This window comes from Mangifera indica, chromosome 15 (genome assembly GCF_011075055.1).
Source record: "Mangifera indica cultivar Alphonso chromosome 15, CATAS_Mindica_2.1, whole genome shotgun sequence".
In the NCBI taxonomy this organism is placed as follows: domain Eukaryota; kingdom Viridiplantae; phylum Streptophyta; class Magnoliopsida; order Sapindales; family Anacardiaceae; genus Mangifera; species Mangifera indica.
The window spans coordinates 8,426,963-8,571,141 of record NC_058151.1 but is presented as its reverse complement, the minus strand read 5'-3'; the positions used below and the strand labels follow the sequence as shown (position 1 = coordinate 8,571,141).

Here is a 144,179-nt window from a genome sequence, read left to right as displayed (position 1 = left end):
TTGGATACTTATAAGATGCATCATGCATTCAATGTCAAGGTGCATAGTCATTTAGTTTAGTTCAACTCAGGTGTGCATGGTTAAAGATTGTGGCTTTCAAATATTTACTCACATGATTAACAGGATGCATCACATATGTACCTACGGTAGGGGTCATCCCATAGTGATATAGATAGTAGTTTCATGACTAGTATATGTGGTAAAGGAAAGATTACGACTAGATTTCTCTATGTGACTAAGGCATCCTAATTAGTTAACCCAATAGGTTATATGACATGTGCACAAGGTGTAGGGAATTTGTGGCCTTTGGGAAGTAGAATAGCATTTTGAATTTTAATTGATAAACAAATATATTGCAAAAACTCATTTTGGATTGACCTTATAGAATAATTAATTCACAAACATATAGGGTGTTTATAAAATATACCTATATAAAGACGGTTTCTTTAATTTTCATTAATTTAGACAAATTGTGAAGTTGCTCCCATAACCCAAAATACGCTTGAACCTTGGTATCTACACAAAGCACAAATCAAATTAGAGGCAAAAATCATACTCTAAGGCTGCTAGGGCTTGAACATGATTTGTTATTTTAGATGAAAGCCATAACAATGGCTTAAAAAAAAAATAGTTGTGTTTACGCATATGTTTATGCTAGCCTTTTTCCATCATTTTATATATGCAACTAAGGTTTTCCAAAGCACATAAAATATATGTGCCACGACTTCTGCTGTAAGAAAGAAAGAAAGAAACGCCACTTGTGCTATTTCATATGAGAATTGTGTGTACACACACTTGCATTAGCCTTATTATAGATTTTATATATATATATATATATATATATATATATATATATATATATAATTAATTCTTTGCATTATTTTATTTTTATTTAAATTGTCGGCCCTATGAAGTTATGTACCAAGTTTGGATTTATCTAATAAGATAAATCCAATCCAACCCTATAATTTCTCATATACAACCTGAACCACTTAGGATTATTTCTTTTTAGTCTCTTAGTATCATAAAATATACTTTTAGGTCTAAAAGCTATTCCAAGACTCAAAACCCTTAATCCAAAATTCATATTAGATCCAAATCAAATTTAACTCAAAAAATTCTACATCTTCAAAGTTCAATCAACTCTTTTTTATATGTGACTAAAAGGTTCTCCATTAAGTCAGTAATAATCAGATTCGTATCGAGCTCCCAACCTAGTGTTCATTCAAACACAAAGTAAAAGCGACCTCTAACAAGACATCATAGGCACCCAATTAGTGGAATATGAATATATGACTTCTTAACTTATCAGTGATATTGTTGTTTGCACAATTTAATCCTTTTGTCATACAATATCTTTTTAAGGTTGAAGTATGATGAAGTGTCTCCCTCAAAGATCTTTAAGTTATATATATCAACGACTTCTGTTAACGACTAGAGAAATATCTAATCAAGCATAAACTCATTCTTACAATGGTCATAGGTTTAATTGGTCGATGTTATCTGTCAGAGGACCCTAACTGAGGTATCAACTCTTTACATAGGAGTGATGAATCTTTTGTTAGTCCACCATAACCTTTGTACAGATATCGATATGGTTAATCATAACCTTTATAGTAATCCTCTAACCATACTACATTGGGTTAGTATCAAACCATACTGATCTTTGCATTAGACGATCTAGTGACTTTAATTCTAAGGATCACATAGACCTCCATTCACTAAGAGGATATATTCCATAAACACTAGAGGAACCATCCATATGAAATTCTTTTGATGGGTTAGTCTAGTGAATACATCTATAACATGCACCTATGTGTTGCACTAAATTGTCAACAAACAATTTTGACACATGAGAACTATCATCATCTTTCAATGAGATTGCTCAACATTATGATAACTCTATTGCTATATTAATATGCTTTATATAAAAAGAATGCCACAATATGTCACATATATGACCTTTATTAATGAACTTGTATCGTCATAAGAATTGATCCAAAGGCACCAACCTTAAAAATCTCTCACTTGCACTATAGCCAATTATCTATGCAAACAACATCAGATGACTATATATGCCCATCATTGTTTTTACTGCAATAGAATATTCATTGATAAAATTTGTTCATTTAGTTTTTGAAAGGTTGACTAAACTTTCTTCTTGTTAATCTAACAAGGTGAAATCACTTGAGTATGCAATTAGACTGTTTGGTGAGATCATGACTCTTTAAAGCATCTGTTTAGTACTAATAGTACCAAATCAACTATGCTAGAATTCAATTTTATGATCCAATATATCATTTTAAGACCTTGCATTTTGAATGTCTCATACTTAGTTTTCAACGTAGAATTAATTCAACATTTATATGACTTGTTCTTTTGAATTGATATTCATTATTTTCAACCTAATTTGTCCTATGTCATTGTGCCTCATTAGTGACTTCATCCTTCAAAATCTTTAAGAACTATTCATATTCTTTTTTAGGAAATCAATGATATTTCCTAGTGTGTCATTCAACAACGCTTATTTGGATGCAACTAATATTTCTAAAAGCTCAAGATATCAACTTTGAATGTATATCATGATATTCATGATTATTCTAATAGTTGTCACTAATATAAATCTAATCATCTTTGTCTCTCAATTTATGTGTTCAATGACATATAATCTAAGAGACGCATGTATCATCATAACGAAAGAGAATCCTTTTAGATTCTTATTTGTTGAATCTCTTTAGTCTTCGTTTGATATAAACACTCCAATTTAAATTTAGTAATCTATACGATCTATAACAATAAATCATTTAAGGATATAGACTACTTAGTTTAAGTTCTTTTATGAAAAATTACTTAGTTACCCAAGTTTTATTATGTCAGTTCCAAATTTCATATTTAATTCTGATATGTTTATCATCGTATAAATATACAATGTAAGAATTATTGTACTCCCACTCACTTTTGTATATAGATTTCATACATATTTATCTTAGTAAAACCAAAATATTTTATAGTTTTATTATATGAATATTTATAGATTCTGATGTTCACATGAATTCTTAAATAAAACTCATCAACTTGTATATCTAACTAGCTTTTTTTTTTTTTTTTAAGTTAACACCATTGGTTATGTTACAGTAATAACTATTCTAGGTTTTGTCTATTGGAGCTGCTCTTGACAATTAATTGCCAAACTTTGAAAGATATGCAACAATTTTGAGTGTATTTAGGTTTTAGTTTCACTTGTGGCTCTCAGATTTTGAGGTCATAAATGACCAGTGTGTTTATCAAGAATTTTAATTCTTATAAACTCACAACAAACCTCATTTTTCTGCATGTTTTTATATAATTAGGTTGATTACTCATTTCCTTCTAGGAATAAGTAATTTTTATTGTGATGTTCAACCATACATATTGGCACATCATTTACTTTATGTCTATTTTTCTTGTGAATTAGAACTTGATTGAGTTTTATTATCCACCCACTTGATCTTTTAGAGAATGATGTCTAAAAAAATCTTCCAAAATAGATTTTAAAATCTATTTGGTATTAAAAGAGCAATATTCTAAAGTTTCTTTTAGAATATCATACAAAATAATCTATTTAATACTTGGTTCAACTCACTCAAGTTAATTGCTTAACATTAATGTCACATATAAAATGTGTCATTGGACTTCAATCCAATACGTATAACACATGTAAAATGTGTTATGCTCATAGACATAAAAGTGAGTTACAATCGTTAAGGTATTACCTTAGAACATTTAGTTGGTATTAAAACTCCCACTACACCTCAAATATTAAATTTGACTATTTGTCTTATGCATTCACCTCATTGTTTTAACCCAAGTAATTGAATACACGCATTAACAAATTCTTTATTTCATTCTTGAATTCCTTAAATTTCTTCAAGTTATTCAGATTCATATTTCTAAAGATTTACAAATCATATTCATTAGAATGTCCAATGAATAAGATGAAATTCAAATTTTTTTTCGTTTGGCATAAACTGTCAATTCTCATTGTTTAGATGAAATTCAACAATCGAATAATATGTTTACTAAAAAGAATGAAAGATTGACATGATCATCTTTGTCTAAAAGACATAACTAGTATCCATTATTCAACAACAATCGAATGAATCAAAATTCTAATCATGACTTAGTCTTTCGTGCAAAAGTATTGGCCCAAATTAATTTTAACATTTGAGAATCCTTGAAATAATGATAGTAATCAATCCCTCAAAAGTTTTATTTATGAAAAATATTATAACTAGTTATTATTCCTTTTCATCTTGCCTGTAGGCTTGAATGAATATTTAAATCCTATAGCTAATGTGGCATACATGTACCACATTTCTAACTTGTAAGTCCACCTCTTCTTTTAGCTAGTATCCATTATGCCTCAGTTTCTTCACATCAAATAAATGTGAGAATTTAAATCTTGTGTTAAATAGTCTGAGATTTTGAGAAAATGTTTAATTCTCAATCTTACCTGAAGTTGAAAATTCAGTCTTCCTTCTTTTATTAGCTAGAAAGGTTTTGTAGTGTTTGCTTTAGTAGCTAGACTTACCACATTAAAAGCAAATTACCTTACTTTTTCTAACTTAGCCCTTATGAGAGTTTAATGTGTCCAATATATTGGCTAAGATTTAGAATTTAACTAGACATCAACCTTACTTTTTTCTTCTTCTCTTTTCAAATTGGCTTCGACTTGTTTAGCCATTCTTATATGTACGTTAGCATTCACAACTATCGTTATCAAACTTTCAATGGATTCTCCCTTATTATCCTTCAGAAAGTCCATAATGAACTTAGTGTAGGATTTAGGTAGAGTTGAGACAACAAGGTTAAAGGTCATGTTATTTGTCATACATAAGTCTAGAGTTTTGGCTTTTTCGATCAATTTAATTATATTAAACTCGTGAGTTCAATTCTCTGCTCTATCATTCATTTCCATATTTCTTGTAAAGATTAAATTCCCTCATTTAAGCACTATGTTTAGGCATAACTGGTAAATTTTGTGTGACAACATAAAAGATTCTCCTCTTTTCTAGTACAATCTGTAAACATTGATACCAATCCAAGTGTTTTGCATCCAACCCAAACTTATTTTCAAATATCATTTCAAACATTAGGTCAAGTGTTGAGGGTATTCTACAAAACTAAGAATAAAATCATATTTTAATTTCATATTTATTTAATGTGGTATTTCATTAAATAAATGTTCCACTATTTTATTCAAGTGAATAACTGTCTCAATTGGACTCGAGGAATCCTAGTGGACTTCCTAGCGGGCTGAGATCCCATTAAATTAATTGTCACCTTCATTTTGGTGAACAAGTTTCAATTAACCAATCAGGTAGGTCAATCAAACCAATTTCAAAAATCCACGATCTTTAATTCAACAGTTACATATGAATCAATCATGAGATATCAATTGTGATTCTCGGTTTCAGTAAGGTGGATACTACATATCATCTATGCAATAATAACTACAAGTCCCTAACTCTACTTCTAATACAGTTTCACCTTCATTTTGGCAAACAAGTTAGGTGTACTAGTTAAGTCAGATCAAATATGAAAAATCACTTGATCTTTCACTTGGTAGAAGTATACAATTCGCTTTGGCAAACAAAGTTCCAATGAATAAGGGCTTGCCTTGAGGCATCTTATTAGAAGGCATTTGGTTATTTTTGACATAATATAGACACTTAAGGGATTTACTATTGGCTTACCAATTTTAGTTATTTAGCATGCGAAGTGATTATTTGAAAAAATAAAATCTAACATGCATGCTATAACATAAATTAAACGTGTTGGTATACAACTTTAATTAATGTCAATCCTTTTGAACCATAAGGGGTTGATTGGTTAACCTAGGTCTTACTCTTGGGGTTTTCAATAATGTTTTCATCTTTAGTCTTCAATTGTACGTAACTTCATTGCCTAGTTACAATTTTTCTAATAATGAAAAATTAAATGTTATTCTAAATTTACATTCGTAAAATAGAAACCTAGAGTTACATTTGAGGAGAGTTAAGTGAAAAGAGAAGTACAACTAAAATTTAAAGAATGCAGGACACACATGTCCTCTTTTAATTTTTGCAAACCCAAAAATAAAAAATAAAATAGAAACCATTCACACAAGGTTCTTAAGTTGTATATCAAATGCCATGCATATACAAACATACATATATAATAATCAAAATTAAAATAAATTAATTTTAATTATTTTTAACCAAGTGTCAATTTACTTTTAGTCCCTCAAGTTTTGCATTATTATTGTCAACCTTAAAAGGTCAAGAAAATCTCCTTCAGCCCCAATTCAACGAAATAGGATCAAATTGATCTTTTCCATTTTATTGGGCGTGTTGGTAAAGTGCCCAACCATATGTATGAAATTCAACAAAATTCTAAAACTATGCACAACTGGAAACTGCGAGCATACCTAGGAATCATGCAAGGGCACAACTTGGAGATGGGATGTCCAACTGTGCTTAGCAACATAATTCCAAGGAAGTGCCAAGGAGGGACACGACTGGACTTGTTTAAAGGCATGACATAGACATGGAATGTCTAGTCGTGCTCGACAACACTATGTCAGTGTGGTGTCGAGGTAGGTGCCACCTAACCACCTCATGCACAACTTGGAGCTAGTCATGCATGGTGTTTTTCAAGCCCAAATTCTCTAGATTTTTCTTATGACGGAGAAACTTAGAAATTCCCCAATTTTCACTAAACCATCTCGTTAAGTGACGAATATATAACGTAAAGCATTCTCATACCGATAGCAACCTTTGAAACACGTAACAACACAATCAAAAAACAATTTTATGGAACAACGTGAAATCAATGACCAATCAACGAAATTTTAAATAACCTACATACTTCAACTATATCAAGCAAAAATTCAAGAAACTAAAACTCAATAAGTTTAACGCAAATTTACATTCTTTATATGACCTCAAACAAATTGCAACAATAAAATGTCAACTAATAATTTAAATTAAAAACTAAAGTAACCATCTATATGGAATTCTCTTAATGGGTTAGTTTGGTGAACAAATTTACAACATGCACCCATGTGTTGCATCAAGTTGTTAGCAGACAACTTTAACACGTGAGAACTATCATATCTTTCAATGAGGTTGTTCAATACCATGATAACTCTATCACTATTACCCATGCTCTTGATCCTAGTAATATCAGAGTTATAAACATTTTATGAATAGCTACCTAATGTGCACATAAGTCCACTTGTCATAGTTAAACTATTTTTAGGATATTTGTCTGAACATATATTGATATGTTTTATGGACAAATAATGCCACAGTAAGTCATAAATATAACTTTATTAATGAACTTGTATCGCCACATAAGACATGATAGATATTGACACGTAAAGAGTTTTACACTTTTACTAGGACATCAAATATATCGATTTTCACTTAAACCTTAATAAACTTTGTGGATGGCCTATGTTAGGGCACGAAGGTGTCCAATTGTGACCACATCTAGATTTACAAATAGAATGTTAGGTTTATTAGCCTGATGTATTATTCAGGGTGTCGAAAGGTCACCAATTAACTCAGTGTTTTCACTCACATGTTTTTTTTGTTGTTTTGTAGATAGAGGTGAGTAGCAGGGCATGCGAGGGACCTAACAATCCAGCCGAATAATTGCATGAGGCGAGGGGCAAAAGCATCATTTCCATATTTTTATATTGCTTTTGTATTTATGTTTGATTATGTACATTGTTAGTTTCTAAGTTATTTTCAAACACATCAATTGTAATAATATTATGATTTATTTTATAAATTCAAGGATTTATTCAGATTTCACCTTTTTGCACACTTAAGTATTTACTATCATACATTGAATTTCGTGTTTTTGAATTAAGTAGTCTAATTGTACAAATCTTTCTGGGTCATATCTATGTAAGAGTATGTATCTAGACAGAGTGTACCAAAGGTGCACCTTTTGTTCCTTTATTTAAAATGTGAAGTCCTTTTTTAGAAAGTCACATGCGGGTGTATGTCTTATATCACAAAGCCATGTGTGTCTTTCCTTACACAAACACGTGAAAAACAAAACTTTCCTATTTTACAAAAGGGATGCACAGACATATGGGTTACCTTACATGGTTGTGTATAATGTTTTGCACTTTTTCCCCTACAGGTTTGTACACATTTTGGCTAACCTTCGATAATCCATTCATATATAATAGATTTTAACATATCTCTAAACAATTATACATACTTCTTCTTAACCATAAACACATATACAACCACAACAAACTTGAATCATATTATCTTCATTATCAAAGATAAATTAATCTCAACTAACGCATCTACAAAATTTATAAAGTTAATATAGTCTAGCTTATACATCGATTCACACATATATGATCATCATAACCTTAATACAACATCGAGAAAGTCATCATTTGATCATCATAGTGCAAATATTTTTTGTACTGTAAACTAACTTACTTGTCCTCTATTGACTACTCTATTCTTCATGTGGCTATGATTTGCAAAAATCGACGACTTCCCTTAGTGACCAAAACCTTCTCTCTCTTTGCTTTCTCTTTTGGTGTGTGGTTGGATGTCAAAGAATGACGAAAATCAAGTTAACGCCTCTTTTTATTTTGTCTTCTAAATGTGACATATAGGCGTGTAAACACTATAGATGGGCATGTGTCATGTCGCCCAACTATAGCAATATAGGATTTTGTTGCGATCCTTATGTTATCTAAAATTCAAACTTTGTTGGCGATGCACAGTTGTGTATACTCACATACACGAGCATGCATCTTTTGGGAAAATCATCATAAATTCAATTAAAAGGTAAAGACTAAAATGCCATTAGACTTACCTTATGGTGTTTCACTCAAACTAAACAACCTTTCGAACCTGCTCCCTCAATAATGCTGATGCACACGCTTGAGGAAAAGCTCCTCAAAATTCAATGCCAAATCGAGGTCTTCAATGCTAAGCTTCATCTAATGCAAGTTGAAATGATCAAGATCAATAACATGTGTAAGACAATTCAATGGACATTCTTGGCTAAGAAGAAGGACGACGAAGATGACGATTTTTAGGTCTATGCAACAAGCTGGGATAAGTAAGACACAATAACCATAGGGTATATCTAGGGTTAGTATATATGTCCCTTATTTTGTTTGTTTGTTTTCTTTTTTAAGTCTCACTGTAGTTGTTTGTTTATTTCTATATACTTATTGTATCAAAATTTTTGTGTGCTTAATGGAGCATGAGTATTCAATTAGTCTATACTGTCTTGGATTTAATATTTTTCGATTACAAGATAGACAAATATGACTACAATACGAGCATAATATATATTTGCAAGCATATCAATCATAACCTTACAGAGAGTACACTATGCCTTTACTCTTCTTTGCATAAGTTCAATGAAGACATTGATTGAATTATTGGGGGGAAACTCAATATAAAATTTTTCCTTTGACTTGACCTTTAGATACCATCATAAGAAACATGTAGCTATGAAGACACATTATAGTCAATTTACATCAAAATTGCATAGAAGTTAGGAAATGTGTCTCCATGAGCTCGAGGCCAGGAAAATAATGTGACTAATAAAATTTTCAAAAAACTTTTATATTCTTACAATGACTCAGGCCTAAAAACATTATAAAATTGCAAGGAAGAAAGCAACATCAACGATTTTGATATCCGGAATAACCTTAACAACCAACTGACTAGAGACGTGAGGAGAGCTTATACATATGAAGTAACCTACCTAGAATCTCAATTTTCAAAACATGTTTAAGTGTTTAAGAAAAGGGAAATAAACACTAATAGCTTTATCCTAATTTAAGTGGGAAGACTGATAAAATCAAACAATTCTCTTAATGACTAGTTGTCAAATGAGTAGAAGACACTTTTTTTTTTTTTTTTCATAAAATCTATGGACACTATGATGAAACATTCTTTTGAAATTACCAATATCATATGGTTAACATAAATTCCCGAACATCATCAAAACATGTTTAAAAATCATTTTGAGTCTGATTCTTTAATGGCTTATAACAGAATAATGGAGTATCTACGCTTAGGGATAACAATTTGGGTCCGACTTTAGGGGCTCTGACCCTAACAGGGAGGGGATTCTCCGATAGAAATGGAAAAGGGGACGAGGATAAAAAAAATCCCCGCAATCGGGGACGGGCTGGGGATGGGGATGGGGATATATGTGTCCCCTCCTCACCCTGACCCCTCCCCTCCCCGCCCCTATCTCTATCCCTTTATATTAATATATTTATTTAAAATACTAATATATTTTTATAGTTTTAAATTATTTATGTTTTCAAATTTATTTAGGTTTTTGTTATACATATTAAGGGAGTTAATATATTATATTTATAATATTTGAAATACTACATTAATTTTAATTTTGCTAAATTTTGTTATTTAATATATTTATATTGTATTTACAAGGTAAAAAAATTATATTTTTTTTTACGAGTACGGGGAAGAGATTTTTTCCTGCGGGGACGGGGAGGGAATTTTTCTTTGTGGAGAGAGGACGGAAAATCATTTTCATCCCTATAGTGAGGACGGGGATTGATATCCCCTACGGGGACGGAGACGGAGATTAACATCCTCTCCCCGCCCCTCCCCATTGTCATCCCTATCTACACTACTCTGGTAGCCTATCTTGTAATCTAAACTACTTATATTAGTTAATCGACATAATCTCCTGAAATGGAATAATTATTTTACTATTAATAATGTGATACGGCTATTGTAAATATTAATGCCATTTTTTATAAATATTAGATAACGGTGGCTTTATTATTTACGTCCGAAAACAAAGAAATTGGCATGATGCAAAAAGGGAAGGAGCATCTCATATATAAACGCAAGCCTGGATTTGTCCGAAGCAAAAGCACAACAATCTCATCTCTCCGTCTCCGCGTATTTGTCATTTTTTTAAAAAACCAAAATCACTCTTTTCTAAGTTAATGGCGGATCAACTCACCGATGACCAGATCTCCGAGTTTAAAGAAGCCTTCAGCTTGTTCGACAAGGATGGCGACGGTACGTCTCTCTTCTAGATCTGCTATAACTTTTTTCAAATTCTCTAATTGTTTTCATTATTATTATCATTATATTTTGTTTTCGCTTTCTTGTTTTTGAATAACCTGTGGATCTTTAGATTTTTTTATCTGCGATGCTATTGATAATGATATGGTTTCTTTTTTTGAGATAATCGAATTCTGTTTATCGGATTTAGGCTTTTAGTCAGTGAATTGATAAAATAGTTGTGTTAATTTAGAATTATCTGTCGGTATTTCGGTTTTTTTTTTTTTAATGACGCAACCTTGGATATGCATTTTTATTTTTTGTTTTTATCTCCGTATCTTCGTCGACTTTTCCAGAATGTGTTTAAGTATAGTCTTTTGTCCCAATAAATTTTTAATTATTATGTTTTAATTTCATTTTTGCTCTTTTTTCTTGTGTTGCCTTAGATTTCTATCCAGGTTCATTTACTTGCTTGGTAATAGATTCTAATTATTATGTTCTAATTTCATTTTTTTTTTCTTTTAATTATCCATTTATTCGCTTAATAAACCCTTCTCCTTTATAAAAATAAAGGAAATGTACAATATGATATGTGACCATTACTTAAAGATTTTGGTTGGGAGTTATTGTCATATTTGAGATAACTTTCTTGTTCATAAGAAAATGTTGATTCTGCTAAATTATTTTCTATATCGGGTGCTACTTGTGGTCAGGCTTGTGGCAGTAGCCCGCCCTTCTAGTGACATGTTTAATGATCCATATAATTAGAGTGAGTTTAATTAGCTTCGAGCAACCACAGGAACTCAAAATGGCAAATCGACCACCAAAATGAACCAAATCGACCAACGTAAAACACAACTCAACTCAACAAAACAGCTGTCAAATACTTCCTCCATGGCAACAACAATCCAAATATAACGCAATAGAACAAGATAAATGAAGATAGTAGCCAAATATATCCAATGCTTAAAGGCTACGCCACCGCCAAGGAGTCTACCACCAAATTTTGACGAGGATTAAAATAAAGGATCAAAGATAAACTCTCTCTCTAGAGTTTTCAATTTCAATATTCAACAACCTATGACCACACATGTGAACATAAAGAATATATGATAATTCCATGACGAAATTTATCCTCTAAAACTTAAATCCCACAAATATTGTCATCCACCAAATTTTTCATGTTTAAAATAATCCAATGAAGGATTTTGAAAACATAACTGGCAAAATTTGTTGAAGAAATGCTGTTTCGAAGTTGAATGGCATGTAAAAAGAAAGCAGCTTGCAGCAAAGAGATGGATGTATTATAGGATTGGCGTACTTTGTAAATTTAGCATAAGGGATAGTCATTTGTTTCAATACAATTAGGCTGTACATTTCTAAAGAGAAATATATTCCGCTTGGAGGATCTGGGACAGTTGCATGCAAGTGTGCCAGTGATAGTTTCTAGCAGTCCTCTTTCTACATGTTATGGTTCCTGATGTTGTTTTTAGATTTGTGTATTTTTCATGGTATTGGGTCTGTCTATGTAGTTTTCAATATGAATACTAATTTAATAAATTCAATGTTGCAGGTTGCATCACCACCAAGGAACTTGGAACTGTGATGAGGTCATTGGGCCAGAATCCCACTGAAGCAGAGCTGCAGGACATGATTAATGAGGTGGATGCTGATGGTAATGGGACGATTGATTTCCCTGAGTTCCTGAACCTAATGGCCAGGAAGATGAAGGATACAGACTCTGAGGAGGAACTTAAGGAGGCCTTCCGGGTATTTGACAAGGATCAGAATGGCTTCATCTCAGCTGCAGAGCTGCGCCATGTGATGACAAACCTGGGGGAGAAGCTTACTGATGAAGAAGTTGATGAGATGATAAGGGAAGCTGATGTGGATGGCGATGGTCAAATAAATTATGAGGAGTTTGTCAAGGTTATGATGGCTAAGTAACAATCCCGCTGTCGCAAAACCCACACATGAGAAATCATTTTGAAAAGGATTTGGGGAAAACAGGTTGGCTAATATAATAGGATCCCTAATTATATATATTTTTTATTTTCTTTTTCAGTTTTAACATATTTTGCTTCATCTGTGAACCTAATCCAGCTTGCAGAATAATGTTTTCTGTTGCATGGATGACACTGTTAATTACTTAGCTATCTCTAACTTGCGTTTATGGCTTCTGTTCATGCCCAAATTTTTTTATTTTAATGACTTTATGAAGCTGGCCTGAGTTAATAGCATTAAAACATGTTTTGTGCATGTAGATTTTGGTTGTAGTTTCTTAATCCTGAGGACGATAAAACAATTACCGTTGCCTGTCGGATTGGCGTTTTGGTTCGTTTACTGTGTATTATACCAAGTTCAAGATTAAGTTGTTGAGTAGTAGCTCCTATCAAAATGGAACGTTGATTACGTAGACTTAGTTCTAAAAAAGTGTTAGCATTAGTCTAGGTGACTTGAAAAGACTAGAAAAGTTAATGGGAACGATCGTGATTGCCTTTCTGATTTGGCATGCGAAACGTCAATATTTTTTAAACTAGGTTTTGTGACTAAATTGGTTGTCAATAAACTATGTAAATACATTTTCTCACCCAAGGTTTAACCTTTAAACACTTTCCCACCACTTAAATACATAAATGTATTTAACGTCATCAACGAAAAATGATCTTGGCTTAAGTGCAGAAAATTGAATGAACATATTGCCTCTTATTATACTCTTTTCCTCTTCATTTGCCTTTGTCAGTTTCACAACAAGAGTATATCACTAGTCAAGGTTCTACGGAGGTATCCAAAGGAGACAAAAAAACTACCTAGGAGGTGGAGAAGGATATAAGGGTTTGCTACTTCACATTATTCAAATAAATTTCAAGGCCGAAATTTTTTGTAAGGGAGGATATATGGTACCTGCATAAACATATCAAGGTTATTTAAGTTATTTCTCAAGCATTATTCATTTGTATGTTAAAAGAATATGATATGAGTTTGTTATTCAAGTTTGGTTGAATAGTGATGACATGTATGTGTATGGGAAAATACATAAGATGAGAAAGTATTTCCCAAATAGAGTGGAATAATTGTTCCGTTTGTTGGAATGACTGTTCCATGTTTTGCTATGTAAAATAACCAAGGAAACAGTTGTCTCTAGTTTTAAAGAATGAAATACCCACTCCGAGAGGATGGAACACCCATTTTGATAGTTATTGTGTCAAAAATTTTATATAAGGACAACTTTACATTGAATTTTATTTATTCCTTATAATCATTTTTACGATCTAGAAACTTCATATCCCAAATTTAACCCCAAATCACTCAATATTAGAGGTCCAAAGGATTCTATTAGCAACAGTTCGATTCTTCTTCAAATTGAATGGAAGAACGAATCCCCTTATTGTTACGCCTCATTTGCAACTACACGAGTCGACAAGTAGTACAAAAGATATCAATTCCACAGAAGTTGGGAATAAATTACTAATTTGTTTCATGTTCTAGATTAGCTAGGGAATTTGATTTACATAAGGCTAAGGCTATATTAAACTAATATGACTAAAACTAATACTATTGCTATACTACCAACTAATGTGATTTTACTACTATTAACTAAACTCGTTTATCGACAATATTTAGGAAGTAAGATTTCACTAACAATCTTGTATAAACTTGTAGTTAACCAATGAAAGCTCTTTTAAGATTCACGATGTGTTGATGGTTAGATATTCTAAGTTATCCTAGCGTCCGTCTCGAGGTTCATTAAGCATTAAATAGACACTTACTCTTGTGGTACTTAGTTAATACGAATCCATTAAGTTCTATGACTCCAATGACTCCATAAAGGCTTGACCTTTCTCTAGCATCAAGACTCCAAGTTTAATGAATGCATGAACTAGTTCTACATCTGCCATTTGACAATCTACGTGAACCTACTAAAATGTGCAAATGCGAACCCTTGAGTCAACACAAGACATTATGCAATCATTTATTAAATCAAACATTAAAGAATTTTATTAAAATAGCGAGTAAGTGATAAAACACAGTAAGTAAAATACTCTACCATCAACTTATACATAATCCCCACAACACCCTTATTTCAACCCATGTTATCTCTATCATTCGAAGTGTTTCACTAAACACCCATTAAGATGATACTATGTATGTACCTTATGATTTTACTTATTTTGTTCTTTGGAACCTCTAGACTACATATTGTAAGTCTCAGATTGAACTATGACTTGCTTGATAACTAAGGAACCATTCCCCATATTCTTAACTAGTATGATCATATCACCTCTAGGGTTGATTATGTTCTATTCAATCACTAGGAACCATTCTTCAGATCCTTACTAGTGTGACCATAATATCTTTCGATGAAAGCATGATTATCTAGAAGCCATGTTTTATAGCTATATACTAGTCTGGTCAGACTAGATCAAATATAGGAATTTGACACCTTGGCCATATGAACACCTACTTTATAGTCTTCTCACCTATAACACTATTAGACTATCGAACATCATCATAATTACACTCTACTGCAAGCTAATACCTTACTGTGGGTACGATGTCTTACTACGGACATGCCTAATACGATTGATGTTGGGAGTTTGTACTCATGGTATCCCTTCATAACAACCCTAAGACATCAAACATGCATACATTTTAAGCCATAAATCATATTGGGCTCATCATAACTTTCACTCTAATCATATCTCGTGCCTCATGAAAATCTAATCTCTTGGGCACATTAGATACTATTACATATTTAGGATCTTTGTCTCTCGAGACGACCTATAAACCTCTAGTCTAGTTACCGTTTTCTTTCTTCACTCTACCTTTTATAACGTATTATCTGGGATGCATGGGCATGTAACTTTCTTGTGCATGAGACACAATAATCCCCTTAAGGGTGTATCTTTACCATACTAGACATACAGGTGTGTTGCTTCAGGATTATCGGTGTGTCAACTCTATAAATCATGCATGACCTTCATTCCTCATACAGGTGTGTTCCTTATGTAAATAAAATCAAATGTACATAGGGGTATATGTCTCCAGACACGAGCATGTGCCCTTTCATATACTTAGACTTATTTTTCAAATTTGACTTATTTTGGTTGTGTTTTACTCATTTCACCTCACACAAGGTCATGCATACAACATACATAAACAACCCTAGCCACCACTACTCTCTCTCTCCTTATATCCTAAAAAATAGTCTCTAATCCAAAAGCTCTAGCAGCCTTTTATTGGTTAGTCATCATCTTTATTCATGTTTTGTGTGGATACCAAGACATTGTCTGCCAAGTGTTGGATATCGTACTGTCTCCAAGCCATGTAAAGTTTAAAGTAGCTATCAAAACAGGTATAATTCTAAAACATTTTATGAGTGTTTTTGCATGTTCATGAAATCTATGTGTAAAACGGGTATCCCAATTAAGTTTTTTTAGGTTTGTTTGATATTGAAATTTTCTATTCCGTTGTGCTATTGGTTATTGATGCCCTAAAAACCCAACAATAGTATCAGAGCCGCCGTTTGACATATTTTTAATGAAAAATATACCTACAGTTTGTTTTGATTAATTGTATATGTTGGTGCATGTATTTGGGATTAATAAAAAATGATTTTAAATAGGTAATGATGATTTTCATTTATGTTGTTGTACAAATTGTTGAGTTTCATAAGCAATGTAAAAGTATGTTCAATTATTGAGTTTTGGTTTTTGAATTTTTGTTTGGTTTTGTCGATATTGCAAGTTCACATTGGTTGAATGTCATAAGTTTCCTATAGTTATACAAAATTACCTTTGAATCATGTTGTTGCATGATTCAAGGGTTACTACTAGTGTGAGTACGGTTTATATGTCATATTTCCTAACCTTGGCACTATGGATTATCAAAAACTGGGGAATTTTCTAGTAATATCCTTCATGAAAAGAATTGGAGAATATGTGTTTGGAAACACCACTTGTACAACCATCTCTAAGTTATGTGTGGTTGATATCCAATGTGGGTGTTGTTAGAACAGGCAACATCATCCTTAACATACTTGGAAATTGCATTGAAGAGCATGATTCGACATCCCAATGTCCAAGTTGTGCTCTATGTCCTTCCAACCATATGGGGGTAACTTCTAGTTGTGCATGCTTCAAAAGCACAACTGCCACCCTTCTTACACTCTTGGTAAGGTGTGAAAGTTTCAATTTAGTCTTATTTTGATGAATTGAGACTGAATTGAGATTTTCTTAACCTTTAGGGTTGAATTGTAATTGTGAAAAATTTTAAGGACCGAAAGAATTTGACTCTTGGTAAATAATAATTAAAAATTTTAATTTTTTAATTAGAATGTATATATATGGATGTATGCATGCATGGTGTTTAATAAACAACCAATGGATTTATGTTTGACGTTTTTATTTTTCGCTTTGTAATTCTTTAAATATGGTCTATGCACCCTGCTTTCTTTCTATTCTTCTTTTATATTAGGTCTAAATTTTGTTTTCATTGAAGTTTGTAACTAAAAAACAAAGTCATGTAATTATTAAAGACTACAGATGAAAGACATGCATAAATATTCAAAGATGAAGACTGACTTAGGTTGACTAGTTAAACCTTTCTTGGCTCGAAGAAGCTTAACATTAGTTATAGTTGTATACTGGCATATTTATTTTATGTTGTAGTGTGCATATGTTGAATCTTAATATTTTGATGATGATAAAAATTTAAGTTTAATTTACTAATATGTCTAGAGAATGTTGAAACGCATTACAAGATGGACAAAATGTGAAATTTGCAGATAAATCTAAATTAAGAAAATATTGGTGAAATTGGTTGTACCAACTCGTGACCAAACTGTAACCAAACCGCATCAACCGTTCAGTCTTTTGAAAATAAAATGATATAGTCCAACATGTTTTTAAATGTTAATTAGTTGACCCAAATCAAGTAATATTAATTATTTTTAACCTTAAGCACTAAATCTCCTAATTGGGACATTTGAAAATTGTCCCACTTATAACATCTCTCTTCACATATTGTTGCAAAGTATCACTTCTAACCAGTGTCTTGCAACCATGTGCCCAAGAAAGCTTCAAATTCATTGTTGATTGCCATGCGTCTAATTCCATAAAATGTCCTATCTAGGACATTTGAAAACATTCCCAACTGTGATATTTTTCATCTAAATTGCTGTCAAATGTTGTCTCGTCGTTGCCACGTGTCTAAATATTTATTGTCCTAATCGGTCTGTGCTAAAAATTATCCCAACATGACACAAAATCCAATATAAGTGTGACGTGTAAAGTTTGTCCCTTTCGTGTAGTTTTTCAAAATTTTCCAGCCATACCATTCTTAAAATCAAACCCATACTTTAACCAGTCGCAAGTCAGCATGTACCTGTTCAAGCTTCTAGATTGTTTTTTAAACACAGAAATAAAGCAAGCCCACACGATTTTGTCGCCCATGCTAAAAGTTATTCATTAAAGCATTTAAACCTATCCGTTGAACTCTGATCGAGATCTTTTTTCTTCATTGAATTTTTTCAAAAGACTGTCGATGAAAACTAAACGCAACGGGAATCAAATATCTCTATAAATTTGATTTCAAATTGAAGAGCAAAGGTGATGAAAAAAAGAAGAAAAATAAAAAGAAGCCAAAAAGAATAACTAAAAATATTATTACTTTGATTTTTCTGTAACTCTCTGTGAGCTTAAAACTTTTATTCTTTGAGCGTTCTGTTCACTTAAACTTGTTCATATCTTGTAATCAATTATTATGGGTGCAAGCCTGTGTCAACTAGTATAATAGACGAAATCTCATATATACTGCCTGCAGAAAATTCATCAAGATATAATGAAACTCCAAGATGGTTTGCTTGGAGAAGTGGACATAAAAGGCTTGCAAGAGAAAGCTCTGAACCATTCTAAATGAGCATCTCTATAACTCAAACTCTTTAAATATTATCTCTTATTACGGTTATTTATTGTTGCAATTGTCGTTATTAATATTGTTATTTATTTTTGTGCTTTGCTTGTTATTTATCTCAGTTGTTGTTATTTATTTGTGCTTTAAAGTCTATTACTGTTAAATTTATTATTGGTGTTTTAGTTGTGTGGTTTGTAAAATTAGCTTTAGAATTTGTTATAGTGTATCTTTTAATTTTTTTGTTAAGAACCTATTCACCCCCCTTTAGGTTCATATTAGCCATTACAAGAGTGTTTAGCAATTGGTATTAGAGCTTGGACTCTAGTTTTATTAAAATCTAACAATTTTTAAAGATACGATCTTATTTCTTAATGGCTAATAAACCTACTCCTATTTTTGCAGAAGAGCAATGCACCACTAGACCCTAAGACTAATGAACCTAAAAATGAAATGAATTTAATGATGAAAATGAAAAGATGATGAGCTTAAATGCTTTAGCCATTAACATCTTGTTTTGTGCTCTTAATGGTATAAAATTTAATAGGGTATCGATTTGTGAGTCTGCTAAAGAAATTTGGACCATACTCCAAACCATACATGAAGGAACAAACCAAGTTAAAGAGTCGAAGATCGAGTTTCTTTTCCAAGAATATGAGTTATTTGAAATGAAGTCTAGAGAAAATATAACCAACATGTACAAACAATTCTTTAAGTTAGTGAATGATCTCAAATGGCTTAGAAAGAGGTTTGAGATGATCGAATTGGTAAAGAAGATTTTGAGATCATTACTAGATTCATGGACCATGAAGGTAACGGTTATTGAGGAGTCCAAGGATCTTAGTAAGATGGGAATGGATGAACTCATAGGAAGTCTTCTTACTTATGAAATGAAGAGAAAACCACAAGAAGAAGAAGTTAAGACTAAAAGAGATATTGCATTGAAGGTTACAGATGAAAAGAAAGAGGAAGAAAATTCTTCTATGGATAAGAATGATGTGAGTCTCTTAGCTAGAAAGTTTAGCAAATTTATATCAAGATCAAAGAGGAACAAAGGAAAAGGGTTTGCTAGACAAAGAGGAACAAAGGAAGAGGGTGAAAAGAGCAATAATGAGATAATATGTTATGAATGTAAGAAACCAGCCATATTCACCAAGATTGTCCTCTGAGAAAGAATAAGAAGGATAAAAAGAAGAAAAGATTCAAGAAGAAAATGCTTACTACCACTTGGAGTAGAAGCGTGATGAAAGTGATGAAAGTGAGTCGAAGGAAGAAAAGCCCAACATATGTTTCATGGCCAAGAATGATTTAGAAGATGAGGTAAATGATTCAAACTCATACTCTTTGCATGAATTAGAAGATGCATTTGTAAACTTGATGAATGAGTATGAAAACATAGAAGCAAAGTATAAATCATTAAAGAAACAATTAATTTACATTAAAAAGGAACATGATATACTTCTACATGATCATGATAAGTTGATTAAGAAATATGATATTATTCGAACTGAAAAGGATTCATGCTAAAAAAAATTAACATGCATGAAAGAGAAACATGAAGAATTAAAGAAAAAGGTATCTAGTTTGAAAGAATTATTTGAAAATTTTAAAATAGGTACTAGGAGGTTGGATGAGATGCTTGTATCTCAAAGAAGTGGTTTTAATAATAAAAGATTAGGGTATAATGGAAGTGACTCTTTTTCAAACACATGTAGACTTTTAAAGAAACCTCATGCATTACATATGAAATGCAAATTTTGTTCATTCATTGGGCATACTATTAGAAATTATCCAATTAGGAATGGTAAACCTTTCAAAGTAAAGAAGTCTTGGGTTCCTAAAGGGATATTTAAAATTAACATTGTTGAACCCAAAACTATTTGGATACCAAAAAGTAAATAGATTGTAGGCTTGTTTATAATCTTCTTTAAGGTCTTCTAGCAAGTGGTATCTAGATAATGGATGCTTAAGACATATGATAGGAGATAGGAGTTTATTCTCTTCTTTGAAGGCTAAAGATGGAGGTAGTGTCAACTTTGGAGATAACTCCAAAGGAAAAGTTATTGGCATCGGCATCATAGGTAACTCTTATTTTTAAATGGGAAATTATAATAAAAGGCCAAAATTAAGGGGGTCTGAGAGAAATTACCCAAAACAATCAGGTTAAACAAAAATGCCTAACTTTTATGAAATCACTAAATTGCCCCTATATATAAACAACGCAAATTTTAATATTTTCCACGGTACACTATGCAAATCCAAAGAAAAATCGCACTCTCTCCACTGTCTCATGGTCAAGCAGATTTTCGGCGATTTTCTTACTTTTCGATGACGGAAAATGGTAAAGAAGGTTAGTATATCTTTCGTAATCTTATTTGAATCAAGTTATTGTTTATATTATTGAGATTTGAGTGAGATTTTGCAGTTTGAAACTTTAGGGGTTCGATTTTGAACAATGCTTAGATTTGATTTGTGTTGAAATTGGAGGCCGAAATGACGGATTTTTGGCCGAAAAATGCACCCAAAGCAATTGGCAGTCTGACTGTGGGAACAATGTATCCCACAGTCATGACAAATACTCCCACGGCCAAGAGACATTGACCATGGGTTAGGGGGTTAAGTAGTTTTTTTAAAACATTAGGGAGCTGGTTGTTATAGATTAGTCCACGTTGAGCGTTTCTGAAATTTTCCATGTGATAGTGGGCTGCTACCATGAATACTGTGGGTTGGGGGGAAAATTCACTTTTTTGAAACTGTAGGGGCGATAATAGATTCGAAAATTACTGAGAGGGCAAAGGTAAATATTGGACCTGTTTGCAATAGAAATTTTCTCATGGGGTAAATGATATTTTTCACATATAGGGTTTCTCAACATGTAGTTTTCGAATTTTATATCCGTTTTTTCTGTTTTAGGGTTTTTCAATATGTAATTTAAAATTTGAGATTCATTTTTTTGATTTTTGTGCCTTTTGGACACATTTTACAATATAATGACGTAATTTCACTCAATATTTTAGTTTTCTCGTTTATAGGATATATCGACTGGTATTTTTGAATTTTAGTTTCGTTTTTCCAAAATTCGCCATTTTATGGCATATCAACTCGTATTTTTTCAGATTTCCGAATAATTTTTTCGATTAGTGACATTCTTACATATTTCAACTAATAGAGTTTAAATTTCAATTTCGTTTTTTCGATTGTTCACATTCTATGGGATTTCAATGTATAGAATTCGAATTTCATTTTCGTTATTCAAATTTAGTCGTTTTATGATATATCGACGTGTATTTTCCAGATTTTCGAACGATTTTTTGATTATTGCTATTCTAGGGTATTTCAATATTTAGAATTCGAATTTCAGTTCCGTTTTTTCGAATTTCACTATTTTAGGATATATCGACTCGTATTTTGAAGATTTCCAAACGATTTTTTGATTATTGACATTTTAAGGCATTTCAAAGTGTAGAATTCAAATTTCAGTTCCGTTTTTTCGATTTTCATTATTTCAGGATATATCAATTCATATTTTAATATTTTCGACTGATTTTTCGATTGTTAACATTCTATGGTATTTCAATATGTAGAATTCAAATTTCATTTTCGTTTTTTTGAATTTCACCATTTTAGGATATATTGACTCGTACTTTTCAGATTTTCGAATGATTTTTTGATTGTTGACACTCTAGGGTATTTCAACGTTCAGAATTTAAATTTCAGTTTCGTTTTTTTGATATACACTCTTTCAGGATATATCAACTCGTATTTTTCAGATTTTTAAATATTTTTTTATTATTGACCTTTTAGAGTATTTCAACATTTAAAGTTTGAATTCAGTTCAGTTTTTTCAAAATTTACCGTTTTAGGATATATCGACTCATATTTTGAAGATTTTTGAATAATTTTTCGATTATTGACATTTTAAGGTATTTCAAAGTATAGAAATTAAATTTCAGTATAACATTTCATTTTTAAGATTTTCGACTGATTTTTTTATTGTTAACATTTTATGGTATATCAACGTATAGAATTCGAATTTCATTTTTATTTTTTCGAATTTCACCGTGTTAGGATATATCGACTCGTATTTTTCAGATTTTTGAATAATTTTCTGTTTGTTAACATTCTAGGGTATTTCAATGTTTAGAATTTGAATTTTAGTTTTGTTTTCCTGATTTACGCTCTTTTAGAATATATTGACTCTTAATTTTTAAGATTTCTGAATGATTTTTTTATTGTTGACATTCTAAGGTATTTCAACATATAGAATTTGAATTTTAGCTCTGTTTTTTTATTTTCGCCATTTTAAGATACTGAAATCATTTTTTTTTAATTTTGTCATTTCTGTTTTGATTGTTTTCTATTTTTCATCTTTATATGTTTTTTTCAACATATATTTGCTTTTTATGAATATCTTACGAATTTTTAAAATTTTTACAGGATATTTCTCACAAAAAAAAACGTGTTGAAGGCGAGCTGCGAATCCCTGATAAGTCCAGACACTTCCGAGTAGATGTGATATGTCATGCACAATGCACCGCATTATCTAGGATCACTTCTACACTAACCTTGGATCAGCTACGACTATTTGAGAGGACATGTTTCGGGTATCTTTTTTGTTTACCCGAAACCAAATTCTCTAGGATATTAGTTTATGCATTTTTACTACGACAGCTACATCGACCCTCTGCCAGAGACGAGTTTAAGGTTAGGGTTAGTAGGGTTGATATGAGATTTAGCCCGTTTGAGTTTACTTTGGTGACAAGCCTTTCGTTTAGTTGATGCATTGATATTTCTTCATATATTCCTCACTCCTCCGGATATAGGATCAGGGATATGTACTTTTAAGGTTGTTCGAAGGTGTAGTATCATGACCTAGAGCGTGTTTTCTTGTCGAGGCCATGGGGGGATGACGATATTGACGCCATCAAGATGACCTTGTTGTATGTTCTTCATATGGTTTTGTTAGGGAATGTTCGACAAAAGAAGGTGTCTGTAGAATATTTATAGTTGGTTGATCATCTGGACGAGTTTAATTCCTACCTCTAGGGCGTTACCGTGTGGCAGATGACGTACGAGTCTATGTCACAGGCAAATGACAGAGTGTGCTGTAGACAGATGCCTGAAATGCATAAATACGACCTCTACGGATTTCCTTTCACATTTCAGGTTAGTTTTAATTTATTGATTATATATATTAATTGGCAAAAATATAAATTGATTTATTTAAATCGTAAATGATTATATTGTAGTATTGGATGTTTAGGTGGCGTACGCAGGCCGTCCCTAGGAGGATGGCAAAAATATAAATTGATTCATCATTAGGAGGATGTCACATTTCCACTTTGTCCATCATTGATGGATGAGGGTTTACTATGGTATGTTGACATTCACGAGTACACAGGTTTACTAGATGCTGATTCCTCCTCATCATCTTTGATTCTGATTGCGATAGGAGACGAGGCTTCTCTAGCCTCAGGACATTCAAATATACCTTCGAGACTTCTGAGACACATGAGAAGCCTATTCAACCTCTTGTTACAGAGTAGCCTTTATGTCCCCCTGGAGTTTAAAGCCTACTGACCACAGACCATCCTGGAGTGGAGGCTCGTACTACCCATCATACCTCCGAAGAGTGTCCCCCATCCGTACCACCCAGTATTTCCACATTAGATGCTACATTGGTGCATTGGGGTGCTACGTTTTGCGTGAGATTTTGAGTTTTTGCAACAATATGTCTTCTCAAATGACTCGATTATGCGATGATATGGATTCACAGATGACTCAATTACACGACGATGTGGCTCGATTACAAGATCATATGACTCGTTTGAAGGACATCATCACGCGTACATGTCCAACCCTCATCGTTCAGGTTGTAAAACCACTTCTAATTTATTACTTATAAAAATTGTATTTCGCTATTATTTTGATAACTATAATTATATTCGTACAGGAGAGGGACGACGATATCGGGACGACCTCGCTTATTGATACCGTAATACCATCCTATCAGCCACATGAGGTCTGTATGTAATTTCAAAATTATATTTAATGTTAAATGTTGTTATTATATTATAATTTTGTTATATATGAAATGTCACTGGTTAAATTATTATTACTATTACCTTAGGGTAATTGCCAGGAGGGGGCACCGGTTGGCCTTTTTGTTGCATCACCTGTCCGAGCTAAAGTATGTCACTTATCGATGAAACTTTATTTTTATGACTGTTTTGTTATCGATAAATTCATTTTATATATTCGTATAGGGTCTTCCTCATAAAGACCTTTCTGTCGAATTTCTGGTTGTTTTAGATCCTCCACTTGAGGTATGAAAATTATTGTAGATATTATATTTTATATGAAATATCATTTACCATTTTGTCCTTTTCATGCATATAAGGAACCCACATTGAGATATTATTGATCGAGGGTTTTCCCCGAACACCTTCCCTAGAAGTTAAGGTTATGTTTTTTTAAGAAATGTCATTGATCGATTTGTCTTTCCAATTATAATGTTTATTTAATGATGTTTTGTCTCTTTTTCAAGACGAGCAACTATGGTTACTTGCTGATATCCCAAGCTCGAGCAAAAGGATAGTGGATATTAGTTCGTAAGAGGACGTTTCTGAGGCCATCCATATTGAGGTATCCAGTATTTATAATTAGTATATGAATATTCAGTTATATTGGTTACGAATGAACAAAATTACAATTGTGTAGTCCGTCGAGGGAGCACGCAGGTGGACTTGACCCTCATTCAGGATTTTCTAGCCAAATCCCCTCCCGCATACATGGAAAAGGTAACATTAATCTATTAATGCCTAATTGTTACATAGGAACTAATAATGAATTATTAGTTTTTGGAACTTGCAACTGATTCGTAAAACACGTGGTCGGATCGTCCAAAACTTATAGCTAGTTTGCACCCCACATTCAAATCCACTCAGAGGGAAGGTGAAATGACAACTCAGGACCATTCCATCCTCTGCCTCAAAGCGTGAGAAATCTTTCCTCATGTGGTACACCAAAGCTGTGGCTTCCAACACGTATGATGTTTACTTTATCGGGTCAAAGTTGAAGGACAGGTTTTGGCAGCTTATGGTAGATTTACGCCAGTGGCTGACTGATGATGTAAGTTGTCTATACTATAAAATTCGGTTAAAAATTTGATATATTTGCCAATAACTAACACATTTGAAATTGTTTATACCATTTTAGCATATGGATTCCTTTTTGGCTATATTACGTCGGCACTAGGATGATCATCGTGCGACTATTTCATAGTGTTGGATGGAAGCTATTTGAGATAGCCTAGAAGAGTTGGCAGACCACACTGTATGAGGAGTTCGAGTTTTTGACCCTTTTCACGAGGATGGTTAAGGTAGCGTATACCCTGGGGTTGTTTTATAAACCATGGGGGATGGTCGATAAGGTATAGTATATATGTATTTTCATTACATTTTACGTTGAATTAGTTTATAATCAATTATTTTGTCATTGTTTATAGGTTTACATCCCTATAAACTTCGATTGCGTACATTAGGTGGTCGGAGTTATAGATTTTCGTGAGTTGTCAATTATGGTGTACGATTTGAAAGAATCATATTCGGGGAATATGGGGTGTCTAGAGTAGTGGATGCGACCATACATGGCATTCATACCCACATTATTAGAGGCAACGAGCTTCTCGGCAGACTCCACGACGTGATCCCCTCGTGTTATATCGAGTGACAGATGTCCTTCATTAGGGGGAGGGCTCTAGTGACTATGGCTTGTTTATGTTATGTTTTTTTAAGTGTTTGGCATTGTCACGGAGTATCGATTTTTCTCGAGAGTCGTCTACTACCATGTGTCGATGTTTAGTGTCACAGGTGTATTTTCACTGTATCCAGTAGCTCCGGGTGTATATTTAGTTAGCTCATTTTGTATTTATCATTCTTCATATGTTCTTATGTATATATTTATTGTATGTGCGTATATGTATGATGTACTTTATCTGTCATTATGTATAGATATGTATTTGATTTCATCTTTTAAATAACTTGTCACGAAAATATTTATATGTGATTTGAGTGATTTTACTATCAAACGTTAGATGAAATAAAGAAATACTCAAACAGCTCATTCTAACAAATATAAAATGAAGAAATTATTTGCATTAAAGTTATTACATCACATATCAATACAATAACACATTTGAAACAATAAAAAAAAAATACATCAGTTACATATAACTGAAGTACAATAATGATGAATCATATAACTAACATAACTGATTATAAACATATCAAGATCTTGTCTCTTTGCCTTTTTTAGTTGAATGCTGCGGGGCAAAGCTCAAGACGGGTGATGGGCTTTTACATTGGGTTCATTCGTGTCCTGGTTCATGGCAACAACTACAAATCCTCAGTGTAACATTTTCTCCTTACGAAGGACGTCGATTTCTATTGAAGGGGCGACCCAGACGATGACTATCGAGGACGGGGGGTAGAATAACTATTTCCTCTGGTGCGTGTAACCAATCAGATTGGTTTTCAAGAGGATTGACAGGTTCCTGATATATTACATGGTAGATATCGGTGCGGAAGAATGGATGAACCCATGCATTGACATTTTTGAGCCTCATATGTCGTGCAAAAACAATGACATGCTTGCATGGAATACATGAAAGCTAAAACTTTCTACATGTGCAAGACATTTCACCAAAGTCCACAATACCTATGAATCCACTAAAACCGATAACCTGATACCGAGTAGGTGTAATCGATCGAACTTTCAGGCATGTAGACTTTGACAAATGACTACTGATCTTCTCCTCTGCCCAAAGGGTCACAAAGTTAGGACATTCATCTGTAATTTGAAAAAATATTAACAACACATTTGGTAATAACCAAAACTAAAGGGAAAAAGTACATGAGAAAATTTTTTTAATTATTAACGATTTGATACTTACTTGCATGGTTTCTCCTTTCGTAAAACCATTGTTGCATGGTACCACGAATGAACTCGATGAGCATTATGATATGTAAGCCCCGTGCATGTCTGACAAGGGCATTAAATGACTCAGCAATGTTAATGGTCATGATGTTGTATCGATGTCCCGAAAAGTATACTCTACTCTAACGCTCAAATCTGACATCACGTAGATAAGCTCTAGCTTGAGGGTTCATCGAGTCAAGAGATTACATCATCGCCCCAAATTCTGATTCTATGTATGATTTTACGGCTTTCCAATATGCACCCGTAACTTGTAAGGTGGTAAAAAATATGAGAACTGATTATAATCAAAATGTATGAAAAAGAAAAATTGTTACAAATTTAATTACTTGTTTAAACATTATACCTTTGAGTCTCGTTTATAGTTTGCCCACATGTTACATAGTAGATGATGATAACAACATCCAGGTAGACATCTGGAAAGATTTCAGCCATGGCCAAGTATATAGCATGATGTCAATCTGAGATTATTGCTAGCTCAGAAAGGTCATGGATGCATTCTTTAATCCTCTTAAGAAACCAACACCACGTTCGTGATCTTCTTTTTTGTCGACATCAAAACCAATGGGATATATCTGGTTATTACCATCAAGAGCCATCACAATGAATAAATGCCCTAGATATGAACCTTTAAGGAAAACAACGTCAATATAAATAACAGGGCGAAGATATTCTCTAAATGCAAGAAACGTAACATCCCAATGCCATGAAGAAATTCTTAAATCGATGGTCATCATCTGTTTTAATAACAGTAACGGTGCCCGGATTAGTACGTTGTAGATTGTAACAATAATCCGGTAAAAGTATAAATGATTCCTCCGGTGAGCCCCTCAATGAATTTATAGCCCAGTTTCTTGCCCGCCTTGCCTTTGAATATGAAATATCAATTTTATATCAGTCGACGATGTCCACAATTATTTCCTTAGGCCGATAAATTCGATCAATTATCACAAACTTTGACCTCATTAATTGACCTAAAGCTTAGGCCCCAGCTTATCTGTGATGTGGCATGATTTGATCAATTGAACATGTATGGGTAGGATTCATAAAGTTGATTTGAAACACTTCACCGACTTTGGACTTGGTTGCATGTATATACCACTCACAATTTTCAGCCTTGCACTTAATTTCCCATCGTTTCTTATCAGACTTTTTTACCATGAATTGAAATCCTTTAAGTAAGGCGAATTGTGTCATAGTGTTTTCAATTGAATTTTATTATGGAAAATATCACCAAACTTTACACCATTCTCCTCTCGGATCGATCTAGAGCCACCTGATGATGTTGGTGGCTATGAAAGAAAATTAGGAAGCCACCTAAACGGATCAGTGGGGACATTGTCAAAAAATGGCCCAAAATAATTTTCACCACCTGAAATAGGATCTTCAAACTACAAACTATCCATACCCTCGGTAACTGATGCCATATACTCAGGCTCTACATCTTCAGAAGGAACATCAGGCATATCATTTTCATCAAAGTTAACCCAGTTGGGAGCATATCTTTTTCTCCATGAGCCCATAAGTTTGTAATGTACAACGGGTCATTATTGAAATCAATCAAGTTTTCCAAATCGTATTCTTTTTTGACCCTACTAATTTTTTTTTCATCTTCATCTTCATTTTCTTCCTCATGCCTTTTAATTGGGGTACATGTAGTAAAAACAGGAATACATTCTTGTAAGTATTGAGACATATCAATAAGACTCTGGACATCTTCATCATTTTGGATCTGTACGGGGCAGTCAAGCTCAATTTTTCTTGGCTTCATTGATAATTGAAGGTGGTTTTTCATTGGATCAATACCGCAAGACTCTTTCAAAAGCTTAATAAATCCCTTGAATGTTGTTCTATAAGGAATTTTAATCAATTATTTGGATCCTCCAACATATTTCAATGTGTTGTTGCCACCTTGAATCCATTCTCCTTGGTAACGAACTGATGCATAACCATCCATTTTAATTATCAATCCTGCAATGACAAGTTTTTGAAAATAATTATTTATTTATAACAAAAAAATCTATAATAATTATGTAAAACAATCTTATAATTATTAATATCAAAAAACCCCTCATATTTTTTTAATATTTTTTAACCCCCAATAATTATTTAACAATTTATATAACACTCTCGTATGTTATCTTGCATCAAAATGCATCTATTTGTTCTTAACGTTCTATTTAAAACGTTTTTATAATGTTTAATATCAAATACCCCTTATATTTTTTAAAATTTTATTTAACCCCTTATAATTATCTAATATTTTATTAAACATCTTTGTATAATATCTTGTATCAAAACGTATCTATCTATTTTTAATATTTTATTAAAAACGTTCTTATAATATGTAATATCAAAAAACCCCCTATATTTTTCTAATATTTCATTTAACCCTTATATTTATCTAACAATTTATTTAACAACCTTTTATGTAACCTTGTATCAAAACGTATCTATCTATTTTTAATATTTTATTAAAAACGTTCTTATAATATGTAATATCAAAAAACCCCCTATATTTTTCTAATATTTCATTTAACCCTTATATTTATCTAACAATTTTTTAACAACCTTTTATGTAACCTTGTATCAAAATGTATCTATCTATTTTTAAGATTTCATTTAAAGCGTTCTTACAATGTTTAATATCAAAATACCCTCTATATTTTTTAATATTTTTTTAGCTCCCCATACTTATCTAATATTTCATTTAATACCCTCGTATGTTTCTTATTATCAAAATACATCTATTCATTCTTAACATGTTTTTAAATCCTTCATGATATTATGAAATATCAAAATACCTCTATGTTTTTCTTAACATTTCATATAACCCCATATAATTATCTAAACTTTCATTCAACACAATTTTATGTTCTCTTGTATCAAAAAATATCTATCCACTCTTAACCTATTATTTATTTGCTTCATGTATTATGTAATTTCAAAATACCCATATATTTTTTAAATATTTTTTTACCCCCTACAATTACCTAACATTGAATTTACCACCCTTTTATGTTGTCTCATATCAAAATATATCTATCTATTCCTAAAATTTCATTTATAATGCTCTTACAATGTTTAATATCAAAATGCCCCCCTATTTTAATAACATTTCATTTGACCCCTCATAATTATCTCTTCATTTTTTAACACCCTTGTATGTTGTCTTGTATCAAAGTATACCTATCTATTCTTAATATGTTATTTAAATCCTTTATATACTGTATAATATCAAAATACCCTCCATATTTATCTAACATTGCATTTAACCCCTATATTATGACATATAAACTAGATTTAATAAATAAAATTAAGTTTTTAGGTTAAGATTGGTATAAATATCTTTTTTTTATGAATAGTCTTTTTTCAAGTCGAATTCAGAAATACGAACTTCTTTCGTCTGAACAAACCCCTACTAATTGATCTTGAATAAAAATGAGAGTAAGAGTGAGTATTTGAGTGATATAAGAAGTGTGTGTAATAAGAGTGAGGAAGGTTTATATAGATGTGGGGAAGGGTAATTTTGGCATTTTAGAAAACATTTTGGGCATTTTTGCTTAGGAATAGGGAATTTGGGTATTTTTGCTTAAAAATAGTGAATTTGGGCATTTTTGCTTAATCTTAATGGAAGGGTATTTTTGCCATTTTTTATAATTTCCCTATTTAAATCCTTTATATATTTATAATATCAAAATACCCCCCATATTTATCTAACATTGTATTTAACCCCTATATTATGACATATAAACTAGATTTAACAAATAAAATTAAGTTTTTAGGCTAAGATTGGTATAAATACCTTTTTTCTATGAATAGTCTTTTTTCGAGTTGAATTCAAAAATATGAACTTCTTTCGTTCGAACGAACCCCTACTAATTGATCTTGAATAAAAATGACAGTGAGAGTGAGTGTTTGAGTGATATAAAAAATGTGTGTAATAAGAGTGAGTGAAGAGGTTTATATAGATGTGGGGAAGGGTAATTTTGGTATTTTAGAAACAGTTTTGGGCATTTTTGTTTAGGAATAGGGAATTTGGGCATTTTTGCTTAATGGAGGGGTATTTTGGCTATTTTTTATAATTTCCCTTTTTCAATAAATGATATATTACTTGTTGAAGGTCTTAGATATAATTTACTTAGTATAAGTCAACTATGTGACAAGGGCTTTAAGATTAGTTTTTACTCATTATGTTGTGAAATTGTTTATGCTAGCACAAATGCAATTGCATTCATTAGGCATTGGTATTCAAATGTGTATATTATAGACTTACATGATATTGCATCTAGAGACCTATGTCTCATGTCAACCAAGGAGGAGAATATGTGGCTATGGCATAGAAGGTTAGAACATGCAAGCATTGACGTTCTTCAAAAGCTTTAAAAAAAAAATAGTAAAAGGTTTGCCAAAATTAATTTTAAAAAAGGACCATGCGTGTGATGCTTACATGAAAGGCAAACAAACAAGAATTTGTTTTAAGTCTAAAGATTGTGTTTCAACTTCAAGACCTCTTCAACTTTTACATATGGATTTGTATGGACCATCTAGAGCTACAAGCCTAGGTGGAAAGCATTATTATTTTGTAATTGTTGATGATTTTTCAAGATTTACTTAGGTCTTGCTTCTTTCAAATAAAAGTGATGTATTCCATGCATTTGTACCATTTATTACGAAATTGCAAAATCAAGTAGGTTATGCAATTATATGCATTAGAGGTGATCATGGAAAAGAGTTTGAGAATTCGAATTTTGAAATATTTTGTAATGAACTTGGCATTGAACACAACTGTTCGACACCTAAGACCCTTTAACAAAATAGAGTTGTTGAAAGAAGAAATGGGACACTTGTAGAAATAACTACGACCATGCTATGTGAAAATGATTTGCCTAAGTATTTTTGGGGTGAAGCCATTAATACTTCATATTACATTATAAATAAGGCCATAATTAGGCTAATTCTCAAGAAAACTCCTTATGAGTTATTCAAAGGAAGAAAGCCTAATATTGCATATTTTCATCCCTTTGGGTGTAAATGTTTTGTGTTAAATAATGTAAGGATAACTTAGGAAAATTTGATGCCAAGTTGAATGAAGTAATTTTCTTAAGTTACTCTTCCTCATCCAAAGCATATAAATTCTTCAACAAGAAAACTCTCTTAGTTGAAGAATCTATGCATGTAGTATTTGATGAATCTCTTAAATTTATAGATAATAGAGATGAAGATGAAGTCATTAAAATCATAGAAGATTTAAAAAGCAAAGACTTATCTCAACCAAAAGAAAGGAAAAAAGATCATTAAGTTGAGGTTGAAGACCAAAAGGATGAACTTATGCAACCTTAAGAACCACAAAGAGAAATCTCATATCCAAGTGAAAGAAGAAAGAATTATTGGAGACCCTACCCAAGGAATAAAAACTAGAGCTTCATTAAGAAATGCATGCTAATTTGTGACATTCTTGTCACAAATAAAGCCCAAGAAGGTAAATGAAGCTCTTAAAAATGAAAGTTGGGTGCTTGCAATGTAAGAAGAGTTTGACCAATTTGAGGGAAACAATGTTTAGGAACTAGTTCCAAGGCCAATAAATCATCCCATCATCTACACAAAATGGGTATCCTGAACAAGGTAGTTGAGTCCGACATTGTTATTCGAAACAAGGCAAAACTAGTCACTCAAGGGTACTCTCAAGAGGAAGGTATTGACTTTGATGAAACTTATGCACCCGTAGAAAGACTAACAACAGGATGTTGCTTGCATATGCATGTCATTTTGATTTCAAATTATTTCAAATGGATGTTAAAAGTGTTTTTTTAAATGGTTTAATTCAAGAAGAGGTTTATGTTGAACAACCTCCTAGTTTCAAAAATCATGAATTTCCAAATCATGTGTTTTGATTAAAAAAGGCTTTATATGGTTTAAAACAAGCTCCAAGAGCTTGGCCTGAAAGATTAAGCCTTTTTTAAAATGAAAATGGTTTTTCAAAAGGAAAAATGGATACCACTTTATTTACAAAAAGGCATATGCAGGATATTTTGATTTTTCAAATTTATGTTGACGACATCATCTTCGGTACTACTAATGAGTCTCTTTGTAGAGAATTTTCTAAGATGATGCAGGGTGAGTTTGAAATGAGCATGATAGGATAGCTTAATTACTTTTTAGGACTTCAAATCAAACAAACAAAGGAAGAGATTTTGCTTAACCAAGCCAAATATATCAAAGACCTTCTTAAAAGGTTTAACATGTAAGATGCCAAAGAGCAATCCACTCCCATGAGCACTTCTCTAAAATTAAATATGGATGAAGGAGGTAAAAGTGTTGAAATCAAAGCATATAGAAGCATGATAGGTGTATTGTTATAATTAACCGCATCTAGACCTCATATCATGTTTAGTGTATGCATGTGTGCACATTTTCAAGCAAATTTTAAGGAATCACTTCTAAATGTCATGAAACGAATCATGAGATACCGTAAGGGAACTTAAAACGTTGGCTTATGGTCCTCTAAGGGATCCTCATTCAAATTACAAGCATTTTCAAATGTCGATTTCGGAGAATGTCAAATAGATAGGAAAAGCACAAGTGGCACTTGTCATTTTTTAGGTAATATGTTTGTCTCTTGGTTTTCAAATAACAAAATTTAGTGGCAACATCTATTATAGAAGTCAAATACGTTTCCGCAGTAAGTTGTTGTGCACAACTCTTATGGATGAAATAACAACTTATGGATTTTGGTTTTGAAATGAAAAACATCCAATATTTTGTGACAGTACAAGTGCTATTCAACTTTCCAAAAATCCTATCTTGCATTCTAGGACAAAACACATAAATGTTAGACATCATTTTTTGTGTGATCATATTAATAAAGGTGATATTCAAATTGAATTTATTAATACTAACAATCAACTTGCTGATATTTTTACTAAGCCTTTTGATGAGGATCCTTTTTGCTTTATTCGAAGAGAGCTTATGATTAATGCAAATCAAGTAAGTATTTAATACTCTCATTCATATAAATTTTTAACTCTATTATGATATCTTGTTTTGTTATGATATTAATTATGTGGTGATGAATGTGGATGATTTACGATTATTTGAAAATGTATTTCCATTCACATAGCATAAACACATAATATGAATTCAAATCGAATCAATTTAAACTTGTGTTCAAAATTGATCGAATCTCAAATTATATCAAATGTCCTTAATTTGATCAAAATATTCAAATTTTATATATTTTACAATATTTTGATAAATATTTTTTCTGCTAAAAATAATCTATATTTTATTGAATACAATATATATATATTATTGTTTCTATTGTGATTGTCTGAAAATCTTAATCTGGAAAGGTTTCAATTTTTTTATTGACAAAAATCACTCTTGCTCATTTCTGAAAAAAAAATGCATAAGTTAAAAGGATTTTTTTTGGCACAACAAGTTAAATCTAATCTGGACACTCACAATATTACACATATTCGTATTTACATATTTTTATTTTGTTCGGATCATATGTGTCACAGTAAACATGGAAATCATGTCACCGTTAACAATATATTCATATAATTTTAAAAAATTAATATTATATATATATATATATTTGTCTTTTTGTGTCACATGCTTTATTACTTTTACCTAATTCTTTTATTATTAATTTGCCTTGCCATAACATCTTTATTACTTTCACCTAATTCTTTTTCATTTGCGTTGCCGACAAACACTTTCTTCCTTGTTTTTTTTCTTTGCTGCATTTTGCTCCAGTATGCTTCATTTTGCTCTAGTTTGCACCATTTTGCTTCATCTTTTTTCGAAACTTCTCACAAAGACAACATTCATAGCATAGTCATATCATATTGTATTCCTTCACAAAAGATTTTTATCGATAAGTTCTCACAGTTTACTCTCGGATTCATCTTGATTCTAACAAATTTGTGTCTACGAAAATATTTCAAGTCCTTATAGCTCCAAGAACTATAGGTAATCCTCGATCATATTACAATATTCTTTCTGGAAGTGATGAACAAAGGGCTTGCTTGACTGAAATTAAAAATAGAAAAGTTTTTGTGGAAAGGTATATGTTCTTGCCCATTTTAGAGGAAATTGATATTACTGATCAGTTTATAGAGATTGTAAATCAGATGAAATGGAGAAATATATTTTTTATGAGACTTGATATATATAAAAATCTGGTTTATGAGTTTTACAATTATCTGAAAGTAGAAATGGATGTTGAACATCACGTTGTAGACTTCACTATGAAATTTAGATTGCATGGACATGATTTTACTGTTACTCCAAAAATTCTTACTGAATGGTTGGAATGTGATTGTAATGGAATAATAGCTACTTCAGAAAACTTTAATCATTCTGTAGCTTGAATTAGTTAGAAGGTCGAGAAGTTTATGAATCCTATCTGCCTAAGTCTAAAAAGTTGGACAATTTAGTATATAAGGTATTTCATAGGATAATTACCTATACTCTAAATGCCCAAATAGAATCGAATGGATATGTCTCAATTCATGACTTACAATTGATATTTGTTACTCAACATGGAATTCAGGTTGATACTGTTCGTTGGCTTATCTATTGATTGTACCTTATTAAACATGATAATCATGCAATTCAGTTGACATGACTGTGTCCTTTATTGTAAGAAAATTTGGATTAAACCTAGCAGACGAAGATCCAAATTATCTTTTACAATTCAAAGATTCAGACTTTTTTTCAGCTCAGTCCTTGATTAAAATGGAATTGATCAAATGAATTGATCAAGGACGCTACCGATTTAAAGCTTACCGTCCAAGGCATCAAAGAATTATTGACGGTGAAAAAGAACAAATTCCTCCTAAGTATCTAGTTCCTCCACTACCTTATAATCTTCCAAGATCGAGTTCTCCATTTAAAAGATGACCTAGAATAAGAGTTGAAGAAATGATAAACTCATTCCAAACTCAATATACTAATTTGATGAACTCCATGAGGGAAGGATTTTAGGCTTTCCATCTTCGTCTATATGGCATTCATGAAAGGGAAGATCACATTATGCTCGAACAACAGCGCTTAAGAAAGGAACATGAGAATTTTCAACAAAAAGTTCGTGATTGGATGCATTGTCATCCATGATCATGCATTTCATATTTTTGCATTTTATAATCTTAGTTTCTTATTTTACTTTATTTTTGCTATGTTTTGATGTTGACACTCATTTCTTATATATTGATATTGATTTGCTATTGCATGTTGTTGTTTAAGCTTTTTTGATCTGATTCCTCGTAATGATATTATGGCTAGCATGGATTAGCTTTATTATTAATGCTGATATTGTGCATTCGATTGATTGATGTCAATTAATATTGGAAGTGTGTTTCTTTTATTAGTCATTTCGAGATATTTGAAAAATCGAGGAAATTCTGCCAAGTTTTTTTTTTTTTTAATTTATAACAAAAAAAATGAGAGATTAAGTTAATAACTTATTAAATTTGCAAGCAATTTATAAGTTTGGTATTGCTTGCTAATACTTCTACTTGATTATTATATGAGTTTGTTGTTTGCTACTGAATTTGATGTCCATTTTTTTTTATTGCTAACAAAAAGGGAGAGAAATTAGTAGGGAAAATAATTTTTGTGGCTAAAAGTGAAGGGGAGTAACTGTGATTTATATTTAAATTTTTTACTGTGAATTATATTTTTCTTTTAAACTAGATTTTTGTCATCAATCAAAAAGTGGGAGATTTTTGAATTTTAATGTTTTGATGATGATAAAAATCTAAGTTTAATTTACTAATATGTCCAAAGAATGTTGAAATGTATTACAAGATGCACAAAATGTGAAATTTGCAGATAAATCTGGATCAAGAAAATATTGGTGAAAATTGGTCATACCTACCTTTGACCAAACCACACATCAACTGTTCAGCCTTCTGGAAATAAAATGGTATGGTCTAGCCATGAACCAAATTAATTATTAATGTTTTTAAATGTTAATTAGCTGACCCAAATCAACTAATATTAATTATTTTTAACCTTAAGCATTAAATGTCCTAGTTGGGATATTTGAAAATTGTCCCACCCATGGCATCTCTCCTCACATATTGTTGCCCAGTGTAACTTCTAACGAATGTCTTGCTACCATGTGTCCAAGAAAGCTTCAAATTCACTGTTGATTGCCATGTGTCTAATTCCATTAAATGTCTTACCTGGGACATTTGAAAACCTTCCCAACCGTGACATTTTTCATCTGAATTGTTGTCAGATGTCATCTCCCAATTGTGTAATGCGTCACTGTCATGTGTCCAAATATTCATTATCCCAGTCGGTCCATGCTAAAAATAATCCCAATCTGTGTGACACAAAATCCAATATAAGTGTAACACGTGTAAAGTTTGTACCTCCTGTGCAGTTTTTCAAAACTTTCTAGTGAAGCTATTTTTAAAATCAAACCCATACTTCAACTACACATAAGCCGACATATAGTAGAACTTTAAGGCGCTTAGAAAAGTGGACATAAGAGGCTTGCAAGAGAAAGCTCTAGGCCACTCTAAATGAACATTTCTACAACTCAAACTCCTTAAATATTATCAGTTATTACTGTTATTTATTGTTGTAATTGTGGTTGTTAATATTGTTATTTATTGTTATGCTCTATTTGTTATTTATTTCAGCTATTGTTGATGTTTATTTATGTTTTAAAGTCTATTACTGTTGAATTTATTATTGGTGTTTCAGTTGTATGGTTTGTAAAGTTAGCTCTGGAATTTGTTTTAGTGTATATTTTATTTTTTTTGTTTAGAACCTATTCACCCCCTTCGAGGTTTATATTAGCCATTACGAGAGTGTTTAACAATATAGGTTTTATTTTTGCAAATATCATCTAACATGCAACTTAAAATTGATGAGATTATTTAATAAAACCCTTAATATCGAATATTAAGTCTAACATTTAATTAGTATCTTACAATATGACATCTAATTAAGCTACAATTCATTGGAACCTTGTTTACCAAAGGTACACTTCTACTAGGTGAAAAATTAGAAGTTAATCATATTGGGCTCAACTTAACTAGTGTACTTTGTTTGTTCACCAAAATGAAGGTTTAACATACTAGAGGTATGAGTAGGGAATACATATGACGACACAATGAGACATGTAGTATCCACCCTATTGATATCAAGAGTCATATTTGATGTCCCATGACTTGTTATGATAAATCTAGCTTAAGATTATAAGTTTTTGATGATTAATTTAAAATTTTCCTATTTGATTAATTCAAACTTATTTAGATCCATGATAAGTTTCATAAAACTACCCATGCCTTTTTGGGGTAATGCCCTAAAAACTGTTGCCTACAGATTGAACAGTGTCCCATCTAAATTTGTGGACAAAACTTAGTATGACTTGTAGACTAGGTGAAAACCCAATCTAGACTACTTAAAGATTTGGGGCTATGAAGCTTATATTTAGAAATTAAATTCAAACAAGTTGAGTGCTAAATCGAAAAAGTGTATCTTTGTGAAGTATCTTAAAAAAAAAAAAACAAGGGATACTGTTTCTACCACCTAGAAAAGCAAAAGATTTTTGTTGCTTGTATTACAGTGTTCCTTGAGAAGGAATTTATTTTCAAAAGGACCAATAAGAGGAGGGTGGAACTTGATAGGTTCCTATGCCACAAGATACCATAAATTCTAGCTAGGACAATATGTCATCGTGGATAGTTGATCATGATGACAGAGTTCCTCCACCTTAGGTAGAATAACCTCAAAGCACACAAGAGCTATGTCGGTCTTTATGAGTATGCCATGAGCTAGAGAGACTTGGTTTTCTCCTGACTCGATTGGTCATCCACAATGATGAATTGATGACCTACAATGACATTGTTTCAAGTCTAGATTCCTAAAAATGATTGGATGCCATAAAATTAAAAAAAAAAACTGTGTACCAAAACCAAGTATGGTATTTGGTGGATGCACTTGAAAAGGTAAACTCGTAAGGTGCAAATAGGTTTTAAAAAGGAAAATTAACATAAAAGGTAACATGCAAATTTATAAAGCACAATTGTTTGCCAAAGGTTTTACTCAAAAGAATGGTATTGACTATGATAAACCTTTTCACTGATTATTATGGTTAAGTCCGTTAGGATTACGTTTGCTATAGTTGCATACTATAATTATGAAATCTTTTAAATAGATGTCAAGATTGCATTCATGAATGGTAACCTTACAAAAGACGTTCATGTGGCACAATCCAATGGTTTCATTCTTGATGGATAGGCATGTAAGGAATGCAAGCTATACAAATCTATTTATAGATTTAAGCAAGCTTTAAAGAGCTGGAATATTTGTTTTGATGAAGTCGTTCATGAATTCGGATTCATAAAAAAAAAAGATAAACCATACGTGTATAAGAAGGTCAATGGGTGCATGATAACATTTATAATATTATATGTTGATAACATATTGACTATTGGAAATGACATAACAAACTTGCAATCAATAAAGGTTTGGTTATCTAAGTGTTTCTCCAAAACAGACTTAGGAGAAGCAATCAATATTCTTAGAATTAAAATCTACTAAGATAGAATTCGTAAGTTACTTGTTATAAGTCAAAACAGGTATATGGATAAGGTACTTGTTATGATAAATGTCTTAAAGCCAATTGAATTTGTTTTTTGATGTATTTTTAGTTTAATCATTAATAAAAAGATTTATTGTTATTTAATTCATATGTTGTTTATTTATATGATAGTATGAATAATATACCCTTAGAATGATGGAATTATCATGAGGTGATTAGATGACTAATTATGAGAATTTTATGTTCACATTAAGTGGCCATTCTAGAAAGGTCCGTAATCCTGACATTGTAATGAATAAGGACATGTGTAATGATGATGGGATTATCATAGTATTGAGTGATCCCATAAAAAGTAATGATAGTTCTCATATGTCGAAATTGTTATAGAAAATTTGATACAACACATAGGTGCAAATTGTAGATGTATTTATCAGACTGACTTGACTAGAGGATATTCATATAAATGGTTACTCTAGTGTCTATGAAACAAATCCTCTGAATACCATGGGTACATGTGATGTTTTGACTTGAGGTCCCTAAACCATCTCGTGTAAAGATCAGTATGGCTAACATTATCTAACATTTTGTCGTAATTGGGATAACTATAAAGATAATAATAAACTATAGCATAAGATACATGGAGGCTATGGTTGATTGATAAAGGATTCATCACTCTTTAACACAAAAAAAGATATCATACATGCAAATATTGAATGACCTCTATTACTACTTGAATCTATGGCTATAGTAGAATAAGGTTGTAACCTAATCCATGTTAGTAATTGATATGTATTAGTTCATACTGAGTAATCACTGAGATAGGCAAATTTTTATGGCTGAGCTTTAAGATATATTGGTTGACAAAATGATTGAACTGCATGTAACTATGATATTGTAAAAGCTTAAGAGATGTCCATTGACACTCTATCGTTTGGGTGGCCATGATGCTTTACTAGAGACCAATTTTCATTTGTGTTTGAATTTGTCTTAAATTCAAACACTACTAACTTGATAGAGAGCTTATAGGGTCACTTGCATAAAAGAGTTAAATTAAACTTAAAGGAATGGATAGGTTTTTGGCAATCCAAGTTATCAAGGCCAAGAGAGAGAAACAGTGCATGGACTGGGTTTTCCTAGTGGGTTAAGAGAACTTAGTTTGACTATATACTGACCAAGTGCCAGCTGTACACTTGGTGTGATGGTATCAACCATGCAAATGCATGATGTTGGTCACCACCATGTAACAAAACTTGTTGGCTAACACACAAGTGCTTGGGAATGCCAACTGTGCATTTTACATTCCAACTATGCATGTGTATTGAAGGTGACATGTGTGCATGGAATTCCAATTGTGCTTAAATACCTATGTATATATAGAAAGGCATTTTTTACGCTAATAATAAATACATAGACATATAAAACAAACAAAAAAGAAAAGACTTATCCGCTGGTTTTGCATTCTCTGTCCTTCTGTCATGAACAATAATTCTAGTCAAGAGCCTTGGCAGCCGCTTCACCTATATTTCCCTTATTTACATTTATACTCCATGTAGATACCAAGATGCCTCCTCGTGAGGGTTGGATAGTGTACTTTCTCTAGCCACGTGAAGGTTAAAAGAGTTATCATTGCAGTTATAATTCTAAAATACCCTATAAGTGTTTGGCATGTTTCATGATTATTAAGTTTTAAGTGGATATCCTAGTTAGGATTTTTCAGGTTTGTTTGATTTTTAAATTTTAAATTCTGCTACATTATCGGTTAGCAATACCCTATAAACCTTACAGTGGTATAAGAGCCACTATTTAGCATATTTTCATGAAAATTATACCTGCTATTAGTTTTGGTTAATTTTATATTTGATTACAAGTAATTGGATTAATCAAGTCTAGTTAAAATTGGTAAAGATGATTTACAATCGTGTTTTTTCACGATTTATTGAGTATCATGTATAATGTAAACTGTCTTAAATTATCGAGTTATGATTCCTGGATTTTTGTTGACATATGCAAGTTTAATTGTTGATTAAATGACATAAGTATCATGTTGTTGCATGAAATCACCTTCGAATCCTATTGATTGCATGATCCGACAGTTGCCACTGGAGTAAGTAGAGTTTATGCCAGCCACCTTGGTTCCATTCTAATCGTGCTCAAGTCATGATTCCAACTATATTATATTTTGAAATTTTGGTGAATTCCATATGCATGACTAGATATAATACCTGCATGCCTGAAAAAGTTGAAAATTTCAATTTCATCTTGTTTTATTGAATTTAGATTGAATTGAGATTTTCTTGACTTTCAGGTTGGATTGTAATTTTATAAAACTTCAAGGACCAAAAAAATTAGACACTTGGGACAATAATAATTAAAAATTTTATTTTTAATTGATATGTATATGCATGGATGTATGTATCATGGTGTTCAGTACATAGCCAAAAAACCTTTGTGAATATTTTATTTTATTTTTCATTTTTGGGTTGTAATTCTTAAATAAGGAGTGCGCACCTTGCCTTTACCCTTTTCTTCTTTAGATTAGATTGTTTTTATTTTCTTAGAAATTTGTAATTAAGAAACAATGTTATAGAATGATTGAAGATTAAAGATGCAAGGATAAACGTGAAGACTCGAAGATGAAAATTCACCTAGGTTGAGTAGTCAAATTCATTTTGGCTCAAGGGGCTTGACATTAGTTATGGTTGTATGCTGACATGTTTTTATTTTATTTTGTAGAATGTATGTATAGTTTTATTTTACAAATATCACCTAACATACACCTTAAATTATGATGAGACTAATTAATAAAACTCTTAATTTAAATATTAAGTCTAAGATTTAATTTGTGTCTTCTAATATGATGTCCTAATTAAGCCTCTGTTTACTGGAACCTTGTTTACCAAAGCAAAGCATACACTTATACTAAGTGGCAAATTAGGAGTTGTTTATATTGGGTCTGACTTAACTAATGTACTTTGCTTGTTCGTCAAAGCAAAGGTAAAGTATATTAGAGTCATAATTAAGAAATGCGTTTGTTGATGCAAGGAGATATATAGTATCTACCTTATTGATACCGAGAGTCACATTTGAGATCGCATGATTTGTTAGGGTAACACCAACCTTGAGATCATAGGCTTTTGATGATTAATTTGAAATTTACCTATTCGATTAATTCAAACTTGTTTGCCAAAGAATACTTTTAATAAATATTTGTAAGGTTTTCAAGGTGCTAATAATTGGCAACATAACGGAATTTAAAAATTAAAAAATCATCAAACTTGAAAACCCTAGCCAAGATACCCATTTTAAACATACATTCATGTAAATGCAAAAACACTCATAGGATGTTTTATGTTTATACTTGCATTGATGACTCATTCAACCTTTACATAGCAAAAGAAAGAACGTTACCCAACCTTCACGAGGTGATGCCTTGGTATCTACATGGAGCACGAATGTGATAGAGGAAATCTAGGTAAAGAGGCTGTTAGAGCTCTTGATTGGATTCATTGTTCAAGTAGAATGAGTGAGCGGTGGCTAGGGTTTCACTCTTTTTCTAGTCTCCCTTCATACACGAATAATTATGCCTTATATATATGTGTATGTGTCCAAGCTTTAATAGAATTTTAAACATGCAGGACATATTTCAACATATAAATACATGACTGCCATGTAAACATGCACAACTGACATGTTTCAAGCATTGCATGAGTGGACATTTTTTTGTCCAACCATGGATATCTTTATTTATTTATTTTCTTTCCATGGTGTCAATCATGCCATGCATTTGCACAGTCGACACCACAACAACTAAGTGCATGACTAGCATATTAAAGTGCATGGTCATGTACTTTCATCAAGGCATAGTCAAATTGACTCCTCTAAACTCGTTAGGCAAACCTAGTCCATTCACAGCCTTTCTCTCTTTTTTAAACACTAGGATTATTGACAAACAATCCATTCCTCTAAGTTTGATTCAACTTCTATATGCGTGTGACCCATAATCTAAATACAAACTAAGATTGGCCTCTAGTAAAGTATCTTGGCCACCTTGATGATAAAGTGTCAATAAACATCTCTTAAGCTTTACATGCAATTCAATCATTTTAACAACCAATATCTCTCGAGACTAAGACATAAAAATATGTTTATCTTAGTGATTTCTTGATATGAACTAATACACATAAATGACTAACACAAACTAAGCCACAACTTTATCCCATTATAGCAATAGATTCAAGTTGTCATAAATATCTTCCTTTGTGCTCAAGATTGACAAATCGTTTATTGATCAACCATAGCCTCATGTATATCATGATATGGTCGATTACTACCTTTATAGTTACCCTAATCTAGTGTAAGAATCAGTATGGTTTGGTGTTATTTAACGTGTGATCGTAATTAGGGTAACTATAAAGATAGTAACTGACTGTATCATAAGATACATGAAGGCTATGGTTTATTAATAAAATATTTTCACTCCGAGCACAAGAGAAGATATCTCACTTGAGAATACTGAAAGACATCTATGAGTGTTTAAATATGTGGCCACAGACAAATAAGGTCATAACCTAATTTGTGTTAGTCATTTCTATGTATCAGTTCATAACAAGGAATCATTAAGATAGACACTTTTTTATGTTTTAACCTCGTTAGATATTGGTTGACAAAAGGATTGAATTGCATGTAACTATGATGTTATAATAACTTAAGAGGTGTTCATTGACACTCTGGCATCTGGTTTGCTATGATACTTTGCTAAAGGTCAATCTTGGTCCATGTCCAAATTCACCCTAAATTTGAACACTAATAACTCGATAAAAAGCTTATTAGTTGCACATATATAGAGGTTGATTCAAATCTAGAGGTAAGGATTGTTTGGGGATAATTTTGGTGTTTTGGAAAGAAAGAAAGACTATGAATTGACTAGATTTGCCCGACAGGGTTGAGAGGACTCAGTTTGTTTATGCCTTGACAAAAGTGCATAACTATGCATCTCAATATGCCAATCATACACTCGGTGGTGATGGTACCAACCATGCAAATGCATAGTACTATGAAGAATAAAGGCATGAAACGGTTGGACAAAAAGATGTCCACCTATGCAAGCCTTGAAAGATATCGACTATGCATGTTTACATACCAGTCGTACATGTGTATGTTGAAGGAAGTTTTGCATGCTTAAAATTCTAATAAATCTTGGACATCTGCACATATATAAATAAGACATAATTATTTGCATATAATAAATAAACAAGAAAAGAGTGAGACCTTAGCCATCGATCACTCATTATTTCTCTCTTTTTAGTGAACACAAGATTGTCTAGCTAAAGAGCCTTAACTGCCTTTTCACTAGGATTACCTCTCTTGTGTTCGTGTTCTACATGGATACTAAGGTGTCGCCTCTTGAGGGTTGGATAACATTCAGTCTCAAGCCATTTAAAGATTCGGAGGAGACATCAATGCAAGTATAACTCTAAAACACCTTATATGTGTTTTATATGTTCATGAATATATGTTTAAAATTGATATATTGGTTAGGGTTTTTCAGCCTTGTTTGATATTTAAAATTTTAAATTCTATTGTACTACTGGTTATTAGCACCCTGAAAACCCTATAGTGATATCAGAGCCACTGTTTAGCATATTTTTATAAAATATAATACCTGTAGTTAGTTTTGGTTAATTTTATATGTTAACTATATGTAATCGCATTAATCAAGACAGTTAAAACTGGTAAAGATGATTTGCAATCACGTTGTTACACGATTTGTTGAGTATTATGTACATATAAATTGTGTTAAATTATTAGGTGAAGATTTTTAGATTTTGTTGATATAGGCAGGTTTAATTGTGGTTAAATGCTATAGGTTTCATATTGTAGTATGAAATCACCTTAGAATCCTGTTGATTACATGATTTGAGGGTTATTGCTAGTATAAGTATGGTTTACATGTTGTATTCGCTTGCCCCGATGATTAGCTTACCAAGAACTAGGAGTTTTATGGATTTTCCATTACGGGTCCATGTACTGTTTGGTTTCAACCGTGCATGAAGGTGTTAGGTGGACTTATCCATGCACCATGAGTGATGCATGGTTGGACCATTTTGGTCCAATAATGACTCTCTCTTGGTGTTTGGCACCACATGTGTATGGCTAAACCCTTTTTTTTGTCTAGTCGTGACCTTTTCATGGTGTTTGACACCATGTGTTTTGCACGGCTAGATTAATTTTTGTCGAGCAATGACCTTTGTTTAGTGCCAACCACCTTACTTGCATTTCAACAATGCCCATGCCATGACACCAACCATGTAATATTTTGAATTTTTTGTTGAATTTCATATACATGGCTGGACATCATACCTACACATCCAACAAAGGTGAAAATTTTGATTTAGTCCTATTTTGTTCAATTTAGACTAAATTAAGATTTTCTTGAGCTTTAGGGTTGAATTACACTTTTGTAAAACTTTAGGGACTAAAAAAATTTGACACTTGAGATAATAATAATTAAAATTTTGATGTATTTATGCATAATACCCGATACGCAGTCAAAGAACCTTTGAATGATTATTTATTTTATTATTTATTTTTTGGTTGTAATTCTTAAATAGGGTATGCGTGTTCTACCTTGACCCTCTTTCTTATTCAAATTAGGCTTTTTTTTTCATTTTTCTTAGAAGTCTTAACTATGAAATAAAATAATGTAATAATTAAAGACTGGAGACAAAAGGACAAACGTGAAGACTCGAAGATAAAGATTCAGTTAGGTTGACTGGGTAAACTCCTCTTAGCTCGAAGGCTTAATATTAGTTATAATTGTGTGTTGGCACGGTTTTTATTTTACATAGTCGAATGTAAAACTAACATGCGACTTAAAATCTGATGAGACTAATTAATAAAACTCTCAATTTAAAAATTAAGTCTAGGATTTAATTGATGTCTTCCAATAGAACGCCCTAAATAAGCCACTGTTTGTTGGAACCTTGTTCGCGAAAGTAATGGATATACTTCTGCCAAGTGGAAAATTAGTAGTAGTTTATATTGGTCTAACTTGTTCATTAAAATGAAAGTGAAGTATACTAGAGGCATGAGTAAGGAATGCATTTATCGATGTCAGGAGGTATGTAGGATCCCCCTTACTAATATGTAGGAGTCACATTTAAGATCGCATGATTTGTTAAGATAATTCCTAGCTTGACATCATGGGTTTTTGTGATTAATTTGAAATTTGCCTATTTGATTAATTTGAACTTGTTTACCAAATCAAATAGGAGAACTAATACGATAGGGTTTCGATCCACTAGAAAGTTCATCAAAACTTCTCGAGTTCAATAATGAGGGCTATCGACTTGAGGAAAATAGTGGGAGCATTTTAATTATAAATCTGTAATTAAAATGAATATTAATAATCAAATAAAATTACTAATTCTTTTATTTATAAATTGTAGATCACAAAATCACCATGTCAAACCCAACATATTAATCAATTCTTGAAAAGAAAATAAGCTTACTAGAAGAAAGTCCACTGATTGGTATAAAAATTTTCAGATTATTCTATGTCAAAGAAAGAGGTTGTTCATCCTTTATGGTTATTGCTCCTTGAGCCTAGTCTCAATGCCACCTAGGAGCAAAACAATATTTTTAATTAGTTCCTTGATGACTCCATGGAAGTTTAGTGTCTTATGTTGACTTCCATGTCACTTGAGCTTCGAAAACAACATAAGGAAATAGATGTGAAGTCCATACTTGCACACTTTGAGAGTTATGTGGTACTTATTGAAGGCTGAATGACATAAGGTGTCAAGTGCACTGTTTGATTACAAACTCTCTAAAGGAGGATAAGTTGGTCATTATGTGACCAAGATGATTGGCTACATTGAGCGATTGGCGAACTTGAGCTTTATCATGGACAATAAGCTTGTCATTAACCTAGTGTTGAAATCCCTCCCTAAATCATGAGCTAATTTTATTATGAATTTTAACCTAAATGACCCTTAAGGCAGACAGGTTAAATAACAAGTATGAAAGGTAGTTTCGACTAATCTACTTATGGTTGAAGCTTGAATATCAAAAGTCAAGGCTAAGGCTAAGCCCAAGCCCAAAGTGAAAAAGTAACCTGATACTGTTACTCAACGTATAGGTGGTGTGGGGAAAGTAAAGGTTGTCTATTTTTACTGTGGCAAGCCAAGTCACTAGAAGAGACATTGCACGACCTTTTTATAGAACAAGATGAAGAAGGCAACTGAAGCTTCTACTTTAAGTATGTTTGTCATCGAGATAAACTATTCTCTTTATTCATCCTAGGTTACAAACACAGGATATGGTTCTCATATTTGTTCTAATATACAAGGACTATGATATAGTAGATTCTTGGCCAAATGAGAGGTTGACCTACATGTTAGAAATGGAACATGTGTTGCTACATTAGTTGTAGGTGTTTATTATCTTAGCTTCCCACTAAGCTAGTTTTAGAATTAAAACAAGGTTATTATGTATCTTTTGTTTCCAGATACTTAGTTTCTGTATTTGTTTTAGACAAAGAGGAATATTCATTTTTTTATTGTTGATGATATTATAATCATCAAATTAAATAATATTAATTATGAAACAATTGAATTGCATGATGGTTTATATATTTTGAAACTGGATAATGAAATTCTCATTGTGCAAAATAATAAATGATTAAAATCGAATGATTTGATTACCACATATCTATGGCATCACAAGTTAGGCCATAAAGGATCAAAACGTATATTGAGACTTCTTGAACAAAGAATTTTGCGATCATTTAACTTCTAGTCATATGATGAATGCAAATCATGTCTATAAGGTAAGATAGCCAAAACACCCTTCATTGGACATAGTGAAATAACAACTAAACTATTAAAGATCATTCACAGTACTGTGTGTGGGCCTATGATAGTGCATAATAGAAATAGAGAAACCTATTTCGTAACATTAACTAATGATTTCAATTGATATAACTATGTGTTTTTAATGAAACACAAGTCTGAATGTTTTGATAAATTCAAAAAATTTAAGAACAAAGTAGAAAAACAACTTGGAAAACAAATTAAAATCCTCCAACGTAATCGAGAAGGTGAATACCTGAGTACTGAATTTAGACATTCCTTAAAGGAATATGAGATAGTATCTTAACTCACTCCGTCTAATACATCACAACATAATAATGTATATAAATAGATGAATAGGACCTTCATGGAAATGATCAAATCTATGATGAGTTTTACTGATTTACCTATATCTTTTTGGGGTCATGCCTTAGAAATTGTTGCCTATACACTGAACCATGTCCTATCTAAATTATAGATAAAACTCTATATCAGTTATAGAATAGACAAAAGCCCAATCTAGAGTACTTAAGGATTTGAAGCTCTAAAGCTTATGCCAAGAAATTGATTTTGATCAAGCCAAACTCTAAGTCCAAAAAATATGTCTTTGTAGGGAACCTGTGTAGAGATTTCATGGTATTGATAATTGGCAATGCAACGAAATTTAAAAATTTTTAAATCATACAAACCTGAAAAACCCTAACTAAGATACTGGTTTTAAAACATATATTCATGAATATGTAAAACACTTATAGGATGTTTTAGATTTATACCTACTTTGATGGCTCTTCCAAATTTTCACATGGCTTAAGATAGTATGTTATCCAACCCTGAAAAGATGGTGTCTTGGTACCTAAGCAAAACAAGAATACAAATAGAGGAAATCCAAGTGATAAAGATGCTAGGGCTCTTGACTAGACTCTCAATGTTCATAGGAAAAAAAGAAAATAGACAAACAATGGCTAAGTTTCACTTTATCTATATTGTATATGTTGCAAAAAAATTATGCCTTTTATTTTATATGTGTAGGTGTCTGAGTACGACTAGAATCCTAAGCACTCATGACACCCTCAACACACATGCACAACTGGTATGTAAAATACCTAGCTAACAGGTTTTACTTGCATAGTTGGCATACTTAAATGTGTTAACCAACAAGCTTAATTGCACAACTAACATACTTAACTGTGCTAGTCGACAAGCTTCAATACTTGTACAACTAAAACACTTAAGTGTGCCACTTGGTAAGCTTTATTTCATGGTACTTATTGGCATCATACATTTGCATGGCCAACACCATCATAGAAAGTGCACTGGTGGCACTTGGTCAAGGTATAATCAAACCTAAATCCTCTCAACCCATTGGGCAAATCCAATCCATTCGTGATCTCTCTCTCAACCCTGAATACTAAGATTGTCAACAAACAATCCACTTCTTTAAGTTCGATTCAACTCATTTATGTGTGTGACCTATAAGCTCTCCATCGAATAGATAATTTCTGAATTTAGGGTAAATCTAGACACAAACAAGATTAGCCTCTAACAAAGCACCATAGCTATCTGAATGATAGAGTGAGCAGATATTTTTTAAACTTTTACAACATTGCAGTTACATGCAATTTAACCCTTTCATAAACCAATATCTCTCGAAGCTGAGACATAGAAATGTGTTTAACTCAATAATTTCTGGGCATCAACTGACACACATCAAAGACTAATATGGATTATATTACAACCTTATTCTATGGTGGCCACATATTCAAGCAATCATAAATGTCTTTCAGTATTCTCATGTAAGATATCTTCTCATATGCTCAAGAGTAACAAATTCTTTATCGATCAACCATAGTCTCCGTGTTTCTTACGATATGGCTAATCACTATCTTTATAGTTACCCTAATAATAGTAGCATATTAGATAGTATCAAACTATACCGATCCTCACATAAGATGGTCTAACAACCTTAAGTTAAATAACCATATGCACATGTGATGTTAGACACTAGAGCAACCATCTATATGGATATTCTTTGGTCAGGTCAGTCTGATAAACATGTCTATGATGTGTACCTATGAGTTACACCAAGTTGTTTACAATAGCTTCGAATATGAGAATTGTCTCCACTTTTGACGAGGTCACTCAACACTATGATAATTCTATCATCATTATATGTGTCTCGTTAATTGTAATGTTGGGGTTATGAATATTTCTAAAATAACCACTTAATATGTATATAGGGTTTTTGTGCTCAATCATCTAATCCATTTGTCAGAGTTATACTATTCGACGACATGTTATTTGTACAATCATATAAATAGTCAACATATGAATTGAATATTAATCAATCATTTTGTTAATTATTGATATAAAATTATATCCACAAATGATAAATTCGATTGGTTTTAGTGTAGTTACCCTAACATCCTGAAGGTTACAAAGAGATATTGTTTTTACCACTTGGAGAAGCAAAAACTCTTTGTTGCTCGCACTAAAATGATCTTTAAGAAAGAATTAGTCACAAGAGAACCGGTGGGAGGAGGGTAGAGCTCGATGAAGTTCTTGTACTACATGATACCATAAATATTAGGTAAAACGATATGTCATCACAAATGGTCAATTATAATGAAGAAGTTCCTTCATTTCAAATGGGACAACCTCAACCACATAATAGTCATGTAGGTCTACTTGAGTATGTCACGAGCTAGAAAGATTTAGTTTTCTTTGACTTAATATGGTGATATATTAGTCATCAATGATGACAAACTTAAGATCTATAATGATGTTGTTTCAAGTCTAGATTCTAATAAATGGTTGGATACCATAAAATCTAAAATAGACTTTATATACTATAACCAAGTATGGACTCTACTAAATGCACCTAAAGGGGTAAAAGTCATATGATGCAAATTGGTTTTCAAAAGGAAAACTAACATAGAAGGTAATGTGCATACCTATAAAACACGAGTGGTTACCAAAGGTTTCACTCAAAAATATCTCATCGTTTATAATGAAACCTTTTTGCCAATTGTTGTGATTAAATCTATTAAGATTATGCTTCCTATAGTTGTATACTATAACTATGAAATCTTTTATATAGATGTCAAGACTACTTTCTTAAACGACAACCTTGTAGAGGACGTCTATATGGTGCAACCTAATGGTTTTGTTCTTGTTGGATAGACAAATAAAGTATGTAAGCTGATAAAGTCTGTTTATAGACTTTTATTTTAATGAAGTTGTATATGAGTTCAAATTCATCAAAAACAAAGATGAACCCGTGTATGTATAAGAAGGTCAGTAGGAGTGTGATTACATATATGGTATTGTATGTCAATGATATCTTGATTATTGAAAATGACATACCAAACTTACAATTGGTAAAGGTTTGGTTATCTAAGTTTTTCTCCATAAAAGACTTAAGAAAAGTAGCCTACATTCTTGGGATTAAAAGTTACAAAGATAGAAAGCGTAAACTGATAGGCCTAAGTCAAAAAACGTATATAGACAAGGTATTGACTAGATTCAATATGAAAAATCTAAGAGAAGATTTCTGCTCATGTCCTATAGTGTATAAGATAAGTCATGCACACCATGTTATGTATAAGGACTGATGTCTCATATTCCATGAGTGTTTATAGCAGATATCAATCAAATCCAAGTGAAAAACATTATATGGTTGTCAAGAGCATCTTAAAGTACCTTAAAAGGACTAAGGTTGCCTTCTCAGAAGTAGCAAAAGACACTGTATGGATCAAGATGTTTGTGACTAAACTTGAGGTGGTTTTGAGCATTATCGAGCTCATTGAGCTCTATTCCAACAATAGTAAAGTGATTGTTTAGGCAAAAAAGTCCTGATCTCATTAAAGGTCTAAGTAAATACTTAGACGATATCACTTAATCTGAGAGATTATACAATGAGGTGACAAACAAATAGCAAAAATTGATACAAACAACAATTTGGCTTACTTACTGATTAGGTCTGTGTCACAACAAAACCATGATAAGGATGTAGCCAAGCTCAACATTAGATACATAATTGATTGGCTGTAGTGTAAGTAGAAGGTTGTTAGGGTAGGTGCCCTAGAGCCAATTGAATTTGGCATTTGTGGATATAATTTTATATTAATCATTAATAAAAGGATTAGTTGTTATTCAATTTTTATGTTGACTATTTATATGATTGTATGAATAACATATCTTTAGAACGGTAGTACTGTGACATGGTGATTAGAAGACTTATTGTGAGAACCTTATGTACACATTAAGTGGTCATTCTAGAAACATTCAATATTACAATGAATAAGGGCATATACAATGATGATGGGATTATCATAATGTTAAGCAACCCTACAAAAAGTAGTGATAATTCTCACATGACGAAGTTATTGTAGATAACTAGATGTAACACATGGGTGCATCTTGCAGACGTGTTTATTAGTTGACTCAACCAAAGGATATTCATATAATGGCTACTTTAGTGACTATCAAATAAATCCTCTGAACACCGTAAGTGTATATGATCCTTTGACTTAAAGTTATTAGACCATCTCGTATGAGAATCAGTATGATTTGATGCTATCCAATATGTTAGGGTAACTGTAATGATAGTAATCCACCATATCATGAGATACATGGAGGCTATAATTGATCAATAAAAGATTTCTCACTCCTAAGCATATGAAAGATATCTCACATGAGAATATTAAAAGACATTTATGACTATTTGAATCTATCGCTACAATGGGATATGTTTGTAACCTAATCTGTGTTTGTCATGGATATGTATTAGTTTATAATAAGGAATCACTAAGATAGACATATTTCTATGTCTTAGCCTCAAGAGATATTGGTTGACGAAAGGATTGAATTGAACGTAACTGTGATGTTGTAAAAGTTTAAAAGATGTTCGTTAACACTATGTCTTCTAGGTGGCCTTGATCTTTGACAAAGGCCAATCTTGGTCTGTGTCTTAATTCACCTAGAATTCAAATATTATCGACTCAATAAAGAGCTTATGGGTCACACACATATAGAGGTTGATTCAAACATAGAGACAAGGATTATTTGCATATAATCTTGGTGTTTAGGAAAGAGAGAAAGATTGCGAATGGACTAGGTTTGCCTAATAGGTTGACAAAAGTGCACGACTATACACCTTAATGTGTTAGCCATGCCCTTGGTAGTGATGGTGCCAGCCATGCAAATGCGTGGCATGACTAGAACCATGAAAAATAAAGGCATGACATGGTTGGTCAAAAAATGTCCACTCGTGCAAGCCTTGAAACATTTCAATTGTGCTTGTTTACATATCAGTTGTGTATATATATGTTGAAAGAAGTTTTGCATACTTAAAATTCTAATAAAGCTTAGACATTTGCATATATAAATAAGGCATAATTATTCATGTATAATAATAGACAAGAAAACTAAGACTTCACTTCTCTAGGGTTGCATAGTATTCAATCCCAAACCACATGAAGATTTGCAAGAGCCATCAAGGTAGGTATAAATCTAAAACACCTTATATGTGTTTTGTATGTCCATGAATATATGTTTAAAATAGGTATCTTGGTTAGGTTTTTCAGGCTTGTTTGATATTTAAAATTTAAATTTTGTTACATTGTTAGTCATTAACGCCCTAAAACCCTTATATTATGTTCCTTTTGTTTCTAAAAACTCATTTTTTGTATCTATTTTAGACAAAGAGTTATATTTATTTCTTATTGTTGATGTTATCATAACAATTAACTTAAATAATATTCTCTATGAATCAACTGAATTGCATAATGTTTTATATATTCCAAAATTGGATAGTAAAATTCTCAATATGCAAAATAATAATCGATTACAATCAAATAATCTGAATACCATGTCTTTGTGGCATTATAGGCTTGACCACAAGGGACTGAAACGTATATAAAAACTTCTAGAACAAAGGGTCTTGCAATTATTTGACTTCTAATCATATGATGAATATGAATCATATCTATTGGGTAAGATAGCTAAATCACCATTTACTAGACTCAGTGAAAGGGTGATTGATATGTTAGAGATCATACATAGCAATGTGTGTAGGCCATGACGGTGTATAATAGATACGGGGAAGTCTACTTCATCATATTTACTAATGACTTCAATAAATATGATTTTGTGTTTTTGATGAAACATAAGTCTGAATACTTTGATAAATTCAAAGAATTTAAGAACAAAGTAGAAAAGCAACTTGGGAAATAGATTAAAGCCTCTGAAGTGATCAAGAACGTGAATACTTGAGTGTTAAATTGAAACAATACATGAAGGAATATGGGATAATATCTTAACTCACTTCTTATGGTTTTTCATAGCATAATAGTGTATTTGAACAGAGGAATAAGACCTTGATGGAAATAGTTAGCTCCATGATAAGTTTTACCGATCTACCTATGTCTTTCTAAGGTTATGCCCTAGAAACCACTACCTATACTCTGAACCATGTCTTATCTAAATCTGTGGATGAAACTCTATATGAGTTATGCATTGGACAAAAGTCTAACCTAGATTACTTGAGGATTAGGATTGTAAAGCTTATGTCAAGAATTGACTTTGAAAAAGCCAAGTGCTAAGTTTGAAAAGTGTATCTTTGTAGGGTACCCAAAAGTTACTAAAAGATACTACTTTTATCACTCAGAGGAGCAAAAAAGTCTTTGTTGGTCACACCAATATGTTGTTTAAGAAATAATTTATTTTTTTGGAAAACTAGTGGAAGGAGGGTGGAACTCGATGAAATTCCTAAACCACAAGATACCATAGATGTTAGACAAGATGATGTACCATCACAAATGGTTAATCATGATAAAAATGTTCCTCTACTTTAAGTGAAACAACCTCAACATACATAAGAGTTATGTAGGTCTTCACAAGTATGTCACGAGCTAGAGAAATTTAGTTTTCTCTTGACTTAACATAGTGACGTACTCATCATCAATGATGACGAGCTTAAGACCCAGATAAGGTTGTTTCAAGTCCAAATTTTGTTAAATGGTTAGATATTGTGAAATCCAAAATAAACTCCATGTACTAAAACCAAGTATGGGCTTTAACAAATGTACCTAAAGAGGTAAAACTCATAGGGCGCAAATAGGTTTTTAAAAAGAAAACTGACATGAAAGGTAACATGCATACCTATAAAGCATAACTAGTTGTCAAAGGGTTCACTCAAAAATATTGCATCGAACTATGATGAAACCTTTTCACTAGTTTCTATCTTTAAGTTTATTAGGATTATACTTGTTATAGTTGTGTACTATGATTATGAAATTTTTTAGATGATTATGAAATTTTTTAGATGAATGTGAAAATTGTCTTCCTAAATGAAAACCTTATAGAGGATGTCTATATAGCATAACCCGATGGTTTCATTCTTGTTGGATAGGTAGATAAGGTATTTAAGCTAGAAAAGTCTATTTATGGACTTAATCAAGCTTTGAGAAGCTGGATTTGATAAAGTTGTTTGTGAATTTGGATTCATAAAAAACGAAGATAAACCATGTGTGTATTGTATATCGATAACATCTTTATAATTGGAAATGATATACTAAACTTACAATCAATAAAGGCTTGGTTATCCAAGTGTTTCTCCATGAAAGAGTTTAGAGAGGTAGCCTATATTCTTGGGACTAAAATTTGCTGAGATAGAAAGTGCAGACTACTAGGCCTAAGTCAAAGCACGTACATAAAAAAAGTATTGACTAGATTATATATGGAAGAATCCAAGAAAGGATTTCTACCCATATCCTATGTTGTATATCTTTCAAAAGATATTTGTCCTAGTATACAGCCTAATAAAGATAAGATAAGTAGGATCTCACATGCCTTGGTTATAGGATCAATCATGTATGTCATGTTATGCATGAGGATTAATGTCTCATATATCTTAAGCATTTGTTGTAGATATCAATCTGATCCTGGTGAAAAACACTGCATGATTGTTAAGAACATCTTGAAGTACTTGAGAAGGACTAAGGATACATTCTTGTTTATGGAGGAGAATTTGAACTCATTTTAAGAGGTTACAATGACACAGTTTCCAAACTAATTGAGATGAATAAAAATCATAATCAAAGTTTGTGTTTATTTGAATAGTGGTGTAGTTAGTTATAAAAACTCTAAGCAAAGAACAGTGATTGATTCTACAATAGTGTCTAAGTATATTACCCTTTTAAAAACGACGAAAGAGGTTATGAGTCAAAAAGTTTGTAACTAAACTTGGATTGGTTCTAAGTATCATTGAGCTGATTGAGCTTCATTGTGAAAATAATAGAGTGATTGCTTAGGTAAAAGAGTCACGGTTTTATCACATGTCTAAGCACATACTCAGACGATATCACATAATCCAAGAGATTTTGCAATAAGGTGAGATACATATAGCAAGGATTAATACAGATGACAATTTGGTTGACTCACTAACAAAGCCTCTATCACAGCAAAAGCATGATAGGCATATAGTCAAGCTTGGCATTAGATATATAATCAATTGGCTATAGTGCAAGTGGAAGATTGTTAGGGTAAGTGTCTTAGAGCTAATTGAATTTGGCATTTATGAAGGTAATTTTATTTTAATAATTAATAAAAGGATTTATGGTTATTCAATTCATATATTGTTTATTTATATGCCCTTAGAATGGTGGAACTTAACAAAGGAAGTAGACGACTAATAGTGAGAACCGTATGTACACATTAAGTGTCCATTTTAGAAGTGTTCATAATCTTGACATTGTAATGAATAAGGGCATGTGCAATGATGATGGAATTATCATAGTGTTGAGAGATTTACCAAAAGTGGTGACAGTCCTCACATGTTAAAGTTATTATAGACAGCTTGGTACAACACATGGTTATATATTATAAATATGTTCATCAGATTGACCCGACCAGAAGATATCTATATAGATAGTTACTCTAGTGTCTATCAAATAAATCCTCTAAAGATCAATGGTGCATATGATCCGTTAACTTAAGGTCGTTAGACTATCTTATGTAAGTATTGGTATGGTTTGATATTATCTAATGTGTCATCTTAATTTGATAACTACAAAGATAATAATCAACTATATTGTGAGATACATTAAGGCTATGGTTGATTGATAAATGATTCGTCACTTTTGAACACATAAAAAAGATATCTCATAGGTGAATACTAAATGACATTTATGAATGCTTGAATCTGTGACGACTGTGGGATAAGGTTATAGCCTAATCCGTGTCAGTGATTGATGTGTATCAATTCATGCCACGAAATCACTAAAATAGACATATTTTAATGTCTCCGCCTTGAGAGACATTGGTTGATAAAAAGGTTAAATTACACGTAACTGTGATTTTATAAAAGCTTAAAAGATGTCCGCTGACACTCTATTATTCGAGTGGTCATAATGCTTTGGTAAAGGCTAATCTTAGTCTATGTTCAGATTTATCTTGAATCTAAATACTATTGACTCAATAGAAAGCTCATAGGTCATATGGATAAAAGACTTAAATCGAATTCAGAAGAGTGGATTGTTTGTTAACAATCCCAATAATCCAGGTTAAGAGAAAAAGATTGTAAATAGACCAGGTTTACCTAATAGGTTGAAAGGACTTAGTTTGACTATGCTCTGACCAAGTGCCAACTGTGCATTTAGTGTGATGGTGTCGACCATGCAAATGCATAATGTCAGCTGATACCATGTTATAAAACTTATCGGCTAACATATATATGTGTGTCAACTGTGCAAGCACTTGAACTTGCCAACTAGCACACACATATGTGCCAGCCGTGCAAAGGCTTAAACTTGCCTACTAGTACATATGTGTGCCAACAATACAAATGCTTGAGAATGTCGGCTCTACATTTTACATACCTGCTACGTATATGTGTTAAAGGTGAGATACATGCTTGGAATTCTAACCATACTTGAATACCTACACAAATATAAAAAAAACATGTTTTTCACTTGATAAACACATAGAAATATACAAGCAAATACGAAAAAAAAACCCTAACAGTTGGTTTTGCATTCTCTCTCTTTCTATCAAGAACAATAATTCTAGTTAAAAGACTTAGTAGCCTTTTCGTCTGAATTTCCTTTGTTTAGATTCATGTTCTATAGGGATACCAAATCATCACCTCATGAAGGTTGGATAACGTACTTTCATTAACCATGTGATGGTTGAAGAAGCTATCAATGTAGGTATAATTCTAAAACACTATTAATTATCGATACCCTAAAAACCCTACAACACTAGATAGATTCAATATGGAAGAATCCAAGAAAGGATTTCTACCAATGTCCTATGATATATGTCTTTCAAAAGATATGTGTCCTGTGTATAATCTGAGAGAGATAAGATGAGTAGAATCCCATATGCCTTGGTTATAGGATCGATCATGTATATCATGCTATGTACAAAGGTTGATGTCTCATACACCTTAAGTATTTGTAGTAAATATCAATCTAATCCAAGTGAAAAACACTAGACAACTATTAAGAATATCTTAAAGTACTTGAGAAAGACTAAGGATGCATTTTTGGTTTATGGAAGGAATCTTGCACTCATTATTAGAAGATACAATGATACAAGTTTCCAAACTGATCGAGATGATTTTTAATCCCAATTAAGATTTGTCTTTTGCTTGAATAGTAGTGTAGTAAGCTAGAAAAGTTCTAAGCAAAGTATATTGGTTGATTCTATAACAAAGTTTAAGTATATTGCCCTCTTGGAAGCAGTAAAAAAAAAAAACATTCATAATCTCAACATTATAATGAATAAGGCTACATGTAATGATGATGGAATTATCATAGTGTTAAGTGACCCTACTAAGCGATGGCAATAGTTATTACATGTTTAAGTTATTTATAGATAGTTTGGTGTAACACATGGGTAAACATTGTAAATGTATTCACCAGACTAATCTAACTATAGCATATACATATGGATGGTTACTCCAGTGTCTATAGAATAAATCCTTTGAACACCACGAGTACATGTAATCTTTTGACTAAAGATTGTCAGACCGTCTCATGAAAGGATCAGTATGGTTTAACATTATCTAATGCGTAATCATAACTAGGGTAATTATAAAGATAGTGATTTTTCATATCGTGAAATACATAAAGACTATAGTTAGCCAATAAAGAATTTGTTATTCTCAAGCATGGGAGAAGATTCTCACAAGAGAATACTGAATGACATTCACAGTCGTTTGAATTTATGGTTATAGTGGGATTAGATTATAACCTAATTTGTGTTAGTCAATGTTGTATATCAGTTCATATTGAGGAGCTACTGAGATAAACATACTTTTATGTCTCAGACTCAAAAGATATTGATTAACAAAAGGATTGAATTACAAGTAACTGTAATGTTGTAAAGGCTTAAAAGATGTTTACTGACACTCTGTTGTTCTAGTAGCCATGATGCCTTACTAGAGGTTAATCTTGGTCTGTGTCTAGATTTGATCTAAATCTAAACATTACGAACTCAATGGAGAGTTTATAGATTACACGCACAAAAAAGTTGATTTAAACTTTAAGGTGAGGATTATTTGTTGAAAATTTTGGTATTTAGAGACGAGGGAGAGACTATGAATGGACTAGGCTTATCCAATTGGATAAAAAGCCTGATTGATCTCTTATTGACCAAGTGCATGGCCATGCACATTATTGGTTAGTTGTGTACTAGGTTAATTGAGGTGTCGACCGTTCCACTTGCATGGAGTTGGTTGTGCACCTTGAAAACAAAGAGTCAACCATGCCAATTAAGTTGTGCTAGTCATGTTATGCATTTTAAAACTATATAAAGGCATGATGCATGGATATTTTAGACAGAGCTTTTTATATTCCTATAAACCCTAGTTGTTGTTACTCTCTCTCTCCTTTTCTCCCAAAACATAGTTTTCAATCCAAGAGCCTTAGCAGCCTCTAGATTAGATTAACCTCTTTCCTTGTTCATACTTTGCATGGATACCAAGATACCACCTCTTAAGGGTTGGATAGTGTACTGTCTCCAAATCACATAAAGTTCGAAAGAGTCATAAATGTAGGTATAATTCTAAAACACCCTATAAGTGTTTATGCATGTTCATAAAATCTATTTGCAAAACAGGCATCTTGTTTAAGATTTTTTGAGTTTGTTTAAGTTTTAAATTTTTAATTATATTGCATTTTCAGTTACCAATACCCTAAAAACCTAACAGATTTGCCACACTCTAAGAAAGAAAAAAAAGAAAAGTGACAAGAATCGATAAGAATTTGCCATTAAGCAAATTGATTACTTAGATAAGCATTGAAATAAAGACAAATAGCAGTTTATGGAATTATTCTTCAAATTCTAATGCTCAAGTTCGTTTTACACATCCCCTTATAAAAGGAACAATCCTGAAAATAAAATAATAGGATTCCCTTTACAATTAGGACAAATAATACTAAGACACTTAACTAACACTCTTGAAAGAAATAGAACTGTTAAACTATGAATTGTTGTAAAACAAGCATTGCATTCATTTCTAATCTTTCCAATTAGACTGATTCCTCCTTTAATATTATTTGATTAGAGCTCTTTAGCCTTTGAACGAGTTATTGGGCCAACTTTCTGGATTGCATGTTCTTGGACTTCTTTGTCTTTATTTTGGACCACATCAAGTTGCCACTACCAAAGATCTAGGCATAATAACCAATTATCTGTATGATATAAGATTATTGATGAAGTTTTCAATCAATTTTTTATTATTAGTGTAGTAAAAAAATTATTTTATATTTAATAGAAATGGGAAATTTTTTTATGGAATTTTTTAATCGTTTTAGGTAAAAAAGTGATGCCTTTATTGCCTAAGCAATAAGACCTCTCATTACCTTTTGGCTTTTTTTGCCTTTGACAACTATGTTTTTGGTGGCTCAATCTAATGGACATATCTACATAGGGTGCACTCATGTGTTACACCAAGCTAATTTTGAATAGTTTTGAAACATGAAATCTATTACCAGCTTTTTATGAGGTTGTTTAATATTATAATATTTTTTATCATATTATATGTGCCCATAGGCATTTGTTATGAGAGAGAGTCTATAAATTGGCATCCATAGAGAGATATCATAACAAGGTTATACATACAGTGAACTATGATAGCTTAAAAGATTAAGTCAAATGGTCAGAATCCTTATCTCAACCTAGTCTAATCGATACAGTGATAAGAAAAGAGAATAACTAATAATAATGTTATTTTTCTCACACACTTGGATAATGTTTCTTTTATTATGTTTTTGACACTTTGGATATTTCATTCCACACTTTTAATGCGGAGGGCATTGAAATAATTATGCATGATAATTAAATCTTATTGAGATTTTTGGACTAAGTAAGGACTACTTCCCTTCGGTAAGCAAGATTTGTAAAGGGGTGTTACATTTGTAAACTTTGAATGTAAAGAACGTAATTGGTTTGTATGTTACATGTCTTTGTTATAGAATTTTAAATGTATAACTATTGGAATGGGTGTTCATCTTAGTGAATGACTGTTCACCATAGTGAACGACTGTTCACCACTTAAACTTATATGATATGACATGTTATCTAATTCGCCCACTTGACACATTATAAATTGATGTTCATCTTTATGCACGTTTTTCAATAACTTAATCTTATGATTTCTTTAAATTAACTAAATTTTACAATGTCTCAATAACTCAAACATAATCAAATAACAAAATTAACCTTGTTATGCATATGTTGGTATTATAGTAATTGTCAAAAGGTTGTTTATTATTGTATTTTGTAAAGAAATATGGAAGTCTATGAGAAATTATATCAGGGGTTGTCAATTCTATCAAAAAAACAAGGTTGATCTACTATCTACCTCAATTGGAGTCTTTAGAGACATCACAATGGACTTTATAGAATGGCTACCAAAATCACATGAAAGATAACTTATTTCTATAGCAGTTGATTGGCTTTCCAAATATGCACACTTCATGGGATTGAGTCATTCTTAAAAGGTGTTAATAGTGGCCAATTGTTCCTAGACAATATCTATAAACTCCATGGACTTCCAAACAATATAATTATTGATAGGGGTATGGTGTTCAAAAAGAGATTGTGGCAAGAATTGTTTGAATTACAAGGGTTTAGATTGCAGTATTCCATTGCTTCCTACAAACTAATGGAAAATTAAGGTAGTGAGTAGATACTTTAAATAGGTAATTTAGATGTATGATAGGTGACAAACCACACTGTTGGTTTTATTCGTTGCCATTGCTTAAATTTTGGTGTAATACCAGTAATCATACTAGTATTGAGATGTCGTCCTTTGAAGTCTTATATGGCTATCCACCACCAATTCACATTTCTTATTTTCATAAGGATTCTAAGATTAAATTACTAGACAATGTGCTAACAATGAGGATAGAAACATTGTAAGCTTTCAAGCAACACTTGGAGAAGGCTTAACATCTAATGCAGATAATGACATATTGAAAAAAGGATTAATCAATCATTTTATATTGGTGACTGAGATTATGTTAAATTGCAATAGTAAAGATAAATAACCATGCATTAGAGAAGCTAGAAATTACAACCAAAATCTTTGGTCATTTTCAAGTTCAAGAGGTGATAAACAAGAAAGCTTATTAGCTTAAGCTACCATTAGAAGCACAAATTCATGATGTGTTCCATGTATCTCTTCTCAAGCCTGTCCATGCTCATGTGCAAGCTTCTCCCTTATTACCGTAACATATGTTGGTTGCTCCAATGAAGACCAAAGGCAATCCTCGACAAAAAGTTGGTTAAGAGAGCCAATGCTCCTGTTGTTAAGCTTCTAATTTAATAGCAAGAAAAACTTATTGAAACAACTAACTACAAAAGATATACAATGCAAATTTCTAGCATTCTTCCTTTGAGGACAAGAAGATTGAAAAGGGAATTTTGATGCGAACAAAAGAGTTAAGGTGACACTGAAGTGTTTGAATTTCATAGTAAAGGAAGAAGATGATAAACCAAGGAAAACGCACTATTTCATTGATGTCCATGTCTAGACAGGGTTGTTTTATTTAGTTTGTCTTATTCATTCTACGATGTCATTTTGTTGTTACAATTAAATGGTAAGTGAAAAAATATAAGCCGTATCGATTTGGAAAATCATTTTTTCTAATTAAGAATGTTATTCAAATGAAAAGACATTCATGCTTATTTTGCCAAAATATCAATACTCCTAACCTAAACCACACCAACATCTTTGCCATTTATTAATCCAAACTATAGTGGTCTCAATATAACTTTGTCCATAATTTGATTTGAATGGTTTTTTTATTTGTTATAATGTTACTGTTAAAGAATGTAATTCCTCGATGGGCTTATAAGGAGCGAGCTCAACCATGAGTTACTCACTGTAGTTTTTTATTTTTGTCAAATTTATTAGAAGGCGTATTATGGTGAGATATATATATATATATAATTAAAATAATATTGTAATTGATTTAAGCACTGACTAATGCAATGTGATTAAGATATTGAAAATTTGAAATTTTAATACTTACTTTTTGCTTTTCCAAAATCTTCACAAAATTCGAATAAGAAAACGTTCAGAGAAATTTTATTCAACTTCAAAGGATTGCTAATACAAAGAAAACACTTACCAAACGCACTTAGTTCTCTTCTAATAACATTCATACATATATACTACAAATTTTTGCATTATTTTGGAACATAAATATTACAATTCTTGAATCTTTTGCAACAATTATTGCACAAATTTGCAACCTTGCAAGAATTATTAAGCCATTTTGTTGAGTTTTATAGCTTTGCAAAAATAATTGAGCATCTATGCAAGCGAATTTGTTAGGAATCTTAAGTTTTTGCAAACTTTTCTTTTAAAAGTTTGTCATAAGTAGCAGTGCATTATTTGAGCAACTTTGTAGAAGCATTGATTTCATTAAATACCTTTGATGACTTTGGGAAACATGTTTTAATTAATTAATTCTCTTTTTTTTTTTCAACTTTCAACTTTGTTCAGGGAATCTTGTGCTTTTCCTTTATCTCTTTTACTTTTGCTTTTAGGAAAGCTAAATAGATATCACCTTCTTTGAGTAATTTTGAGCATGATTTTGACCTAACGGGTATCATTTGGATGAGTTCAAATGGCAAAGGATTTTTACAGAGATCTCCCAATGCCAAAAATTCATTAATTCTTTAGGAATCAATAATGGTTCCAAGCTTGATATCTTATATGAGCAATTTCTTGCCACAACATCTTGAGCCAACGGCTTTATGGGAAATTTGTCTTGATTGAATCTTCCTGAAAACATTAGAAAATTCCATAATAGTCATCCTCATTGTTTTGGGCATAATGGACTGATGAATTTGAACATCCTTTGTTTGAGTCTTTGTCATCATGTAATTAGGACAACAATTTTTTTAATTGGAATTGAGTTCTTCTTTTGATTAGGCTCCAACCAAGAAGATGAAGCCATTAATTTGCTTTGCAAGAATTTTACGATTTCTAGAGTGATTGCAATTGTCAGTTAGAAGGTGTTTGACAAATATGATTGAATTTTAACTTTGGTTACACGAGAATGATCACATTTTTTCCCCCATTTGATTTTAAATTTTCTTATTAATTGGGGAACTCGGCTGTTTGAACCAACAATTTTGTAATCCTATGAAAAAATCCATGAGAGATGGAACCTTGATGAAAAATAAAGCAGCAGTTGGGAAAGTGCTTCTTTTTGGGAACATTTAAAATTTGATATAAAGAAATTATAGGATTCTTGGACCAGTTATGGGAAGATATCCAGTATAAAACCAAACAATCTCTACCACTAAATAAACCAATATGGAAATTTGAAGATTGTGTATCATTAGAAATAGATCATCTATGAGTTTTTGAATTGATCATTTTGGCAGAGCAAGGCATGGAGCCATGCATTTTGGTAGTCTTAATATGTATACCCAAGAGGATCAAATATTTGGGAAAATTTCTTAGGTTTTGAAAGATCTTCGCCCTAATTAGAAAGATTAAGGACTTTTATGATATGTACACATGAATGAGTTATGAAATTTGGATCTTATTTGCTTTGATAATGTTTAACCTCACAAGAGTGAGAATCTACTAAAATGAATTCATAAAATTTTTTTTTTCTGAAATCACTTGGGATATAATGAAATCCTTTTTAAGAAACATTTTTAATCAAAGTTTTTGGATCTTCAATTTGAGAAATTGTTTTGAAATTTTTTCTTTTCTTCCTTCAGTGTTTTTCTCTTCAACAATGGCCAAAGCCATTTTTGGGGTTTGCCTTTTTGTTTTAGGTCTTTCTTTTATGTTTCATTTTGGGAAACAATTTCAAACCAAGTTTTAGTGTTTTAGAAAATTTGAACATAGGTGTTGTTGATTGTTTTTGGGTTGAGGAATTTTTAAGTGGCACGCTAACCTCCCTTGAAGGAATTCTCTGGTAAGAAAATCAGGTAAGGAATTAGCTCTCCTTTGACACATTTAATTTCAAAATAAAAAACACACAAAATTGCTTGCCATCATGTAAAAATATGTTTTGATGCAATATTTTGAACATGCTTTTATAAAACATTTTTTGCAACTTTACAATCAATATGCAAAATAAAATTTTTATTTATTAAATCATTTTGAAATTCATAAAACAATGGATAAAATCTCTTTTTCGATAATAAAGTAATTTTGTTAGGTTGGATTCCAAGCTTTTGATGTAAATTGAATTATTTGTTCTTTTTCATCTTTTAATTATTTTAAAATTCCTCCATAACCTATTTCTAAGGCATCAATTTCTACAATTTTAAATGTTTGTGGATCAACTATATGCAGCATGGCAATTGTATAGTTTGTTTCTTTATTTATCTGATTATATCAACATTAACAATTGTCCAAGGTTTCTAATTCTTTTATTTTTTAATCTATCATATAATGTGTTGGAAGCGTTTAATTTCATGCCAAATTGAATTCTGTAATTACTGTAAACATAAATTAACATACCCAACTTCAATTTCGTGACAAAAACCATTCAAATGCAACACAAGGTGTTGACATGAGTTATTTCTACGACCCCATTTGCCCAATACTATGTTATTTTTGGGAGACATGTTCTCTTTGTGTTTTAGGTTTTAAGAGTAGAAGAATTTTTCTTCTGTTATTAAAAATAGTGTCATCTCATTTGAAGAGGTAGTTCGGACATTTAAATAGATGTCCAACTACCAAAAACTCTCTTATACCAACTCACACATGATAGAAGAATCAAACCAAATACTTATCCACAAAAATCACATATGGCAGTACTTTTATACTTGCAAATGTGTTGTGCGACCTTGTGAGGAACCTACATTTGAGAGTTATCTGTTAGGAATAGCATAGCCACTTTAACCCAAATAAAAACAAAATAAAACATCAAGCTCGCAACACCCCAAACTTACTCAATAACACTAGCTCTTTTTAACCCTTCATTTATCATTGTATTATTTTTCAATGTATCCATTATCAAGTCCATTCTCTTATATGAGGGACATGATTGCCTGACCAACGAACACATGTAATATATAAGTTTTCTTCTTCTATTTGAAATTCTCAATTTAAACTTAGCTGTTTTTTTAGTCATATTTCGTAAACCGAATCATGTATAACCATAGGCATCAAGCTAAGATAACACCATTAAGAGTAAACATCAAACAACAACAAAGAGTCAAAGGGTACTAAGATCAAGTAATCTTTATAAAGTCTCACATAGTGAAAGAGTAAGGATTCATCCTCTCACTACTTCAACTAGTCGTCTTACTTATGTACACATGATATGAATCACGTGCTACAATGTGTATTTACTCAAATGTCATTCCTTATACTGTATAGAACTTAATTCAGTTGCTACACCCAACAGTTAACCTAAGTTTTTAACCATCTTTACACTTGCAAGTATTTATCTATATTAAAAACTCATATCTGGCACTCATAAGTTGTTTGGATGTAGGGAATCCAAATCAGTCATTTTTAAATATATTATCCATGACCTCATCTTGATTGATCATCAAAGCGATATTTTAACTTTGGTAAATCTTTTCTTGAGAAATTTATCTTACATTGGCACGTCTCTCAACACCACTTTTCTCAAGAATAATGTCTTATCTTTGTTCGTTTTCTCAACGTTAAAAGCGATTGCTCGTGTGAGTGAGTCAATCTCTAATTTATGTGACATAATCTTGTTGAGCTAAAAATGATATGTATGCAGTGAAAACCTAAGAATTTTGGGGCACAACTTCAAATAAAAAATAAACTTAAATTCATGGTTTTAGATATTATGTTACTAGTATAATATATAAGTCCAATAACTTATCAATCATAGTTTACTTAATCTAAGGCAATTCAAGAAATTCAACATATACAAGATATATTTTTCTTAAAACAATCTTGGTCAAAAGATTAGTGATCAGACTATGCATAAATTTATATTGTACGCTTATTCCTCTCTTGGAAATAAAGTCTCTTAGAACATTGTATCTAGTGTCATAATCTTGTTGAGCTAAAAATAATATGTATGCAGTGAAAACCTAAGAATTTTGGGGCACAACTTCAAATAAAAAATAAACTTAAATTCATGGTTTTAGATATTGTGTTACTAGTATAATATATAAGTCCAATAACTTATCAATCATAGTTTACTTAATCTAAGGCAATTCAAGAAATTCAACATATACAAGATATATTTTTCTTAAAACAATCTTGGTCAAAAGATTAGTGATCATACTATGCATAGATTTATATTGTACACTTATTCCCCTCTTGGAAATAAAGTCTCTTAGAACATTGTATCTAGTGTCGATATGTTTGGGTATCCTGTAATACTTGAAATTGATTATTTCAATAAACAACTATTACTCTAACAATATCGTCCTATTTATCCAAATTCACGAATAATTTTCTTAATCAAATAGTTTCTTGCACAATCATTGAATAGGCTATATACTCGACCTCCATTGTGGATAAAGATATGCATGTCTGTTTCTTATTGCTTCAAGATATGAGCTCTTTAAGAGTAAGAAAATATAGCCAAAAATTATTTGCGTTGGTCTAAATTACTTCTCTAATGGGTATCTAAATAGCTAAATCAAACGCAAATTCAATGTTTAATCACATAAACAAAAAATCCATATAGCCTTTTAAATATATTAATATTCTATAAACAACTTTTCAGTGCTCTTCATAATATTGACTTATATCGACTAACCAGCCCGATGACCAAAAACATATGTTTAGGCATGTACGTATCATAGCATACATAATACATCTGATGGCATTTGAATAAATAATCATTGACATTTCTCTGCTTCCATCTTAAGTTTTAGGATATATCTCTTGGCTTAATAATTCGTCATTTGACACAGGAGTATTAACGGGTTCACAGTTTACCATATTTGATTGTTCTAGAATCTTTTAAGCATTATACTCTTATGATAAAGTCAAAAATTTCTTTGAACAATCCCTCTAGATTTCAATTTCTAATATATAATTTGTTTTCCCACATCCTTTAGACAAAAGTATGGAAAACCATCCTTCGATAATCATCACATATTTCAAATCATTTTTAGCTATCTACACATCATCACACGCATTGATAGAATTACAAATTTGATATCAAACTTTGTCACATAGACATGGTGGTTTTGATTAATCATTTTAAAGTCATAAGAAATTACGTCTTATGAAATTTCAAGTACTAATGTCTAGATGATAGTTTTAGGTCATATAATGTTCTTAAAGGTTGCACACTCTACACTTCAGACTTATAATAATAAGATTTATACCTCATTTCATGTAACTTTCTTTACCAAGTTCTCCACTAAGAAAAGTTGTTTTGATATTCATCTGATGTAATTCTAAATTCAATTATGTTACTATAACTATAATCAACCATATTAAAGCAAAATTTATAAATGACAAAAACATCTTTCTTCACAATCTATACCTACTCATTAGGTATAGTTATTCGCTATAGGACAAAATTATATCTATTTATTAAGTTATTTGCCTTACGATTGATTCGAGGAACCCATTTGTCCTGATAGGTTTCCAACATAACTGTGAGTCAACCAAAACTTAGAATTGGTTTGTTTTTTATGTATTTCATCTCTTCTTCTAAAGCATCTTACCATTTTTCCTTATCAAGGAATGAGACAACTTCTTTTATGATTTTAGATTCTTCATCATCTTGGGGAGTGGATATGAAAACCTTGTTTTCAATTCAAAACGTCCATAAAGTATTTTTGGACATCCATTCCAAAATAGAATGAAGTTTAATCTTAATGTTTTTACTAAGTTGAGATGGACGAAGCAAGCAATTGAGGATCATCGTTCTCACTATCTAAAATAGTTTAGAGCTAAATTGCATTTGCTCCAACTGTCTGAAATAAGTATAGGTATTATCTCTTAAGACTCAACTAATGGTCATTAAGATGTACCTATCCTTATTCTTCTCTCATCTTATTCAAATAAAACCTTTTATCAATATCATCCTTATTAGGAAAAATATCCTCTATGAACGTAGTATCTCTCAATATAATTTCAATTAATCTTCTAGTAGAATCCTTGGTATGTTCAGCATATCTGATAAAAGTACATTCTTTTCTTTTTGGTGTTAGTTTTTCAAACTTATGGAGAAAAACTATGGATAAACATTACTAACCACTAAGATTGCAATCAAATCACTCAGGTTTACCATATAACCATAACTCATAAAGAGTGAAAGCAACTGATTTAGTAGGTATTCAGTTAGGTACATAAGAAGTAGTTAATGTCATATCATCAAAAAGTGATGTTGATGTTTTGCTTATGTCATCATTGACCTAACCATTTCCAATAGAGTTTAATTACTCTTCTTAATTACACTATTTTGTTGCGAAGTTCTTGGAATTATTATCATTATACTATTCCTTTTTTATTACTCAGTTCTTCGAACGTTTCAGATAAATGCTTAAGACTTCGGTCAGTTTTTAAAACTCTTATTCATTTTGTCTAATTGATTCTCAACCTCATTATATATATAGTGTCTAAAGCAATCTACTACTTTTCACTCATGGTAAATCAAGTAGACAAAATTGAATCGAGAATAGTCATCAACACAAATAATGAAATATGAGATACTTTCTCAAGCTTTACATTCATAGAAAACACATATACCTAAGCATATAAATTGCAAAGAAAGTCAATCTCTTACAACTTGGTTAAATGGTTTTTTTTTCTAGTAGCTTTTCCAGTTGGGCAATGCTCACACGTAAATAGTTCTATTTATGTGAAAGTTCCTTATAAACTTTCATGGGCTAATTTATTCAATCTATCTTGGCCAACGTGCCCTAATCAGGCATGTCTTATATTTGCATTCATATCTATACATATAAGAGAAATAAATAATGAAAACTAACACTATCCTAATGAAGGGTGACAAATACCATATAACCATTCAACCAACAAAACAAACCAAATCTATAAAAGTCAATTTTATTACATTTTGATAAAGCACCCAGAGAAATTTAAATTATATCCTATTTTAAGAAGAACAAGTACTTTGACTAAGATTCGTCAAATATTTGAAGTATATTAGATTTCATATAGGTAAAGGATTCGACCACCTTGTAAAACTCATTTGCCTGTATCAATTCCTCTTGCTACAACCCTTGTGTTGTTGCCTACATATATTCAATTCACCTTCTTTAGAATTTGACAAAAATCTATTTAAAGATTTTCTATCATGAGCTACTTAGTGGCTTCTAAGCCGATAATTTATGTAAGATAATACTCAATTAATATCACAATACTGGAAAATAAAGTTTTATCATTTTATGAAGAATGAGATAAGATCATTTTCATCTCTGTTCATTCACTGGCAAAATAACTCTCGTTGCTTCTATTGTAACTATTCATTTTGTTTCTATCTCTTCTGCCAATACATTTGTCATTCTCTCGTTTCAATTCCTTGTTCTTGTTCTTTGAGCATTATATAATCTTTTTCCCCTACTTGGACTTAGCCTACTTTTGAAACTTTTAGAACTCGACTCTATAACACATGTATGAGTATTAAGTCTAATTGCCTCATGGGTTCTTATCCTCTAGTTTTATGTGGTAAGAAATACTAACAAAAGTCTTTATATTCTTATTATGGATCATATGTACCATCATACGCTCTCACTTTTGAGAAGAGATCGATCTGTTATATGAACCTATTGTTCATTTGTTAGGTTACGCTCTCACTTTTGAGAAGAGATCGATCTGTTATATGAACCTATTGTTCATTTGTTAGGTTACACCTAGCTGACTTCAGTTCCATAATCATATATGAGATTCTATCAAATTTAATGATCAACTGTCTTCATTTAAGGGTTATAATTCCTCCGAACTTTTCTATCAAAACTATACTTATGACATATGCAGTTGAGTATTACTAATACTCGTACACCAAATCGTTATTCATGGAACAAGTCAAGATATCACGTGACGTAAGTCTTCTTTCTTACATGCATAACATACGTCCACATCACATTTGTGTAAGGCACCATTCAGTTCCTATCCCTTAGTCTAAAGCTTTTTGCTTATCTAGGATATTGTGCATTATTAAATGTTACATTGTAATTATCGCTATTTAGTATCATTCTCATTCAAATCGGTCTTCATGTCCTAGAATGTTAAGGTTAACTAGATCAAATAGATATATATTAGACACAACTCAATCAACACAACCAAATACAAATGAATTATCGTAATTACGTATTAAAATTGAAAATATCTCACATAAGACACAGAATTGAAAGTTCACTATATTCTCAATCATCTTCCATAACTCAAATGTTTGATATTTTAAAATTTAATCTAATTGTGCCAATATTGATTCTGGATGTGAATTTCACTAAATTTTACCAATCTCAGAATTCTTGCATTTAACATATATAAAGTATACGATACAACAAATATATTATCTATTATGACCAGGACCATTTCATCAATTTGTATCATTCTCATAGTCACTTTATCTAGAATAAAGCCTCTATGAAATTTGTAGTCGGTCAACTACCTTGCATTTCATTAATTTGGGAATAACGTCAAAATAGTGGATATTCTCTCGTACATTACTAAGCACCATAACTTGCTAAGAAAAATTGCTCACACATTATCACATGCGAAAATATGGTCCTACGTGCCTTCATACATCAAGTTAATGTTGCACACACTGAAGTAGTGCATGCATACACATTCACATGTCAGGAGTGAGTGACACATGTCATCAACTGTTAGGGAAGACTGTCACGCACTCACACACGTTGGTGATCACAAATTGACTGTTAACTGCCATTAACCGATCAACTAACCCAATTGGGCATTGACCAATTTGGCCTATTAACCAAAAGGTTTTATCAACCCGTTGATGAAACCTTAACTTTTTCATTGTCCAATTCACTATTCTCGACCAACCATCAATGACAAGACCATAGGGCTTTTGAAGCTCTCTGATTGATCGTTCTTTTCAAACCGATGATAGCCTCCAACATAGTCAGAATCTGACAAAATGATGGCTTGCACGATGCTACATGGGTCACAACTTTTAACTCTGAATCCATCTATTCAAGCTAAATTTGATGCGATTTTTCAATTCAAGACATGTATAATAAGTCCAGCAATCATTCTAGCATATTTCTAATCTCTAATTTCATGCAATTTTGGTCGAATTTAATTCATACCCAAAACAAATTTTACCAATAATTTTAATTACAAAATCAAAATTCAAATCATAGAATACATAATTTAATTCATAGAAAACATGACATATTCACAACCTATTTTCTGATACAATTGTTGGAAACATTTAATTTCATGCCAAATTGAATTTTCTAAATACTGTAAACATAAATTTGCATACCCAACTTCGATTTTGTGATGAAACTCATTCGAATAAGGCACGAGGTGTTGACATGAGTCATTTTCATGACCCTTTTGCCCACATACTATATTCTTTTTGGGAGGCATGATCTCTTTGTGTTTTAGGTTCCAAGAGAAGAAGAATTTTTCTTCTATTATTAAAAATATTGTCTTCTCATTTAGGGAGGCAATTTGAACATTTAAATGGATGTCCAACTGCCAATAACTCCCCTATACCAACTGCCCTTGACAGTTAAAATAAATTGGGTCAGGTCGACTTGTCATGGGTTGACCTAGACCTAATATAAAGGTTTACATGTTTGGCTTAATTTTAGATAAAAATCCATGACATAATTAAGACTTCCTAAAAATCTTTGTAATTGGTTATTGTCATTTATTTAATAAGGAAATTTATTTCCAAATTCTATTGATCTTTTGATATGTATTATTGTTTCGTTGTGTATATTGTGTCCTAAAAATGTTATGTTTGTTGAAAAAGACTTATTTTTGTTTTTGAAACTACTAATCCATTTTGTTTAATGGATAAATGTTCAAATATGTTTAAAATGTTGACTTATATCAAATAAATATATTATAACATCATCTATGTATACAATTAAAAACTTTGAATAGGGATTAATGATTTCAATTATTATTCTTTGAAATTCTAATGGAGCATTTTTTAGTCCAAATGGCATCGCATTCAATTCATATTGGCCAAATGATACCGTGAATGCAATTTTGTATCTACCCTTTTAATCAAACTGAATTTTCCAAAAAACCGATTTTATGTCAAATTTTGAGAATATTTTAGCATTACACAATTTTTGTAATAAATTTCTTTTATTTGGTATGGGGTCTTTTATCTATTTTAAGGTTTTGTTCAAATGTTTGTAATTTATTAGTAATATTGAGACTCCTTTTTTCTAATTTAGCATTTTTCTAGACTTAAAAAGCTAAACAACTCTATGGGGATTTGTTTGGTCTTATTAATTTCTTTTTTATAATGTTCTTCTAACTCAACATTCATTTCGATTGGTCATATTTTTGTGGGGATATATTTTTCATCGAAAAAATTTTTATAGGGTAATCATACAATATGCTTTTTGCTTTCCCAAAAAGCATTCGGGATATAAGAACTTATTTGATTTATCATTTTAGTTTTTAAGTTTAAAATTTTTTATTAAATTTCTTTTTGTTGGAGTTGGTTTTCAATTCTTTGTTGTTTAAATTCATCTTTGAAATATTGTATATATTTTTTTTATTTTAAATAGTATCATTTACCCTTTTTTTTGTAGTGGATATTTCTTGTAGTATGTTAAGGTTTCTTTATATTGGTTTGTGAATAAATTCAAAAATTATTGCTTCTTCTATTATATTGATTTTGATTCCGATTTCATCAACTATGAATAGTTATATCAATTCTATGACAGTTGTTCCTAAAATCATTGTTCTTGATAAATCTTTTACTAAAATTAAGGTTGTTTTATTACAATTTTTACTCTTATATACCATTTTTTGTATGAAATTAGTGTCAATATGTTTAGAAATTCTTCTTGATTTTCTTCTTCTTCTTATTCAAATTCAATATCTTCTTATTTCTCTTTTCCTTTTCTTAATGAATTAATTATTTATGAATTAATTCTTTATTGTTCTTTGAATTCTCTATTTCATATTTCATTAGTTGGATTTCTTTAGTCAAGTCTTCCATGATTGGTTTCTTTTTATCATGTTTTTCAAATTTGTCAAAAATATCTTTGAAACTATAAGCTTTGCAAATTTTTATTTTCTTTATATGTTTGTCAATTGTTGATTTTAACTTTTCTTAATTTTTTTTTAGAGATTAGGGTCTTCAATTTTGTTTACTACTTCTAATAAGAATTCTTTATCTTACTTACCCAAAAAAAAAAAAATTCTTGATCTTTTAGTAAAACATTTATTTTATTTTCACTTAAATCTTATATCTCATCTATTTGAATACTAGAATTTGACGTGTTTTTTTTTAGATAATTCATTGTTAGAAGATTCCACCATTAGCGTTTTTATCTTGGTTAAAACTTTTTCTTCTAATTCTAATTATTTAATCTTTTTGCTTGATTGACAATATTTAAAAGTATGACCTTATTTTCCACATCTCTAGCATGCATAATGTCTATATGGTTTTGTTACTGTTGTTTATTCCTTTTTGTTTTGTTTTTTAGGGGAATATTTTCTTCTTTTTTTTTGTGAATTTTCTTTCAAAATATGATTTTGTTTTGTAACATTGGCCATTACAATCTTTGTATTTTTTATTTTTTCTAGTGTTTTATAAGGTATGGGTTTTATGCTAAGAATCAAATTATTCACAAAATGTTCCTAATTCTTTGCCTAATTGATTTTTTTTCTTTTTGTCTTTGGTAGACTAATTTTTCATCTTTGTATATTTTTCATTCTAACCTTTTACACAAAACTATGTAATTGAACATAAAGTAAGTCATCATAAGAAATTACTCCATCATATTGTTTTCTAATTTCTTCTCTAACTTTTTCTTCTAAAATATTTGGTAATCTTGTTAAGAATTTGACTTTCTAATAAACTTTGTCACTATCTAACATTTGCATTACTCTTATGAAGAATATTTCTTTATATCACCTATAATAGTGGAGAGTTTTATATTTCAAGCTCATTAATGACGCTTGACTTTTATCTTTAATAATCACAAGATCTGTTACAAAATGATAAGTGATTGCAAAATATCAAAATATTTACGACATTTTGGATGGTTTTTCTTTCTTTATCTAAAATTGGTGTTCCATTGTCATCAACTTTTACGACATTCATTATTAAATTTTGTTGTTTTTCTTTGAGATAACTGTCCCACCAAGCTTTTAAGGAGCTGGTAAATCAACAATTAATAAATGGGCTATTTCATTTGAAAGTTGAGTTTTGCTTTTTAGGCATTGCTTACCATTTTCATTTGTTGTAATATTGTAATTATAATATAGTTAGACATTTCATCTATGTTCCATTCATAAATTGAATTAGCATTGTTTTTTTTTTTTTGGTTAAATTAATGGTGATTCTTCTAACACAAGATCAGATGTCAAAGTTCTAGGGTAATAAATTTTTTGAGGTTTTTCCAATTCATTTTATTTATTTGTAGTGAATTGTTTGTCAAGTCTACAAAAGAATTTGTTTATTTTATAAAACCAACCATTTTCTATGAGACAGATTGAAGAGTGTCCGGAATAATTAGATTTGACTTTGAGATTCCTAATCCTAATTGGTCAATTATTCTATATATTTCTTGTACAAATTTATCTTTATTTGAAAGATCTTTTATGAAATTTTTTGGAATTTCGTGAGGCGTCATGATTAAAAATTAAACAAACTTATAAACTACAAAGATTTTCATATTGCTTAATTCCAATATCTAACTCTATAAGAATAAATATTCAAGGAATAAATAATTCTTCAAATATTTCGAGATTGTGCTATTTAGTCCAAACACTTTCATAAGGAGATGATGAAGGGTTTCGCAAGAAATGTCTCCAACTCATTCTCAAATGACTAACTCTCTCAAAAATATACCAGAATTAAATATGATAAAAAAAAAATTGAAATATACAAAGAATTATTAAGAAAAGAATTTTATCTTAAAATAAATAAATATAAGAGAAAACAATTTTTTTAGATATACACCAAGAAGAAAGAGGTCAAATTCAATAAGACTATTACGATTATTTAAAAGAAAACTTTGTACTTATATCTATTTTCTAATGGTTCTATAATAAATAAATAATTAGTGTACATGACAAAAAAAAAACATGGGAAACTGTAAAAAGAAAAAAAATTTAAAAATTTGGAATCTCTACATCCCCGCTAAGATAAATTTTAATATCTTTTAAAGGAATAATTTTAGCCGCAAACTCATTCAAGGTAAAAGAAGACTTAGACAAAATCACTGGAAATGATATAAAAAATATTATATAACAAAATAATTATATAAACTAACATCTAGAAATGATACGACACCAATTAAACAAGATTGGAGATTGTTAATCAATTAATTACTAAGGATATACATATTGTTGTTGGACATTCGAGGACGAAATATGGGCTTCTTGAGAAGCATAAGAATTATGTTGTTCGTGCTAAAGCTAAGCTTATCACCAGAAAGAGGAGACTTCACGTATGCCATTCTGATCTTTTTATTTAATTTGGGCTTCTGTATTTTCCTTCTTCATATGTTAGTTTCATGACTATGTTTTCTTGCTAATGTGTTTGCATTACAAAGACTCAAACAGAAAGATGCTTTAGAAATCCTGATGAAATTTACTCTAGGGTGATCAAAAGAAAAACTGTAGCTGGATTTCATAGACCAGAGTAACGCAGATATTCTAATTTGACTGGTTAGTTTTTATTTTATTAGAATGAGGCAAACAAGTACACTCAAGAAGAATTATTGTTGATGAAGACCCGACATATTCTTCAACAGCCACAAAGTGAAAAAGTCTACATGAATTGTTTTTTTATTGCACTGTGTGGTGGTTATGAGTGTTGCTATTCTTTTCCTTAAATTGCTGTGCTAATTTAGTCAGAATATATCGTTTGGTGTAGACAACTGAAAAATTAAGAAACATTTTGCACTTTCTGGATAATAATCCGGCATTCAGACATGTTTATAGCTCACATGACATTTATTTTATCTAGTATAATTGCTTTTATTTGATAAGATAATTAATTTTAATAATGTTTTCAATATCAAAATTATATTAGTTAATGAGAAGATATAACTTTTTATGATGAAAGCATGACTATATACAATAAAAAAAATATGACTCATTGTAAAGATATAACTTTTAATAGAAAGTTAAAATTAACACTATAAATAGGACTTAGTTCTTTCTCTACCCCTTACAACAAAACAACAAAATTACTAAAAATACTTGAGTTTTTTTGCATCTTCAAGAAAAGGGTTAAATGAGAGAAATCAACATTCTCCAAATTTCTTCATAATTCTTTATATGTTTTGTACAATTCATAATACAATGGATCTAGATATGTTTTCTATCTTCAAATTATGTGAAAAACATAAAATTTAAGATTTATAGGCATGATAGTTTGATATTCAATTATTTCTTTATGAATGTAATTATGACTTAGATGTGGTATTAGAGCATGGGTTAGAAACCCATGTTTTTCTATCAAAGAGTGTTGATTTAACATATTGTTAAAATCTTAAATTTAGAAACTCATGGTTTATAATGTATCAAGGAATGATTTCAAATTATATATTATGATGATTTAAATGTTTATAATTTAAATTTTATATTATGTAATTAGTTAGTCATTAAAGTGATTAATCTTAATGTCAATAAGTTTTAAATTATAATTTATCGTTATTTTAATTTACCGACAAACTTTTATGTTTAATGAGGATATTAAGATTATGCAATGATATTTGTTCATAGGTAAATTGAAGTTTGCATTATGAGATGTTTCAGGATTAGTCCAAAGTTTAATTAATAGTTCTTATAATTGGCAAATATGATTGTGGTAATTAGTATGTTCTATTAGTTTTACTTTGCATATCCAAAGATAACAACATAGATCTAACTAGTGCATATGTAGTTACCAATTATTGTTTATAGTTGTATATTTTAGTAACTGTAATGTACTTCATGTTTTATTTTGAATTTGAATTTAATGAGATAACTTGTATAACTCAAAACATTAATGTATGAGAATTTTAATTTTATTTGTAGTATTTATACCCGTTTCACTTCGTTTGCATGCTTCTTTGATCTTTTATGTAATGGATTAAATTTCTCTTATTGGAGTGAAAAAGTCTAGTTTCATTTAGGTGTTCTGGATCCCGATTTGACACTCCAAATTGAGAAACCTATTGCTACTATTGATGAAAGTAGCGATGATGAAAAAACTTTATATAAAGCTTAGGAAACATTGAATAGATTAAGTTTAATGTTTATGCAAATGACAGTTGCAAACAATTTAAAGTCATCTCTTCCTAAAATTGATTTTGCTAAGGAATTTAAAAAATTTGTAAAAAAATATTCTCAAACTACTGATAAGTCACTTGTTGGTACATTAATGAGTACTTTGATCGCTATGAAATATGATTGTTCATGTATCATGCATGAGCATATCTTGAGATGAAAAATTTAGCAACAAAATTAAGGACGTTAGGAATAAACATGGATGAGTACTTCTTAGTACAATTCATACTTAATTTCTTGCCTCATGAACAATATGGGCTATTTCAAATGAATTACAACATTATAAAGGACAAGTGGAATGTTAATGAATTGACTAGTACACTTGTTCAAGAGGAGACAAGGTTAAAGAATCAAAAAGCTCATTCTGTTCATTTTCTAAGTCATCAAGAAGCTGAAAAGAATTCTAAAAGGAAAGGAGGAAATAACAAGAAGAAAGGTTTTCACAACCCAAAAAAATCTTTAAAGGTTACCCACAAGAAAGAACATAGGACTAGTAAGTGTCATTTTTGCAAGAAAGTTAGGCACTTAAAGAAAGATTGTCTAAAACGTAAAACTTGGTTTGAAAAGAAAGGTAAGCATTCAACTTTAGAATGTTTTGAGTCAAACTTTACTAAAATTCCTCATAATACTTGGTGGATTGATTCTAGTTCCATTACTCATATTTCAATTATGATGTAGGGATTCCTTACAATCCAAACCATCAGGCCAAATGAAAGTTTTGTGTTCATAGAAATAAAACCAAAGATTGCAGGCATTGGCACTTATCATTTAATTTTAGACATAAGACACTATTTAGATTTGTTTAATACTCTTTATGTACCTACACTTTCCTGTAACTTAGTTTCTTTAAAAAACTTGATGTAGCTGGATTTTCATTTAAGTTTGGTTTTGGATCTTTTAGTTTATTTAAGAATAATAGTATTATTGGTTCTGGAATATTATGTGATGGTCTCTACAAGTTTAAACTTGACAATAGTTTGTTTAGACTTTAATGATCTTGCATCATAATGTTGGCAGTAAACGTAGTTCAGTTGATAAGAATTATGCTTACTTTTAGCATAAACATTTGGGTCATGTTTCCAAAGAATGGTGCTAAAATTAGTAAAGAATGAAATCCTTCCAGAATTAGATTTTACTAATCTTGATGTGTGTATTTATTGTATTAAAGGAAAACAAACAAAACACACTAAAAAGGAGCCACAAGAAGCATACTAACTTATTGAGATTGTACACACTAATATTTGTGGACCTTTTGATACTCCATCTTTAGATGAAGAAAAATATTTTATCACTTTTATTAATGATTTTTCACATTATGGATATGTTTATCTATTACATGATAACTCTCAATCAATTAATGCATTTGAGGTATATATTATAGAGGTTGAAAGGCAATTAGATAAAATGGTGAAAATTGTAAGGTTCAACAGAGGTGGTGAATTTTATGGAAAGTTTGATGAATTAGGATAATGTCCAGGCCCATTTTCCAAATTCCTTGAAATACTTTCGTGTTCAATACACAATGCCAAGTACCATCACAACAAAATGGTGTTACAAAAAAGCATAATCGTACCTTAATGGAAATAGAACAGAGGTTGAAAGGTAATTAAATAAAAAAGTGAAAATTATAAGGTCCAATAAAGGTAGTGAATATTGTGGACATTTTAATGAATTAGGACGATGTCCAAGTCCATTTACCAAATTCCTTGAAATACATGGTATTGGTGTTCAATACACAATTCTAAGTATACCACAACAAAATGGTGTTGCAAAAAGTTCATGGTGTCAATGGGCCGGGTTGGGCTGGCTCTAGCTCGGCCTATCGAGCTAATGGGCTGGGCTAGGCTGGGCCCGAGGCCCAAACAGTAATAGGTCTTTGGGTCAGGTTGGCCTATTGATATATAAAGGCCCAAGGCCCGACCCATATAATAATCTTAATTGAGCCAAATCGGGCTTTAATCCGGGGGGGGGGGGGGCTGGGCTGGCCTATTTAATCAATTTTTTTTTTTTAATTTTAATTAAAATTTTTAAACACTTCATGATGAAATACCAACAATGAACTACCTATAGTTCAACCACAAGAAATACCATTAAGAATATCTCAAAGAGAAAGGAGATCTATTATTTCTGATAACTATGTGGTTTATTTTCAAGTGTTAGGAATTGACTTATGAATTGATAATGATCTAGTTTCATTTTTGCAAGCCATGAATTGTAATGATTCTACTAAATGGTTAAATGCCATGGAAGAAGAGTTAAAATCTATGGATCAAAATCAAGTTTGGGATCTTATTGAATTACCCAAAGGATGTAAAAAGATTAGATTTAGATGGGTCTTTAAGACCAAATGAGATTCAAAAGGTAATACTGAATGACATAAAACCAGACTTGTTACTAAGGGTTTTACTAAAAAAGAAAATATTGATTATAGAGAGACTTTTTCACTAGTCTCTAAGAAAGGTTCTCCTAGAATCATCATGGCTTTAATGGCTCATTACAATTTAGGATTACATCAAATGGATGTTAAAATTGTTTTTCTTAATGGAAATTTGGAGGAAACGGTTTATATGGATCAACTTGAGGGTTTTTCAATTAAAGGAAAGGAACACATGGTGTGTAAATTAAAGAAATCAATATACAAACTTAAATAAGCCTTACAACAAGGGTATTTTAAGTTTAATGATATAATCATTTCTTTTGGTTTTCAAGAAAACACTGTTGATCAGTGAATAAATAAGAAGGTTAGTGGGAATAAATTTATTTTTTTTCTTATTTTGTATGTAAATGATATATTTTTTACTAATAATGATTTTGATTTATTATATGGAACCAAGAAATATCTATATGAGAATTTCGAAAGGAAAGATATGGGAGAGGCAACCTATGTGATTTGAATAGAAATATTTCATAATAGATCACAATGATTGTTAGGATTCTCTTAAAAGGCTTATATCAATAAAATTCTAGAAAGATTTAAGATAGATAAATTTTTAACAAAAGTAGTTCCAATTAAGAAAGGGAATAAATTTAACCTCATGCAATGTCCAAAAAATGAACTAGAATGAGAGCAAATGAAAAATATGTGTTATGCATCAGTTGTGGGGAGTTTGATATATGTTCAAATTTGCACCAAACCAAACATTAGCTTTGTTGTTAGAATGCTCGACAGATTTCAAAGTAATCCAGGATTATATCACTAGAAAGCTACAAAGAAAGTTCTAAGATACTTGCAAAGAACTAAGAATCATATGCTCACTCATAGAAGGTTTCATTGTCTTGAGGTGATTATATTTAGATTCAAATTATGTTGGATGTATCTATATGAGAAAATCTACATTTGGTTATTTGTTCCTATTAGTTAGAGGAGCAATTTCATGGAAGAGTGCGAAATAGTTTGTCATTATTGCATCCACTATGGAAGCTAAGATCGTGGCATTTTTTAAGGCCATCATTCATGGGTTATGGTTATAGAACTTTATTTCAGAACTTGGGGTTGTCAATAGTATTGTTAGGCTATTGAAAATTTATTGTGATATCTGTATTGCAATTTTCTTTTCTAAAAACAAGAAGTATTCTAAAGGTTCTAAACATATAGAAATAAAATAGTTTGCCCCTAAAGAAAAAGTTTAGAAACAAAAAATGTTAATTGAATACATTAACACTAATCTTATGATTGTAAATCCTTTAACAAAAATACTACCTTCCAAAAAATTTAATGAACATGTTGAAAGGATGGGTATTATTATACGTCATTAATAATATTGTATAATATTTATATTAAGTTTATTTATATGACACTCTAAGCACATTTATGTATTTATGATATTTTCTGTTTTCTATTTGTATCCCTAATTGCTTAGATAATATTGACAGGAAAAATCTTATAACATTAAAGTTTGACTATTATGATTATTTTTATTAACGATCATATTAAATTGAAAGTCAATGTTATGGTACACGGAAGGGATTGTATCATGAAAATGACATACAACCCTAATGACTAGTATTAATATTTCAGTCTAATAATGATATAATATTATAACCAATATAAGAAAGATTTTGGTATAAGATTTTGTTATAAAATTTTGTGCACATTACCTCCTTATTAAAATTATGAAAGCAATATAATATGAGTCAAGTAGAAGAATGTAAAATTTATGGCTTACATGACATTTATTTTATCAAGTATAATTGCATTTATTTGATAAAATAATTAATTTTTAATAAGATTCTTAATACCAAAATCATATTGGTTGATAAGAAGATATAACTCCTTATAAAATTAAAAAAATGTCACTTTTTATAATTAAAAAAATAACTCTTTATAAAGAAAAGATATGACTTATTATAAGGATATAATTTTTGATAGAAAGTTACAATTAACATTATAAATAGAAGTTGACCTTTTCTCTACCCCTTACAACAAATCAACAAAATTACTACATACTTAAGTTTTTTCCCATCATCAAAAAAGGGGTTAAGTGAGAGAAATCAATATTCTCCAAATTTCTTCTACAATTCTCTTTATGTTTTGTATATTTTAGAATTTAATGGATTCATGTCTGTTTTCTATCTTCAAATTATATAAAAAATATGAAATTTAAGATTTATAGACATGATAATTTCAATTATTTCTTTATGAATGTAATTATGGCTTCCTCTGGGTGAGCTTACAAAACCCACTATGTCAAAAACTTTGGCCTTCTAAACCAATATTATAAGGGTTCATGACCACCAAGAGCATGGGCTTTCAGTGTCACGAAGCAGAAGTTTCAGATTCATCCATCTAGCGCAGACCAACGAAAAGCTCTCTGCTGCCTTTAAATTTTGGATGAAACTTTAACATAAACTAACATTTGTACCTGCAGTAAGGCACTTTTATGGGTTCATTCTGTGCTATAAATTATCTAGCATGATACTAGATTTTGATTATAGCTGTAGAACAAGAAAGAGTTTTCGGTGGCACGGTGCAGGAAGACTTCTTGTTACTGTTGAAGATATTTTCTTCATCTGTTGTCTATATTAATGTATTCATAATTTTATTATTCTTATTGCTGTGGATCATCTCAACAGTTTAGGCAATTAGCATCATTAGTTGTTTGCCCTCTTTGTATTTAATTTTCCTTTCAACAAGAATCTTCTAGTGTAGTTAGTAATTTATATATCCTACATACTGGATTAAAAAGGTCCTCTCTCTCTCTTTCTTGTTTTACTTCATGCAGGGAAGAGGCTAAACAAATAAAATCTCAATCCGAATGCTATCTTCCATCTTATATTATCCATTTACAGGAAATTGCTTCTTCCTACAGAGAAGTAGAAGGGAGAAGCCAAGTACATCTGAATTAGTAAACATCCCAAGTCTTCTCAATAAGTGTTTCGACTTGAGAATTGATCAAAATTATTATTCATGCAGGAAAAGATTAATCTTGAAGTGTAGACTGTCAACATCATCTCAAGAATCTGGCTGCTACGTATTCTGCAATTGCCATGCTTGATGTTAGACCTGGTGACTCAATTCCAAAAAGGTTTACAAGACCAGAAACTCCATGAGTCTCCTCACCCTACAAAATTCAGGTGCAAGAATGAAAGTAACGCTTGTCATGTCAATAATAGTTGAACTACGTTTGTCAATCCAACTCCCTATCATAAAGACAGACCAAGAAGATATCACATTACCAAATACATAATATCCAAAAGCAGTCCTTCCTATGCTACATTCAAACTTGCTTGTCAATTAACTAGAATTGGTTCTTTTGGTTCAGCTGTACCTTCACCAGCTGCACCTAACATTTTTTAATTTGCAAAATTTGAAGAAATGCTATTGAGATTTAACTAGGAAACCCATACTTTCTAACTCAAACCAGATTATAATACCATACCTCAATATAATGTAGGACTTCACCACAAAAGCAATGCGGTAAAATTACGTAACAAAAGCCAACATGTTACAGTCTCTTGTGGCCAGAACCCATTATGTCATTCCATCTAAGTTCATACTTTATGTATATAAACATTACTTGGATACATCCTCAAACATCTCATATTGATCTCAATTTTTAGGGCATAAAACCACAAGGATCGGATTTGAGACTAATGAATTCTAGGAAGACGCCTTTTGACAATGGATTTAGATACCTAGAACCATCAGTAATAAGATTTGAGGCCCAAGCATTGAAGTTCATGTTCCACAATTTCCAAGAAAATGAATAAAAATTTTGAAACAAGAACGAAAAATGATAAAGAAAAATATTGTAAAGAGAGAAAGTGAGAAAAAAAGATGTATTAGCCTTACTCTCCTCTCTACAATATATAGAGGAGGAGTACATGAGAAAGTACATAGATAAACAATGTGAGACAAAAGTTTAAAAGTTTAGCACTCCCCCTCAAGCTAGAGCATTCATATCAACCATGCATAACTTATTACACATATTATGAAATATCTTAGGACTTAAAGCTTCATTAAAAATATCAACAATCTACTTAGAGAAAGGTGTAAAAAACGCGCATAGCTTCTTGTTCATCATAGCTTCCCTAACAAAGTGACAATCAACCTCAAGATGTTTTGCACGTTCATGGAAGAATGGATTAGTGGCAATATAAATGACAGTTTGGTATTACAATGCATTCGAAGGGGTTCAACATACAATATGTCAATCTCACTGAAAAGATTTTAGAGTCACATAATCTCACAAGCCGTCTAAGTCATAACTCTGGATTCAGCCTCAACACTCAAATTAGTAACTACAATCTGTTTTTTGCTTCTCTAATTTACTAGATTTCCACCCACATATGTGCAATACCCAGAGGTCAATTTTCTGTCATCTTTTGACCTTGCATAGCTAGCATCAAAATATGTCTCAATTCTCAAGTGTCCATTCTTCTTGAACAATCATCCTCTCCTTAGAGCTCCTTTCTAAAGGTAAATATGTCTCCATTCTAAAGGTAGCTTCCCAATGTAAAACTTTGGCTTATCCCTAAACTGGTTCACCAAGCTTATAGCAAATGAAATGTCAGGTCAACAGTAAGGTAAATACGCTTTCCAACTAAATGTTTGTATTTGGTCTTCAAGTAATTCACTATCCTCACTCAAAAATGAAGAACTAACCTCCATAAGAGTATCAACTGGTTTAACACTCAGTAAACAAGTTTTTTGCAACAAGTGTATAGCATACTTTCTTTGAGACAAGGAAATACTCATTTTTCTATGAGCAATTTCTATTCCAAGATAGTACTTAGGATGTCCTAGGTCTTTAGTAACAAAACGTCCCTTGAGGTACTCCTTGGTCTCATTTATGCCCTCTACGTCACTATTAGAATGATCATAGAGAGCACACTTTTTATTGAACAAAATCAGTATTATAATCATAAAGGCACGTTTTCTAATGAACACAGAATGATCGACATGACACCTCTAAAAGCTGAATGTAATAATAATTTGACTAAACTTCTCAAACCAGGCTTTAGGATTTTTGCTTTAGGCTATAAATAGTCTTATTAAGCTTGCAAACCATATTTTCCTCCCCTTGAGCAACATACCACAGAGGTTGCTTCGTATACACAGTTTCAACCAAATCCCCATAAAGGAAGGCATTTTTTCACATCAAGCTAACATAATGACTAGTCTTCATTTACTACCATGGAGAAGAGAACCCGAATTGAATTAGACCGAGCAACAAGGGAAAAAATCTCAATATAGTTAAGACAATAAGTTTGCGTTTTACTACCAATATGGTTTTGTATCACTTAATTGAGCCATCAAGGTTGTATTTCATAGTATACACCTATCGACAAGCCACCAAATCAGCATCACAAGGAGACACTACCAATTGCCAAGTATTTCTAGAAAGTAAATCAGACATTTCCTCATCCATAACTCCTCACCAATTCAAGACATCTATTGCCTCTTGATAAGAACTTGGAAGAATAGTAGACGACAATGATAGGGCAAATTTTTTTAAGGAGGGACCAAAATGATCAAAAGAACATAATTAGATAAAAGATGTTTGTACCACTCTGTTTACCTTTTCTCAGTGCAATAGGTAAATCAAGATTGGAGGTGGAAAGGCTTGGCACTGGAGGATCAATTGCAGAAGGCAAAGGATTAGCAACAGGTTGAGGTGGAACAATAGCCAAGATATCTTGGTATACACCTAAAGGGGTTTGACAACCTTTTCAATTTAAGGACAATTAGTAATAGCAATAGGCATAGGAAAAGGTATAGGATTAGAGCCTTAAGAATGTCCTTTATTAGTAAAACAAGGTGTAGACTCAAAGAAAATAATATCAATTGAAACATAAGCATGATGAGTAACCACACCATAACATCTATACCCCTTTTTAGTAAGGTAATATCCAAGAAACACACATTTAACAACCTTAGGAGATAACTTGTTAGAATCTTTGACATGAACAAAAAAGACACATCCGAAAACCCAAAGACTAACAAAAAATAATGACTGACTTGAAAATAAAACAAAAATAGGAATATCCCTACGAAGAACTAATGATGGCATCTATTTATTAGGAAATAAGTGGTAAGCACAACATCCACCCAGAAATGTTTAGGAATATGCATTTTAAAGAAATATGGAGAAGAAAAATATATTTCACTCCTTTTCCTGTACAAAACTCATCAACATATATACAACTAGTATTAGCCTATAATTAGAAAATATATCTCATAACTTAATTAGAGAATCAATCTCCTACCTAGAATAGGAAACTAATAAATAATTAAAATCCCTAAACTTTAGGAAACAAAAACATAACAGAACTATACTTTAGGAAATAACAGATTTCAACACCCCCCCTCAAGCTGGGCAGTAAATGTTAAGTATGCCAAGCTTGGAACACATATTTTCAAACTGAGATCTAGGTAACGCCTTGGTGAAGATGTCTGCTATTTGAGAATTGGTAGGAATATAGTTCAACTTGATAACTTCCATTTCAATCTTCTCTTTGATGAAATGTCGATCTATCTCCACATGCTTTGTTCGATCATGATGAACTGGATTTTTGGCTATGTTAATAGTTGCTTGATTATCACATAACAACTCTATAGGCATAACATTGGGAACCTTTAATTCTTCCAACAACCTTTGTAGCCATATTCCTTCACAAATTCCTTGAGCTAAAGCTCTGAATTCAGCTTTTGCACTGCTGTGAGAAACTACTAATTGTTTCTTACTACGCCAGGTTACTAGATTACCCCAAACAAAAGAACAATATCCAGAAGTAGACTTTCTATCAAGAGGTGATCCAGCCCAATCTGCATCTGTGTAAATGCTTACTTGCCTACATGCACTTTTCTTAAACCAAATGCCTCGACCAGGGGTCATTTTAAGATACCTGAGTATCCTGTACACAGCTCCCATATGTTCCTCATTTGGGCTGTTCATGAATTGGCTTACTGTACTAACAGCAAAGCCAATATCAGGCCTTGTATGAGAGAGATAGATAAGTTTCCCAACTAACCGTTGATACCTTCCTTTGTCCATAGGAGGACTTCCCTCTAGTAATCCCAACTTTGTTAACGAATCCATGGGAGTTTCAGTTGGTTTACAGTCAACCATTCCAGTTTCCTTAAGAAAATCTAGGACATATTTGCGTTGATTAATGCAAATGCCCTTCTTGGATCTTGCTACCTCCATACCTACAAAATACTTTAGACAACCAAGATCCTTGATTTCAAATTGTTTGCCCAAGAATATCTTTAACTTCTGAATTTCATCTTCACTATTGCCTGTGATGATGATATCGTCTACATAAACTATAAGAACGGTAATAAAGCCATTTGAAGTATGATTTACAAACAAAGTATGATCTGTTTGACACTGAAGATAGCCAAACCCTTTTACAGACTTCGTAAACCTTTCAAACCAGGCTCTTGGTGACTGTTTTAGCCCATACAAGGATTTCTTTAGTCTGTAAACTTTATTCCCAAACTCTGCTTCTAAACCAGGTAGACTGTCCATGTATAACTCCTCCAACAAATCACCATTTAAGAATATGTTTTTCACATCCATCTGATGTAGTTGCCAATCTAGATTCACTGCAATTGACAAAAGAACCCTGACTGTATTCAGCTTTGCAACTAGAGCAAACGTCTCTTTATAGTCTATTCCATACAATTGTGTGAAACCCTTTGCTACAAGTCTTGCCTTATAGCGTTCAACACCTCCATCTGCTTTATGTTTTACTACGAAGACCCATTTGCATCCTACTGTCCTTTTTCCTTCAGGTAGTACTATTAATTCCCATGTTGATTTTTCTGTAATGCCATGAGTTCTTCTTGAACAGCTTGTCTCCACTCAGGTATGCTCAAAGCCTCTTGAATAGTTGCTGGAACAGCAACATTAGAGATATTCATAGCAAATAATTTGTAATTAGGTGACAAACCTTCATATGACACATATTTGCTAAGAGGATACAATGGTCTCTCTCTACATTTTCTCATAGGTCTTCTTTGAGCAATTGGCAACTCATTTTCTGGCTGAACATACTCACTATCACTAGTTAGAATTTTTTCACTCTGATTGTCACACTCTTTTGTCTCAAAGGAAGGTTCATTTGAGGTAGAAAATGGAGTATTTGAGTGAACTTGGACATCTGATCCTGGTGAGAAATCATGAACCTGCTGAGTAACATCTGGATTAAATACAACTCTATCATGCTTTGGTTGCCTTGAATACACACGAGTTGGCTTTTGGGACAGTGTTTTAGGTGACGTGTTTGATGAATTTTCCTAGACAGATTCTATTTCTTGGGGCAGTGCGTTGAACTGATCAGTACCATCATCAAGGTTTATGAATTTTGTGACTTCTTGGGAATATACAGGACTAGAATAGTATTTTGGAGTTAGAGAAGGACTATTGAATAGGCTGTGAACTGGTTGAGTTGAATTATGACTTGGTGCTTTGTTATTAGAACTGGAAACTGGTGCAAAATCATTAAGAAACTATAATTCACTTACCTCTTCCTCCTTGCTGAAAAAAGGTTGATTCTCAAAGAAAGTAACATCTATAGAGATAAAAAATTTCTTAGATGCTGGGTGATAACACTTGTAACCTTTCTGATTTGGGGAATAACCAAGAAACACACATTTAAAGGACCTAGGATCTAATTTACTATGATAAGGAGAATTATCATGCACAAACATTGTACACCCAAAGATTTTAAGAGGAATATTTGACAATATATGACTATAGGGATATGCAGTAAGCAAAATTTGAATAGGTGTGTGAAAGTGTAATACTCTAGATGGTTGCCTATTGATTAAATGGATTGCCGTAAGGACAGCATCCCCCCAAACTTTTTAGGAACATGCATAGTGAATAATAGTGATCTTGCAACTTCTAAAAGATGTCTATTTTTCCTCTCAGCCACACCATTTTGTTGTGGGGTATAAACACATGAAGTTTGGTGTATAATTCCCTCATTAAGACAGTAATCTACTAGAGATTTATTGACAAATTCTTTTCCATTATCAGTTCTTAAGATTTGCACCTTAGTTTGGAATTGTGTTTTAATCATGGAATTGCAATTTTTGAAGATATTGGCCACTTCTGATTTTTCTTTCATGAGAAATACCCAAGTAACTCGAGAATGATCGTCAATGAATGAAATGAACCATTTAGCACCAGTCACAGTAGGAATTCTAGATGGGCCCCAAACATCACTATGAATAAGTGCAAAAGGTTTGGAAACATGGTAACTGCTAGGAGATAGAGAAGCACGAGTATGTTTAGATATCTCACAAATTTCACAAGAAAATTCACTAGGACTTTTATTAACAAATAAATCAGGAAAAAGTTTCTCTAAGTACAAGAAGTTTGGGTGGCCTAACCTGTAATGCCATAACATCACAGTACTTTCTTTATTTGAACTAGTCCTAGAGTGACTTTGAGTAACTACTTGCTTGGTGGAATGACATTATGAATGGAAGGCAGATTCCGCTTTTAGAATGTATAAACCAGATCGTAATTCAGCTTTTTCAATCATCCTCTTCAAGAACAAATCCTGAAAAATACAATAGGTAGGGTAAAATGTAGTGAGGCAATTTTTGTCATAGGTAAGTTTGGAAACTGATAGCAAATTACAGTCTAAGTTTGAAACAAATAAAACTGATTGTAAGGTTAAAATTTTTGAGAGAATAACCGTACCATAACCTACCACCTTTGAGATTGTTTCATCTGCTACCTTAACATTAAAATTACCTTTGCATGGCTCAAATGTATTGAACACGTTAAGATCTCCTGTCATATGGTCAGTTGCCCCCGAATCTATAATCCAAGAACCTGGTTTTTCATTTTTAACACTCAAGGCACTGGAAAATGTACCTGACTGTACCATAGAACCAGTCCCAACAGGTGTTGATAAAGAGTGACCAAATAATTTTTGCAACTGCTCAATCTGTTCCTTGCTGAATAGATTTTCGTCACTGTCACCAGTATTATTTCCACATGCAGAATATCCCTTCTTGGTCTGACTACGTGGCTTCCAATCTGCTGGCCTTCCATGAATTTCCCAGCAGGCTTCCTTGTAATGGCCTGGATGACGGCAATGATCGCACCATGGTCGGCCTTTTCTGGTTTTACCATCAACAGGATTGTTTGAATTACCTCTGGCTGCAAGTGCTTATGCGTCTCCACTGGTTGGCATTGACTCAAACCTGAGCATTACCTTCTTTTGACTTTCTTCTCTGCGCACTTCAGAAACCACCTCTCGAATGGAGAGCAGTGGCTTAACACTCAATATTCTGCCACGAACCTCATCCAGGTTATCATTCAAGCCGATAAGAAATTTAAAAATCCTCATCTCTTCCAGGTATAATTTGAAAACAGCTCCATCATCATTACACTTCTAGTTTAACTTGTTGAACATGTCTACTTGCTGCCAAAGGTGTGACAATTTATTGAAATGCTCTATCACCGTTAGATCACCTTGCTTCACTTCATGTAAAACTCCTTCAATTCTAAACCTCTCCGAAATATTATCCTTATTTGAGTAGGTTTCCTTCACAGCTTCCCAAACTTCATCGGCCGTTTCATACAATAGGAAATTTTCTCCAACCCCTGGTGTCATGGAATTTATGAGCCAAGACATCACCTTGTTGTTATCAGCCTCCCAAATCTTGTACCCTTTGTCTTTCTTCTCTAGAATCTCCACATCTCCTGTGATAAAATCAGCTTTACCTTTCCCTTTAATGTAAAGCATAACAGATTGTGACCAGGACAAATAATTATGCCCATTTAACCTGTGGTTTGTGATGATTTGAGAACTTTGAGATGGATCGACGGTACTTCCTCCAGAGGATGAACCTTCAGAATTGACATTCAAAGCAATTCTAAATTTTGACATATCTGAACCTGATGTATTGCCAGAGATGTAGTTTTTATCGGAGGGAGTAACAAAGATAAGTATTGCCAGGAAAAACAATGATGAATATAGCTGGAGTTAGCTCTGATACCATAAAGAAATATGGAGAAGAAAAATATATTTCACTCCTTTTCCTGTACAAAACTCATCAACATATATACAACTAGTATTAGCCTATAATTAGAAAATATATCTCATAACTTAATTAGAGAATCAATCTCCTACCTAGAATAGGAAACTTATAAATAATTAAAATCCCTAAACTTTAGGAAACAAAAACATAACAGAATTATATTTTAGGAAATAACAGATTTCAACACATTTCAACACATTTGATGCATGATTTTGCTAGTTGTGTCTAGGATATGTCTATGTTTTCACTCAGCCACACTATTCTATTGAAAAGTATGAATATAAAAAATTTGATGAATGATGTTATAAGAATCACAAAATTTCTTTAGTTTTAACAAATTCCAAGGCATTATCAGTTCGCAAAATACAAATGTCAATAGAATATTGAGTCTTTATTTCATTATAAAAGGATTACAGATAGAACTTGAGATCTTTCTTTTAGCATATAGATCCAAGTCATTCTCGAATAATCATCCATAAATACTATAAAATATCGAAAATTCTTTATAGACAAAACAAGACTAGGACCCCAGACATCTAAATGTGCTAACTATAAAGGAAAAGAACTACGATCTTCAAGTCTAGCAGAAAAAGTAGCACAATGGTGTTTTCCCATTTGACAGGCTTCACACTCAATAACAAACAGGCAAAGGACTATTTTCCACCCAAATTTTAGCTCAATCTCAAAAATACACTCGCGACAAATGAAAAACCCAAATTAGCTTTTCAAACCATGGAAAATGAGATATAATTCTTATTATCTTAATATTATTAATAAAATGATGATTTTACCCCTTACCCTAACAGGAAATTTGTGAGTGTGTCCTAACAGATTAAAACTTGGGTGGGTATATGGGTTTCTAATTTGCCGCAAGTATATATTTGTCATTTCACCAAAACTTGGGTGAGAAATTGTCCTTTTCCTATAACAGACACAAAAGACTTAATTAGCAACATATTTTTCAATTTTTCCGAAGTGGCAACAATGTGAGAGGTGGCACCCTAATCTAACAACCAAGACTAACCCAAAATTGTAGTTAAGGCATCCGGAATTGTAGTAACTAAGACACTAGAGGACTAGTCAACTATTCATATTCCTTCGATATGGTTACAACCTCCTCAGCAGCAAAAATAACACTTTCAATTTTATCAGTGACATTATTTGCCCATTTTGGATTTCCAACATTTTGATCGTGACACCATTTGAGTCTTATTCTCGAAAGAGAATGAAAAGGATATCATCGAAAAACAACACTAGAAGAGGCAAAGGATGTGGATGAAGGCTTAACAGACCCACGTCAAGCGAATAATATAAGAATACACAATGTAAAATCACAAAACCATGTACTCAAGGATAGGATAGTCATGATTTGAGAAAAAAGGGAACAAAGTTTTTGAAAAGAGAAGGGAGGCTAGGGTTATATAGGTAAAGAAAGAAAAAAAGAGAAAAGCGGTTAGGGTTATATAGGTGGTAGGCCTAGAGTTTTGTGGAGACTCGCTTTAATACCATGTAAAGAGAGAAAGTGAGAAAAGAAGAAGATGTATTATATTAGTCTTACTCTCCTTTCTACAATATATAGAAAAAGAGTATATGAGAAAGTACATCGATATTGGACAAAAGTTTAGAAGTTCAACAAATATATATTTCAAGCCTGTCAAATAACAAGATCACTAATGTATCTATTAAACTTTTGTCCCACATCAATACTATGTACTTTCTCTTGTTCTTCTTCTCTATACATTATAGAAGAGAGTAAGAGTAATATATCTTCTCATTTTCTCTCTTTACATGATATCAAAATAAGTTTTAACAAAACCTTAGGTTTGCCATCTATATAACCTAGTTGCCCTTATCCCTCTCTCTTTTCTATCTCTTCTCCATCTCTTTTTCTAGGGTTTCTCTCTAACTTTCAACCACCAAAGCCTTATTCTCTTGCCCTAAGCGAACAATGAACACCTAAGGTTTTTTCAAATCATAGTTGTCCTATCCTTGAATACATGTTTTTGTGATTTTATACTGTTTATTCTCATATTATTGGCTCCACATGGATATGTTGAGCCTTCATCCACGTTTTCTACCTTCTCCGGTGTTGTTTTTTAATGACATCCTCTTTGTCCTCTTCCAAGAATAAGGCTCAATTGGATATCACTATCAAACTTAATGGGCCCAATTACCTACTTTGGTCTCACGCATTCAAACTATTTGTGAGATCTCATAATAAGTTATCTCACCTCACCAATGCCCCTCCAAATGCCAAGGATGCCACTAGATCTAATTAGCAACAAGATAATTACTCTGTCATGACATGGTTACTCAATAGCATGGAGTCTACTACTAGTAATAATGTCATGCTCCTATTTATGACAAAGATATAAGATGTGCTTAGCGAAATGTACTCCCAAGACAAAAATATCTCACATGTCTATTGAGTTGTATGAGAAAATGTTCAATTTGCATCGAGGTGGCGGATTGGTCAATGAATACTATGTCGATCTTAAGGGTGTCATGGCCAAGCTTGCTAATTATCATCATATGACTATGGGTGCCCAAGTTCATCAAACTCAATGTAATGAGTTTGTGGTTGCTAAGCTTCTTTCAAGATTAGATGAGTCTTTACTTCCAGTCCATGATCAGATCCTCAGTGATGAGTCTACCATCTTTATTAAAAGTACTAACAGGTGTTTAGCGTGTCTCTAGCCTTTAGTTCTACCTCTACTATAGACTTCTTGTAGAAAACTGGTTTACTGAGTGTTCAGTCAATTGATACTTCTATAGAGGCTAGTCCTGCATTTTAGAGTGAACATAGTGAATTATTTAAAGATAAGGCCAAATGCAAACATCAAATCGGGAAGTTTATTTACCTTATTGTTACTCAACATTTCGTTTGTTGTAAGCTTGGTGAGCCAATTTATGGAACAGCCAAGAGATACATTGGGAAGCTACTTTTAAAATTGTTAAGTATGTGAAATGAGCTCCAGGGAGAGAATTATTGTTCAAGAAGAACTGACATGACAATTGAGGCATATTCTAATACTGACTATACAGAGTCAACAGATAATAGAAAATCGACCTCTGGGTATTACACAAACGTGGGTGAAAATCTAATAACTTGAAGAAGCAAGAAACAACTTGTAGTTGCTAGGTCGAGTGCAAAAACTGAATATAGAATCATGGCTTAGACGGCTTATAAGATAATGTGGCTCTAGTATCTTCTCAGTGAGATTGGCATGTCATATGTTAAACCCCCTTGAATGCATTATGATAACCAAACTGTCATTTATATTGAGATTGATTGTCACTTTATTAGAAAAGTTGTGATGAATAAGAAACCAACACTTCTTTTACACCTTACCTTTGAGAAGATTGTTGATATATTTACTAAATTTTAAATCCTAAGACATTTCATAATATGAGTAACAAGTTAGGCATGGTTGATATGTATGTTCCAACTTAAGGAAGAGTGTTAAACTTTTGCGTCATATCTTTTATCTATGTACTTTCTCATGTACTACTCCATCTATTGTAGAAAGGAGAGTAAGGCTAATATATCCTCTCATTTTCTCACTTTCTCTCTTTGCAGTATCACGAAATTCATATATGTCGTCTGCACTAATCGCACATATTTTATGCTCAAATCTAAATGGCAGGAAGTATTATTTAATAGTAACTAGCATTTTCAGCATCAAAATAAGGGCCTAATTACCATTAACATTGCTTTATGGCATTTTGGATACGATAACATAAAATTCTGGTAGTATAGGTAGTAATTAGGTCAGTTAAGCTCATTGTGACAAATATGCTTTTTTTGAGCCTGTTGTAGAACTCAGGATATAAGACTGGTCAATATTTCAATATAAGGGGGCTTCCAATAATTACCTGTATTACAAAATCAGCAGGAGGTTGTCCAGGTCCTGAAAGTTTTGGTCGAATCCCTGCATAACCTGGCTCTAAAGCTCCATTGCTCAGTTTAGGGTAGTACTTTCTAATCTCTGGATAAAATCTTTCAACATGATTTACATTTACAGAGTAGTCAAACCTGAAATAGAAGCCTTAATAAGTTAAATTTCTAATGCCAATATCATTGAATTATAAAGGAACGTCAGAAAAATGAACACCATTTCAGGATTCATAGGCAGTCTCTGGAGAGGCACAAATATAGCTACTTGGCAATAGACATGACATTGACAAATAAAACTGCTAAATATTTGTTAATTATCTGCTGCTGTGAATTCAAACTAAAAGACATGCAGTAAAATATCTCCCATACAGCATGCTAACATCATGTATGATGAAGTTAGTACTGTTTATATGTGAACAATAAAATTATGCGTACCACTTTACGTACACAAATAGGAACACACATTATGTGAATCATCATGCGATTAGATGATTTTTAATTGAAGATAAAGTAACATTTAATTACATAATGACACAAATAAATATGTACTAATTTGTGTACTCAAAGTAAGTACACATAGTATTGCTCATATGTGAAAGCATAACACTCAATGATGTAATAAATCATAAATGGAGTATAAGATCAAGGGACAAAAGAAAGAGTACTTGTTCATGAAGCTCCATATGTCATCTATGCCATCAATCCACTCAACATCTGGGCCAAACTTCACCTGACCATCCAGATCCAGAGTAACATGCACTCCAAGGCCACCGTCCTCTGGTATAGGATATATCAAATATTTGAAAGGAGTGGCCTTAGTGTTTGCAAGGGTAAAGTAGCAACCACGAGCATAATATGCAGGAGGAATAACACCAGATTTTAGACCATTAAATCTTTTTGCAAGGACCACGGCACTTAGGCCGGCAGAGTTTACCACAAACCTAGGAATAAGAATCAACTCTGGTTGCAACTGAGATTCCCCATTCCAGTTTCCAACATTTTTACTTTCAGATATATGAAGGTGCATACAATTTCCTTCATGATGGCCACCAATGACTGTAGTATTGTATGAGAAAGTAGTTCTTCTATTTTCAGCTTCCCCCTGGACTTACATTGGGTTAATATCCCTGTCAATGTGCAGTCATAACTTATAGAAATATATGTAGCATAAGACAAATGTTCATTGGAACAAATATATTAAAGTTATAATAAAGCATGAAATTCGGGTACAAGATGAACAGTAATGCATACCACTAAAGATAGCATCAGGGAATGACTATCAACAATCCCAGAAGCTGGTGATAATAATGCCTTCACACATTGCAATTCAGGTTCCATTTTCATTGCTTCAAAACCTTCCAACATCCTGAGGTTATCAACACCATTTTGAGTTCCACACTTCATCAGATTGTTCAACTTTGGAATCTCCAAAGGTCGAGTAGCAACTATGAGTTTACCAATCTGTTTATGAGGAACCCCATGTTCGGAGCAGTACTTGTACAACAATTCTCTTCCCCTTAAACAGAAAATTGCCTACAATACCAGTTTATATTACAAAAGATATACATGTGATTTTTTTCATTTTATTTTGACAAGTAATTTTAAAAGCACCAAAAAGCACCACCCAAGAACATGTGAGCAAATATAAAATATGAAAAGAAAAGCACATCTGAGAAATATAAGGAATTAACCATAAAAGAATTTACAGTCCTTAAGAATAAAATAACAAGAGAGTTTCACAAAGAATGTACAAGACTACATTTAAGGCACACAAGAAAACAAATTAAGGGCATCACTTATCAGCAATTCAACTATCTACTTTCATGACACAACTTTTTGGGATTGCCTGGAAAATAGTGAAAGAATATTTTAAAATGTGACAATGGATCGAAGTTGCTGGAAAATATGTTATTACATTGCAGCAGATTGTGGCAGGAGTAGTGTTGTGGCAAGGAAATTAATTGGAATTTCAGTAGTAAAGAAACATTGATTTTTCAAAACTCAATTAGCAGTCATGGAAAGAAAAATAGTAAAGGCATATTGCGAAGGTATGTTACCATCAAACACTGTCCTAAATACCAAATTACACATGTAAGATAAATTCCTTATGAACAATAAGTTCACAATGATCTAACCTCCAAGATACCTTGATAGTGTTTTGTAAGGATGTACTCTTAAATATAGAAGCATAGAATAACAAAATGACCTTTCTAATAGATATTTAATGATGGGCTAATATCACAGTTTTACACTGGAATATGGAAAATGGTCACTAGCAAAACTGATAAGATCAAAAGTAGTATTCGTGCAACAACAAATGGGGAAAAAAAAAAAAGCTATAAATAAATACAAGGGCTCAAACACAAAATTAAAAAGCCTTTTCCTCACCTCTTTATATAAGGTAAGTTTTGCTCCTTTCAAGCAACAAACACAGATCCCATTATCCCATGAATCAACAATTACCATTTCAAAATTAGAACTCAAAATTCCCATCAAGCTTAATACTATGAATTCAACAATTAGTTTTATTTGAATTCAAATGATCTAAAGATTATTGATTTGATTAGAAATGAATCTATCCTATAAGTGGTAACACGATACTAATGATAGTATTTGACTTCTATTAGAATCTAGGGTTCAAGGGAAGAAGCATATAAGCAAGAACAGAGGAGTAATGTCTCTTGGTGAGGTGGATCAATCTAAGCACAAAGGGAGACACGTGGAGAAGCATAACTTTAGGTCAAGTGGGAAACATGATATGGGTATTGGGTAATTAATCTTGACCATAGCTTGGTTTAAACTTTTGTAATCAACACATAGGTGCCATAAACCATCCTTTTTCTTCACCAAAACGATTGGACTAGAGTAAGGGCTAGTGCTAGGCCTGGTAAACCCTGTTTCCAGCATTTCATCTACCATTTTTTTCAATCACAATCTTATGTAAATTGTTGTACTTGTAGGATCGAAGGTTCACAGGTTGAATGCCCTCCTTTAGGATGATCAGATGGTCATCAATATTGACAAAAATGTTTACGGACCTTATGATGGATTTTGTCGAGGGCATGCCAAAGTCTCAAGGGAGGTTTGTAGTCTTTGAAGTGGTAGATAGGCTAACAAACTACAACCACTTCATTAGGTTACAACACCCATTTTCAATCACAACTTTGGCAATTTTGGCAGGATCTTTTCAAATTACAAGGAGTAATATTGTAACTGTCCACCACCTACCACCTATAGACAGATGGGCAAACAAAGGTCATCAATTGGTGCCTGGAGACCTATCTACACTGCATGGCAGGGGACTTACCTCACACCTAGTTCAAATGGTTGTCCTCGTCTAAGTTTTGCTATAACAACTCGTATCATTCTAGTATCCAGATGTCATCGAAGCTCTATATGGCTACACCTTTTTGATACATATTTTGTATTTTCCAAACAACTCTTAGGTGGAATCAGTCGACTCCTTCCTTCACTCCAGGTAGGACACCACTGCAGTACTAAAAAGGCATCTTACATAAGCTCCAAATGGGATGAAACAATTGGCGAACCAAAAATGAATAGATAGACAATTTCAAATTGGAGAATAGGTTTATGTCAAACTCCAACCATACCGACAGACATCAATGCACAAGGGAAGCCGAAACTGCAAGCTAGGTACTTTAGGCCCTTCCAAATACCGGACAAAGTGGGTGTTGAGGCATGTAAACTCCAATTGTTGGCAAATGCCAAGATACACAATGTGTTTCATGAGTCCTTGCTCAAGTCAGTGCACACTCCAGTTTAGGCTTCGAGCACTCTACCATAGATGATTCCCATTTTTGATTGAATTCCACAAACCATCCATGATAAGTGCGTGGTAAAGCGACAAAACGTGACGACAACTCAAGTTCTGGTACAGTAGTAAGGCTTTCCTCAAGCAGCAACTACTTGGGAGTTTAGGGAAGAGATGAGAGTTCGTTAATCACAATTTTATTCACTGTCAATTTATGAGAGAATTTATGGGTCACAAACATGGGGGGTTGTTTGCTATAACTTGAAATATTGGAGTTCAGCACAAAAAGTGAATCACTTCAAATTATCCTAAAGATGGTGAATTTATTTTTTGATAATATGCCTTAATATTTAGAAAAAAAATATTACGGACATTTGTGTGCTTATGATAAGAACCTCAACAATTTCAAACAAAATTCAAACAACAAACAACAACTCAATGAAATGAAGGCACATTGGGATGGTGAATTTGCCGAAAAATTGCATTGAGCATGCTTTCCATTTATCAAAAATGGCAGTAGAAAATTACAAATTGAGTTTCTCCCAGAATTCAATCTAGAATTTCAGGAAGAGCAAAAGAAACGGTTTAAAAAAAAAAAACATTTATTCTCTTCTCCTTCAATAACTACACTCAATCATTTTTTTTCCTGCTCACACTCTCCACACTTCATCCCTTTATTCTCTTCTCCTCTAACTAATTTGTCAAGGTCACCAATCCAAAGCAGCCACATGTCATCCTAGTTGGATGCTAGAATCTTCTTGATTCTTCTCAATTTGTCTTTCAGTTCCAGATTTCACACCTCCCCTCTTTTTGTGTCTGCAAGAATAGGCTTTTGTAATAAGTGTTCTATCAGCCTAATTATTATAAATTACAAGATTAGGCTAAAAATACAAATACCCATTGATAGGGGGTGGAGTATATAAAGGAGCAATTAGGGTTATGATATAAATTGAGACATATCATAAATCCTTTACACCCTTTTTCAGTATAGCCAGTTTTCACCAAGGTGAGAAAATTTTTTTTCTCTTTTTCCCTTCAAATTTCAACACATACTCACCTTCTAATACATAGGCTAGCACTTGTGTGATTCCTTGATGTCGGAGAGGCCCAATGTGAGCGAGTAGAGCCTCATTAATCTAAAAAGGGAAGCATTATTCTATCTGAGATGGATTCAAGACGAATTCAAAGTCAAGGAGTCATCTAATGCAGGTATAACACTACTAACACCTTTAATTACATGTGTAATATGCCCTTGATCCTAAGGAACGGTTTTACTATGCAAAAATTTTATATTTTCGCTGCTTTAATTGTTTTTGGTGCATGAAAAAACCCTACAAAGACACCACTCCTCTGCTCTTGCTAATATGCTTCTCCCCTTGCCTCGTAGATTCTAACAAATTCAAATAGTAATAATCAGCCAAATGCATATTAATAAAATTGTAAAAAGTGACCAAGTCCACACCATATACAAGCCTCGTATGAGATATTTTGCTAACTTATTTTCCAACACTTACTAAGCATACAATTAGTTAACTACTTTCTTGATTGAAACTTAGTTCAATAAAAATTATAATATCCATTCGAATAAGTTCTAAAATGGTACAATGACATATCATGTTAAAAATATTCTATAGTGTAAATATTATAGATATTTCTCTAGATGTGGATCAGATAGTTCGTTGCAAGGTGTTCAACAATGTTAAGAACATTCAATTCTCAATTGCCATCACCAATGGCATTTAAGTGATAGTCATTAAAGGCTTTAGTGTTTGAAATGTCAAGGAGAGACTAAATAACAAGTAGTGTAGACACAAACAATTGAGGGGCAGTCAAAATCCTCCAGTCCATCTTGGTTAAAGAACATAAGGTCATCCTAGTTGTTATAGTCTCCTACGTAAATATGGTTGATGCATAAATTTAAGATTTGAGTATTGATTTTGGTGCCACCAAAAATTGTTGAATTTAGTATCATAAGAAACTGGTGTATTTCGAAACACCAAATCCTATTTTGAAAAGAAAAGCTTCCTAGACTGTTAAATATATATAGAGCTTTCTTAGGCATGGGAACAAAGAAAACTAATAGCTTCAAAATACACAAGACCAGGCTAATTTTCCAAGTTACAATGATTCAAATTTTGAATAAGCATACTCATAATATGAGATTGAAGAATTACAACTAATATGTAAAAAGTGTATTTCAAAATACACTATTCCACATTGAAAATGAAACAAGTTGTGAGTAATATGAGCAAGAGCTTTCTACAGTATGGTAAAGTGGAATCGTAATAGATTCTTATGCACACAAGATCAAATGATTTTAAGTCTAATTTTAAAAATTGGCCAAGAAATCATTAATTGGATTTATGTGCTCTATTACTCAAGCATGTAACAGTGCAAATTTGCCTAAGTAGGCCTTGTATTTCATATTTGGGTGCAGATTGACTCGATTTTACATAATTGTTTTCATATTTTTGAATGAAGTGACTTTGAATTGAAATTTAATCATCCAAATAATTTAAATCTTAATTTAAATTATTTGATTGGAAGTATATATAATTGAATTTCAAACATCAACATAAAGTCAATTCAATTTTTCAACGGTTATAACCCAACATTAGTGTTATGATGACAACCTGATAAGGGGAATGACCTTCGATCATTTTACAATATAAATAGTAAAAATACAGCAGGTACTAAATGGTTTCTATAATCTATATAGACAAAAACTTGCCCATCTAATAGCTTTTATGCTTTGTTATTTTACCATTATTTGCTCTGCAATTAAGACCAAAGATACACTGCTTTCTCTGTTGTTTCATATTAAACTCATTAACTAACCCCTTATGCTACACCCACACACAAGGCCCACTTAGGTGGGATTTACATCCTTTGTGGGTAAATGTTCATATGCACACATCTGGTTAGGAATTTCACGCTTTGTCTCATGCACATGAAAGCCCACTAAGCTTCTCTAAGACCACACACTTGGAGAGATCTTAATTATAACTCACTCTCTGACTTAAATTTTCAAATTTGAGATTGTATATTTTCAAGTCCACAGCCTTCATTACATATTAAAAATAGAGTGTATCCTTATAGAAGCACTATCATTATCTCCTGGAGGTTAAATTGTGGTTAAACCTACCATGCACCAAGAGAACTGTATAAGAAATTCCTACCGTGGATTTTAAGACTGCATTCATTTTTAACATATCTTGACTGTTTCAATATCTTTGGTTGGAAGAGCCTATTGATCAATTTTATTTTAGAAAGTCACCATCCCACTAATACTGCCCTCGTTGCAACATTGCTCCTGCCATAATATTTAGTAGTATAAAAAATTATTTTCTAACAGAAATTGAAGACCCTATACCACCAACAAGGAAGTGGCAGTTTCAAGTGAGTGGCACTGAGCTTCTGTTCGAAGAACTTTTTTCTCAGTACTACAACATGGATGAACTTCGTTCGCTTCTATGAAGATCAAACTAATTATAAGCAGACCTGCCTAATTTGAATAATAGGCAGAAATACGAATATTGTTAAAGAGTTTTCTAATAGATTGTATGAAATTTCACAGTAAAACAACAAACAATTTCCACAAACACAAAAAATCAACTCACTATTGTCATAAAAGTCAAGATAGATTGATAACAAAATATAATTTATTAATTTAACGATTACAAATGGATTGGAATTTGACAAACCTTGAGAGAATTGTGAGGGTAATAGATGCCAGCGTGAATGACTTCACTGTTGCGAGAACTAGTGCCGGTGCCGAAGGTGGGAGCTGAATCAAGAACCAGAACTTCTCTTCCCTTTAAGGCTAGCTCTCTTGCAATTGCTATTCCCACCACGCCAGCCCCTATCACCACACAATCCACTTTCTCCTTTGCCGCATTTGTACTTGTGGTCACTGCTCTCTTCACACTTTGAAAGGCATGCTTTAGCATTCTTCTTTTCAACGAGTCCACAAAAAACCTAGCAGCATTTTGAAAGGCCAAAAGACTTATCCCACATAAGAATTGGCCTACTTTATGCCCTCGTCTTAAAGTTTTAAAACCTTAAATATCCTTTTGTTATTGAATTTTTGTTAACACTCATGGTTAACTATAAAGATAAAAATATTATTTAATTAATAATATTTAAAAATTAAAATTTTTTTATTTTTTTATTTTAAAAAATAATATTTTTTTTATTCAAAAGTTTGAAAAGTTATTTTTCTCTTATAAAGCTTCATTTTTTCCATTTCTTACTTCGGTGACTATTCTCTTATTGATCTCTTATTTGTTGGCATTCTCTCTTGCCTTCCAAACAAAGACATTGCCGCAAACATGACAAATCAAAGCAGCTTCATCAAAGATTTATCTCACAATGAATTGTCACGCTTCATCCAAATTCATCACTCAACGGATCTCAACCACTTCGATTTGACCACAAATGCAACTAAGACACTCAAGAGACAGTTTTGTCTTCTCATTGGCTCTTTGTCTATCATCAGTTCATGACAACAAATCAAAGACGAAGAATCATCATGTACGAAGACAAATAAGCTCTTTGTTTTCGTGCATGACAAAGCCACACCGAAGGGATTTCGAACTGAGAGAGAACATGTTGGGAGAGAGAGTCTGATAGGCTAAAGAAGGTAGCCAAAAGCAATTTCGATGGTCAAAAATGTTGGGTTTTAAAAAATAAACTCTAGAGGAAAATGTAACTTTTTAAAATTTAGAACGAGGAGACATTTTGAGTTTTTAAAATTAAAGTGAGAAATTAGATAAAATTTTATTTATTTTATTATTACTAGTATTTTAACAAAAATTAGATAATGAATAGGTATTTGAGTTTTTAAAACATTACAGTAAGAGTTTGAGAAGTGGAGAAACCTTGGGTGGGAATTAGTCTTTTGGCCCATTTAAAACATGGCTAAATGACCCTAAATCGAATTGTGTCTTTGCCTTGTCAAAGGGCGACAAGTCAAGATCTCGTTGGATTAGCAACCTCAAAACATAAATAATGTTCGAGTAACTCATGTTTTACCATCTAAGGATTGACCTAAAAACACTTTTCCACCATTAAATAATATAAATAATATTTTTCTATCTAAAACTAAACTCTATTTTAAAAAACTAACAAGAAAATAATAAAATAATAATTTTACTATTTATTAATTTAGAAAAAAATTAAAAAAATAACTGATTCACTAAACAATCTCAAACGTTTTATATATAACATTTTAATCCTTAAAAATGTTTGAAAACTCATAAATCGATTTCAAAAATCTTTTAGAAAACCCTAATTGCTAGTGTCACTCCTTCACCACCACCACAATCTCAATGTTATCATTTCCATTACCATTATTTTTGTCCTGATAGGAGATATCATTGACAAAAGCCTTAAATAGATTGATTTGATAATAAATAAATTAATTGAAAGTTGTCATCGACGATAGTTTTTAGTCAACAAATCAATCAATTTGTCGCTAAATTGATTGATAATCTATTTGTTGATAAAACCTCAATGAATCAATCGAAAGGAAGAAGAGAAATAGAGGAACATAAAAAAAGAGGAAGAGAGTGAAATTGATGATGGCCTTAAATCAGGAAGAGAGGGAAAAGAAAGCGAGGGTGAAAGAAAAAATAAATAAGTGAATTCTCATATAATTTGATATTTGAAATGTTTATAATTAATTGTCAACTGATGTATACAATTAAGAGTCTACACAAGATAAATTATGGTAATAATGATTAAAGTATGAGAACACTCGAATAAGTATGTAATAGCTGTGTTATTAGATGATTCGATACTAATAAAAGAAAACAGAGTATACACGAGTTTTTACATGGTTTACCCCGATGATCGAAATATCTATATTCAAAGTGTTCTCATTAGTTTGAGTATAATACAAGAATAATACAAAATGATGTGTTATGCATAATATTATCAATAAAACTATGTGTACCCACTTTGGGTACACAAATGTATACGCATTTATATGTGTTATCATGTGATTGAATGATTTTGAATTAAGAATAAAACAATAACCAATCATATGATGACACATATGAGTGTGTATATATTTGTATACTCAAAGTAGGTACACATAGTATTACTCTAATATTATACTGGATTTTTCCCTTATACTCTCGTCTCCCCTCTCCCCCTCTTATCTTTCTCCTTATGTACAAGTTTCCTCTATTTTGAAGTCTTAACAGACTATTTGAATTTAAATGGGAGAGATTTATGTTTATATCAATAACATCCTTTGTTTATAAAAAAAATAATACCTTGTTAGACATCCGTTATGAGAATGTTATGTTAAATAACACTCATAATCACATAATTATCAAGTACTTTTTTCTGCTTTTAGGACTTGTTTTTAGAGACATTAACTTGTCTATATACCTTAATGTGATAGTAAATGATTAGATGATTTTAAAGTGAAAGAAAAAATATACAATCATATCACTCAATTACATACAATTGTTTAAATTCGTATAGGTAAATTAGTAAAAATTTTTTTTGTATAAATAGTTTTATTCTTTTAAGAAATTCAAACTAAATAATCAAAATAAATTTAGGTTAATTAAAATTCACAATTTTATAATTAAATTAAAAATCTCAAGTGATTATAAAATTTAATTCATGTTTCTCCTCTCATACAAGAATCAACTTTTGGGTCTCATATCTTTCTAAGCCTAAGACAAGCAAATGTAAATCAACCGTAATGACTTTAACTTGGAAAGCATTTGATTCTTGTATGAGCCCTGGAGTCCCTTTCATCTTTAGTTGATTTTATAATTTGAAGTAAAACTATGTTGAAGCATCATAAACAAAATAAATATCTAAACATTATAACATAAAAGTAATAGTATGTATATCTACTTTGAATAAAAAAATATAATAATGTGTGTTATCATATAACATAAATATTGTTTGAAAACTTGAATTAAACAAAACTTTTTCTGCGAGTTAAGTTTTTGGAGTATTTATGACAAAAGATTCTATATCTTGAACAAATATGACATTTACTAAAATTATTCCAACAAGAAATTTTGAACGTGTATAGAAACCAGTGTTATTAATTTTTTTAAACCCTTAGCTATATGGAAGGTGGGAGTTAATGAATCAAAAGGTAGGGACCTATGTTTTCAGGGATGGTTCGTCTCAGTGTCTTTGCAACTACACTTGCAGAGTTGTTAAGAGAATCTTTCTGGATAGAACAGTTTGCAGTGGCATGTTAACAGCCTAAACACTTAGGAAAGATGGTAGCTTACTTATTTTCTAGTTAATCTTATAGATAAAGCATATTTCTTTGTACATTTCCATAGATGCTGATATTTCATTTCCTTTTATATCATTGGTTACTGTAGTCAAATGTGTTGGATTGCTAGCAAAAGAAGTTGATTCAGTTACTATTATGAATTTGCCTTGTATTTGATTACCTTCCGTTGAGTGATTAGGAACTGACGCTATATTATACATCTGGCTTGCCTTGTGTGTTCTCTGTACAGGCCCAACACACTACCATGTTTCTTTCCGATGAAAATGGTTTTCAGCTGATGTACTAGAGGAATTGCTTCATTCTTTTTGCTGTGTGTAAGTTAATCTTGGCAATGCTTCAGCGTTTATAGGTGCTTGACTGCAGTCAGTGTTGTTAATTATTACCAGAGAATCACAACTGCAATATCTAATGGTAATGCCTCTTGTCCTTGGCATTTGAATGTTGGAAGTTGGATGAAAACTAATAGAAAACAATAAGTCTATGAACTACCTAACAATATTGATTAGAACTGGTAATATGCAAGCTCAAATTCGGCATGCCCAGTTGGCAGCTTCTCAGGTTTTGCAATTCATAGTGTTTGGTGAGATATCAGATACATCGTCAAGTCATGGAGGTTTGACAGCTTCAGAGTTTCCCAGGTACCTGAGCTGCCGGTGTTGCACAGGTCCATGTTCTTCTGTTGAATATGGTGAAAGATAGAATAGTATTACCAAATTTAAGTTGGAACTACTAAATGTGATTAAAACTTCTGGGTCGTGATATTTTATTTTATTATGCTTATGCTGACAATAGAGACCGAACTATGTATATGCTGAATATATAATTATAGGTAGAAAAGATTGTTTATTTATGATCCAACTTCAGTTACTGTTTCCGCAAAAGGCATGCACATTCTCTGTTGATGGGGATTGTATACAGTTTTTAGTTGTAAATGATAAGATAACATCTTGAAAATAGATTATGGCAAACAGTTTTAAAAGAAAATAAGAAAATCTTTTGCAATTCAGAAGTTTGGAGTGGAAGTTAAGAGAAAATGTAGATACAGGGAGAATGATCAACAACTGCATGAAACAAGACAGCTCTAGTTGGATAAGTTGGCCCGAGCAACTGAGTCTTGATAAAAAAGGTGTGAGCAAATAAGAGTAACACCAATGCAACTATATGCACCTCAAAACTTTTACATCATAAAGGGGCTGAGCTTGTTCGCCGGAGCTGATACTTGGGATCTGGAGGTGGTGCACATTCTATGAACTCCACTGCCTGTACAGGAAAATTAGTGCAATGAGAAAAAGACATTATCCTTTCCATTTCAATTTTGACTGAAGTCCATTTTAAACAGAGACAAGTATGATCCATTTTTGTGTTCATGTTCCCCAAGAGAGTAGAAATATGAATAAAGATTAGATTTTATGGATTAAATCAACAAAATGGTCTACTGAAATATCTGTACAAGATCACCTCGTCATAGTACAACCCTTTTGCAAGTAATGTGGAAAATACCAAGACATGGGACAGTTGGAATTCAAACCTAGAAATTACAAATACAGAAATATGACATGTCAAGAGTTCAAACTCAAGACCTGCACTCTGATACCATGTTAATAAATCACTAGATCTAACAGTTGCTAAGTAGGGGACTGCCTCTATGTTCTATTATCTCTAACGAAAGTAACAAACTAATAGTTGTTTAATTTAATTTACAATTTAAGTAGTAATGAAAACTGTTAAGATATTAATTTTCCAAAAGATTCACAAAACCTTCCTCATCATTGTTTTAACACTCATATCTGTTCCTTGCCCACTGGCAACAATAGTCATTTCAATCTCCCAAACACATCAACAGGAGGATGAACCTGAACATTCATTTTTTCTACATGAACTATGCTCATAAAACAATGTATATATGGTGTAACTACCCAGAAAGAAAAGCAATGTGTCAACTCTCATCAAGCTTTCAGGAGATTACAAGTAGAATGTACATGGATGTATCCACTCCCTTTAGAGTTAGCTGACCTGAGTAGTTATATCATAGGCAGGCGTACTTCCATCACAGAAACTAAACTGAACACCCTAATATGTGAGTTGTATCAGAAAAAGATTTAAAGAAACAAAAAATAACCACACCTTGTGGACAAAAAGAAAAAAAAAAAAGAGTTAAACAAAAACTGGATGAGCCCTTTTTCCAAGTTTCTATACAAATAACAATCTTCTATTGAATTTAATATATTATTGTGATGCGATGTTACATATTTTAATGGTGTACTATCACAAAATGGTGGTATTTTAACAGACGCAACAGCAAATTTATAAAGGACAGACAGAAGAAATTCAATGTTTCATGCGTGGTTGTAAATTTTACTTAATCAGCATGCAATTTCTGGGAGTCAAGGAGAAGGAAATTTTCAAGAAAGGAAAATTTTATTAGTGGAGTTAAAAGAAAACTACATAAAAAATTTCTTTTCCCAAATTTCTCCATTTTATTGTTTATTGTTATTTTTCTAAGTTATACTAATTCTACAACATCATACTGTAGAAAGCATCTCAAGACAAATACTAGTTTGAAACCAACTTGACTCTGGTTTGGGACCAATATGATAGCTGAATTACAGGGAACTCTCTCAGTTCTTAATTGAGAAGTAAGTTCTTCAGTCTCTTCATACTCACCAAATAGATCACACATTATCCCAAGAGCGACAAATTATCATCATACAGAGGATTAAGGACAATAGCACAAAATTTAATTCCTTTAGATCAGGCTTCATGCTAGGTCATATTGTGTCATTTATGACAAACTAGAGGTGGTTAGAATGAAATTACTCCTACTTATTGGATTTTGTTTCATCCATCAAATCCACCAAGCTTGTGGTTTGACATGTTCCCCAGAGTTATCTAGGCCATATTTATTGTCATATTTGCAAGCATTTGGAGACACTACTAATCTAACATATCAGATAATGATAGAGAGACACATCAATCCTTATAATGAATAATGGAGCTGCTATTGAAGTACAAATTTAATAACCATATAAGTTATATATTTCATTGATAAAACCCCAGGGTATTATAAAAGAAAATTGGGAAAAAGAATTTAAGAAGAAAGCTAGAGATTTAATCACTTTAAAGAGATAGACCTCCAATTTGATCACTTTGAAGGGATTAACTTCCAAATAGCCAAAGGCATTACATATATATAGAATTTATAATTCTTAGTCAACTAGAATTTATATTCCTCAGTCATCTTTCTATTTTAATAAAGGAAATAAATAATATAATATAATATAATATTCTTGCTATAATTAATACTCTTACTATAATTAGGATAAATCAAATTAGAATTCAAATTCATAAAAATAAGGTATCCTAGCAGTCCTTGCCTCTTCAAAATAGCATTGTCCTTAAAGTTGAGCAACAATGAATTCTGGAAAGTTTTATTAAGGTTAACCCAATTTGGTTTTGGTTCAAGTCTAAGGATTGAGTTTTGTTTTAGTTGTAAAGTGTTTAGACTAGGTTGGTATGGTTTTAATTGTAAAGGGATTGGATTTGGAATATGTTTTGGTTCTAAATGAAAGGAGTTTGGTTCGATTAAGTTAATTGTGTTTGGAGTTGACAAGTGAATGGTTTGGTTTAGTGGATAAATTGTCTTTGGGCCTACGGTGTAATTTGAAGAAGTGAATTGGGTTGGGTTATGTTTTGAACCGGATTTGACACCTTGATAACTCTCTTCTCTTGTTTTGCCTTTTCTTTCCATCTTCTCTTCTTTTATGCAGGGATAACTATTATCATGCTCTTGGTAGCTTTTACCTACTACTTCCTATTGGCGGAATCTGAAATTCCATCTTTTTGACACTTGCTAAGACTCACAAGCAAATTCTTTTTGTGACCATTGACATCGTCATACAAATTCTTCCTATAATCATTGAATATAGTCTTAAGTTCTGCCTTGAGAGCTTCGAATAGTGATTTTAGTTGTGATTTTATGGAGTTATTAGTAGCCAATGTGAGCAATTTTTTTTTTTTTGGGCAGGTGGTTGCGACAATGTCAAAAGTGAGACTCTTAGAGAACCGCTCTAATACCAACTGATAAAACCCTAGGGTTTTATCAAATAAAACTGGGAAAAAGAATTTGAGAACAAAGTTAAGGACTTGCTCGTTTCAAGGGAATTGGCCTCCAATTTGATCAGTTCGAAGGAATCAACGTCCAAATTACCAAAGACTTTGAACAATATTTTTATTGCTTGATTAAGAAATATAGCCAAAAGACATTACATAAATATAGAATTTATAATTCTTAGTCAACTAGGATTTATATTCCTTAGTCAACTTCCTATTCTAATAAATGAATATATAATATTCTTGCTATAATTAATACTCCTACTATAATTAGGATAAATCAAACTAGGATTCAAATCCCAAAAAATAAGGTATCCTAACATTCATCTACTTTTAATTGCCATTCATCAAAAAAGGAATTGCATTTATTACATTAAAATACCATTAATCTGGTAGATAGCATCAAAGTTTATACCAAGAAGAAATCACTAGCTAGAGTGAAGAATAGCTTAGTAGCTATGTAAGATAAGGCAAAGCATACCCTTTGTTTTCTGAGTCTTTCATTCTCCTCCTCTAGTTGTGAGACCTTGTTTTCCAACTCATGAGTATAAGCCTGAAAAATAAGTAGATCGTTTAACCCACGCACATTAAAGAACAAGAAAAACCACTAAACAGGATTCATCAAATAGAACAAAACAATATTCAAGTTCTACCTGCTTCCTTGCTCGTGATCGGGCTGCAGACTCCCTATTTTTAATCATCCTTTTCTGCCTCCTTTCCACAGTCTTTTCAGCAACATGTCCAGCAGCAACCCTTTTTCGTCCTGGTGTTTGTGTATCAGATAATGTACCCATCAAAGAGGATGGTGACAAGGTCACTTGGCTTTCAGGATATGCTGCATCCACATTTGGATTAGTTATGACAGGAAGAGATTGATCCACAGAGTGCTTGGGCACAATAACGGCTATTATATTCTCCTGTGGCTGTGGCTGCACTAAAGGGACCTGGTACTGCATCCATTGAGCATGCTGAGCAATATTTTGCTGGCTTGCCACAATTTGATCAATCTCTAGAACATAACTAGCATTCTTTTCTACTGGATTAGTAGACTCAGTAGCCACCCCAGCTTTTACCAGGAAGTCCTCAAGTGTCATCTCACCAAGAGTAGCCTGTCTTTCCTGAGATTTTCTCTCTTGATTTTTATCACCCTTCTTCTGATTAATATCTCTCCACACCTCCTCAACAGTCTTCTTGCTAAGATCCCTCGACAATGTCAGGCTCCCCTGCCGATGCAGAGAGGAGCCTGGGGCAGTGCCACATACATTGTCAATGGTGGTTTCTGTGACCAGATTAGCTTCAGCACTAGACACACTCTTGAGAAGCTCATCAAGATTCATACTTCCAAGTGGTTTTCCCACATCCCCCAACTGGGTGTGAATCTCATCGAGCGTAAGACTATACAATGAGCCCTGTCTGGTCAATGACTGCAACTTTGCTTCTTGAGCTGCACCACCTTCAGATCCCATTGTATGTGTCCCCTTTCGCCAGCAAATATCTATAAATCTATCATTCCAGTCTCAGTATATTATCAGGCAAAATCTGTATAACTTCTAATCTTACCGTCAAGACAACATATTAGTAACATGAAGAGCTAACATTATCTATAGGACTAAAAAACTATGCAAAATAAAAATTCAAGACTAAAACCAACTATCCTGAAATAATAAAAACGACAAAACCCCAAATGCCCGAAAACCAAATGTTTTTTGTCAACCAAAACAATATCAACAAGAAGCAATATCAATACTCAAATCCCACCAAATATATAACAAAAAGATAATTTGAGAATTAACTAAAACAAAACAGAACCAAAAAGGAAAACATTTCCTTCAAGCCATTTTGCAAGGAACCAAAACAGCCATTCTCCACAAAAAATAAATAAATAAATAAAACATACAAAAAAAAAAAATCTCCCGCAGGAAGTAAGAATAAATAATAGTGAAAATAAGAAAATTTTCCAAGAACGAAAGAAAATTCATTACAGAGTAAAGGAGATAGGGTGAGTCTGACTGAAGGAATTAAAACAAAATCTAATAAGAAGGTGGGCATTAACTTACTGGCAGCGGGATCCTATCTGAATCTATGAAAGTTACATTTGTTGTTTAGGCAGTGGGAACACACACTGCTAGACCTTAAAGGAAAAGAGAACCCCCTACATTCCATAATCCCATTACCAAGTTTCTCTGTATTATTTTTATTTTATTTTTTTAAAACTCCACGCTACACTACTGCCTAGGTTTCTTTCCGGCCATAGTGCTTATATATGCATTTAATAAGCCCAGTGGAAGTGAAAGTAATTGTCTTTTTCTCTTCTGTTCCTCGCCCTTGTGCATAGAAAACAAAAGAATTGTCGTGCAAATTAAATAATAGGAGACCATTTCTCACTCTTTTTGGTGATTGTTCAGACCAAATTATACTCTTTCACTTTTAAATTACTCACCAAGTTTATTGTTTGAATATCTCCGGTTAAGGTTTCGACGGTGAAGAAGGTAAGAGTTGAGTATGTCCGGTTAAGATTTTTTATGGTGAAGAGGATAAAATTATGTAAAAAAATTTTGTAGATAAACTAGGGCCAATAAAAAGATTTTGATACAAGCATTATTGTTAATGTTATTATTAGGAGGTTGATTCAATCCGAACTGAATTATAATAAGGGTATATTTGAATTCGACCCAAATCAAATAAAATACCTTATAATCAATTTAGGATCAACAAATTTAAATTATTTTTAATTCAAGCTTAGCTCACAAATCACTTGATTTTGAATTTGATTCGAACAAAGTTTAAATGTTTGAACTTGTTTTTACTCTAGTTGGCGATAGCTCAAAAGCAACTCTATTGATATTTATTGATATTTGGTTACATGGTTATTTAAACTCTAGTTGGCAATGAAAGTAAATTCGATTTCAACAGCTTTAAATTTGACTCATAATTTAAAATAATAATACTCATATTCAACTTGCAATTTGATCTAAGTCAAGCAAGAGCTAACTTTTTTTTTGCCCCTAAACAAACAAGGACTAACTTAAATTTAACTCATTTATAATAACAAGTCAAACCCTTAAATAATGTTTGGATTGAACTCGATTTAAGCATATTCGATTTAAGCTACAAACCAAACTTGAATCAACTTAAATCAAATGAACCCTTAATATTTATCAATTGAAAGATTTTACCTCTAACTAAAAGAATGTATAGGCATTTTGTTTTCCTTTCTTTTATATAACCCAAGATGTTTGTAATACTAATCGCAACTCGAGTCAATTCATCTTTATTAGTTGAAATATTTTAACTCTGGCTAAAAAAATGTATAGGTTTTTTTTTTAATCCTTTCAATTATAAAAAAAAGGTATGTAGGATGTCATAATTCATCCTCTTTAAGATCTAATATCCTCACTGATATCCTTTCATTGTGACTATCTACATATTTCCAATTAGGTCTTCCTTTTTTACCATAACTCTAGTTTTATAACTTAACTCATTCTTAAGATATTGTTTGTTTCAAATACAGAATTAATCATAATTTTGTTTTATGTGCTTTGAAATGCATTGATTTTAATTTTTGAAATTTTGGAATGTCCAATTGAATTGATATGGATTCTAACACGACACCCAACGAAATCAACTGAAAAACTTTTGAAGAAATTAATTTGTAAATTAATTATATTTTCATTGCTAGGAAAAGGCAAAATTTAGAGTATTCATTTTTTCAGTTTTTGTGTTTTATTTAATTATTAAATGAAATTACGGATGTTTTAAATTAATTTGTAAATAATTGAGTGAAATAATTTTGTGTTATATATATTGATACATGACATAACTGAATTTATACATGAACCTTATAGAATATACAAGAAAATAAAATCACAAAAATTATTACACAAGGGTTGCATGTTCTGACATACAAAAACCAAGTTTTCCATTTATCTCTTCAAGTGTATCATATAACTCTTCATACGAGGGACTTTCATATATTTTATTAGTTATATTATCTAAATCATCAAAAACATTAGATACATGGGTGTGTATCCTTCAAATATTTATTTCACTTTTCTTTTCTGTTCTCATCTCGACCGTTCTACTTCTTAGGGGTATTATAGTTATTTCACTTCATAAATGGTCATGCTTAAACTATACATGGGAAGTCAACATGTCTTAGTTAACTGCTGTAACATCCCTCCCTAGAAGTACTACACACCAAAGGAGAAATGTTACGAATTAATATTTGAAGCGTCTATTTTTTTTTTATACTTTAAAATCAACGTATCATTAAAAATATTTAGAAAGTATTCTAAGAAAACTAAAAATCTGGAAGCGAACAAAAGATGTATATACTCATATGAAAACTCATCTGAAAGCATCTAAAAACAGGGAGTAATCATATACAACTGTACCATAATCTCAAAAAGTCAAAAGTCGATAAAAACATGTCACTGTATGCATGTAATATAAACCAAAGATAACCTGCTCCAATCGGATCTACCTACGTTGACCTAACCCTGCCTCGCAGCTACCTCGATCACTTGTACCTGCAATCGGGAAAGAAAAGGAAGTGAGTGATAAGAACACTCAGTAAGGGGAAAAAATTAAGTAAACTATTTTCTTTCCTGTTCTAACTCACTCTCGGGACTCAACCTTACTCATAACCCCCATAAAAAATCGAGAGGATAATCTAGTTCATGCTTTACTATTTGGGTCATACTTTGTCTCATTTGATGTCTATTTGATACTTTATGGAAGCTAACTATAGGGATTTGACACTTTTCTAAGCTCGAGCTCTCTTTCTTTCTTTCACTACACCATTTCTGAATCTGAAATGAGCTCTACTGTGAGCATGCTCTACTACAAGCAGACCCTACTGGGGGTCTATATCCTACTATAGACGTGTCCTACTGTGGGCGGTGTAGTGTAAAGTGTCCCCTCATAGTTTATAGCATGCATGCGGGTCTTATATCTTACTAATTTTACTTCTATCTAAATTTATTCATAACTCACCAAACATTACTCTTGGGATGACCCCTGAATCTTGAGCCCCAAATCCCTTTTCTTGCTTTTCTTTATTTTCTTCTTCTTTTCTTTTTTCTCTCCTTTCTTTCCTTTCCTTTCTTTTCTTTCTTTTCCTTTCCAAAACTGTGAAATACTGTTCACAATCCTGTTCATTTGACAAGGCAGCCCTATTTTTCATACCATTTCACAATTCAAACGGTTTCTAATTCATACAAACTATATATCGTTGAAAAGAGTATTCAAAGAGCTTTCCAACTAGCTATAATAGCACTCATAACTCATTAGATAAGGCAGTCAAAACGTGAGATGAAATCAGTGACAAAACGGACTCCTTTGTTTATTTGGTAAAGCAGCCCTTGTGGTTCATACAATATTTAATAGTCCAAATGATCTCTAATTTATACAAGCTATATATCATTGAAAAGAGAATTCAAAGAGCTTTCCAACAAGTTATAATAGTACTCATAAATCCTTAGATAAGACAGTCAAAACGTGAGATAAAATCAGTGGCAAAACTGCCTCCTCTGTTTATTTGGTAAAGTAGTCCTTGTGGTTCATACAATATTTAACAATCCAAATTATCTCCAATTTATACAAGCTATATATCATTGAAAAGAAAATTCAAATATATTTCTAACAAGCTATAATAGCACTCATAACTCATTAGATAAGACAGTCAAAACGTGGGACGAATTCAGTGGCAAAACTGTAAATATTATGTAACTTTTTGCCATAAACCAAATCACACACATAGACATCTCAAATGGCAAAACAATATTTCTCAACTTCAAGATCATCATTTATAATATAGATCCAAGGAACCAAAAGCCTAAAACATGCAACATATCAAGGATAATATTTTTTACCTCGTTTCAAGCTAAATATTTGCAAGTTGACTTCCTTCTCTTTGTTTTGTTTCCTTTAACACCAAAATCACCCTAAATCAATACTAAAATATATTAACATATTCATATAACATACATCCAATATATATAAATATAGGAAAAGAGAAAAAGAAAGAGATATTTTGGTTACCACGCTCTAAAAGTGTTTCCTCTTCTTTTCCTTCTTTATTTATCTTCCAAAATCCTCCCAAAATCACTCATTGTTCTTAAAAAAATGCAGCAAAGAAAGGAAGAAGACTGCCTTCTTCTGGAAGAGACAAGAGAATGATGGAAAAAGCAAAAGGTAAACGTTTCCTTCATTGACTTTTCTCTCCAACATATATATTTACATACTTTTTCAATATATTATTGTTATATTGGATGTATATTATTATTTTATATATATGTGTGTTTTTTATATATCTAAAAACACACATAGAATTGGAAATATCTCCAAACATGGTCAAAAGACGTAATTACCCTTAGAACATACCTGAGGGTATTACAAAAATATCTCCAAACAGAATCAAAAGACGTAATTACCCCTGGAACATACATAAGGGTATTACAACTGCTCACTAGTTAACAACATTTAACAGTCATTTTGCCAATCGCTCCATTATTCTTGTCAACTGCAACATGAGGGTTTAGTGTGTCTTAAGGTATTGGTTGAGATTCAAAATTTAGCTTGGCTTAAGCCTTACTTCTTTCTTTCTCTCTTTTTAAACTGGCTTCTACTTGTTTGGCCATTCTAATGTGTACATCAACATACACTACCATCCTTAACAGTCCTTCCATGGATTTTCCTTTGTTATTCTTTAGAAAGTCCATAATGAACTTAGTGTATGGTTTAGGTAAAGACGAGATAACAAGGTTGAAAGTCATGTTATTTGCCATACATGAGACTAGAGTTTTATCTCTTTCAATCAATTAAATTATATTAAAAACATGAGTTTTATTCTCCGCTCTGTCATCCATTTTTTGATTAAGGATTTGCTTCATTAGCTGATATTTCTTTTGACGAGCATGACCTCTAAAGATTTTACGCAAACGGTCAATTATATCTTTATTAGATAAACCATTAGTTTGCATATCATGGGTCAACGAAGATAATATGATGTTCAATACACGTATTGCATCATTTTCATGTTTTTCAAAAGCATTATATTCCTCTCATTTTAGCATCACGTTTGGGCACAACAAGTATGTAACATCCCTCCCTAGAAGTACTACCCATCGAAGGAGAAATGTTACGAATTAATATTTGGAGCGTCTATTTTTTTCTTTTTAAAAATACTTTAAAATAAACGCATCATTAAAAATGTTTAGAAAGTATTCCAAGAAAACTGAAAATCTGAAAGCGAACAAAAGGTGTATATACTCATATGAAGACTCATCTGAAAGTATCTGAAAACAGGGAGTAATCATATGTAACTGTACTATAATCTCAAAAAGTCAAAAGTCGATAAGAACATGTCACTGTATGTATGTAATATAAATCAGAGATAACCTACTCCAGCTGGATCTACCTACGCTGACCTGACCCTGCCTCGCAGCTACCTCGATCACCTGTACCTGTAATCAGGAAAGAAAAGGGAATGAGTGATAAGAACACTCAGTAAGAGGAAAGAATCAAGTAAACTATCTTCTTTTCTGTTCTAACTCACTTTTGGGACTCAACCTCACATCCTAACCTCTATAAGAGATTGAGGGGGTAATTTAGTTCACTTTTTTACTATTTGGGTCATACTTTGTCCCATTTGGTGTCTATTTAATAATTTCTGGAAGCTAACTATAGGGATTTGATACTTTTCTAAGCTCAAGCTCTTTTTCTTTCACTATACTATTTCTGAATCTGAATTGAGCTCTACTGCAAGCAGGTCCTACTGGGGGTCTATGTCTTACTACGGACGTGCCCTACTGTGGGCGGTGTAGTGTAAAGTGCCCCCTCATAGTTTATAGTATGCATGCGAGTCTTATATCTTACTAATTTTACTTCCATCTAAATTTATTCATAATTCACCAGACATTACTCTTGGGACGACCCTTGAATCTTGAATCCCAACCTTTTCTTGCTTTTCTTTCTTTTCTTTTTCTCTTCTTTTTTTTTTTCCTTTCCTTTCCTTTCTTTTCCTTTCTTTTCTTTCCCTTTCCTTTCTTTTCTTTCTTTTCCTTTCCAAACTGTGAAATACTGTTCACACCCTGTTCATTTGACAGGGCAGCCTTCTTTTTCATACAATTTCACAGTCCAAACGGTTCCTAATTCATGCAAGCTATATATCGTTGAAAAGAGAATTCAAAGAGCTTTCTAACAAGCTATCATAGCACTCATAATTGAGTTTTCTAAGTTCAAGCTCTTTTTCTTTCACTATACTATTTCTGAATCTGAATTGAGCTCTACTGCGAGCAGGTCCTACTGGGGGTCTATGTCTTACTACGGACGTACCTTATTGTGGGCGGTGTAGTGTAAAGTGCCCCCTCATAGTTTATAGCATGCATGCGAGTCTTATATCTTACTAATTTTACTTTCATCTAAATTTATTCATAATTCACCAGACAGTACTCTTGGGACGACCCTTGAATCTTGAATCCCAACCTTTTCTTGCTTTTCTTTTTCTCTTTTTTTTTTTTCCTTTCCTTTCCTTTCTTTTCCTTTCTTTTCTTTCCCTTTCCTTTCTTTTCTTTCTTTTCCTTTCCAAACTGTGAAATACTATTCACACCCTGTTCATTTGACAGGGCAGCCTTCTTTTTCATACAATTTCACAGTCCAAACGGTTCCTAATTCATGCAAGCTATATATCGTTGAAAAGAGAATTCAAAGAGCTTTCTAACAAGCTATCATAGCACTCATAATTCATTCAATCAGGCAGTCAAAACAGCAGATAAAATCAGTGGCAAAAACTGTCTCCTCTGTTTATTTGATAAGCAGTCCTTATGGTTCATGTAATATTTAACAATCCAAATGATTCCCAATTTAACAAGCTATATATCACGGAAAATATAATTCAAAGAGCTTTCCAACAAGATATAATAACACTCATAATTCTATAGATAAGGCAGTCAAAACGTGAGATAAACTCAGTGACAAAACTGTCTCCTCTGTTTATTTAGTAAAACAGTCCTTTCGGTTTATACAATCTTTAACAGTCCAAATGATCTCTAATTCATACAAGCTATATATCATTGGAAAGAGGATTCAAAGAGCTTTCCAACAAGATATAATAGCACTTATAATTCATCAAATAAGGCAGCCAAAACATGGGACGAACTCAGTGGCAAAAACTGTAAATATTATGCAACTTTCTGCCATGAACAAAATCACATATATAAACATCCCAAATTGCAAAACAATATTCCTCAACATCAAAATCAACATTTATAACATAGATCTAAGGAACCAAGAGCCTAAAACATGTCACATATCAAAGATGATATCCCTTACCTTGTTTTAAGCCAAATCTTTGTAAGTTGGCTTCCTTCTCCTTGTTTTGTTTCCTTTATCACCAAGATCACTTTAAATCAATACCAAAACACACTAACATATTCACATAACATGCATATAAACATAGATGAAAGGGAAAGGAAGGAGATCTTTGGTTACCAAAGCTTCCAAGGTGCTTCTCTTTTTTTCTTTTTATTTTATCTCCCAATATTTCTTCAATTTCTTCCTTTGGCTTCACAAAACAAAAGAAAAGAACATGAAAGGAGGTTGGCTACTGGAGCTTTTTACAGGAGAAGATGCAAAATGATGGAAAAGTCTTCTCTTTCTCTTTATATAATAAGCCTTATCTCTTTCTCTTTTTCTCTGTCTTTTTCCTTTTCTTTTTTTTTTTCTTTTTCTTTAGGTATATATATATATAAATATAAACACACATATACATGTAAAACAAATATATGTATTTAAAATAGGAAATATCTCTAAATAGAGTCAAAAGACATAAATACCCCTGAAACATACCTGAGGGTATTACAAAGTAAGTCTTGTACTATTACATACAAGATTCTCTCTCTTCTAATATAGCCTGTAAACATTTACATCAATCAAAATATCCAACATTCAACCCAAACTCGTTTTCAAATATCTTTTCAACGGTTTGGTCAATTGTTAAGTCCATTATACAAAAACAAAAATAAAGTCATATTTTAATTTATATTTATTTAACATGGTTTTTCATCAAATAAATGTTCTCACTATTTTATTCAAGTCAACAGTCCTCTCTATTGAACTCAGGAACTCTCGGTAGACTTCCTAGCGGGCGAAAACCTATTGCATTAACTCTTCCATTCTTTTTAGTGAACAAGTTTGAACTAATCAACAGGTAGGTCAATCAAAACAATCACAAAAATCCAAGATCTCTAATTTAGCAATTGACTTGAACCAATTATGTGATATCATTTGTGACTCTTGGATTACAGTATGGTGGCTACTACATATTGCCTATGCAATGACAATTGCATGTCTCTACCTTTGCCTCTAATAAACTTTCACCTTCGCTTTGGCGAACAAACTAGTTATACTAGTTAAGTCAGACCCAACATAAACAATTATTCAGTTTTCCATCTGATAGAAGTATACCCTTTGACTTGGAGAACAAGATTCTAACGAACAGGGGCTTGTCATGAAACATCGTATTGTAAGGCATTGGTTATTTTCTACTTAATATGTTTAAGAGATTTATTACAATCTTACCAATTTAATTATTTAGCATGTGAGATGATTATTTGCAAAATAAAACCTAATATACATACTACAACATAAATTAAATGAGATGAATGAATGAAATGTCAAGTTTATCAGTTTTATGTATTATTTAGGGTATCATGGATAGTTGACCCAATAAGTCGTATGGCATGTGCACAAGGCACGATATTGAGTAGACACACGAGGTGTCATCTGGCTTTAATAAGACATTAGATATGTCGAGATTAACTTTAGGCCTCACTAGTTTATGTGAGATGACCTATGTATTCAGGGCAAATGTGTGCTGAGAGTAGATGATGGGCAAATGAGAGAGCTAGAAAACATCCACTTTAGCCACGAGGATAGTTAATAATGGAAGGCTAGGATTTCAGTTTTATGCTTTGTGTAGAGTATCGAGGTGTCACCAATTTACTGAGTGTTTTCACTCAAGCATTCATTTTTGTGGTTTTATAAGTAGAGGCGAGTAGTGGGTCATGTGAGGGAGTTAGTGGTCCAACCAAATTGTTACATGAAGGCGAGGCACAAAATCTTCATTTTTAGAAATTATGTCATATATATGTTTTGTTTCCATTTATAAATTGTAGAAATTCTCAATTATTTGTAGACATTTATTTTGTAATAATGAAAGGTTTTGTTCCATTTAATGTAATTATCCCATTGACACCTTTTTTTACGTTTTTTAATTATAAGTGAATTAATTACAAACTTTTAAGTTATATTATTTTTAGTTAAGAAATCAAGTAATGCACGTCTGTTTGGACCATATTTTATGTAGGGGTATATTGCTAGAGAGGAGTGTTACATTTATAGTATTAAAACATGATTTTAGAACCCAAAAAGGTGTAAAGTTCTTGTGTTTTTGAAAAATGCATAAGCAAACAAGTTAGAAAAGCAATCCTCATGCAACGCTAACCGTTCTTGGACACATATCATTGTAAGTATTTTAAACCTGTATTAAGTTAATTAGTAAATCTGCGTGAGTTATGATTTTAGTTCAGGATGAGGAGATCTAGGAAGCCAACTAGTGATGTTTCAGAGGTCTCTAATCAAAAGAGGAGTTAAACAAAAGCTCAAGGTAGGCCTTGAGTATGTTAGTAGCACCATTAGTGGATAAGGCAATGATTATGCAAAAGGCATTAGCCCTAGTGACTGAGTTGTCCTAGGGAGAACAAAAGACATTAGAGAATGATGGGCATCCAATTTAGGCCCCATTAGTGTAGAGTAGCCCTAGTGACTGAGTTGTTGCCCTAGTAGGATAAAATGGGTAAAGAGTCATTAAAACAATATTAGGTGGTAGTAGAGGGCAGCTTTACTATATTTATAGTCTAGCAAGCAAACACTAGCCTCCCAAGTTCAGAGATAACTTAGTTCCGAGAGGAATATCAATTGAGGATTGGTTAAAGGTAGTATAGAATGTCATAGGTATTATTTGATATGACTGATGCTCGCTCTCTGCTAAAAAGAGATTCCAAAAATTTGGTAGCAGATACTATATGAGACCTATCTAGATTAGGTGAATAACATATTTGGCACACATAGTGACTAGATTAGATAAGTCAATCTTAGGTGTGAAAGATACTCTAGTGGTGCAGAAATTCTGAAATGTTTTCTCTAGCAGTCTTTTAGGGTTAACACTCTAGAGAGAGATTGAGTTTAGCATTAAGTTAGCCTTGAACACAATATCAATTTCTAAGGCACCATAAAAAATAGCCTTAGCTGAACTATAAGAGTTGAAGAAATAGTTGCAAAAGTTGTTAGATAATGACTTCATTAGATCGAGTCATTCACCGTGGGGTACACTGATCCTATTTGTAAAATAGAAAGATAGATTAATGAAGATGTGCATCGATCATCAGGAGGTTGAACAAAATCATAGTAGAGAATAAGTACCCACTCTAAGGATTGATGACTTATTTAATCAACTCAAGGGTGCATCAGTGTTCTTTAAGATTAACCTAAGGTCAAGTTTTCAATAAGTCTGGTGTTACCAAGTAAGATATACCCAAGACTGCATTTAGAACCAAATATAGGCATTCTGAGTTTATAGTGATACCATTCGAGTAGACTAATGCTCCTTTACATTTATGGAACTTATGGTTAGAGTGTTTTAGGATTACTTAAACAAGTTCATGGTGGTGTTCATAAATGACATCCTAAAGCATACTAGAACTCAAGTGTAGCACATGAGGCTTATACTAAAATAGTTAAGAGAGAAGCAGTTGTATGCTAAGTTTTCCTAATACAAGTTTAGGTTAAAGAGAGTAGTTTTTCCTAGACATGTGGTCTTAATAGATGGTATTGTGATAGACCTTAGTAAAATAAAGGTTGTATTGAGTGACAAAGCCTAAGATGGCTATAGAGGTGAGTGGTTTCCTTAAGTTGGTTGTTGTCATGTTTACTTTAAGAATTTGGCGACATTATTTGTATGGGGTCAAAAGTAATATATACACAAATCTCAAGAGTCTCAAGTATTTCTTTTCCTAAAAGAAGCTCAAAATACGGCAAAAATGGTGGTTGGAGTTAGCAAATGATTACAAGTATGAGATCAAATACCACCCAGGCAAGGCCAATGTAATTACAGATGCTTTGAGCAAAAAAGTAATTTTATTACAGATTACCACTCACTGAAAGTTACCGTAAGAATTAATGAAAAAGTAGATAGAGGTAATCACATGGTAGGTAATAGGCTTGTAAATTTAGTTAACCTTTCTAAATGAGATTCATGTGGCCTAAGTATTAGATTATTTGTGTGTCCAATTAAAGTAAAGAGTCACTAAGGGTGCAAAGCAAAATTTTAGTGTTGTAGAGGTATTTTGAGATTCAGAGACCGAGTATGTTTCCCTAAGATCAAAGTTTAAAAGACAAAATTCTCACCAAGGTGCATAATTCTCTTTAACTGTCCACCCCAAGGGTGTAAAGATGTAACAAGATCTAAGAAGATCTTTTTTATGGTCAAGTATAAAGAAAGATATAACAGACTTTGTGGCTAAGTGCCTAGTGTATTAGTAAGTTAAGATTGAACATTAGAGACCACCAGAACTACTGCAACCTCTTAGTATTCTAAAATGGAAATGGAAACACATCTCAATGGACTTTGTAATGGGATCATTGAGGGTCAAAGGAGGATATAATGATTTATAGGTCATTATTGACCGAATGACTAACTCAGTGTACTTTATTATGGTTAAAGACACCACAAATACAAATCAAATGGGTCAGATCTATGTTAAGGAGATAATTAGGCTTCATTAGGTACCTAGGACAATAGTTTCAAATTAAGACACTAAGTTTGTCTTGGCCTTTTTTTGCCAGAGCATGTTGAGGTCCTTGGGTACAAGGTTAGCATTTAGCATAGTCTATCATCCCCAAACAGATAGTCAAACTAACAAAGTCAACCAGATGATCAAAGATATGTTAAGAGATTATTGCCTAGATAAAAGAGTAAGTTGAATAGACGTGTTGCCATTAGTTGAGTTTGCATACAATAATAGTTACTAGGTAACTATCAAGATGGCTTCTTATAAGGCTTTGTATAGCTGAATATGTATATCAACATTGCATTGGGATGAGATAGGAGAGAAAGATGTCCTGATTCAAGTATTAGGACCAAAGGTGACCAAGTGGTCAATAAAGGATGTTAGACAGATCAAATAAAAGATAAGACTAGCTTAAGACCATAAGAAAAGTATGTTGAAAAAAAGAATTAAAATCTTGAGTTTGGAATAGGTGATAAAGTTTTGTGAGAGTAGCCCTTGTAAGCATGTTATGAAGTATGACAGAAAAGGCAAATTAGTGTCGAGGTTAGTGGAACCATTTGAAATATTGGAGGAACCATCGATCTAAGACATGAAGAAAAAGGTTCCCATAACTCTTTAGTTGAATTTCAAGGACGAAGTTCATTTAAGAGGGAGAAATGCAGCACCCACAAGTAAGCCCAAAGGCATTTTATTTTGTTCTATGTATTTAAATTTATTTTAGAGTGTCCTTAAATGCAATTATAGTAGGAATATTCGTGAATCACAAGAGTGATGTTTGTTCATACCTGGGAAATGCAAGGAAGTCTTTTTATGCAAGCACATAAGAGTTGTTAAATAAAAAGGGTTACACGCCCATGTGTCTTGTCTAGGCAAGATTTGTATTTTAACGCAAGGTTTGATCATTTTACAAGGAATTAAGGTGCTAAAGGAAATGATTGCTACCTAATTTAAGGTGCTTAGAGACATATTTGTATGTTTGTGTATATGTTAAATCGTCAAATGATAACCAAAATAGTGTAGGATAATGATAGGTTGTGATTCTAGATTGTGACACACAATCGTATATGGCCTCATACATACTTGTGTGTCTATAGTGAAAAATAGGGAATTCTACAATTTTTGCATGCTCATTCTTACAAAAAGGCACACATGGTTGTGTGATATGCGATACACACCCATATCTGACTTCCCAAAAGTGGACATTGTACTTTATTAGAGGAACATGGGGTGTACCTTGGGCACACACTCGTGTAATCAGTTAAAAGGCTATTTTACCCTTAGTTTAAGCACAAGGAAAGAGGAAGAAGAAGAAAAATGAAAGAATAGGAAACTTCAGTAAGACACATAAACCAGATAAAAGTAGAAACAATGTTTAACTGTGAAAGATGACACAAGATCCTGATCGAGTCATATCCAGGTCGAAAATTAGAAAAGTTAATGGTAGTGGTTCAATACTGATTCACTACTAGCTCAGTGCGAAAGTGGCAAGATACATGAAAATGATAGGACTAGATTCCTATAAGATGCATCATGCATTTAGTGCCAAGGTACATAGCCACTTAGTTCATTTCAAGTATGTATGGTAAGGGATTGTGGCTTTTCAGATGTTTCCTTATATAGTCAACGAGATGCATCACATATGTACCAACAGTAGAGACCATCTTAAGATGGTTTAGATGACAATTTTGATCAACTTATATGATAAGGGAAGTAACTACAACCAAATTATTCCCAGTATGACCAGAGTGTCCCAAATAGCTAACTTAATCTTATACTTTCACTAAGACATCAGATATATCAATTTCAATTTAGGCCTTGATAACCTTTATGGATGACCTATGTCAGGGCACGGGGCTGCTGAGTTGTGACCACAACAAGATGCATAAATGAGACACCAGGTTTATTAGTTTTATGTGTTATTTAAAGTATCATAGTTAGTTGACCTAATAGGTCATGTGACATATGCATAAGACATGATCTTGAGTAGTCACATAAGGTGTCATCTATTTTCATTAGGTATAATTATTCTAAAATATTTTTCATATCATCATTGTAGTCGAATTACGTATCGTATTATGTATCAAAAATCTAATTATCTTATCATGTATCATATCATATCGTATCGTAAGATATGCCTTTTAAAAAATAAAATATAAAAATATAGAAAAATTCAGTTGACATGTTATCATTTTTTGAAAATATATCAAACACCCTTAAAATTTTAAAATTTTTTATATACACTCTTAATACAACATTATTTTCTCTAAATCGATAATATATATCATATCATAGGATACATATCGCATCATATGATACATCCATTGTAATGTATTAATTTAATACACATTATAATACATATCGTTTCTACCTATATTGTATTATATCATCGAATACGAATCATGTATTGTAAGATATTGATAACCATACATGTTATTAATTGAAAATGAGGGTATTTTAATCCTAAAAAATCAATAAATAAGGATAAAATTGTAACAAAATTACTATTACTTTGACAATCTTTCAATACCTAACATGAAGTTGGTAATCAAATTGTTGCCTATGATATATTACCTGTCAGACTATCATATCACTATTGATAATAAAAAATTATCGATATCTTTTTATTACTTAACATACCAAATAAAGTAATAAAAAATAAATTACTAGAGTAATCTTTGATTACTCTAACCAAATGTCCTCTTATTATTATCTTGAAATAGAGTAATTTTCTTTAGACAAATTTTTTTTTTTTTTCAAAATATTTTTTCATGTGTTATTTTGTAACAAATCATGTTATTCTTTGATATTTAACAAATCATGTCATTGTATATTTTGTTTTGATACAACTTTACTTATTACGTAGTTTAGGGTAATTCGAATATGGTTAGGTTACCCTCTCGGTGTGCCCATCCATCTGAGGGTGATAGGTGGTGTTAAAAGTCAATCTAGTACCTATAGATCTTTGTAAGCTCTATTAGAATGATGCAACAAATTGCATGTCTCTATCTAACATGATAATCTTAGGCACCCAGTGGAGTCTTACAATCTCCTTAATATAAATTTGTCCCAACTGATCAAAACTCTTACTATCATTGACTAGAATGAAATGAACTGACTTAGTTAACCGATCCACAATTACCCATAATGCATTGAATCCACCTCTAAACCTCGGTAGTTCAACATAAAGTCTATCGCGATTTGCTCTTATTTCCACTCAAGAATACTTAGAGGCTATAATAACTCGGATAGTCTTTGATGTTTAGTTTTAACAAACTAACACACCAAGCATTTACCAATAAAATTGGCAACATCCTTTTATCATGTCAAACCACTAAAATGACTTTTTTAAGTCTTGATACATCTTTACACTCCCAAGGTAGGTGGTGTAAAGGGAACTATATGCCTTTGTGAGGATTTTACGCCTTAAATCATTATTGCTAGGAACACAAACTCGGTTGTGAAATTTCAACATGTCATCTCCCATGGAAAACTCAATCTCAGTACCCTTGGTAACCCTTTACCTTATCTGAACACACCACTTATTTGACAATTGTACTATCTAAATCTTATTAAGAAAGATCAACTAGATTTGTAATCGAGCCATCAATCAAGTAACCAACTAAATTTGCTTCCTTACCAAATCTTATTATAACTCCCTACAAACAGTGATTTAAGATAAGACAACTTTTCTACTAAGGGCATTAGCCACCACATTAGTCTTTCCTAAATTTTATCTGATGTTATAATTCTAATCTTTAACTATCTCTAACCACCTTTGTTGTCTCATGTTTAATTCTTTTAGGGTGAAGAAATATTTCAAGCTATTATGTAAATTTGAAGAAAATTTCTTCCCGTGTTAGGTTGAAGCCACAAGAGTGTGAATTTGGAAATTGACACATGGTCGTGTGTTGTACCCCAATGATACACACCTATGTGCCTAGGTTGCATGATTCTGTAGACCAAATGATGCACCCCTGTGTGTGTAGGATACACGCCCGTGTATAATTAGAGAAATGAAAGAGAAGCTTTGGAAGACTAGCTAGGATAATAAGATATAATTATAGTGACTATTTTACCCTTAGGAGGGATAAATGTGAGAAAAATAAAATATAAGACCCTAATGAAGGCTGTTGGTGATGGAAATCATTGTGGGTGTGCTCAACCATGTGGACAACAACACATACCCCAATTGGAGCAATTTTAAATCAAAAAATAGAAATGATGTACTTTACTAGTTTGAACCACCAAGTTATCTATTTGTGTGACTTTGGGAAAGGCCTAGGGTCTTACTTCCCTTATGATATAGTATCCATAGCCTGAAACTCGATTAACATATCCATTGGGTGCATTTTATGATTGATATATAAAATGTCCCATGTTTCACTAGACATCTAAGACACTGAAATACATCATTTGACACTAGTCATCCAAGATAACATTGCCACTAAGGATTAGATGTTGGGTGTCCTAATGTTTCAAATGGGTATCAAAGATGTTGGATAAACGTCCGTGTTAACATAAGGAAAATAAATAAAGGACACATGATGTTATGGATGATTTAGGATATATATGAATGTTTGTTAGGTGTTGTGAGATCACCTATTTACTGAGTGTGTTTCACTTATTATGTTCTTTTATGTAGTTTTCCAAGTAAAGTTATAGAGTAGTGGGGGAGCTAGTCAGCTTGTGGTGCCGCATGAGAGTAGGGGCATTTTTGTCATTTTTTCATGATTGGATTTTTTTTTGTGTAGTTTGAGTTGTATACATTCGTTTATGCACATTTGATTCATGACTAGACTTTTTAGACCTATCTACTTTAAGTTATTGAGTAATAAATGTACTTTTAGGATTATAGGATATTATTTAATAACACATGTTTTTTATATCGATTCTGTACAAGTAAGGTTTTAAGTCAACACATTTCTTTGGGTGCATATCTCATGCACGATGGGTTTGCATTTGAATAGTGGTGTTACATTATATAAGGGCAAAATGCAACTTTATCCTCTATTGCTTCTTCATCTCGTGCTCCATGCGAATCACCTCAGTGTCATCCTTCCCTAGATTGGATAGTAATAGACTTTTTGGATTCATGTTCAAAGTGAAGGAGCCTCCAAATGCAAGTATATCTTAAACACTTTATGTGTTGGTCATGCTTATTATGTCATGTTAGAAAATTTTAAATTTTAATCTTTTACTACTCTTATGGCAATATAAGTCCATAGGCATTTCCTACCAATCATGTCATAGAATCTGGGTGAGTCGTATTCTTATTAGGACTGTTGTTGTGGTCTTGACTTGAAGAGAACATTTTACTTCACTGGAGGTAGAGTCAAAGTTGTCTAGTCGTTACTTGCTTGTCGAGATATCTATACTTCAAATAAGATTTCATTGGTTTGTGGATTTTAGGTTAGAGCACTAGTCGTACTTCAAAGGTTAACTTTGGGAGGACTTTCGACCACATAACAAGCCTAAAGATTTTGACTTGACATTCTACAACTTAGTCTCCAATGATAATTTTATTTTAAATTGGTTGATGATGATTCATCTTAATTGTTCCACTCGAAATAGAATGCTTAAAGGTGATGCCATTATTGCACAAGCATCTTCAACCCTACATTGCCAGGAGATAGAATGTCTAATCTTCAAGAAGATGTTGAATATGCCACAACTAATTGTCACATAAAAAAGGGTTGTTTTTATCATCTTTTTAGTTAACATTATAATACATCATATGCCATGATCATTTTGAATCTTGTACAACAATTCATTAATGGAGTTTCAATATTAATTTTTATGTGGAACCACTTGCAACTTAGGTTTATTCCCAGACAAGATCTTAATGCATCTACCAATTCTTGGTATGTCGTACCTTATTTGATAATCACCATTCTTAATTTTTCACTAACTTAGGGCATTGTGTTGTTATCTGTTGAGGTTCACTACCCTCTATAGTTAACAAAAAATAATACTTCAGATAAATTGCAAAATCCTATAGGGGCAAAAGTTTTTGCTTATTAGTAAGCATCCTTAAAATTGATTCATTAAGAACACACAAGATCTGATTTTAGATTCAATTCTTAGGTCAATTATTATTCGTTAACAGTAGTAGAACCAAAATATACTTGTGTAGTGTCAATTTTATAAAATTCAAAAGAGTGACTTTGTTAAAGTTGGTTTCCGGCAAGAACTAAAACCTCAGAGTTGGGTTATCTTGCAATTCCAATTTCACCCCTGATTTTTATAGCTAGATAGAAAATCATGTCTTAATCATTTTGATATGATGGTATTGTCAAACTCACTTAGGTGATGCGGGCCAACGGGAATCAACAGAAACTTTTATCATTTTGTTGGTCTAATTATGGTCAACAATTTCCTTATGGACTCAACCACACACGAACACTCTGGGAAGACATGTCTAGATGTTGTCAACATGCTTAAATATACATTGCAAGCCGGCATGCCTTTTCACAGCTAACTTTGGGACTCCGAGGCACTATTGATGGACTATGGAAATAAAACTGCACCATAACTGACAACTTAAGCTTTCTTAACTTTGGTAGTAAGCACTTCCTAACACAACTGATCTATCGTCTGTAAACCACTCTTCTCACATTTCTAATCTCATGGATTGAAATGCCAAATCTTAACCAAAAATGCAAGTTCTCCTGTAGCACCTCATCTATGCTCACCCAAAAGTTCAATTTCGGAAGTAATTTGAAGTTGTTCTACTGGTAACAGTCGGATGTCTACTTCTGTTTCAGGTCTTGTGATTTCATTCACATTTACTTTTGGCTCAATAGACTCATCTTGTAAAGTGTTTAATTAAGTTAATATTTGCCATTATTTATTTAACACCTCATCATATATGTTTATTTAAACAATAAATTTGCTAGAAATTACATTTTCGTGGTTCATTACATTCAAATTTTCAAGTAATGGTTAGGAAAATTAATTAATTTAACTTTTTTTTTAATTGTATAATTTGAATTCACTTTTTTTTATTATTAAGATATATATGAGACTTTAACTTAGTGTGAGTTTCACCCTCATTCTTAGCCTTAAAACCCTAGTCTTTCAAACCTATTTTCATCTAAAAATAAGACCAAAATTAAAAAAAAAAAATATATATCAAAATCATCATAATCCATAATCCATGTAAATAACATTTTATTATATCATTTTATATTTTATTTGAAGATTTAAAATTAAATAACGATAAATTACACTTTGTTAATTTGTCAATTATTATGATTTTTTTGTTATTTCAGAATTAATTTAATTATAAAAAATGATTTGATCAGTTTTTGAGTTAAATATGGGCACTTTAAATGCACACTTATATATATATATATATATATATATATATATATTATATAATTAATATTATTTTATTCAAAATAAATACATATTGTTAATTTTTTATAACAAATAGTTTAGAAACAAAATACTTCAATTTTTCTAAAAAAAGTAAAAATCATAATTTTTTTAATCAAAATTTTAAAACTGTTTTTATTTGTTTCCAAATATACTAAAATCTATGAAAATTTTATGATATTTAATGAGATTTATAATATTTTATTTTTCTAAAATAACATAACAATCAAAAAAATATTATATGAAATAATATATTCCATTTTTATGATTTAAAATACTTATGCTTTAAATCAAATCAGTATTTTTTTTTATATAATCTAAAGAAACATTATCATTAATTATTATAAAACTTTAGAAATATAAAATATCATAAAATCTTCATAAATTCTAATATATTTGAAAATAAATCAAAACAGTTTTTGTCTACCCACCCCCATAAAAATAATAATAATAATAATAATAATTCTCTGTTTTTCATTAATTCGATCTCCAAAACTAAACATCCTTTAATTCTAATATAAATTTGATATACTTAAATCATTTTTATAACTAAATTAACTACAAATCAATAACAAAAGCCAAAACTTATGAATTAACAAAATAAATAATTCATCATAACACAAAGAAATACCGAATTTTCAATCTCAAATATTCAAAAAAAGTACAAAACAATATGATAATATATTGTATACTTGATTAAAAATAAGCTTAAGAGACTGAGATTATAACTATATAATAGATAAAAAAGTGAATTAAAACTGTACTGCATCGCTAAAAAAAGATTAAATTAAATTTTCCCTTAAAAATTTTCAATCTTTAACTTATTCCAATCAAACTGAAAGTTAAAAAAACCACTTCTAATCATCTAAAACCTTAAACTTATCCCAATCAAACTAAAGGTTTAAAAAAAAAAAAAAAAAACAGTTCATCAAAAAATCCAACAAAAAATATAAAAAAGAAAACTTGTAAAATTATTAAAACCCATAAGTATTTAGCAATTCAGAATCAAAACGAATAAGAACCTATTGTTAGAATTTTTTAATTCACTTACGACAGCAAATGAACATTCATAAATTCAAACTTTTGTCATAGTCATTTTCAACCGCTATCATAAGTTTTTTAATAAAATGAGTATCATAGTTTGTCCAGAACTCACCCAAATAGGATATCAAGCATACAAATTATTCAATCAATTACATAATGAAGAATTAATCAAATATTCAACAGTAATTTCTGCATATTACTAACCACTGGGATCTTATCCTCTTTCCACGCTTAAAAAATGCCAAACACCAATTCCCTAAAACTACAAAATTCTTGGCAGTATATATACACTGTCAAAAATTCAACTAGTTATATCTACTCAAATTGTAACTTTTCTCAAATCATTGACTCCTGTTCTTCCTCAACCAGCAAACGCTTTTTAAGACAATGAATAATACAAACTTAAATGCTAGCTGTCTACTTAAAATTAGCCAGGTAAGATAAAAGTTTATAATCAAAAAGAGGTTCAACAGTTGACTCTGACCTAGACCTTACAAATGAATAACTTCACTGATGAAAGCATTCACAAGTTAAAATGATTGGTTTAATCTTAACTTTGTAATTGCTAAATGTCAATTTACTCTAAAATAGGATGGTTTTAAATGAAGATCACCTTGACTGGAAAATTTTATAGTTTTGCTGTGAGTGAGAAAAACAAAATCCAAAATGTAATATAGATAAATCAACAGATAGATAAACTTCTAAAAAAGGCGACATCTATGATTGAATAATAGAGGCACAATTAATTTTTTAATCAATGAAAGAAAAGCATGGACCAAAAATCACAGAATTAGAATTTGCAAATTCATGCAAATCAAAACTTAAAAGTTACAAGATTGCCTACCCAAAAAAGTACTCAATCCTAATTAACAAAACCAGATGGTATGCTGAGGATTATGACTATAATTGAATAATAGAGGCACGATTAATTTTTTGATCAATGAAAGAAAAGCATGGACCAAAAATCACAGAATTAGAATATGCAAAATCATGCAAATCAAAACTTAAAAATTACAAGATTGCCTACCCAAAAAAGTACTCAATCCTAATTAACAAAACCAGATGGTATGCAGAGGATTATGACTATTATGATAGCAATGCTTGACAATTCTGACTGATGGAAGGATAAATTTGGAAGGACAAATTTGGAAAGACATAATAGAAAAACTGGGTATAAAATGATAATGTCCTCTATAAATGTGAAACATTAATGTAATCAAACACTATTATTGGTTAATTAGGAGTACTGTAATCATGAGAAAAATCGAAACAGCAATCTAAAAGAAATATTGCATTTCAAAGACCACTAACCTATATTATATAATTACAAAGGAACAGCCTCATATTCATGGTAATGCTTATCAGAAGATCATGCTAAACCACCATATTGGAAGTGCAACTTCTCTTTTGTCTAGCTTATGTTTTTAGGTGCATCTATCTATGAAGCAAAAAGGTTGAGCTAAAAAATACTGCAACTTGTAAAAGTGACTAAAGACTTATTTTGTTCCAAATACTTATTTTTGGATATTGATAAAATTCATCTACATCAAAATACGCTTCAGAAATGAGATAAGTGAAAAGAATGAAATGCAAATTAATAGAAATTCATACCCAGTACTCATTCCCTGTATGAAGCACATCATTTTGGACATTTCTAAACAAGAAAAAAGTGGAAGTTTGGTTTCAGTTTCGGGACACATAATTAGATATCATACAGTAAGTGCAACAGTGGTTTGAGAATAAGTCACAAGTACTCAATGTTAAAAACTTATCTACTCCGTGTACCTCTGGATTAAGAGAAAAAATGTTGAATATTGAAAGATTTAAGTTCAGATGTTAAGGCAACAACATCAGTCTGACCACAAATCCAAAAATATGTAAAGATCGTAACTAAACTTGCCTTTATACATAATTTATCCATCAAACATCCTTCCAACTGATTTCTCTGGTTTAACTTCAAGAAATATCAACCCGTGAATCCAAAACACCCCATTGGATAGCTTATGGTAACATGGTTATCCAAACTCATACTATACCCACCAAGATCCAAGTGATTTTAAGGCTTTTTTTTTCTATATAGTCAAACCTAAAAGAGATAGATTAAGCCAACATGAAAATGCATTGACATCTTAATTCTACATTATAAAACCTATATAGGAAAAACATGAAGACCCAAAGAGGGAATAACAATAGAACAGCTTTCAAAACTCCAAGGCCACATTTGAACCTCCAGAATGTTTTATACTACAAAATTGCAACTCGTTATCTAGATTGTAAGTTAAATTCCATACCTTCCACTCCATGGAACATGGTTCTCTGTATCCACACTGGCGAAAATGTCCATCCAAGGCAAATCCCCTTTGGTAGTCAAAAGTATGAGAATGCATTTATACCTCAACAACTGAAATGGAAGAATTTTGCTAAATAGCCAAAAGACTCAAAAACCCAATTTTGAGAAGCTTTTGATTAAAATAATAATTTAAACTATTAATTAATTGACAGAAACACTTAAGTGAAGGGCAACTTTTGTTTTTAGCAACTTAGTCCCAGGTAAAAAGTTTTTCAATCCAATTTTAATTCCATAGTAGAAAATACAAACCCCTTAAAATATCAAAAAATCTCATATCACAGACACCACTTTAAAGGTTCTTAATAGTAAAAGATACAACTACAAGAGTTCCCCAAAAAAATGAAAACATGCATGCTTTCAAATAAATAATTTTGTCAAATATTTCAAGTCAGTAGGAAAACTGCAAGATTGTAATAATAGGACCTATCCACCTGCATTAAAGATTACCTGCAGCAAAAATTGCGGTAAGCAATCTGGGCACAAATATACTATGCAAATGTTATCATTCCATTAGTACCACAAGAAATCATACATAAGTTAACCAAAAGATTGCCACACAACATACTTAAAAAAAAAAAAACCAAAATATAAACTAAAAAAGAATGGAGTCATAAACCATTCCATGGCCAATAATTTAAAACTAACCAACAAAGAAAAAATCAAGTTTTAGTAAACCAGCTTAACAAAATAGTATGTCAAAAAGAATCTAAAAGACCAAGCACAAGTAATATTTAATCCACATCAACAGAAATTTAGAAAGAAATCTTTTGTTCAACCTCACAGACTAAATAAAGTACACAGCTATGTTAATGAAAGTACTTTTAATTGTTCACAAAGCATTTAACTAAATAAAAATATCAAAAACTACAATAGAAAAAACATTAAAACAGAGAGAGAAAAAAGGGACAAAAACAATACAGAAGACACAGACTCCATTTGACAGTTTTAAGATTCAGGTCTTTGTAGTAGCCAAATAGTAACATTCATCACAACTATTAGACTTCATTTGCATCAGCTCCTTAAACTTCAGAAGAATCACCAGGCCAGTTATAAAATACTGATGCACCTATGTGGGATCTGCACAGTAATAAGAAAAATAAAAAAGACAATTTTGAAAGAAAAAGGTTTGAAAGCCAGAATCCTTTACCAAGGGTCAAGCACAACAATAGAAAGTGAAGAAGTCAACTTCAACAAAAGATTCAATGGATTTTTTGACATTAAATCATCATCAAACAATTATAATATCAATTTTTTTAAACATATTAGACAACATAAAACAATAAAAACCAATAACAGTTAACATAAATTACTCTTGACCAAATTACCTGGGACATAAATAAAACTAAGAAAGACTTTTTAAGCTCAAATCATTCACACAAAGAGCTAAATGTGCAGTTCAAATAAGATGTACACTTTGACAGTAAAGGAAGCCAAGATCGTCACCAACAAACATTCAATGTTAGACAGAAATCAAACAAAATGACCAACCACCCAAGACTACCAAAAAGATTTACCTCATGAAAAAAATGGCACAGTTCCTAAATAAGTCACCAAATGCAAATTCTAGACAAATCAACAAGAGCTATAAGCAATTCACTATATCTGCCAAATATGGTAGATGGCTCTAACCAAAGCTCCTATTAGAAATTTCAATTATTTAATATTATGAATTATTATGGTAAACATACTACTTTCAACCTGTGATATTGAAGATCTCCACAATCAAATGCATTTAGTCCATAATTTAATCCACAAAACTGGAAATTTATCTTGACTTTATACCTCAGGAATACCTAGTGACCCATGTATGGGGCGCCTCCATACTGGTTGACACCATGCTGCCCTCTTCCAGACCCACCTTGTGGCATCTGCTGATTTGGATATCCACCCTGGTTCCCATACCCTGTCATGACACCGGGACTCACTGCCTGATTTGCATAAGCACCCTGAATTCCCACACCTGCACCAGCAGCAGAGCCCAGCCCCAGCAAAGCCTGCCCGAGTGCCGGGTTGATCCCTAATCCAGCACCCTGAGTTGCCAGTATGGCTGTCAGAGCCTGTCCAATAGCAGGGTTCAATGCCTGAGCAGCTGTGGCTCCAACCCCAGGTCCAGATGGTGCCATCAAGTGGCCAGGTCGTGCCGCTGCACCAACATAACCTGCATTGTCATTCCTCTGAAAATGTGAATTCTGCATATTCTGGTGATGGCGGTGCTGAGATTTTCCAGGTTTCGGTCCATCAACAGCCTTCTGGCAGTGGAAAACATGACCTTCATAATTCTTGTGCGGCTCTTCCAAGGCACTCTTGGCACCTTCAACTGTCCTATAAACAAACAAACAAAACCCTTTAGGTTTTCCAGTGACCTTATCCAGGCCCAGTGGTCCTTCCTCAATCTCTCCAAACATCGAGAAAAACTCCAGCAACTTTTGTGGATCCAGTTCCGCGGAAACATTGCTCACAAAAATCTTCCTCTGAGTATACTCCGATACTGGCTGTGGCTGCTGCTGTTGATGATGCTGGGTCATATTGGTAGCAGAAGGAGTCGCCACAGGGCCAACAGAGGCCAGCTGGCAAGATGTCATCCGACTTCCAATCTTCTTCTGTGGCTCCTTAAGTGCCTTACGCGCCCCACTTCGCGTCTTGAACAGAATGAAACCATAACCCTTGGATTTCCCAGACACCTTATCACAAACAGCTTTGCAATCCTCAATCTCACCGTACTGTTTAAATGCATTAATTAGAGTCTCAGCCTTTGTGTCCCAACCAAGACCGTGCACAAATATCTTCCGGTGAGCTGGATCCTCATCAGCTACCTCGCGAATTCGAATCGCCACGTCAGTATTCTTTTCAGCTGCTTCACGGAGCAGATTAACAAGCTGATCTTTGCTGAACGGTTCCAGAAGCTTCTCTATCGGCTCATCATCCTCCTCGTCCTTCTGATCTGCTCCTGAGGCGTTCACCATCTCCTGGTTTTCGTCATCTTCTTCTTCAACCTCCTCCTCTTCTCCTTCTCCTTCTCCTTCTCCCTCTCCTTCTCCTTCCTCTTCCTTTTCTACTTCTTCGACTTCTTCGTATTCGACATCTTCATTGTTTTCTGGTACGGGGTCTTCAGCAGCAGTTTGCTCTTGTTGTTTCGATGGCTCTTGTTGAAGCTGCTTTTGCGGTGGTTCAGTTGGTTCATTGATTTTAGAGTCGTGCTTTCGCTTTCTTGCCATCGATTGATGATTTAATCGAAAGAAGACGGAGACGAGGGTTAGGATTAGGGTTTTTGTTTGCAGACAAATGCCTTTTCAATGGCAGGATGGGTTTATAGATTAAAAAAAAAAAAACGTGATCCTGAATTTTGATTTAATAACTAACTCTCCTGTGGTTCATAAAAGGCCGATCCCCTCCCCCTCCCCCGTGTTGTTTTTCTAAGTTTTTTCTCTTCCAATTTTAAAAATTTTAAATATTTATTTATGTCTAATTAAAATTAATAATTTTAAAGATAAAATTATTATTTTACTTGTAATATTAAAAATAAACTAAAATATAATTTACTTTTCCTTTCTTAAACTTTAAAAACTAAAAGTTTTTCTCTAATCTAAATTTAAAAAATAACAGTTTTTTCCTAGGATTTAGTTTCTAAATTTCTGGTGTCACTGCCGACAACCTCTCCCTCCAGTGGTCTCCCTTCACTCAATTGAATACCCGATCGATATCCAATTAAGCTTTTCGTCTCTTGTCATCTCCCACGCTTTATTGGACACTGATCAAACGTTCAACTAAGTGAAGAGAGACCACCGGAGGAAGAGGAAACTTCGGTAAAGAGAGGCTGCCAGTAATGGCATCGGAGACAACGCCAAAGATTTGAAAACTAAACCTTTGGAGAGAATTGTCATTTTTTTAAATTTGAATTAGAGAAAAACTTTTAATTTTTAAAGTTTAAAAGGAAAAGAGATAAAATTGTAAAGGGTTAAGGTTCCGTTAATTTTAATAGCTTATAGGTGAGTAAATAGTTTTAAAGTTAAGGGGTGAAAATTGAGATTAGAGGATACTTTGGGGGAAAATACTCCTTTGGCCTTTATAAAATTATAAAAATTTCTATATTATTTTGAATAATAGTTGAACTAACAGAACATTTTTCGATTTAAGGTTTAGTCTACAAACATTTTTCCATTTTTAGTTAGTAATGAATTCGAAGTACCTCAACTTTTTTAGAATGAAAAGGTCCAAGTCAAATAGCGGTGATTTCAAACACTTCTTTTTACAAGCACTTTTTTTATATTGTGTCGGAATCCCAAAGACTCATTATTAAAAATATATATCAGATGAGTGAAAATATCAATTTGTCCCTCTTAATTTATTTTTTAAAATTATTATATAATTTTAAATTTATAAAAATTAAAAATTTAAATTTAAATATCTAAATTACATAAAAACTCATTTATTTTCTTTTCATTTTAACTTCACCTCTTTCTTTCTCTCATTTCGATTTCATGTTGAAAATAGTAACAAATGATAGTATTAATAGAAGTATAAATAAAAATATTAATGATGTATAATTATATATTTACAGACAAACTATAATTTTTTAAAATATTAAGGGTATTAATAAAATTTTTAAGGGTTTATTAAAAAATAAAAAAAGTTTAAAAGTGTTTCTTGAATTTACAAAATTTTAATGCGTATGTCAATATTTTCAAAGATGATGATTACGCCTTAAAAACTAAACAGAATATAATAAAATTCGAGGTGTAAATGTCATACTCTAAACTATTGGAGTTATATTAGAAATTTCAAAATATATGAGGTGAGGATGATAATTTTAGAGGGTTTCTATAAGGGTTGAATTTGAAGCAAACTTATTCGGATTCAAAATAAGCTTCGCTTGAATGAGCCTCAACACTAACATGAGATAACAAGCCCAAGCCCAAAATAAAAGCTTGGGAGTACGAATGAAAATGAGCTCGAGCTCGAGTAACATGAGACAACAAGCCCAAGCCTGAATTCAAGCTTGAGAGTACAAATGAGAATAAGCTCGAGCTCGACTGAGCCCGAGCTTGAACCTAAACCCAAATACTGTCTTATTCAGCTTACACGATTCGTGAGCTAAGCATGAGTCAATTTTGTTAATAAATAAACTTTAAAAGGACATTGTATAACCAACCTTGTCGACCCTAATATGCAAGCTCAAACCCAATTAAAGTGAACCCGAGCTAAGTACAAGCTGATCATTAACACTAAAATTATAAAGCGAGTCTAACATAAACACGTGTTCAACGAACTTATTGAGCTCGAGCTCTAGCCTCAACTCACCAAAAACGAGTTGGGCCTTGTTCGAGCTCAAGTTAGCTCAACTCATATTCCACTCTAGTTTCTATAAATTAAAAAAGATAGAGGACATTTTTGACGAATTTTTGAAATTTCAATATGCATCTTGATGGTTTCAAAAATGACAATTAAACCACAAAAAACTACACACAACTAACAAATTAGGGGTGTAAAAGTTATATTATAAGTATTGGAGTCATAATAGCATTTTATAAATATATGGACTAGATAAAATTATTTCTAATGGAGCGATGTTGCAATTAGGGTTTCCAATATTTCAATTATTGATTTATGAGTTTTCAAATATTTTTAAGAGTTAAATATCATATTTAAAATATTTGGGCCTTATTTGTAAATGAGTTGTTTTTTAATTTTTTTTCAAAATTATTGAATGGTAAAATTATAATTTTCCCTTAACATCGATAGTTTTTTTTAAAATAAAGTTTGATTTTAAATAGGAAAGTATCATTTATGTGAAGTTAGGGTGAAAAAGTGTTTTTAGGCCAAATGTAATTCACTCTTTGTAATTCAACCAGACTTTAGAGGTGATTATGAACTTGGGTTTATTACAAAAACATTAGTATAGAAAATAATTAATACTTCCAAATAAATAGAGATGTTATTACAATATGCCGTGGAGGTTTTAGACATACATAAACAACCTTGCCTTAACTCAAGTAATATGGTATTTTCCAATCCAAGGAATGTCTATCAAGGGGCTCTTTCTTTTAAGGAGTCCAAGTCATCAAGACTAGCAAGTTGACACTTTAGTTATTTTCTATTTGATGTCCAACAACAAAAGTTGGTAAAGTCTTCAACTCTGGAGAACAAATGAATATCTATTAGGGATATTAAAAAATTTATCCTCATCTTAAATAGCATATACATATATATCACACATCTCATTGGTTTAACAAAAATACCACAAAACTTACAAAAACCCTAAAATACCCTTGGAACTGCGAAATATTCCCTCCTTGAACATTTGCTACCACCCACAATAATCTAAAATACATTATAAATACATTTATCTAGAAAACCAAAAAGTTTCAATAAATTAATACTCTATTTTAAATCACTTTACATTATAAATAAATATATCCATAACACTTCATAAAGAACACTTCATATTTATTATAAGTTGGAAAAGGTTGGCATTGGTGATCACACCAAGGCCTAACTTTGCGTTATTTTTTTATCCAAATCTAGTTCTTCATCCAAATCTAGATTTGGATCTTCATTAATACTTCATCTATATTATAACAACATTAAATAATATAACAATATAAAATTATATTTCATACGAAATCGTAAATATGAATCTACTATATATTTTTTGCAAGATATGTGAATTGTC

At 31.9% G+C, this 144,179-nt stretch overlaps 4 protein-coding genes and 1 pseudogene across 11 annotated transcripts; 2 read left to right on the top strand and 3 right to left on the bottom strand.

Annotated features, from left to right (window-relative positions):
* The first annotated feature begins 10,850 nt into the window (after positions 1 to 10,850).
* LOC123197258 (calmodulin-7) lies at positions 10,851 to 13,249 on the top strand. Its single transcript, XM_044611463.1, has 2 exons — positions 10,851 to 11,084; positions 12,643 to 13,249. The coding sequence occupies exons 1-2, from the start codon at positions 11,009 to 11,011 to the stop codon at positions 13,014 to 13,016; spliced, it is 450 nt and encodes a 149-aa protein (XP_044467398.1). The 5' UTR covers positions 10,851 to 11,008; the 3' UTR covers positions 13,017 to 13,249.
* A 12,745-nt stretch (positions 13,250 to 25,994) lies between these two features.
* On the top strand, positions 25,995 to 85,665 carry LOC123198107 (annotated as a pseudogene).
* Positions 85,559 to 105,538, bottom strand: LOC123197735 (L-2-hydroxyglutarate dehydrogenase, mitochondrial). Of its 4 annotated transcripts, none has more exons than XR_006497916.1 (6): positions 105,204 to 105,538; positions 98,979 to 99,260; positions 98,393 to 98,829; positions 97,706 to 97,865; positions 92,165 to 92,337; positions 85,559 to 85,795 (listed from the first exon to the last, which is right to left on the bottom strand). XR_006497916.1 is itself a non-coding variant. In XM_044612091.1 (5 exons), exons 1-5 carry the CDS (start codon positions 105,447 to 105,449, stop codon positions 85,767 to 85,769), a joined length of 1,239 nt encoding a protein of 412 aa, XP_044468026.1. In that variant the 5' UTR covers positions 105,450 to 105,537; the 3' UTR covers positions 85,559 to 85,766. The 4 variants fall into 4 exon arrangements, 2 of the variants coding, with proteins under 2 accessions (XP_044468026.1, XP_044468027.1); XR_006497915.1 differs by having other exon boundaries at positions 85,760 to 85,880; XM_044612091.1 differs by lacking the exon at positions 92,165 to 92,337 and having other exon boundaries at positions 85,559 to 85,880; positions 105,204 to 105,537.
* A 4,198-nt stretch (positions 105,539 to 109,736) lies between these two features.
* On the bottom strand, positions 109,737 to 139,301 carry LOC123197782 (ABSCISIC ACID-INSENSITIVE 5-like protein 2). 2 transcript variants are annotated; one of them, XM_044612169.1, is made up of 5 exons: positions 139,292 to 139,301; positions 137,451 to 137,560; positions 113,542 to 114,391; positions 113,370 to 113,441; positions 109,737 to 110,038 (listed from the first exon to the last, which is right to left on the bottom strand). In XM_044612169.1, the coding sequence occupies exons 2-5, from the start codon at positions 137,501 to 137,503 to the stop codon at positions 109,961 to 109,963; spliced, it is 1,053 nt and encodes a 350-aa protein (XP_044468104.1). In that variant the 5' UTR covers positions 137,504 to 137,560; positions 139,292 to 139,301; the 3' UTR covers positions 109,737 to 109,960. The 2 variants fall into 2 exon arrangements, with proteins under 2 accessions (XP_044468104.1, XP_044468105.1); XM_044612170.1 differs by lacking the exons at positions 137,451 to 137,560; positions 139,292 to 139,301 and adding an exon at positions 114,946 to 115,116.
* On the bottom strand, positions 135,207 to 140,844 carry LOC123197781 (UBP1-associated protein 2A-like). Of its 4 annotated transcripts, XR_006497927.1 has the most exons (3): positions 139,292 to 140,844; positions 137,451 to 137,560; positions 135,207 to 136,813 (listed from the first exon to the last, which is right to left on the bottom strand). XR_006497927.1 is itself a non-coding variant. In XM_044612168.1 (2 exons), the coding sequence occupies exon 1, from the start codon at positions 140,722 to 140,724 to the stop codon at positions 139,303 to 139,305; it is 1,422 nt and encodes a 473-aa protein (XP_044468103.1). In that variant the 5' UTR covers positions 140,725 to 140,844; the 3' UTR covers positions 135,207 to 137,560; positions 139,292 to 139,302. The 4 variants fall into 4 exon arrangements, 3 of the variants coding, with proteins under 3 accessions (XP_044468103.1, XP_044468102.1, XP_044468101.1); XM_044612168.1 differs by having other exon boundaries at positions 135,207 to 137,560; XM_044612167.1 differs by lacking the exons at positions 135,207 to 136,813; positions 137,451 to 137,560 and adding an exon at positions 137,673 to 137,956.
* Between the last annotated feature and the right edge of the window lie 3,335 nt (positions 140,845 to 144,179).

Coding starts and splice junctions, on each gene's coding strand:
- LOC123197782 (XM_044612169.1), bottom strand. CDS start 137,503: ATGGACATTTTCGCCAGTGTGGATACAGAGAACCATGTTCCATGGAGT. Junction 113,442..113,541: donor GATCACGAGCAAGGAAGCAG/GTAGAACTTGAA, acceptor CTTATTTTTCAG/GCTTATACTCATGAGTTGGA. Junction 110,039..113,369: donor AAAGACTCAGAAAACAAAGG/GTATGCTTTGCC, acceptor TTTCCTGTACAG/GCAGTGGAGTTCATAGAATG.
- LOC123197735 (XM_044612091.1), bottom strand. CDS start 105,449: ATGCTAAAGCATGCCTTTCAAAGTGTGAAGAGAGCAGTGACCACAAGT. Junction 99,261..105,203: donor ACCCTCACAATTCTCTCAAG/GTTTGTCAAATT, acceptor CTGGTATTGTAG/GCAATTTTCTGTTTAAGGGG. Junction 85,881..97,705: donor CTGCTGATTTTGTAATACAG/GTAATTATTGGA, acceptor TGAATTTTGTAG/GGTGAGGAGACTCATGGAGT.
- LOC123197781 (XM_044612168.1), bottom strand. CDS start 140,724: ATGGCAAGAAAGCGAAAGCACGACTCTAAAATCAATGAACCAACTGAA.
- LOC123197258 (XM_044611463.1), top strand. CDS start 11,009: ATGGCGGATCAACTCACCGATGACCAGATCTCCGAGTTTAAAGAAGCC. Junction 11,085..12,642: donor GTTCGACAAGGATGGCGACG/GTACGTCTCTCT, acceptor TCAATGTTGCAG/GTTGCATCACCACCAAGGAA.